This window comes from Strigops habroptila, chromosome 6, assembly GCF_004027225.2.
Source record: "Strigops habroptila isolate Jane chromosome 6, bStrHab1.2.pri, whole genome shotgun sequence".
NCBI lineage: Eukaryota > Metazoa > Chordata > Aves > Psittaciformes > Psittacidae > Strigops > Strigops habroptila.
This window is the reverse complement of record NC_044282.2, coordinates 26,962,936-27,088,205: the sequence shown is the minus strand read 5'-3', so window position 1 is coordinate 27,088,205 and position 125,270 is coordinate 26,962,936. Positions and strand designations below refer to the sequence as shown.

At 39.7% G+C, this 125,270-nt stretch overlaps 2 protein-coding genes and 1 long non-coding RNA gene across 16 annotated transcripts; 1 reads left to right on the top strand and 2 right to left on the bottom strand.

Annotated features, from left to right (window-relative positions):
- Positions 1-22,001: 22,001 nt before the first annotated feature.
- LOC115609469 lies at positions 22,002-41,552 on the bottom strand. Its single transcript, XR_003991865.1, has 3 exons — positions 41,542-41,552; positions 38,095-38,100; positions 22,002-22,083 (listed from the first exon to the last, which is right to left on the bottom strand). It is a non-coding gene; the product is annotated as an uncharacterized LOC115609469 (long non-coding RNA).
- Positions 30,759-56,403, top strand: MRAP2 (melanocortin 2 receptor accessory protein 2). Of its 9 annotated transcripts, none has more exons than XM_030489765.1 (6): positions 30,759-30,907; positions 35,996-39,581; positions 40,784-40,933; positions 47,034-47,133; positions 52,160-52,571; positions 53,687-56,403. In XM_030489765.1, exons 3-5 carry the CDS (start codon positions 40,807-40,809, stop codon positions 52,551-52,553), a joined length of 621 nt encoding a protein of 206 aa, XP_030345625.1. In that variant the 5' UTR covers positions 30,759-30,907; positions 35,996-39,581; positions 40,784-40,806; the 3' UTR covers positions 52,554-52,571; positions 53,687-56,403. The 9 variants fall into 9 exon arrangements, with proteins under 9 accessions (XP_030345625.1, XP_030345623.1, XP_030345627.1 ...); XM_030489763.1 differs by having other exon boundaries at positions 53,663-56,403; XM_030489767.1 differs by having other exon boundaries at positions 30,760-30,907; positions 35,996-36,079; positions 39,477-39,581; positions 52,160-56,403.
- An 829-nt stretch (positions 56,404-57,232) lies between these two features.
- CEP162 (centrosomal protein 162) lies at positions 57,233-106,531 on the bottom strand. 6 transcript variants are annotated; one of them, XM_030489752.1, is made up of 29 exons: positions 106,402-106,531; positions 105,323-105,408; positions 104,409-104,512; positions 99,281-99,419; positions 95,635-95,745; positions 90,471-90,623; positions 90,014-90,200; positions 88,988-89,037; positions 86,678-86,793; positions 85,699-85,729; positions 85,202-85,324; positions 84,275-84,466; positions 84,027-84,108; positions 82,898-83,162; positions 81,460-81,727; positions 79,655-79,803; positions 78,580-78,807; positions 77,785-77,922; positions 76,754-76,866; positions 75,849-75,954; positions 74,279-74,405; positions 73,257-73,420; positions 71,615-71,719; positions 70,464-70,688; positions 68,675-69,345; positions 67,724-67,865; positions 65,565-65,663; positions 61,845-61,979; positions 57,233-59,617 (listed from the first exon to the last, which is right to left on the bottom strand). In XM_030489752.1, exons 3-29 carry the CDS (start codon positions 104,466-104,468, stop codon positions 59,399-59,401), a joined length of 4,398 nt encoding a protein of 1,465 aa, XP_030345612.1. In that variant the 5' UTR covers positions 104,469-104,512; positions 105,323-105,408; positions 106,402-106,531; the 3' UTR covers positions 57,233-59,398. The 6 variants fall into 6 exon arrangements, with proteins under 6 accessions (XP_030345612.1, XP_030345614.1, XP_030345613.1 ...); XM_030489754.1 differs by lacking the exon at positions 95,635-95,745 and having other exon boundaries at positions 79,655-79,797; XM_030489753.1 differs by lacking the exon at positions 105,323-105,408.
- Between the last annotated feature and the right edge of the window lie 18,739 nt (positions 106,532-125,270).

Here is a 125,270-nt window from a genome sequence, read left to right as displayed (position 1 = left end):
CAGGTTACTTTGCGTATATCCTACCCCTTGTACTTTGATTGTCCTTATCTGCCTTTATCCATAAGAACAAAGTAATCTGTGTAAGCAGCTATTGTGACACAGTGTATCAATGACTTTATCCTTTGCTTTAGGACATAGGCCATATTTGTCAATAGGTGATGACTTCTCAAAGGCTTCCTGCAGTCCATGTAGTGATAATGAATGTGGGACTACTTCAGAGCAGGCATAAAAGCTTGTGAAGTCTTCAGTTAATGTGCATCCCCTAAAGTTTGTTTTCAATCTGGTGTACTATTGGTAGTTGCTGTTTACAGTTGCAGCTTGAAGGAATTTGTGCCCTTGGAGACTTCAGGACCATCATCCTGAAGCAAGGGAGACCCTGGCATGATCAGTTGTGTTCAGTGTTGTAAGTCATGTGGATCTTAAAATACCTTGTATGTGAAGCAAGGAAAGCAATCGAATTGGTAGCTGCCCTTGCAAGTCCAACAAGACGTTGAGTGCAGATGTATTTTGCTGTGGTGGTTCTTCCAGGTCAGATCTTTATGGAGTTGGAGTAAGCTTCCTCGATCTTGGGCTGCTGCTGTCCACAGGGAAGAGAGGAACCCATTTCCATAGCCTGTTGAAACTGTATTTTTAATGGAAATATTAATAATCAAAAACTGAGTAATACTGAGAGCTGATGTTGTTGATGTGGAGCAAAAGACTGTAACATGTAAAAGAGAAATCCTTGGAGGTCTCAAAATGCAAATGTTTTACCTTTGAAATCTCTTGGATGGTTGCTTTTGGTAGTTAGTTTCTGATTCATTCATTCAGTCACTGTCAAGCACTGAATTCAGAAGTCTTTCTGTTCATAGTAAAAATTGAGTATGTAAATGTGGCCTAGTAAAGGGGAGAACCTGGCAATTCCTGCATGAGATTGTCCATGAATCAGATAATGAAGTTATCATTTGGACCAGTGTGCTGTGGAGATCCCATTGCACTGGAGGAGAAAAAAAAAAAGGCTGATGAACCGGAGGTGCATCATGTTGAGCGTTAAATAGTGAGTGTTTCTGCTTTCTTTTGAGATGTTGATAACTTGCCTTCACAAGAGAGGTGCTCCTCTGGACTTGCTCCGGCAGGTCCACATCCCTCTTGTGTTGTGGTCCCCAGAGCTGGACACAGTACTGCAGGTGGGGTCTCACAACAGCAGAGTAGAGGGGAGAATCACCTCCCTTGACCTGCTGGTCACAGTCCTTTGGAAGCAGCCCAGGATACAGTTGGCTTCCTGGGCTGCGAGCACACGCTGCTGGTTCATTCAAGTTGAGCTTCTCATCAATCAACACCCCAAGTCCTTCTCCTCAGGGCTGCCCTCAATCCCTTATCTGTCCAGCCTGTTGTTGTGCTTGGGATTGCCCTCACCCAGGTGCAGGACCTTGCACTTGGCCTTGTTGAACTTCATAAGGTCAGACAGGCTTGTGAAATAGCCTGTGTTAAGTAATACAGAACTAGTATTCTTTGGTATTTTGACTGTTACAAATTATAATCAATTAGGGTGGGTAACTTAGTTTCTTTTGTTGGTTTTTAACTTGTTTTTTTAATATGTTTGAACTACAGTTGTATTGTGGTGCCACCTAGTTCTCAACAAGTACCTAAGGTTATTTTGTAACTTCTGATGGTTATAATGTGTGGGGTTTTTTGTAACAGAGCAAGAGATCAGTACTTTTGGGAAATTGAAAAAAGGAAAAAAAAGCATATATCCAATACTTGATGTTTCCCTGGCAGACTGTCAGCCTATGGTGTAAGATTTTAAGAATTTTCACTAAGAACTTTCACTAAGAATTTTCTGGGGATGCAACATATTAATTTCCTGGAAAATTGTGGAGTGTTTTGTCCTGTACTAGTACAATTTTTAGTTCTTTAGCATTGGCTCAATTGCCTTGTTGAAATTGAGTGGCTCTTCCCATAAGCTTTCAGTTGGTTAAAATGACTTCTACAGTAAGTTTGTGCTCAGCAAAATGATACATTACTCAGCTTCTTTTGAAGCTGAGCTACAGATTCAGAGGTATTGGATGGGAAGAGGAGAGAGAGAATAGGCTTTCATGTGCTGTGCAGAGATTGACCACGAAAGAGCTATGCTTTCCTGGGAAATAAAAGTAGAAGATGACATCAGAATATTCTCCTATTTCCTGGTTAATATCAGATAAACACTCTCTTGAATTGATGCTCTCTGCACCTCTGCGTGGTAGTTCACCAAGAAACAAACTTTTTTTTTTTAGTTTTCAAAAAGGAAATTGGAAACATTTTTCAAAAGGCACTGGCTTAATTACTGTGTTGTCAGGGTCAAATGGGGAACTTGTATGGAAAATCGTTCATGGGGAAAAAGGGATATCTGCAGTCTCACAGCTCTTTGTTTGGAACATATTTTGGATAAACTCATGTAATTTGATACATATACAGCTATAGATACATATATTTTGTGTAATTAAAATGGTAGCTTGAAGTATACTTGAGTACAGTATATTAGTAAGTCTGCAGAGAGACTATTCATAAAATATTTAAGTTTCTCCACATATGAGAAACATGAAAAATACAATAGTTATTTCAGTGTTTATATTGCATTTTGTTGTTGAAGACATACAGATTGAAATCCCAATTATACACAGTGATCCATGAGTAAGACTGCTTTATAGCTAGCTGCTGCATGCTGCTGATAGTAAAAAAGGATGATAAATTTTAACAGTTATTTGCCAGTTGTATTTTAAAAAACTCAACTGCTTGGGTTTTTTTGCCTTTGGTAAATGTGAGGAAGACTTTTGTTTATAGGAAAATCCAATTGCAAATATATTTGGTTGAGTTCTGGAATTCTTACATGCTTAAACACTGATTAAAACAAGGTCAGAGGAGACAACGTGATGTGGTGTAGTTGATAATTTCTCTGCTGCTGCTCAAGGAGATGTTTGTGTGTTCATTAAGAGATAATTGTTTATAGAAAAGCGCCCTTAATAAAACCACACAGTTAAATATAAGGAATTTGAAGCATGTAATCATTTAGTAGGTCCTCATTAACCAAAAAAACACATTCTAATGTTTTGTTTACGCAGTGTTTATTATTTCACTGCATCAGTTGTTCCGATTCTTCTGTTGGAGATTCATTACATAGTAAGGTGGAAAAATTTGTTCTATGTCTCCTCCCATGCATGTTTTTTCTGAGCGAAATTGATCTGGGAGGGGTGGAAGCCACAGAAACCTCCATGTAGGTGTATCTTTAGTCGTACTAACTCTTGGCTGCTTTTCGAGAAAAAATCTTGCATTATAAAACTGTGCAACACCCACCTTATTTTTAAAAGAGAGTCATAAACTCTATGTGCCACTGGCTGTTTAACATCCGTGGCTCCGTATTGCATGCAAATGAAATAAACAGTTTCTTCTCCTCCCTCATAAGAAGGTATATTATCAGTGTCTTGGAAATAAATCTTTTGCCTTTTACATCAGACTGCTGCATCCTGATTTTGGAGTTTGAAAACCCAACCAGCCAAAAACAAACTAAAACATAAACCCACCACACAGACCTATGGAAGTGACACCCACAAAATCGGCACATTAAATAACAATTTGGATGGGAATTTTCAGAAACAAACTATTTATATGAACTCTCTATCTCATAAAATGCTGTTGTAGAAGACTGGTGCATTTCCCCTCTCTCACTCTTCTCTTGCAGATGGACCTGTAATGTGGCTCTTTGAGCTGCATTTGCAAAAACGAGAGTAGTCCCCAAATGTTTTGGTTCCACCTACAGTTTTCATTGCTTTGACCTTGTCAAGGCTGATATCTCTATAGTGATTCCTTCTAGACCACTTCAGGAGGGTGCCTTTAAGAATGGTATTCTACATTTCCAATTGAGAAAATGCCTATTTAAGCATCATTTTGCAACAATTGAAATCCACATTACGCCCAAGTATGTAGTTGAGAGCAGTCATAATTTGACATCTACAGTAGAGTTAAGTGGAGGGACTCTCATTTCCAAGTTCCAAAGTGGACTTTCTGGTGAGACAAGCAGAGTTGCTCGTTTCCCCCAAGATAGGCTTTCAAAACTTCAGGCACTTTGAGGATTTAAAAGATGTAATTTAGGATGAATTGTAACACTTTTAAAAGCCTCTGATTTCCTTTGAAGTTTTTAATAGATCTGTTTTTACTCACAACTTGATTTGCACGAGTAGCTTAGCAACAAACGTCCATTTGACATTGTTTCAACTTTCTAATCTACGTGTACTGTTTGTTAAAAGTGGCTGAAGTGCAACTTCAAGTTTTACTTACTCTAATACTTGAAAGACTTGTTGCAGATTCTAAATTTTGTGTTAAATCCCTGAACTGATAGACATCAGGCTGAACATCTAAAATCAAGTTAATTTCTATTAACAAGTGAAAATGGTGTTTTTTAAGGCAGTGATGTTTGTGCCTGCCTGTTTGCATTAGGCAGCATCATAGCCTTATGTAGCTGTTAAAGTGAGCTGCTGACAGTCTGGTTTTCTCTTGTAATTAACCTTTATTGCTGATGATGTGATCAAACAGGCACATTCCTGCAACTGTTCTGTGTTCCTGTGTGAGCTGGTGTTTACAAAGGCATATTGCAGAGCAGCTTCTGTGACTTATAAAACATGCCAGAGAAATAAAGTACTTTAGATCTTCAGAAGAATGCTTCCAGCACACTGCTTGAATAGGATTCTGTGGAAACTTTGGCTGGAAGAGCCTGCTGAAGAGGTGGTGCAGTCTCTGCTCTCGGGGGCTTTCCAAACCTGACTGGATACACCCCTGAGCAGCCTGGTCTGAAGTCCAGACTTCCCGAGGTTGCTTCACACCCAAATATCCTTTGAGTCTATGAATGTGTGTGCAAACTTTCTTTTTCATGGTTACAATTCCTGTTAACCCATAGTTCAGTTTTGTGCGGATTCTGTTGCTGAGGAGCATAACCCACCCAGCACATCAAGACCATGCACCTCCTCTGTTTATCGTATTTTTTTACATTTGTATTCACTCAACCTTTAATATTGCATTAAAGATGACAGCAGCAGCAGCTGATTTTTCTCTTGAAGCATACAGCCATTTTAGTGTTGTGGCCATATGTGTGTTTTTGTAAATAAATACCAAGCAACTTTGCCTGCAGTATTGGATTACTGCACAAAGTTTGTAAATTTGGATACTTGACTATACAGCAGTTTTTCCATACCATCACTTTATTTATGGTATGTTAGCTAATCTACATAGGAAAAATTATATTCATTAAAATGGAGTAGTTCTTATCATTTCAAGTTGCAGAGATACTCAGTGCTGTGCCTGGTTTGTTTACTCTTTTTCATATACCTGCAAATCAGATTAAATCTGTGTACCATATTTGATGGTTTTAGAGGTAGAAGGAGTTAAAAGAAGGTAGAGAAGTATTCTTTAGGGAAATGAAAAAAAAAAACCCGCCAAAACCCAAAACATTCAAATTCAAGTAATTTTCTCTTTGCTGAAAGTAATAAAATGTAGGTACTGTTTATGTCTGTGGACAGGGGCTTATAAAAGGAAATCTTAATAGACCAGGATTGGGTGATATTACAAGTGAAAGCTCGCAGAGATGGTAATAGTCAAATAACATATCTGGAAAGCAATGTGTTAGTTCATATGAAACTATATTTATCTATTACAAATGGTGGGGGGGCGGGGAGGAGGGTGAAAGCCTTGTCAGTGAAGTGACTGGATTCAGCTGAACCATTTTCCCTTGATAAAACAGTGCAGGATAAATCATGTGCACCTTTAATGAGGTGAAAGCAAAGCTGAACATTAGTGGGAACCCCTAGCAGTTAGCTGCAGCAGGGGAGTGCCTGCCTGTGTTCACTTGTGTGGCTGTGCTGAGCCCATAGTTGGGTGCTGAGGAAAAGAGTGCTGGTGTACCCTACAGCCTCTTCTGCGAACTGTGGACAACTTCTCAGTGAAGCACCTCAAGCTCCTTAAACTCTGCGTTTTTTCATCTGTTTCTTCTTCTGGATAAATTGTTTACCACCTTGAGTTGATTCAGGTCACCAAGAGGAGTGAGATGAATATCAAGGCTGACGCAAAGAGAAGAGCAAAGTATCTATCTGGGTTTGTTCAGATACTCATAGTTTTTGTTAAAGAAGGAAATGTAATTTAGTGGGAATTTGGCTCACATTAGTGAATCAGATCTCCCAACCAGGAGAGTCAGATGCTGACTTCATGGTGACAGGAACCTCTGTTGAAATGGGCTTTGCAGCACCATTGTCAGCTGCACCAGGTGAGGCTCTCAAAACTGGTTCTGCTTAGTTCTTGAAACCCAGTCTTTTGTGAACACTCCAGAATATGCATGATGCATTGCTACTGATTGTCTTCAGTACAGACAAAGCATCTCTTAAATGTCTTAACTATGCAGGAAAGTCTCTTCTTGTTCTTACATTACTCTTTCTGTGGGAGTAATATCTATTAACTATTTACAAACATCTATGTTGATAAGTTGATCAGTTGTGTAGCAGGGGCCACCCTGCATGTTAACCAACATGTTTAAGCACACAAACTGGATGGAATAGAGTGGGGGGGATTTCAAGGACTGTCCCAGATTCCCATCCACTGAGCTCCTGTAACAATGGGTAAATTAATCATGACAGTTCAAATACAGAGTTCAAATACACTGGGTGTGCACACAAGTACTGATGCCCTGCTACATCACAACTGTAATTAAAAAGTGAATTTATTTTTCATGCTTGTAACTCAGAACTGATGTGCTGTAGCTCTTCCCAGTCCCTACTCAGGCAGAACTTGCCCTCTTGGCAGCAGCCAATTTTAAGGCAAGATGGTTCCATCACCAAGATTGTCTGAGGCTTTCCAAGCCCTAGGATCCGTAGTCAAAGACTGGTTGGTTCATCATCAGCCTAGGAAGAATTTAGAATCATAGAATAGAATTTAATTCTAAACAGTTGAAGGCAGGAAAGCTAGCATCAGGCAAGCAAATGCAACACCTGTTAATTGTGCTCTGATCAATGGCACTTTCTTTTGTGTGTGCGAGTGAGACATGGTCTGCTGTTAGCTGAATATCAGCAGGTGTTTTACACACAAAACAATTATCTTTGCTCCTATAAGCACTAACTTGTAGCAATTTTTTTTTTTTTTTCATTTGTAGGATGATGTTGAAAGTACCATGAATGTTTTTGTCAAGTTATTTTCCCATTCTTTCATCCATACACATTATTACATATGTAAAAGTTCATGGGGTAGGGGAGAGAATGACAGAAAAAAGTCATTAAAAAGAATTAAACACCTTACAGTTAAGAGCTTTGACTGTCTATTTCAGGAATCCCTCCAGAGCAGGACTCAGCTTGAAACTGAGATGCCTAAAATAAGGTGCCTGCAGCTGAGCTAAGTTTCTGAGCAACCTTTGTAATAGCTAGAGCTCAAAGCAGCACAGCCTGTGCAGCTCTGAGAGTTGGTTCAGCTGAGCTGGGCGTGGGATTCAGGGTGCCCAGTGCCATTTGAGACGTTCGGTGCGAAACCAGACCTACACACAGGGTCTTTTTATTTTCCCCTTCCACATCACGCCTGCCAGACAAAGTTTTCCACATGTCTGAAGCCCAGTTGGCTGCCTAAATCCCCTGTCTCATTATTTAGGTCTTCTATCACTAGTGATGTAAAGTAATAACATCTGATTAGAACTGAAGCAGAGATTTTTCCAAGTGTAGCTATAGCCTAGATGTATCCTTTAGAGTCTCTCTGTGACAATATTACAAAGTGCTGAAAAATCAGGCCTAGGTTTTCTTCTTATTTTTTTGTAACCATCTTCAATGCAGATTTTTCCTGCATTTTATTTTTTTTTAATAATACACTACTAAAAGATTAAGTTTTATAATTTTCCTGATCTTACTTTAAATGGTCTTATTAACATAACTGTTTTCATAACTAGCATAAATATGGAGAAATTTGGATTGAAAAAAACCCAAACTCCCTGTACCCCAGTCCCACATTTCAACTCCTTGAGCAGATATTCTGAGTATTAAAGTTGCCAATCACTGGAGGTAAAAGCTCAATTCATGTTTTTATAGAGCTTAGTGTGTGTGATCAGTGAGTTAAATTTACTTAGTCCTGGGCCAGAGTAGATATTCTCTGGCTGTCTCTCCATATGAGTATGCAATACAGATTCTCCTCTTGGTTAACTAGCCGTCTGTCATTATTTGATTTTCCTTTTATTGGCCAAATTTCATGTTTTCCCAAGCTGAAGTTTCAGCGCAGGCCTGGATGCTTGGTTCCTATGGAAACAACTTACTGTCTTCACACAGCCTGGGCATGCTGAGTTGCTGTGGCAACACAGGTAAGAAATGCTAGTAGGTGAAGAAAAGTGTCAAGCCTGTGCTGGCTGCTAAGTCCCAGCGCCAAACATCTGCCAGGAACTGGTGCTGGATGCCCAAGGAAGGAGGGAAGCATTCCCTAGGGTGCAGGTGATGATACTAAACCTTAAAACAGCAGTATATTCCTCCCAGCTTGCCTATCCTTCCGCATTTACCCATGACGAATGCACTCACCTGGTGTGTTTTGTAGCTTCCCCAGGGATTTATTGATTCTGTCACTGATGATTGGGCTTGTAGAGATCAAATAGGAATGTCTGGGTTTTGTCATCAAGTCACAAATGTTTCTAACTGAAATGTATGTGCTAGCAATCTTGTCTGTGTCTGTAGGTAGAAAACAAGGTCCTGCTAGAAGTACTTTCTATTTGAAATGAAGAATCCATTTCAAATGCACTGAGATAAGCTGAGGAAGATCTAGTCATCGCAAATTTAAAAGCAAGTAAAACAAGAAGTTTGAATCACTTGCAAAAGATACACAGATATGTATATATCCACCTGACAGATAATGGGGGCAGGGGAGAAGAAGACTCAAAATTATGTGGCAGAGGAATAACTTCATGCTGCTCAAATTGACTCGACTGTTAGTCATGCAAGAGAAATTTCTGCCAATGTAGGTTTAAACCTAGGTATGTTAATTAAAGCACAGTGTGATATGAATTTTCTCCTCCTGAGTCAGAATAAATGCCTGGCTCATTCCCAGTGAAGATGCTAAACCGATTGACGAGCTCAGGATGAAGAGGCTTGTCTTGCTTCCCCTTTTGGCCTTAGTGATCTCTGCTTTGAACTTTGTTCCTCTTGACCAGACGTAGGTCAGTGCAGGACACAAAGCAAAACTTCGAACATGAGCTCCAAAGAAGGTGAAGGGGAGACAAACCATTTTAGAGAGGAGTCACCTGTTTCAGTTAAAGTTGTAACTTCAGTTAAGGTGTAGCTGTGAAAACTACACCCTGCATGGTGACCATTGCAAGAAAAAGTGTGCAGAAGCCAGGGTGGTACTGCTTCAATGGATGCTCCAAGATGGCAATAAGGGAGATAGGAGTGACAGCTCTAATTGTCAGCTGTTTGGGAGATGAAAGCAAAGAAATTACAGCCAGGAAGATTATAATCTAGAGTCTTCTATGCACTATAAAATGAGAAAAAGCCTTTACTGGGTTGACTGGTCCATACAGTTGTTGACACTCTAAATGATGAAAGGCCTCCACAGATGCTCTTAGACCACTGGGAGGAGAGAGAGAAAGGAGGGTACATAAAATGTAACTGCATTAAATTTTTGGGGCAAGATTTCTAAAAATTAGGAACTTGAAGGTAGGTACCTAAGTGCAGGGGCAGGAAAGCTAGCTCTAAGAGGCACAAAGTGCCCACCATCTTTACCAGTTGCCATGAGTGCCTCAAGGAAGAGCTACCTCCTACCTCTGCAGCAGGCTGAACCACTGTTCAAAAGCACATCTCACACCTCTGATAGCTCAGACCATTTGAAGCAGCAGTGTTTGCTCCTAAATGCCACAATCACTGTGAGTTTTAAGCAAGGTGGTCTTCACCTCCCCTCTGCCCTTAGCCAGTGAACAAGAGGAATGAATGAAATGGCAGTAGATTCTATATAGCAGCATGTTTAAGTCCAAGAAAGTGTTTAAATAACCATCTTAAATCCATCTACTGTCCCTTCAAGATTCTATACCATTCCTCCTAGGACAAGTAAGTCTATTAACAGGACTTCAGTACATTTGCTAAATGAACAATGGTGGTTTTTTGGTGTAGAAAATCCTGTGGGATTTTCATGTGAAGAATACTGAACATTAAGATCTTGAATAACATATTTCCTGTGTAGTAGGGCGTATATGCCCTGCATAGTCCTCTGCATATTTTGAAACTAGTGAAACAAGCTTAATGATTCAGTATCTTCCCTGCTGTTTTTTTCTCACAAAGCATAGAAAATTTGCCAGCAAAGCCACAGCATTTACATGCTGAATTACTGCTGTGTCATCTTCTTGAGAAACAGCTGGGTCAGGACACCTGACCCAAACTAGCCAACGGGGTATTCCATACCGCAGCACATCATGCCCAGTGTAGAAACTGGGGGGAGTTACTTGGAAGGCCCAGATCACTGCTTGAGTTGGGCTGGGTATCAGTCGGTGGGTGGTAAGCAATTGCATCCTCTCCCCTTGTTATTTCCCTTATCATTATTATTATTGGTGGTAGCAGTAGCGGTTTTGTGTTATTGACCAGCCCTCTCAAGCTTTCATCCTGGAAACCACGCAGGTCTGTGGAGGCTGCTTTGACTCTGTTCAGATTCTTGCTGTGACGGGTACTGGTGCTGTAGGGCTGGTACTCCACTAACTTGGGACTTTGTGAATACAGTAAAGATGGACCCTGCTAAAATGCTTTACAAACCTTGCACCTCCTCTTGCATCTACTGATGTCAGTTGTGCTAGGAGAAGCGTGGGGCTCGTCTCGCAGATCTCAGAGGCTATGGACTGATGCATACTGGAGAACACTGTGAATGTGCCAGCTCCTGCAGAGGGCCAGTTTGCAGAGCAGCTGTTTGGCCCACCATATGCTCTGGTTTAGGCAAACCACTTATTCCTCCAAAAGAGCAGACTAATTGGATTTTCAGTCATGTAATTTTGATCTTCCCCTTTGATCTTCCACTTTGACAAGTGAAGTGAGCTTGTTCTCACATCTCCCTTGGTTGATGATGCAAGCAGCCTCCAAGACCTTATTAGGTGTGAAGAAAAATTGGTTGTTTTAAATGTGGAGCAATGAGTTTTGGTTGCCTTTTGAATTCATCTCCTAGACTCTCACAAGGACAATTTGAGACATGTTTTACAAATTACACTGTTTACCTATTATAAAGTGACAAAATCTGGGGAATTTCAGTAGGTTTTCTTGTCTCCTTGCATATACAGGACTGAATCCTCTTAACTGGCTAAACCCAATTGGAGTAGGCAAAAGCTGCTGAAAGGGCTTTATGCACTGTGTGTGCGAGGAGGCAGGCTGGGCAGTCCACCATGGTTTTGGAGTTGTAACTATTCCCTTTCAGAACGAAATTGTTTACCTTGCTTCTCTTCTTTTTGCAGGACAGTAGCACTACACTGATAGCAGCTAGGATCTTCTCTGAGCTTTAGCTTGCACGGAAAGAGTTTATTTATATTTGAGATGTAGCCTCTCAAAAACTCCATTCAAGAGGGCCTTTGATCAGGCCTTTGCAATGGCATTCTGCAGAACCATAAAAGATCAGTGAGTAAGGGCAAGGAAGGAATTCTGTACTGGTAATATGCCAGTTTCTGCTTATACAGGATGTTTGGTGAATGGTTTTTCAGACTTGTTGCTTAAGCATCACTTTGTCCAGTGAGACTAATCTCTATCTTAGCTTAACTCTTCAGTATTGTTGTCTCAAAATGCCTCTCTGCACCCACTCCCTCTAATTTAATGGCTCCAACCACCTCATACACATGAACACAGCTCATATGCTCCATGGCACTAATGACTTGTGTGTGTCTCTCTCCCCTGTGACTAACGCTGTGCTCACCGCTTCCCTTGGCAGCACTCTCCTCTGCTCCACGCTGCTCTATTTCCTTCCCCCTTAAGCTGAGTAACTTCTGAACAGAATCAGTTAATCTCAGATCAACCATCTCAAATTTCAGCTTGAAGTCGTCTTTTCCTGTTTCAAACATAAAGCTGGTGTGCCCTCCTGGCTTTTTCCCTATCTTGGTTTGTCCAAGAGAAGAAATAGCATCTCCCAGCAAACCTCACCTTGTTAAGATTAAATAAATAAAACCCACAACTGTTTAGCATATGTTGAGGATGTAAGAATATGGTGTCTTACCTATGTAAGGGAGAGATTTACCAATCTCTCTTGATAAGGCCTTGTAATGAAGATGTAATAATCTTGGTAAACACTTAAATCTGTGTAGTGTTCCCTGGCATTCTCTTGGTAAATAAGAATAATTTTGTAATAAAATGTGTCCATGTGACTATAACTACTAAAGAGCTTTTCCCAGCTCAGACAAGAATTGCTTTGGAAATAATTTCTTAAACATTCATAACTAATAAAGACCTGGCAACAAAGCTTGTAAGTAGAGACTGATCTTTTGTGTAGTGTCTTCCTGATTATTACTATGACCACTTCAAAGTGACTGCAAAGAAAAATTGAGTACGGCTCATTTCTCTTTTCATCCTTTGTCAGAAGTGAAAAAAGCCCATGAATCTTGTGCACTATTTCTTATTTTTCCATTAGAAATTCTAATTTTGTCTAGTTATCAAGGTAACAGAAAAAATAATGGTTTTTTTATACTGCAAGCTAAGGATGATTAAAAATAACAGAACTGCTTGAAATACATTTTCATTAATTATTAACCTTTAATCACTACTAGTACTACAAAGACAACTGTTTCATCTTCATCAGCCCATCAGTTGCCATTGAGAGAACTGACAGTGAACTCTGCTTTGATACCCCAACATATCCTCCAGCAAAATTGGGCAGCAGATTTAATGCTCCTGGTTTTGTCTGTGCTGAGTCATAGTGATTGGTTTCATGGTGTCATCGAACTGTAGTTGTTACACCAGAAGCCATAAACTGAGACTGATGGATATCTTGGATTGTGCTAGAACAGTTAATCTATTAAAAAGCCAAATGGTATATCAGAGCAAGACAGTGAGGTGTCCTGATCTGACGGGCAAGCTGTATGCACCAGAGGGGTTTTTTTAAGGTGTCTGGCTTTGATTCTCAGTTTCTGTACTCCAAACCTGAAACCGAGCTTATGCCACTAGCCTGGAAAACACACGTAGACTTGCCTCTGCGTATGGCAGAGGTCCCCTTGGCAGCATGGGATGTGGGTTTCTTGCCAGTTGCAAAGTTGTTTTTCCCTTTTGCTGGCATGGCTGTATAGAGTTCAGTAACTAGTGAACGTCTATGCTCCCAGAACACTGGTGGATATAGCAGTATAAGCAAGATTTTCCTTGGATTTGAGGAAATTAAGAAGTAATTACCAAAAGTGATTTGCTACCCTAATCCTGTAACAACTGGATAGTTACCATAGTAATGAAAGTGCTGTTCAGCATAAGAAAGAAAATAGCTGGACCATGCCATGGGTGGTTTGGAACACTTAGTTCAGATTCCCCTCACCGGGAATAAAGCCAGCAGAAGAATGTCATGTTTAATAAAACAGGACACTGACAGGACCAGAATATGTCTCAGGTGGGCAATATCCTACAGAAATAGGCACAGAATACAATTTTGTCTGTATTTCACACACAGATGTATTGCTAATGGCATACAGCAGTTTAGCAGTCTAGCTGGCTTCCTTAGTGGAAGTGTGTTTGCTTTTATTTCCTTTTTAAAATAGACTGGTATTGTGCTAGTGTTTGCAAATAAATTTTATATACTCAGGAGAGTATGAGGCAAGTTCAGAATTTCTATCCTTTAAAGCTGTGTACAGTGAAATCCAAAGACAGTGATTTTTTTGCTCAATAAACAATGATAAAATAAATTTTTTTTATGCAGTGGAATCTCCTCTTGGTAAAGCTATAAAGAGTTAATTACTTCTAAGCACAGTAACAATGCTTCTGAATTGTGTATTAGAATGCTCATGTAACCTGGACAGTAGAAAATGGAGCTGACAGACCAAGACCCAGAAAAGAGGGGTTTTCTGGGAGTATCTCTTAATGCATCCTGCCTGACAGATGAGCATGTGCCTCGTGCAAGATAAATCCATCCCTGAGGCACAGGGGTTTCTCCTTTCCCATTGTGCATTGGAGGTGTCTGATCCTGCAACTGCAGAAAGTCCCTTAGCTGTTTAGGCTGAGGCTCTACACATTCAGCTCAGCGCACACTGAGTCTAGGATGCAAGGGTTGTCCCTCCTCTGATGGGGTTTTCTGACCTTGCTGTTTTGTGAGGCCACAACATCAGCAGTATATGCCTCTTTCATCTTCAGTCCTGGCCTTCTGCTCATGTCTCAGATTTAAAGCTAGGTTGAGAATTTGGCTTAATTAAGATGCTTAATTAACTCTTCCCATACTTCCCTCATCAAATTGTCTACTTGTTCCTCACGAACGGAAAACTGCTGGCCATCCCTTGCCGAGGAGGTACTGGGGAGCTCTGTCAGGATGCCAAGAATGTAAAAGCCCTCTGACAGTGTGCAGGGTCCAGTTGGCTTAGCCTGCTTCTGCATCCACTAGGCATGCTGGGTGGACCTGTGTTCTGCCAGTGAACATAAGCAAACATCTGAGGAACCATGCCCCTGGCAAAGATTTAAGTAGAAAGGTATGTAGTCTCTTGGGAAGAGGGTCCTCAAAGACAGCCCTGTAGTAGAGAAGACCTTCCCCCTAGTTTGTTAAAGGCTGCTTCTGTTAGCCCAAAGAGCAGTTAACACTATTGTTCAGCAAAGCTGCCTGTCCTGTTTCTGCTTGAAATAAGCATTACTCAAGACTTGTAGAGCAGCTGTTGTACTTACTGCTCTGTATGATGGAAGATAAAAGGCTAGCCCACACTTCTTCTTTGGCACTGTTTTCCAAAAGGGATGATCCTGACAAATAGGGATGCAGCCTATGTGTTGTGTACCTCAGCAGATGCTTTGGTTTCAGACTCTTGGAAGAGCAAACTGAGCTTAGCCTCCTTCTTTGTCCACTAGTCATCCATTTTTTGGAACTAAAATATGCTCTTGATCATAAAGTTTAGTGAGTGAACTTTTCTTTCCCACTCAGGTTTGTGTGTTACAAAATGATGAAAATAGTTTTAGGAGCGGTGGCAGCAGCAACTAGAATGTGAACTCCTAGGCACTGGAAAAAAACCCTACCTCTAGGTAATGTCTCGCAGTGTCTACCCTAGTACTTGTGGAACTGCTTAGTTTGAGAAACACTCATTCTTTGGGGTAAGAAACCTATTAGACACTAGGGAGCAGGTCCACATCCTTAAATGCAGGAGACCTCCAGTCCCTTCTGCTTGTGAAGGGACAGGATCGGCATGTCCTGCTTCTCAAAGCAGTCCTGGCCACTGCACTGTTGGGCAGCAGTGACTAACCTGTGACCTTGAAATAGTCCAAGCGTGGCTTCTGTCCTGGGACTGTGCTGGCTTAGATGTGGAGAGCTATGTTCAACTGCGGCATCATGGTTGTCACTCCTTAGTGGACACAATGTTCCCTCATTTAGTGCCTGTTTGAGAGGGACTGTGCATCTATGTGTATCTATGGGATCATCACCTGGCTCATTTCCTGCTAGGCACACTAACTTGGTGAATGTTTTTTGGAGGAATGCAATTGACTTCATAGATGTCTGTGCTGGGACTGAATGTACTACCCAGCCTGGATGGTAGTTAAAACTAGAATGAAACAACAATGAGAGCTTATTTGAAGTTGATCTGAGCTCTTCAGTATCTGTCACTTACAAAAATGTGGACTTGAAAATGGTGCCTACTGTCTTATTACTAGCCCAGGATGATTTCATGTCTTGGTGGAGGTGAAGGGCAGCAAACACTGTTCCTTCTCTCCTCCTCCCCCACCTCAAACTTCAGTGGAGAGAAGTAGCATAATAGAGAAATAAGGTGATGAGGACGACATGAACTTGACACAATCCTCTATTACAGAGTGCCTCAGAGCATTGCTTGAAAAAATGCCAAGCTAAAAACCCAGAGAAAAGAGCTGAGCTAAATATAAATGTTTCGACCAGGGGGTGTTATTTTACTGACATGTTCACAAGGGTGTTCAGAGATGGGAATGTGATGCTCTAAGAAGTGTTTGAAAAAAGAAAATGAAAACAGCATGAAATTCTGTAATGTTCCTGCAGAAATCCAGGGGTGATGCCAAGGTGCAAAACATTACCTTCTTTTTCACTTTGGTTTGCATGCACCCGAGGTCAGGCCCCGAGTGTATATTCTCCATCATCTGGGCCTGCAGGGGATCCTTGATGATCATGAGCAGTAAACGTATGTCTTCTCCTTCCCCTCTTCACATTGGGCAAAAGTACATTCGGCATGATAGAATTTAATTGAATTGATGATGTGTTTCAGATTTCCCCTGCTTCTCTTGTAATCATGGCGGTTTTTTTCAAGTCTAGGTTTCTGTTGAAAACAAATCCCAAAACTGCTTTTTAATAAAAACTACCTTGTCTGTGAAAATAATCTGTTCTGTACTGCAGAGGTATAATTACCACAGACACTGTCAGGATTGTGTAATTCAAGTCCTTTATCTCATGGAAGAAAAGGAGCTAACTATTACGAGCAGTCCCATTATTTAGGAAGTGCAGACTTCTTAAGACAAATTCATTTCTTTGGTGGCAAGTGATTTATTTCATCCCAAGGAGCACTGCAAAAGCATACACATACTCGTTTATGTGAACACTGCGAAGACGTGGGTGCGGGGCCTTCATTTCAGCTTTTCTTGCAGGTAAGTGCAGGGATCTGAATGTACATACAGTATTTGCAGAAAACAGGCTCTGTGTACATCATCTTCTAAAGTGGAGTCTCTGAGATTGTATTAAACTATGTTTTTCTGGAGCAGTGGCAGCAGGCAGTCTAGGGCCATAGCCACTGGTAGGGCATGTTTGGGCTGAGAGATGGAGGATTTCTTTATGTAATATGTTCCATCTTCCCTTCAGATCTATTCTTGGATATTTTATTTTATTGCCGCTGCCAAGAAACTGATTTGTTCAAAGGGCCTGGAAGTCTGAGATGAGCATCTTGTGTATCCTGCCTGCCTGCCTACAATTGATCATTGGCCTCTGTGTCTCTGCAAGGCACTAGACCCAAAGCATCTTTATTCTGCCCTGTGGTTAAACCTCCTTGAAAACTGACTTATTTTTATTCCAGTTACTCTGTGTCTCTCTTACACTCTTGGTAAGGTACTTAACAAAATAGGACAAATGTCTCAAGTCTGTGTTTATGCTGCTTTTTGCTCCTACAACCTGCCACTGAAGCGTTATCTCTGACACTATGCACATATCCTCACTGTCTATGCAAGTCACTCTCTGAAACATCTGGTAAACAAAATTACTTGGCTGGTATTGCCATTAGTTCTATTCGAGAAATACCACCTCGATATTTATTTTTAAATTGTTATTTTATCTGCTATGCAGCATGAGGCTTTTGTAATCCACAGTGTGGTAGGTTGCTGCTGAAGAGTGACATTGTCAAGAAGTTTCCTTCTAGCTTTTTTTTAGTGTCCTCTTTCAAGACAAGATGTTTTTTCCAAAGTGATCATTGCCCTATAGCATCGACTATTGAAAGTGTTTTTACTGAGTCTAGCTGACCTGGATCTAACTGTTCTGTGAGCCTTTAGTGGCAAGGTGAACCTTAATTTTGGGGTAGATCTTCAATCATCAGGGTTTTTCTGAATCTTACTGCTATTGTTTCTGATTTCCATGTTCCCTTCCCAGCTATACTATTAACAATCTTCTCCAAGTGAAAAGGGTAAGTGCAGAACAGACCAGTCTGGACAAGTAGATGGGATGTGGGCGAGAAAAGGCTGAAGCAGAGAAAATGTGCCAGGATACACACAACCAGCTGGCTTTAACATCTTCAAGACTTATTTACTGTCATTTGTATTCTGTAGTTATTTCTGACAGCTAACACTTGTAAATCTTCCATTGCTAAACATTAGGCAGTTCCTAGACACTGCCCATTAGCTTGGTTGGTAAATGATCATATTCAGCAAGTAGATGAGTGGACAGTTGCTGTTTGATCTTAAATCGGATAGAAAAATCTTTGTGTACGAATCTACTAGCAGAAAAGCCCAAACTGTAAGATTTAAATATCTGTGAGTTAAATTTGGCATTGATGGATAGGTAAAAAGGATGCTTTTGTTCTAATAAAGCAATGATTTAACAGAATCACTGCTTTTTACTCTTTACATCACACCTGAAGAAAAATTCTCCCTCTCTTTGGGATGGGAAAATTGTAAGCTGTACAACATACTCTGTTGCTTTTTAAGTGTATGGCAGAAGGTAAAAAAAAAAAGGCTTATCCAAAACTAAATTTAGTATTAGTCTTCCCTTCTGGAAGGGTGAGATTTGAATTTAAACACTTCTTCATCAGGTGCATAGCAATGTAATCTGCTTGCTATCACACAGTGTGTGAGCCTGAGGTTTTCTTTCAGCTTCTGATTACGAGTGCCCCAAAAATGGGGCAATCCTCATCGTTTGTATGTTGTAGGAAATGCGATTTCTCCCATCCATGCATCTGGTTTTTTTCCCAGTAATTGCCACTGTCGATCTGCCTTCAAGCAAAAACATCAAAGAAGGGAAAGGTATTCTATTTTATATGTAGCTGGAGGTGACAGAAAGGTGAGAGGCATCATTCATCTTCCTTAGTTGTCCAGAAGCCAAGCCTAGAGTGTTCAGCTCACCACTGCCTGTAGTCATGGGAGAAGGATGGGAAAGGATGCCTACAGAGTATGTTTCACCTAACTGCAGACAGACATGTTTCCACTAGGCAATAAGTCTGATCTTTCCTTCCCCTTTCTCTGTAGGGTAAGCCTAGATCAACCGGTCAACTAGTTGCCTAAACATAGGATTTACATTAACCCCTTCCAGAATACAGAAGTATTAGCGCTTGCTGAGATCATACCAATGTTTCAGAAACTTAGATAGCTCTATGCTTCAAAAAATAAGTTTCACATTTACTTCAGAATTTTGTTGTCTTCTTCTGTTCTTGTTAAGATGTAATGGGGAAACAGATGTGAGAGACAGAGTGTGGATTGTGGTGAGCTGAACAGGCCTGGCATGGATGCTCTTCTGGAAGCCTAATGTTAAACAGCATGTTTCCAACATGGACACCTCAAAGTAACATTCATCTTGGATGGTGTGCTGAGTCTGGATGGAATGGACTTCTTCATAGCAACTCGTACAATGCTTTGGTTTGGATTTGTGACCAAAACAGTGTTAATAACACACTAATGTTTTAGCTATTGCTGAACAGTGTTTGCACAGCCTCAAGGCCTTGGTTTCTCACTCTGCATATCCCCCTCATCCGTGAATAGATTGGAGGTGGGGAGGGGACACAACCAGGCAGATGACCTGGACTAACCAAAGAGATATTCCATGCCATATAATGCCATGCTCAGCAACAAAACAAAATACACATTGTACTTCCTGTCTTTAGCAATCTATCCTCCATCCTTTTTGGCTGTTGTCTATTATTTTGCTTATGAATAGTTTTAATGATATAAATTCTTCCCAGTGTCATTCATTAGTGTTGGACACCTTCAGTTCAGCTTCTTAGCCACAAAAATACTTTGTGCCACCACTCCTGTAATTTTCAGTACTAGCTAGTACTGTTGTGGCTTGTTCAGCCACCATGTTTGTTTCTTTACTGATACTAAATGCAAGGTTTGAAAAGAGTATTCCCAAAGTTATATATGTATGTCAAAAGACTCGAGTGAAGAGCGTAAGTTCAAATCAAGTCTTAGTTCATGAGCATTTTGGTGGATAACTGGCTGAACCCTTGTCAAATACAGATAATGCCTGGAGATGTCTTCAGAACTGCGAAAAGTCTCTGCTCTTGCAATCTAAGACATGGATCTTCATCTATATCTTCTTACTGATAGAGACATTATCTACAGACTGCATGTGAACTGCTCTGTTAAGCTGTATCTATGTAGTTCTTAAGAGATACTAGCTCATGGTCACTGATAATACTATCATGGTCAAATAACTTCTAGTTGGCTTAGTGAGCAGGCAGAATACAGTCTTTTTGCATGCAAAAAATGCGCGGACATGTATTTAACTGGCCTAATCTTCTCTCATGCATACTGATATTGACTGGGATAGAGTTAATTTTTTTCATAGAAGCTCCTATTCTATATTTTTGATTTGTGCTGGAAACAGTGTTGATAACACAGGGATGTTTTAGCTGTTGCTTAGCAGTGCTCACACAGCGTTAGGGCCTTTGCTGCTTCTCACGCTGCCCTGGCAGCCAGTAGGCTGGTGATGCACAAGAAGTTGGGAGGGGAAAGAGCTGGGGCACACTGATCCCAATGACCCAAGGGATATTCCATAGCACATGACGTCATGCTCATCATATAATGCTGGGGGAAGAAGAAGGAAGGGGGCAACGTTGAGAGTTACGATGTTTGTCTTCCCAAGTAACCATTACACGTGATGAAGCTCTGCTCTCTTGGAAATGGCTGAACATCTGCCTCCTGATGGGAAGTAGTGAATGAATTCCTCGTTTTGCCTCACTCAGGTTTGCAGCTTTTGCTTTCCCTGTTAAACAGTCTTTATCTCAACTCATGTTTTTTCTCACTTTTACTCTTTCCATTTTCTCTCCTATCCCACTGGGAGGGAGGGAGGGAGTAGCTGTGTGGGACTCAGCTGCCTGAGTTACCAGGGCTAACCCACAACATGTTGGCAGTAAAATTTCGAGGGAGCATTTGAGAGGCTAGACAAAGCTTTCATGGTCCAGGGAGACTCTGAAGTGAGCGTGAGGCTACACTTCAGGCTTGGAGCATAAAGGTTGGTGGTGTCAGGTTTGACACAGTCAGCCTTCCTGAAGCATTGGGCTTGGCTTGCAGCAGACAGCTTTGTGTGTCGTCGTTTAGAAGAGTGAAAGAAAAGATGGCCTGTCTGCACCCAAAATTTGAGAGAAGTGCTCTTAACCATGTGGTTGTGCTGGTATCTCTGGCCTTATGTTCTCCCAACACACCTTGCTTTTGTGCCCTTGTTGCTTCTGTAAAGACAGAAGAAAATGAAGTTTAAATGTACTGTATTCCTATATTTGACTTGTTTTTTTCTCCTGGAAAGTCACAGAAATATTTGATACCAGCTGAAACCAATCAATGTAGCACAGTGACAGGATACATTCATCAGCAATTCACCAGGGTTTACTTTCTCACTGCAAATGATGGAAGGTTAAATCAAGCTCACAAGCTAAGATTTGGGAACAAACTTACTAGTGCATTTTTATACTTCCCCCTTGGGATTCACATGTGGGGTGCCTCCTGGACACAAAGTGTAATTATATTTTTCTACTTTGGGCTTCACAATTCTCTGGGCATCTTGCTATAACACCCCCCCTCTCCCATTTAACCTCTGTATGCTTCAGGACGGGGCCTCCCCCACTGTATGGACTTGTACTAAGCTTCCTACAATGAAACTTCAATATCTGGAGCTACTGCCAAGGCCTATGTTAAAAAAAAAACAAAAAACAACCCCAAACGCAAAACCCACAGGAAATTTAGAACTGGTGTTCTTGAACTATATCTGATGTTTCTTAACTCTCTTTTCTTGTATGCCAAGCTTTTCTTTCTGGCTGTTGTACTCTACAAGCTCAGAGGGATAGCAGAGGACTTGTTTTACTGCTTGTTAGCTGAAGCAAACCACCAAGTTGAACTTTAACTAAACAAAACCATATATATGTCAAGAAGGAACAAGACAAAGGGTGAAGAACATTCTTTGCCTATCCAGCTCACTGAACTGGGAACCATTCCTCACAAAGTCAGAAGAGAAGCCAACCTAAGACCATAAAAGGAAGACAATGAGGGAAGTTCAGCCGAAGGTCAACAAAGGTATGACCACCTTGGGACCCTCACCCAAAATGCTCTAGTGGGTAGGAACCCATGTTAATTAGTTCTGGGAAGAAATTACAATATGTATGAGATGAATGCTTATAAGCAAGAAACCTGTAAGAATAGGTATGCGTGTTAGGCAGAGCAATCCCCTGCGCATCTGGTGCCATAATAAATAATGCCTGCTCCTTAATCTTACATCGGTATTAAGGAGTTTTATTCTCCCGACTTCCTGTGGCAAGAGGACATCAATCACTTTTTGTTATCATAATGGGCTTATTAAAAGATGATAACTTGCTTATCAGGAACTTGGAGTTATAAGAAAGATGTAAGGATATTATCTGGTTTGTTTTCATTTGCTCCATGAAATCCAAAATCTACTCTGCTTGAAGATATGAAAAAGTGGCAAGAAGTTAATAATCAGCTCTTTTTGGAGAGAAGCACCTCAGCATTAATTACATCTCTCATGAGGAGACTTCAGGCATATCACTTCCACCCACACTAATCATAAAACCAGTACTAAGAATTGTTTCACAGTTATATCCATGTCAAGCTGATGCAAATTTACGACTGTTATGTTCTTTTTAGAAGCTAAAATCTTACTTTCTTTAGATGAATACAGATAAGTTCTGTTAGTTTTGTTATGAGGTGTATAGTATGATTCCATAAAGCTGCCTATTATTTATATTATTGAGCTGTTTGAACTTCACTCCCTCTTTAAAGGCCACTCTAGCACAAAAACTGGCGTAACAGGCCCACTGTCTCTGAAGGGTTTTTTCATATTTGACGGTTTAAATGTACCTGGTATTCAACTTTTAGCTTAGCTTTCTAAACCATATACTTGAATACAGTGTGTTCTTGTGGCAGTTTTTGTTTTACTCTTTCTTGGGAATGGTTATGCATGTGTTTATGCTGAGTACACAGGGGGCTGAATGGTGCTCAAACCTGGTGGCACCCACCTCTGTCCTCCACTCTCCTGTCCCATCAAGTTCCATTTGAGAACAAGTTGCCAGTGAGAATCTCATGATCCTGTGACTGGGAAACACGGTATTGCTTGTATTTGGTCCAGCAGTCACTGGACTGAGATTTTGACCTAAGTGAGCTGAAGAGAGGTGTTTTTTTCCTTAGCAAAGCAAGATCTTGGATGGATACAAAAGCTCCTATGGAGTACAGACTTAAAAATTTTGTGCTTGTATAGCCTCTAATGCAAGAAAATTTCACTGAAGCAAGGCTGTGCTTCAGAGCACAGTGCTGCAGGGCAAAACCCTTCCATACAGTGAAGCAATCTTTGAACTGTTGGATAGTCCAAGTGCCAAACCCTCAGTGAAGAAAGGCCTGCAGGTTAGCAAATTCAGCCTTTTCAATTTGCTAGCAAGCCCTCTATGATGGGAGCAGCCTCATTCAAAGGAGCAGGAATTAACACTCCTCACTTAGTTGCTTGTAACAAGTTCTGACCTCCTGTCCTTGTGCTGGCCAGCAGGATTTCTGTATTGATCATCCTTGTTCTCCATACTCTCCATCTGCTGAGATTGTTTAACCACTGGAGCACTTTAGTTCTCACCAAGCAGAACATAAAACAGCATGTGGCATTTTCTCTGACACAGTAGGCAGCCTAAACACACTCTGTTGAACTCAAGAGTTAGATTTGAAGCTGGCCAAAAGTCTGAGGCCTCCAGATGAAAAGTACTTTGCTATTCAAACAGCACTTACTGAAATACTAATAGCTATTTCTAAGCTCTATCCTAGTCCAAGCAGAAAGATTATTTCTTTGAAGAAAAATGACTTAGAAAGATTAGACACTAAAAAAAAAAAATTATCATAGTGGAGGTGTATCTAGTTTTATCAAAGGAAACTTTTCAAAGCTGAAGGTGGCTAAAAGCCAGCATGTTACATGCAGACTTCAGTGAGATGTGGGTTTATACCAACTGAGGATTACAAATGAATTTTTTAAAACAGCAAACCCATTAAAGAGCAAAATTTTTGTTGGAGATTAAATGAGATATGAGTTCTAAAGCTGTGTTTGGAATTTTAAGTGCCTAACAGAAATGGCAATTTAAAATTTTAGGAGTCTCTATTGATCACTTTGAGGGAAGGAGGTAATTCGTTCCCACCAAGGATCTTTTCTTTCACTGTAGATGGTGATTCATTCTTGATTGCACATTTCTTCCCTACACCCACAGTATTGGTGCTTTGTGACAACTGTGCATGTACCATAAACAGGATTTGTTTTTATAATATATAGTAAGCTCTATTTAAGGGGTTCCCCCAAAATGTCACACGTTACCCTAGAGGAACATCTTTCTTGAATCTTGTTGTTAGGGTGAATGTCCAGTATCTGTGCTGATTACATTGGACAGTTCTGGTTTTGTTGAAGTGGGTGTGTTGGTTTATGAATTTTGAAGGAACCAAACTGCTACTGTGCAACAATCATCTGCTTACTGTCATACTGTCAGCATTTTTTCAGAGAAGTGCTGTTTTCACCTCTCTCATGACCCTCAAGGTATTTACCTTAACCAGAAGAACCAAGTGTAGTTCGTAACTGTAGAGACTGAAAAGTAAGCTGGTTCTGTGGTATGTACTGCCTCCACCTACCCCATGCAGATCCACTCTGTAAGAGGTAAACTGCTCCTCTTTCTTTGGAGCTGTCAACCTTACAGCCTTCTGTCTTTCTAGTATCATCTCTGCACTACAAGTATCAGCCACCTTTTCTTTCAAACCATTTGATAGACTAACATAAATTAAATTAAAATCTCATTCAAATTGTACTTAGCTTTGAGGATGTAGCTTCTCCTTCAGAACAGAAGGGCTGTGTGCATGTTAGTTTGCCTGTCTGATTATACTGGTTTATAGAGTCATAGAATAGTTTGGGTTGGAAGGGACCTTCAAAAGTCATCTAGTCCAACCCTCCTGCAATGAGCAGGGACATCTTCCACTAGATCAGGTTGCCCAGAACCACATCCAGCCTGGAATAGAATGTCTCCAGGGATGGCGCATCCACCACCTCTCTGGGCAACCTGTTTCAGTATTTCGCCACCCTCATTATAAGGAATTTCTTCTTCACATCGAGCCTCAATCTCCCCTCTCTTAGTTTAAAACCGTTACCCTTTGTCCTATTACAATGGGCACTGCTAAGAAAATCTTATCTAATAAGAGAAATTGTCTCTTGCCTCACAGAAAGTATTGCAGTAATTTTTTACGCTGAGTTGCGTGATGGTTCAATGACACCGTTTCTCAAGAGGTGCAGCCCTGGTTGATCAAGATCATCTCTACAGCAGTGAACGAGTGATTGTGAATCTTCTAAAGGCAAACACATTTCTGGCAGAGAATGATACCTGCTATAGGTTATGTGCTCTCTCCTCTAGTAAGGAGGAGCCAGCAGGAGGGAAAATACTACAAATTCAAGGCTTAACTGAACCTTCACAACCTGCTCTAATGGTTGAGCATAAGATGACAGCCTTTGTATTGGATCAGAGAATGAATATCTGAACGTCATCTCTCTCATGTCTAAGGGAATGAGGAATTATTTTCATGTCCTGCCTTTGCAGTCTCCACCTGTCTGAGCACATGCCCGTTTATCGCCTGCAGGAGAGAATGCACCACCTTCAGGAGCATTCTGAGCTATGACCTGACATGCTATGACAATCTCAGACCCACCTGAGATATGACCTGAGCTACAAGAGGGAGAACATGGACTGAGCAGGGCAGTGAGTGAAGTAAAGCCTGTGGCAATCTAAACTTCAGTGTCAATATCTGCAAATTGTATTAATATGCTAGGCAGGTCACTCCTGCCTAGGGAAGGATAAGAGTAAAGAGAACTGAAGAGCTGCAGAGAAAACTGGCCTTACTAGGAAGTCTGAGATACTTTCAGCGGAAAGATTTCCTTTCCGCCAGCCTCAGAGCAGCCAGTTCCTTCCAGACAACTTCGGGGACACTTGAATTGCAGCTCAATGAGCACTTGTGAGCCTCATGTCTGAAGGCAGAACTGAACTTAGGGTCCCCCTTCCCTTTCACACAATTGCCTTGGCTTCCACTGCAGAACTGCTCCTCTGTGCAGCAGAGCCGAATCCATGCAGTAAAAGCAAATTAGGTTTTACCTGCTTCTTAGTCTGTAAAATAAAGTATATGTAGCCTGGAAGAGCTATTGATTCGGGCAGTTAGGCATACTCATGATTTTCACCAGTTGCCACGGCTCATCAAATATAGGAGGTGAATACAGCTTTCTGATAAGGCTTTGAACTACATGCTGTAGCTTATCAAATTTCAGTGACATAGAGCACATTTCTGTGGTTTTACTTATTAATGCTGGGCTTGGCAGGCACTGCAGATTATTTTGCTAATGTACAACAGACTTGTAATCTGTAAAATAAACTAGGGTGTAATGCCTGTGACTCGTGAGTAGTTTTTTTGGACTGAAGATGCTCATATCCAACATAATATTTAGAAAAGAATAGCTGGAATTTATTGGAATGAAGTCTGCCTGTCCCTCTCTCCTTGCTTTTCATAGAAGAAGGAACTGGAAACCTAGGATTTTGTCCCCGCTACTCCTCGCATTAAAAAGGAGCTGTTCCAGGAACAAGAAAAGATACTCTGTAAATCAGGGCGAAACAGGATAGCTGAAAAGATTTTATTCTGTGATCCAAATACCAAGAAAAAGGGGTGCTGTACTAATGCATTAACAAAAGGACTAGATGAGAGGATCTGTATAGGCACAGCCTAGATACCTTGCCACAGGTGGGCAAAAGAGCATAAAGCACAGGATTAATCTAATAAATTGAAGCATAGTCTACAAATACTGTGAGCAATTTATTCTTTCTTTTTAGAAGTTAAAATTGACTGAGAGGTAACTGCAAGTGTTGGGGGGTGGGACAATTGACCAAAAATTTTATTACTGATATCTGCTCGCTGTCAGAGTGAGCTGTTTGTTTTATCCACTGACAGTAAAAAGAGGAATGGGCTTATTCAAAGCCAAACTATCACTTAGTGGTTTTGAGGGAATTACGGTATATCTAATAATTATAAATCTGTTTTTAAATTAGATTACAAGTTTGGCTCAGAAGAATAACTCTGCAAGTTACATGTAATATCTGCACTGTGTTCAGATAAGAAAATCCATCACATTAAAATGCCAATAAGCGCATATCAGATGGGATCTGTGCTGCTTCATATTTTAAACAGCTATCAGTAGCAAGTCTCCATAGGCATAAGCTTACTTGGATATTTTTGTTTGTTTTTTAATATTAAAAGCTACTTCAGAACATTCAGTCTGTAGAGAGAGGAACACAGACCAAAGGTCATACATAAAGAAAAAAGGAGTGTATGCTAGAAATTTATGATTCTGATGAAGTTTTTGAGGACAAAACTGTCAGTATATGACATAACTGCTGTTAAGGAGTTCAGTATATGACATAACTGCTGTTAAGGAGTTATATCAGCTCTACACTTTAGTTTAAAGGGGAATACTCAGGATCAGTAGAGAGGTGATATTTACCTCTCACGTGGCTGATGCTGGAATAATGCCTGATCTACCTTCAATGAAAAACTGAAATGGGTTACCAAAAGGAAAAAAAGGGATGCAGTGTTCAGGACTATGAGCCTTATTCAAAGACAGTTAATTATAATTACACAATTACTATAAGAATATACCAGGGGACAACTTGCTTTTTAACACAGAAATGGTACTAAGAGCTTCATGCTCCAATTGGAAATGAAACAGTATTATCAGTAGTTGAGCTTCAGAGCACTCAAAGATGCTCCAATAGAGGAAGGAGGATTCTCCTTCAATGTGGAGGATTCTCCACATTGCTACTGTGGGCAAGGAGGGTATCTCAGAAGCTATTCCATTTGCGCAACATGGAGTTTCCCCATAGTTCTCTTCTCCTGCAATTTCAACGTAGTATTAATTCCATCTTAAAAATTATCACTTGTGAAAGTGATATGGCTACGAGATATGAACCCAGTTCATTACTCACCCACTTTTTATTTCTGTTATCTGTAGATTTGTGTCTAACCTGCATGGATGGCTTCTGTTAAAACTTCACCTTCTGTTCATGGATATTTTAGTTTCAGGTTTTAATCTAATTTCATGTTGTAAGGTACATAAAATATGCTTTCCCTATAATACTATTTCTTTCAAAACATGACAAACAGAGGAACTCAACAATGTGTAGGAAAATCAAAATAAATCTTTTGGCAACTTTAAACCCCGAATTTGTAAGTACATTTGTCTATCAGCAGCACTGGGAAGCCAACTAGGGCAGCCTGTTTGCAGATCTGCAACCCTGAGAAGAAGTTTTTTTGACAGCATAGTACAGAAAAATAGTAAATATGTGGCAGTTTGTTTGTTTGTTTATACCATTTTTATTAACACACAAATGTAACCAAACAACTTTACTCTTGTAGCATAGTCCTACTTGTCGTAAGTCGTGCAGAGAAGTCCCTCTGTTGCCTTCCGTTTAACCCAACACAGATACGAAAGAACTGCAAAGCTCTTAACTGTAATGAAGTTCCATTTTGAGGATGTTTTTTTGTCGATTCTAACTAAGCTACAGTGAAGATGATGTTTGGTTTTTTCTTTGCTGTTGCTTTCAGGATGGATGCTAACCCCCAGGCAGCTGCTAACTACACATGAATCTAAAGATTTGGCAAGTGAGAAGGACTGGTAGAAGGAATTTCTGCAGGATTTGTGCTTTAATTGTAAATACGGTCTCTAGCTGTCTGTCACTAAACCCTGGGCTGATGCCTGACGCAGCTGCTGAGCTGTTAAGAGGGCAGCTGCTGCAGATGAAGCTCCATCCTCATTCTGGTCAGCCACAATGTGAATGCCCACGCTGCCTTTCCTCTTCCCTCAGCTAAATTCTTTTGCCTTTTAAAAATTCCCACTGCTGTCTCTATTAGGAGGAAGAGACACTAATGATGTGCATGAAGAGATGGAAAATGAAATGACAGGAGGAATGGAAAAAAGATTGTGCATCACCCTTATCTACATTTGGAGTTTGTGCACCTGCAGTTCCACATCTCATCAGGAAAGAAAACATTTCTTTCACTGCAATCTCAGCCATGTTGCTATTACTGAATAGTCATTAGTTCTGCATTTTCACTAATAGTAAGTGTTAGAAACAAAATTAAAAATCTCGAGAAAATGCTGCAATGCTGTTTCATTAGTCTAGCTGTGGTTTGGTACAAAAGCTCTAAAATCTTTCCTTAAAGGACAAATCACAGATGTGGTAGAGGTGGGGTATTGACTAAATGAGGCTTCTTCTTTTTTGAGGGAATTTGCTATTTTTTTTTTTTTAAGTTTAAGAAAAAAGAACAAAAGCCTGAGTCATTTTACCTCTTTGACAGCAGTGAAATTAACAGATGGGAGGTTCCCAACTTGCCATTGTGCTTATTCACTTTTGTGTTCATAATCCTGACAATGCATAAGCACCAGTTTTATATTTTTGACATGCACATGATGGCATTGATAGCTTTTATGACTGTTGCTGGAGAGAAACAGCACTGCCCAAGACTACAGTCCTGCCTGGAAAGATATAGGCATAAAACCAGTGGTTTCGCAGATGCCCTCACTTGTGCATGACCTGAATTTGAGAGCAAGAAGGCAAACAGGTATGAACTTAGATTAGATATTAGGAAGAAGTTCTTCCCTGTGAGGATGGTGAGACACTGGCACAGGTTGCCCAGAGAAGCTGTGGCTGCCCCATCCCTGACAGTGTTCAAGGCCAGGCTGGACAAGGCTTTGAGCAACCTGATCTAGTGGAAGGTGTCCCTGTTCATGGCAAGGGGTTGGAACCTTGGTTGGTCCTTGCTAACCTAAACTATTCTAGGATTCTAGGCTGATGGTAACAAGTGTCAGAGCACTAGCAAGGATCCACTATAACATTTGTGGGTGGTTATTGCAGTGGAAATGAGCAGACTCATTTCCTATTACTGGATTGTAAAATTAAGTAACACAATTCATTACAATACTTAACTGCCATGAAAATGATTAAAAGCCAAGAAGATGGCAAAGGGACTAGAACCCATGATGCATGAGAAGAGACTAAGGGACCTGTGATTTCTTAGGCTAGAGAAGACTCAGGGTGCTCTTAGCAATGTGTGTAAACAACTTGATGGCGGGAGCAAAGAAGGTGGAATGAGATTCTTCTCTGTGGTGTCCAGTGACAGGACAGGAGACAATGAGCACAGATTGAAGTAACAGGAGCTTCCATTTAACTATGAGAAAAATTTTTTGCAATGGAAGTGATCAAACGCCAGGGCAGGTTGCCCAGAGAGGTTGTGGAGTCTCCATCCTTGGAGATAATTGAAGGCCCAACTCATGTCCTGAGCAACATGCTGAGCTGGCTGAAATGATCTCCAGGAATCCCACCAACCGTCAACAATTTTGTAATTTCCCATGCTTCAATAACTGCAAGCAGAAGAGTGAGGTACGTATTTCACCTATGTGTGAAGGTCTTTCTAAGAAGCTGCAGCTCATAGGGATGGAAATGGTGCAAGAGGCCATACAATCCCCGTGGGTTTAAGGCACTTCTCCCCACCTCTGGGCAGCTGAGACAGCACCTCTCACAACCCTCACTGCCCCCCACTCCCAGTGGCTTCCCATGGGGGCCCTTGCCCGTGTGCAAGTGCGCTGTCCCTCCGCTTCCAGCGGGACATGACACACTGCTCGGCTCTCCTCCCTCTCCACAACCAGTGGTCCCCTCGAGACCCATGCGCTCCGACAAGTGGCACACGGCGGTGACTCCAGCTGGCGCTCTGCCCCATCAGAAGCCCCGCACTTCCTGCTCCCCTCCCCTCCCCTCCCCTCGACGCCCGAGGACTCTCCTCACGGCTCCGAGCCCTGCCCGCACCTGCGGCCGCCCGCGGGGCCGCTCCTGCCCGCATTGCCTATTGGCCCGGGAGCATCACGTTGCCCGCGCCGGGCCGTGCCGTGCCGTGCTGAGCTGAGCTGAGCCGAGCCGAGCCAGCCCGGGTGGGCTGGGGCTCCAGGGCTGCTGCTGATTCACTGGCTGTGGCAGGGCGCGGTCGGCGCGGCGGGGCTGTTGCCGCCGCCCGGTCAGGTAGGAGCGCGGGTATTACCGCTGTCGGCTCCATCCGCATGGTTCCCCCTCAGCGCTGACTCGTCCCGGCGGGGGGGAGCGGTCCTGGGAGGCTGCGCCTTTCTCCCGGGACGAAGCGGCGCTTCGAGGGTGGCACCTGGACGCGCCCGGTGCGGGTGAGCTGCGGAGGGGAGGATGAGCGAGGGGAGGGCGGGAGGGAAGGAGGAACAGACTGCGCTGACTTTCCAGCTCCGCGCTGCCCCGCGGTAGAGCCCGCGGGCGGACGTGCGCTCCCGGCTGGGCGGCGTGGGGAGCCCGGAGCGCGGTGTGGGGTGCCGCTGCCCCGAGTGCCTGCCGTTCAGCCCGGCTGGCAGGCGGCCGGGCGGCTTTGAGACCGACACCTGTAGACTTTCGCAAGCCTTGAGGTCTGAAGTACCCCTCTAATTTTTATTTGATTTATAATAATTAAAAAGAAAAAGGCTTGTGGTGGCACTGTGCGTTTGGGTGATGTGGAAAATGCCGCCTGCTTGTGTCATGTTTCTAATTTGTAACAGTGATATCTTCTCATGCTGCGCAAGTGTGTATTCTAAAGCAGAAGGGCTGGAAAGCACATAGCTTGCTTGGAAATTATTTTCAGTCCTCCATCCCCCACCCCAACCCTCCAAAATAGTGTGTTGTGTTCTGCTCTGACTGCTGAGCATTTGAGTGAGCTTAAAAATGTAACCTAAAATGTTTGAGAACAAACAAGAAAAATCCAGGATAAGTTTGTGGTGTGTGTGTGTTGTGATGTTGGTTGTTTATTTGTTGGGGGTTGGTTGGTTTTCTAGATGATGTCTCCCTTTGTGCTTTGAAACTGAAGGAATGAAAGTTCCTTCATGCAGCCTTAAATTACTTCTCCTGTTCTCAGTTTTGCCCTCTTTCCTTTCACCCATGTGCTCTTCCCTAGACTTCTACTGATTCTTATACTTTTCTCCCACAGTCCCCTTCCTTTTGCCTTAGCAGTCGTCATCTTAGCAGTCTCTTTCTCTGGTGAGCAGGCTCTGTTGATGGTGACTGGTATGGTAAGGCAGTTCAGGTCTCCCCCCTGAGCTGTCTGCCCTTGTTTTTATTGGAGATGATCACCTTGATGACAAGCCAGCAAAACTTCCCTCCAAAAAGTCTCTGTTCCCTGATATTTGCTTTGCTCATCCTGGTGTATCAATCAGCCCTGTCCAGCACCTGGTGCTGGACAGTTACTGCAAGCATAGGCACAACACTAGTTTGCCACTTCTGCAACAGGCATAGCTGGTAGAGGGATGGGACAGCAATGACAATGCTGTCTTAAACTGCTTTTGCAAGGCTGGTTGGGGTTTTTTTGCATGAATGTTGAGGCACTTCTATTTCCAGGTGTGTTTCCCAGCCTACTGTTCTGTTTTGGAGCTGCTCCCTCTGCTCCTGTTACTCTCATTTGGGCTTCCCAGAGGCTGTATATACAGGGATGCAGATTTGCATAACTGCTGTAGAGTAAGTAGATGTTTTGGTTTCAGCTTGGAGGTAATCAGGTAACAGTCTCAAATACTGCTTGTTTTTTCTTGTCTATTTGTGGTTTCCTATTCAGGCTCCTAATCAGAGTTGAGAGAGTTTTTTTACCACAGGTGTAAATACCTGGAAAGATGCCAGGGAAATGGTAACTCTACATTGACTGAGGACAGTCTGGCTTCATTCTTGCTTAAAATAATGAGACAATCTGGGTGTATTAATAGCAAGCAAAAATGTATAAAATAAATCAAGCTCTTGCAAGGTAATCATTTGGTTTTGTTGTTGAAGCTAAAAAAAAAAAAGCCAAAATAGTAAGAGCTGGACAAAATTATTTATTGCCTATTTTTTTGCTGGTCATCCGTATAGACTTAGTGGTGGAAGACGTTTTAAGGTGAAGCACAGATGATTCTCTTGTAGCTTGTTCAACAGATTAAATCAAATTTCTAGTCTTTGAACCAATAATACAAGCTATTTCTGGCAAAATTTTAGTACAAATCTTAGGACAAATAAATGAAGGCTTTATTTTGCATACTTACTGCAATGGGCCTTGGTTGAACTGTTCTAATGATGGTTCCTTGGTCTCTAGTTACTTGTTTATAGCCTGGTGTAGGGCAGAGACATGTCAGGATTAAGAATTGGGGAATTTAGGTGTGTACTTGTGAGTCATGTACTGCTGTCTGATTTACCTGACAAGAAATTTGTATTTGAGGCACTATAAGAAATTGTTTGCTTCTTCAGCAGCACTGGAGGGAAGAACTAGATACAAAGACAGGAAGAAAACAGTTGTGGTTTGGAAAGATCCCAAACCAGTTTGATTTATAACAAACAGCTCAATTTCAGTGACTGTTTGAAATTCTCACTGAACTGATTAAGGCAAAATTTCTGCATGGTATTGTAGGCTAACTGTGAGTGTTCAGAAAACATTTGTCATTCAAGTGTGGAAGTTTTCAAGAAAAACTGTATTTTTTGTATTTTATTTTATTCGTTCTTGAGGAAACGTAATCCATAACTGACTTTTCAAATTGAAAAGCTCTAGCGTTACTTTGTGTCTGAGAGATTATAGCAGAGTGAAACCATGGCTGTGAGATACCCAAGTATGGGAGCAGCTCTGAACAAATGGTCTGTCATACCTTTATTTTAAATGTCATCTCTGCCAGCCTATCTTCCACTGGCTTTAGTGTAGACTAGGAACAAAACTCTTTCTGTGGGGAGAACCACTGAGAAGTGAAGAGGTGCTGTGAGAGGTGTGCTGTGGCCTGTACTTCAGACCAGATTGATGTTACGTGGAGATTAGAGTCTTATTTTGTAATGGGAGAGGGGAAATGTACTCAGCTTTTGCTCTGCTTGTTTGCCTCAGTGCTTTGGTGTTTTTTTCACTGAGCCAAAGCCAAAACAGTTATAAAAGGAGGCCTGAATGCGCTTGTCCATTTTCTGAGCTGTGCAAACCCATGAAGAACTGCTCTGCGTTTAAGCACAGGGGCTTTCTTTTCTACCTTTCTCTCTACTCAGAATAAGGCATCAGATTGACATACTTCAGGGTTAGCAAGGAATCCAAAAGACGAGAGACATTTAAGAAAAAAAAAAAAACCCAAAACCCAACAAAGCCAAAACCCCCCCCCCCCAAAACAAACAAACAAAACCCACCCCAAAACCTACTTTGCCAAGCCAGGAAAATTCAGGAAAATTGTGCCATGGGGCAGGCCAGTTCCAGACTTGCTTTATGGTTTGCTCGACCTCAGTAGTTCATATGCTATAGCTCTTTAGCTTCAGGGTTTTCTGTAACAAAACAGCTTAGGACCTCTATCTGTGATATTACTGCAAGGTTAAAAAGTTGTAGTGTGAAAGGTTAGAATTGTCAGTATTATAAATAGCTGAGAGAAAGGCAAGCTTTTGCTTTGGAAAGTGTTGAATATACCTGCGTATGCCATTGATGCCAGCATTACAGAACTGAAGATGTCTCAGTACTTCAATGTTTACTGATAGGACTTCTAGTCTGGTTGGTCTTGAGGGGACTTGGGTTTTGAAGAAGGTACATGTGCACATCTAAAGGAGGTTGACTTTTAGTGGGTAGAAGAAAATGGGCTCAGCAACACCCAGAGCTGTCTTCTGACCACAGCCTTGCTGCAGCAGCAGCCGTGTCCATGAGTTGTGTCTGGAACTAGGCTCAGTGGAGGTTCAGCTGGGACATGTCCAGGGCAAGCTGTTGAAAGGATAATCTTCCCTGTTTAAAAAATGCTCAGAAACTTAACCATGTTATTTTCTCTTTAGAAAAACACATTTTTCTCTGCTTAAAAGGTAGGTTTATTCTTGTTTTCTACTGTGACTATAACAACTGTCAAGTTGTGGGGGTTTTTATTTCTTTTGTTTAGGTTTTTTCTTTGTGCAGAGATGTATTATTTGGGTAGAAAGGTGAATTCTTGTAATAGATTAGTTTTTGCCATCCTGAATGTCAAAATGAAATGTTTTCTGAGCTTAACATCATACGCTAAAGCTGGATGATGGATTGATTGTGTAATTCTACCCTAGCTGCAGGAAATAAAGATATGTTGGCCATAATTCCACTTATTATTTGTAGATAATACTGTCTCTCAAGACTGTATATTCTGACTGTAATTCTTAAGGCTTCTGGTACAGGAGTTAAGGTAAGCTGTTTGCTTCAGTCTGCTTTGGGAGCAAGTCCCAGTAGATCTATACTAACTGTTCCATGTCCATTCACTGCCACTGCAGGACAAACCTCTTAAGAGCAAAAGGATACATAGCTTCTGTGATGCTACATTAGGTATAATTCAGCTGTCTTCTCCGGCAAGGTTTACGAGTGACATAATGTAGTGTTTGCTCTATCTGTTTTCGGATCCAGGTAGTTGTCTGTGAACTCATAATACGGTATGATTTCATATTAGTTTCTGCCTAACTTCCAGGTGGCCCATACTGAGTTGAACTACAAAGTGGGAATTTGTGTTTGCATATATCATTATCATCTTTAGGAAAACACTCAGCAAACTGTTTTGGTCTTTTATTTGTTAAATTTTACTTTAAAGTCATAATGCCATCACTTTTTAAAGAGGTACAAACAGTAGCTATACTATTAGCATGCAAATCATATAGAATAATGTGGAGACCTTTTACACTGCAGCACGCACAGTGCAAGATATTAAGTGTTAGTACATGGAAAAGAAGACATTTTAATAATAATGAATATGTAATACAGTAGTATGAGGCACGGATGTCTGTAATGTTGTCCTTTCTCATCCTTACTTCCCAGGATAAGCAATGACTAAACCAGCATTTTTCCTTACCATTGTTATGAAGTCCTTTTGTGATGAATCCAATATAATTCTTGTTATTTTAGTGCAACAGCTCATGCAGATGATGTGAGCATCAGTCACAATCATAACCACTGTTAACACTGGTACTTTCTTTTCTCTCCAAGAAAAACCCCAGGTATCATGCACTCAAAGTTCCTATGTGTGATTGATTTTTTTCATTTATTTAGTTATTTTTAATTGTACAGTCAGTTTTCGGGTACATTTCTGCTTTTCTTGCTAAATTTCACTTGATTTATATAGCTTGCTTTCCTCTCTTTTGTTGCAGGTGGGAAGACTGGATATTCCCCTGAAAAGACTACAAGTTTGATCTCGAATCCTGCCCATCTAAGATCTTGGGAATTAGCAAGCAGTGAGGATCATTTGGTTAAGTATTTCCTGCAGACTTCTCTCATCAGTGCTTGGGAGTAGCACAGATTATACAAAGTAACAGCCATGTGGCAGGGTTGTAGAAAGATGGCTTCTGTGTTACCTTTCAGCTGACGCAGTGCGGAGTAAATAAGTTTGTGTTTGGTTTTTTCATCGACTTATTTTCCTCTGATTTCAACTTTTAGTTCTTGAGGTGGAGTAAAAAGGAATGTGGTGTTAGCTGCTTCCCTTTCCCTCTATGCAGAATGTTGTTTTAATGGGGACTTAGGGTATATGGGAATAGCCTGAGTTGTTAACTTCTCATAGCTAACAACTTCTGAGTTAATTGTACTGCCTGGCTGATGGAGCTGATGCATCAAGGTGTAGTGCTAAGCCTTATCAGGCTAGAACTTCTCACAGTTTGGAATGCTACTCCTTTTTTCCTGCCTGCCTTTTGGGATCTTCACAGTTTGCAAGGGGCCAGCAGTTTGTTTATTTATTCAGTGAAGAGTGCTTAGACTCTCTGTCAGTAAGCAGAATGGAAGTATGTGGAAAATAAATGTAGTTTTGAATGAAAATTTACCAAGCTTCAGAAATGAACAGTACATTGACCGGTCTGCTTGGATTTATTCTTGTGCGTGCAGGTCTAGTTCGGAGGTAGCTGTTCCTGTTACATACAACACCAGTTTCAGATGTACACAAAGCCAGATTTGCCTTTGTGGCCCCAGTGGGGGGTAAACCATGAAGTTGTACTTCAGATACTGTGTGTGTTCAGTTATACCTTTACGTTCACTTATTTTGAAAGGTAAGTCGCTCTGAGCTTTGCGCAGTGTGCCAGTGATGTCCAGATTGAAGCAAAAAGTCTGACTGCAGCAGCATTTGACTGCTGCAGTTCAAAGATGTGGAGTTCATGCAAATATAGCCCAACTGTCAAACTAGCTTGCTCAAGTACCACTGGCTGGCAAGCTGTGGTCTTACAAACTTCCACACAGTTACAAATGAGTTCTCATGAAGGTGTAATTCAACTCCAGGAGTTGCAGTTGGGTCTCTATGGGGAGTGTCTGGGGACCTGTTGACATCCTTTATCTGTGAAGAGTCACCCAGTGTTCCAGGAGGCAGCCATGAGCACTTGCCCTTTTTTCCGGGAGACTGACCTGCCTGAATCTCCTGGTTGGCAGTACTGAACACAAACCTGCTTTGGCGTTTCTTGAGAGATCAAAGTGAAGCTTTTTGTTGCTGATTTACTTGCTCCTAAAATAAATGAGCCAGTGAGCAAAAACTCTCTGAATCCATATATGTTAAAGTCAACAGAGGGGCTTTCATGTTTGCCTTACCTCCCGTGTCCCCTCGCAAAAGCCCTCAGCAAGGTCAATTGGGGGAGCTCTCTATTATGCCTCAGAGCTGTGGGATGAATCACTGCTGTCCATTTCTGGCAGAAAGAGTGCTTGAGTGCATCTTGTGGGCGAATTCCTTCCCTGAAGCCCTTAACTGGCACCTGCAGTCCCTCCATGACCTGGTGCAGTCTGGCAAATGTACCAGACAGGTTGTTATAGTCTCGGCTCACCCTGCTTTGCACTTCCTCAGGGGATGCAAGGTCTTAATGTTCGCTACTTTTGCTGTGCTGGTCCTTGTTGCACCATGCTAAGCTTATAAAGTAGAATAAAAAGCTTGTTTTAACGTATTTCAGGCTGAGGTTTTGGAGGCATTTGGACACACAGAGCTTACAAGTCAGTTGTAAGCTACTTTGGGACAATGCTTACCCATAGCTGTACTGGATGATTTAGAGGCGTATTTTATATGTCCCACAAAGCCTGAGGCACAGGTTAGTCTGGGAGCTGGTGTCCTAGGTTTCAGTTAGCACCTTTCCCTCTGATAGTAGCTGTCTACAGTAAAAGAAAGTCTAGAAATGCTTATACTGCCCATGGTGAAACACTGGAGCTTCTAGTCCTAAGACGAAGTGAGGACAAATTCTTCGTGTCCTAGAAGTGGCTATTGTCCCCATAAATCATAAATGGACACTAGTGGCTGAATTGGGAGAGAGACCTACATGTGGCCCAATTAGTCCCTTCTGCCTGCACTTGAGGTGGAAGAAGAAACATTTTTCAGACTGTTCATACACCCTGTTCTGAAGTTTTCTGCCTGCAAATTCCTGTTCAGCTCTTTTTATAACACTAAGAGTGAGGAGGTGACGGTGAACATCAGTTATATAATACAAGAAATATTTGAATAAAAGACTTCTCTGGAAGGCTATAAAAGAGAAAAACAGCCCTTAAACAGGAATATGCTAATACAGTTTGTCAAGAAGCACGTCATCAACAAAACATTGAGGAGAAGAGCAAAAAGATGGTGGAAACCCCATGCAGCAGAGTGTAGTCTCAGGGCACAGTCACAAAATGAAACCAAAAATCTTGTAAGAGATAATTGACAGAGCTGAAATGGGAGTCAACTACGACAGGAATCTTAGGTTTTAAACTGTGCCATTTGCTTCTCCTGGAGGCAGCAGTTACTTCAGTTGATTAAAACTAAGACAAACTGAAGCCTAATTATATATTGTCTTTGATTCCAGGAAATAAGAAGGTTTTCTAGGCACTGGGAAGGCAAAGGAAGAACTTTACTGTTAACACAGGCACTTAAAGTTAGACATACCTCTTTCTGTTGTGGTCTTAAAAGGTTGGAAGCAACGGATGGGAAACAGCCATGAACTGGTTTGTCCATTACAGCCATGCTTTTTCTTCCTCCTCTCTGCTTCAGGCTATTTATTCTTGCCGGGAGCTTTCTGAGTTGCAGAAAGAACTTTTTTACAAATCTGAAATGCTGTTCATACTCCCTGGGTGAATTTGTGATCCTCATTTGTGCCTGATTCTCGTTCTTTATGTGTGGCCCTCTTAGTGCTTTAGTTGCACAGCTTTAGTTAATCTGATTATCCTTAGGAAGGACTGAAGTTTCCCTTATTTTCAGAGACATGGCAATTTAGGGCTCTTCTTTTCAAGAAATTTTATCTGTATTTGACTTGTTCTGTGAAGTTTCATTGTTCACAGAACAACTAATTGCAGTATTTCTATGAACTGCATGAAGTCTTCACCCTGCTGGGTTTTAATTAAATGCAAAATTACCCAAAGCTCAATTTGCTTTTATAAGAAGTATTTTGTTATATGTTTCAAGTTGGGTGTCCTGACTCCAGCTGCTGCCACCGACGCTTTGTGCAGAGATGTGCATTCTTTTGGTGTGCATAAAACTGTCTAATGCTTTGAAAAAATTACTTTGCAAAATGCAAATCCCTAGTGCAGGGTTGTGTTAATGACAGAAGTATCTATCAAGGCAGTTTAATGATGCTTGATGTTGCATTGCAGTTTTTGTTAATCTGTGGGGAAAATCACTCCTGTTTTGTTTTCCTTGCGTAGTGGCGTATTGAAGCTGATAATTTGCAGAGAGAAATTTAGGTTGGAAGGGACCTCTGGTGGTCATCTGGTCCAAACTCCTGCTCAAAGCATGTTCAACTAGATCAGGTAAATTTTTCCCTGTATCTAATTTAAATTTCTGGTTTCCAAATTGGTGTCCATTGCCTCTCGTCCTTTTATTCTGCACCTCTGAGTCTGGCTCTGTCATCTCTGCACCCTTTGACTGTAACTAGACATCACTAAGGTCTCCCCAGAGCCTTCTCTTCTGAGGCTGAACAAACCTAGTTCCCTTAGGCTCCCATGCATACTGTGATTCAGCTCTCTGACCATCTTGGTGGCCTTCCACTGTGCTTGCCCTAGTGTGTTCATGCTTTTCTACTACTGGGGGAACTGAAACTGGGTACAGTACCCAGATGCAGCCTTACCAGTGGTGAGTAGAAAAGAATAAACACTTCTTTTGACCTACTGGCTACACTCTTGTTAATTCAGCCTCGTACACACTTGGCCTGCTTTGTCAGACATGTTGCTGGCTCATATTCAGCTTGTTGTCCATCTCAGGTCCTTCTCTGCAGAGTTGCTCCTCAGCAGTCAATATCCAGCATGTACTAGAGCATGGTGTTCTTCCCTCGCAGATGCATTTGCACCAGTTATCCTCATGAGGTTCCTGTCACTTCCTTTCTCCAGCTTCTCCTGGTCCCTCTGGGTCGCAGCCTGTGTGCCAGCCTCTCGACTGTTCCCCACATAATCCATGCATTTGCTACAAGCACACTTCATTTCTTTGTAGTATCAGTCCCTCAGTCTCTGAGGTGTACCACTGATAACTGCTTGCCAGCTGGAGTTTGTGTGGATAATCAACTCTTTAAGCCTGGTAGCCTGGCCAGTTCTCCACCCAGATTTTCATGGCAGCATTCATTCCAAGCTGCTGAGGCTGCTGTTCTTTCTATTTACTATTTTTGAGCTATAAAAGCTATATTCAGTCTGAGGACCCTGGTTTTGATACTTTATATGCTTACAGGTGTCTTTTTGGAGGTAGATATAGGCTCTCTTCTTTCCACTGAAGAGCAGCTCTGTGTTGACTGGTGGTTGATTGGCCAGCCAAAACCAGGGAGGGAATGGAAAAGTATGTGATAGCCTTGTCTGATGAGCCAGTGATACTGGGTTTTAGAGGTGAGAAAGCACCCTTGTAAACTTGAATGGCTGCTCTTGGGAACAGTGATAAGTAAGAGATCCCGTAAGTAAGAAAAGATTCTCTGATAAATCAAAAGATATGCTAAAGTATGTAGTATGTATTAATGCATTTGTACCCACAGGTATATGCTTATTGAGGTGCAAGATGTCTGCCCTGAGGTTGATTTCTAACAGAACCTCCCAGCAGGCCTTGTCTAACTCTGATTACACCTGGGACTATGAGTACTACGAGTACGGACCAGTGTCGTTTGAAGGCCTGAAAGCTCATAAATGTAAGTTCAGTAAAGACATACGTCATTGCAGCTGAGCTTCCCCTTCTTAATGTTCCTGCTCTTCATTTGTAACTGATTGTTGCACAAAAATATCTCCTATTTTTTTGAATTCTCAACAATTGGAGGTATTACTCTATTAAATTATTTGTTATTCTGTATGTTTTTGTTGGCAGCTTTTCTTGTGCATGAGGGAAGCATGGATTTCTTTGCTGTGGCAGAAATTTGTCAATACTGAGATTATCAGACCATTTGGAACAGTTTATAACAGCAAATGCAGCCACTGCTGCTTCTGGTGACTACTTCGTATAATCCATATTGCTTTGTTCTTATTCCTGTTAATGCTAGAAAGGGAGTGGTGGGCACCCTTACTGCTTTTGGGTTTTAAAGCTTTAAAAAAAAAAAAAAAAAAAAGAAGAAATTTCTCCTTCTGAAGAAGCTTTTATCATTGGGACTTTCTTCATAGGAAGAGTATTCTAAGTTTAGCATTCTGGTAATACTGGAGCTGATTTACAGTAGAAGGAACAAATAGAGGATGGGGGCCAGAGAGATGGAACAATCTGGGTAGGAACTGAGAGGAAATTGAGCTAGACAAGCTACTACAGCTGGACCAACATTTATAAAAATCTAGACAATGGCTTTGGCTTTTATAATTTTTTTCATTATTATTATTTTCTTTTAGGGGGAGATGGTTGGTGGGGGAAAAACAAAAAAGGAGGGTTAAAAAAAAAAAAAAGGGGCAATTAATTCAGAATTACTGGACCTGTGTAGGAAAATGGGGGAAATTAGAGACTACCTTAGTCAAGTCCCCCAAAGTTATAACACTAAGGAAATTTTAGGGTAAAATACAGCTGCTACTTGCAGCATGGAATGCTGTTGGCATGCACGGAATCTCCCCTAAGATTGTTCCCCAGGCAACTCTGCAACCTTGGCATATGCTAAGAGGAACCGAACGGAGGGTGAAGCGGAGTGAAGGCCCCGTGGCCAGGCTCTGTTGTACTCCCTGCAGGAGCGGGAACTTGAAAGCACCGTGTACTGATAAACTGCAGAGCAGCTGCCAAACAAGCAAACTAGATTTGTCTGCTTAAAAGCAAAGCGAGAGGATTTTATACCCATCAATAACAAAGTGTGTGTGACTGGAGTCGCTCAAGCTCCATAGGCATAGAGGGGAAAGAAATTGTAACTTGTGTTACTGCGAAAAGGCCTGAACAGATACAAGGGCCTCCTACAAGGTCAGGATGAACAACACTGGCGAGCAAAAAACTGAAATCAGAAAAATGCAGTGTTAAAGTCATCATTAGCCTTTGAGAAGGAGGCAGGAGAGAAACTTTTGACTGAGAAGAATAAATTTAAAACTGAAAATAATTATCTTAGAGAATAACTACCTTGAAACTGAACCCCCTTAAAATTAAGTGGACTGTCTCAGAACTCTGCTTGATCTAGCAGAATGAAGAGAGAGGCATTGTTGGAAAAGCAGTCCTCCGTTGCAATCAGGTAGATTTGCTAGTCAGTGCACCACTCGGACCCCGAGACTCAGGATGGAGAGGAGACATTTGGTGGGAGAGTGATGATGAAATCGTGGGTAACCCCAATTCTACCTCTGGTCCGGTTCCCTTGCAAGTGTTGGTTAAGACTGAGATGGTTGTTGATAGTGATGGGGAAATTCGAACTATCCCAGTGCGGTCCCCTGGTCTGCATATTTTTATGAATTTTTTAGAATTGATAAAACTACAGGAAAAGCATTCAAAAAGACCAGGGAAATCAGCAGTGGAGTCTATGTGGCAAGTTTCCCTCCCAGGGGGGGCTGAATTCTGTTCAGTGAGGAGGAAGGACAAGGCTGTTGAGGACCAGGAGCGTTTCTAACAACCATGACAAGAGATCATAATTATTCTCTAACTGCACAGGCTGCATACTGGGCAGGCAGTATAGACCCTCAGGAGAGAGGAGACTCACTGGTAATTAAAACTGTAGGCTTATTGAACTTGTCTGAAGTCAGTGCAGAAGCACTGGTCCAGGGTGGGATACATACTTTCTGCCTCATTTGTCGTGATAAGGATTCGGACTGGGAAACTGCAGCCGAGAAAGGTAGATCTCCCTTGGCTTTGCACAGTCAGGAGGTTTTGGGGAGGCTTTGTAAGGCACAGAAAAACTTGTTGAAGTTATTAATACTTCTTTAAAAACTGGAGCAGTTTTTCATTTTTAGCTTGAATTGTACTTTATCCCCCTCCAAAAAAATTCTGCTGATGACTGACTGTATTTTTACAAATGTTTGGTACTTGAAAAATGTAGGTTAGCTTTTATCATGTTTCTAACTTATATTCCATCCTTCCACTTAATCAGAGGCCAAACCTGATGACAAAGATTACTGATTACAAAGATTAGCTGCAGTGCTTTGTGCATTCCTTCCTTTTTAGCTAGGTGTGTCAAAGGTTGTGATGGGACTAAAAAACACAAGTGATAGTTCCTGCTGGATTGCGGAAGGATAGCAGCAAAACAGGTCTTGGATTGCCACTGAAGTGATTGCCCTGCTAAGTGTGGCAGCTCAGCTTTGCTGTCTTCCCTCATTCTTGACGACTCTTACTAGAGAATGGGACAGATGAAATAACCTCTTTTCGGGTGGAGATGTACTTATGAAAGAGGTTAATAGCAGTATTGAATCAGTGATCTAGAAACCTAGGAAGTCCAAGTCCCTTTTCCTTTTTTAATTTTTTTCTTCTTTTTAATTCAATATTTTTTTTTTTTTTTTTTTTTTTAAGCTGATAGATCGGAGTTGGCTTTGTTCACCTTGGTGTTACTTCATGCAGTCTCAGAGGGCTGATTTTTATCTAGTAAAGCACTAATTTACGTTGAAGAGCTTAAAGCAGAGTGGATTCTAGTTTAGGGGATGCAGGCTGGCGGTGACACTTGGCCAGCTGTAAATCGTCACTGTCCCTTCTTAAAATGAGAGGCATGTAACCCTCTTAAAGAGAGGTTGGTTTTTTAATGATTATTTATTTATGATACAGAAGGTATTTCACACAAAAGAGAGATTACTATTTTGAACCATAATGTAAGATGAATTACACAAGAGAAAGTTGGAGGCCACTTTTGGCTTAATGTTGACTTAATTAATTGTAGGCAAGGGCAGGTTCCTCATAATTCAATATATGTACAAAGGAATACAGAAACCTGGTTTTTGAGAAAAAATTATGCAGAGATCTGTGAAGACAAATATTGACAAAACAATCTAATACACAAAAATATATTTCTTAAGAGAAGTGGAGGTGGGAGACAATGAGGTGCTCAGGTGCCACAGTGACTTGTCAAATACATGACTGCAAAGAAGAAAAAAAAAGCTGATTTACCAGCAAAAAGTCTGTCCTTTGCCTGAAGAGGAGTGAAGGCGGGAACTAGGTTTTGTAAATTACAGCTTTAGAAAATAAATAGATAAAGATACCTGGAGACACCTGTGACTGGCAGAGATAAGAAGGAAATCCCTTTTTAATGCCTTTGGAACAGAAGAAACCTCAGTAACATTAAAGGGAGGTAAAACAGGTAGGAATGGTCAGGGGAGTCAGAACTGCTGCCAATCTATTTATAACTTGGGACAGTATTAGAAATGTAGTCCTACGTACCATATGTTTTGAATATAAATGTTGTGTTATGTACAGTTTTATTTTGAATAAATGTTTAGAAGTTAGAAGGTTTGAATAATTTGCACTTAAATGAAATACAGAAGAGAACTCGGGCCACCTGCTTTAATATTAAACAAATCCAAACCATGTAACTGATACTGCAGAGGGCTGGAAGTGCCTCAGAAGCCTCAACAGGGCAAGGAAGATGTAGCTTTAAGCTCAGTAAATTTAGCAATCCTGCTGGGGAGGAACACCAAACAAACCACAAGACAGGCTCTTGTTATTCACCACACACTGCTGACAGGTGTGAGTTTTGTGGGGAGTAGAAGCATATCAGAATCTTGATTTTATTTTTTTTCTTGTTATTTGCTTTGTTTTGGGATTTTTTTCCACCTTTTTTTTTTGTGTGTGTGTGTGTGTGTGTGTGTGTATGTGGGTTTTTTTCCCTTATTTGATGAGTTTTTGCAGCGTGATCTCTGTGCATATTTTTTGGACATCTTGATCAGACTTTACATTCAGGTTATCAATGCAGCTGCATATCACTGAACCATGTCTGACTAATTGGTAGGTACTAGTAGCTGTAAGTGGTAAATTTCTTTTTAATGTGACTATTTCTTTTTAGATGAAATTTTCAGGTACTACAAGAGCTGGTGGGGTGGTAGATAATCATGAGATATTGTGTGTTAGTAAGGCCAAACACAAGATGCATCTTGAGCTACTGAATTCAGACTATGCTTATAGAATGAGTCTGAGAACAATGTAGGGCTCATAATGCACAGAATCCCATAAATAAACTCGTAGCAGTATGCTTCAAGCAAAAAGGAGCATTACAAACTCCCTGCCCCTCCCCATCAGGAAGACCTATACTTGAACCACCCTTTAAGAGGGGGAGATGTGGCAAAAGAGAGATGGAATAAGCGTTGCAGTGAGAGACTTGAAACTTAATCCCTTTTCCTGGTAAAATAAGGAGATTAAAGAGTGATTCGTGATAAAGTATTTTCACAGAGAGAAAATCTCAAGTTGCAGCAGGCACTTGGGCTTTGCAGAGAAAGAGCAAATGGTTTGAAATAATTTCCAGTCTACAGAACTGCTTTTTAGCATGGAAGATATTTCATAGTGGGAGAGTGATTAACTATTGGGTTCAAGCGCCAGGCAGAATAGCTGATTCCTTGTTTTCTGGTGTGTTTAGCAAGTCCTGTAGGAGATTCAACAGGCTGCCTAGAGTTCTATGCTCTGCCTGCTGCACTGGATCATCTAGCTTTACAGCCAGCATGGATCTTTGAGGTGCAGTAGTAGCTGTGTAATGAGAGGTTAAGAGTAGATTGGATACCTGCCCTGACCAAGGCTGCCCTCTTGCATGTTTATGTCAGGGTTTTTTTAATTTCTACAGTGGAAGTTTTGAATATTTGCATAAACAAAAAATTACTAACTGAAACAATAGGTGAAAAAATACCCGTATAATGTGGGTCCTGGATCTGATTATATTTTGAGTTAGTGCTCCGTAACTTTGGGCCATGCTCATCAGTTGATTGCTATTTGTTGAAACAAATATGTTTGTCTCACTTGCACCTCTCAGTCAAGTTCATGGAAGCTTTGAGCTTCCTTCAGGAGCAACTGTGGATCAACTTTGAAGTCATAAATGGACATAGATTTATTGTAAGTAGGACTGGCGATTTGTCTATGGGTCCATTTGCTACAGATGAGAACAGCAGGAATATTTTATGCACACAGGCAAAAAGCCATGCTCTTTCTAATTGTTTCTATATTTGGCTATAGCTTGGTGCCTTCCTCTTAATTAATTGGTTGCTTGACTTTTTTATCCAAATCCATTTGGCTCTCCTGACATTGTAGTGCAGTTTTCTGTGTGCAAGTTGGGTCCCAAATTAAAAATTATTCAAAAATGTCTTGTATATGGTGGTTATTGGTATTTGTTGAGATAGCAAATAGTTCTATCTGTGGTTCTGTTTATTTCAGAACCCACTGTCTTACCACTGAAAGAAAGGTAGGTCTTCCTAAACCTATTGTGTCAAAGAAATCCATCAAACACCAGAGACCTAGTGGTCTGGGGTACAAATCATTTGTAATAGCAGGAGTTCAGTTCTACAGGGACAGAGGATTTTGCTGAAAATCAAATAATCTTCCCTTCGAAGTTCTAGCACTGGAGTTTTTTTCCAAAGCAATGCTTGGAAATGGGCAGGGCATCACAAAGGGAGCTGCTCTTATTTTACTAATAAACAGAATACAGTGTCTTTCCTCTTTCAGCTTGTTTCTGGTTTGTCCAGACATCAGTAACATTCAGGCTAGAAATGAAAGCTTCAATGGCAGCTTTCTTTAAAAATAGATAATAATGAATATGATCATCCTTCCTTTTTGCCACCCAAGAATAAGCTGCAAAGTCTTTTGGGATTTGCAGTCCTGCTGCATGTAGAAGGAAACTTTCTGCAAGTGGAGGTGAAATACTGATCACCTTGTTTTCTCTTTTCCACCAGATTCCATTGTGATTGGATTTTGGGTTGGTCTTGCGGTTTTTGTCATCTTCATGTTTTTTGTCCTGACCCTGCTGACGAAGACAGGAGCACCACATCAAGAGTGAGTCTGAAAACTGGAATAATGAATCCAGCCTGCTACCTGGTGTGTGTGTTCTTTTGCAGACCCCAAAAGCAGTGACACTGCTGATGTTGCACTGGCTCAGCACCATCCTGTTCTAGTCTGTTCTTACGAAAGGGTGCAGTCTGTCTTTGTTCCGAGCTCTTCTCAGGGACCAATTCTGTAGAATTGTTATTAATGTCTTCTCTATTTAGCAACTGGTCAGTAGGCATACAGCGAGGGAAGAGAACAGCTGCATGTCTGCATTTTTGTGGTAAAAGGAAGTTGATGGGTAGGCTGCCAAACAGATGGTTTTAAATTACTCTTCTGCAGATAAATGGGGTCATTTTAGGTAGGTTCATGTTATGATGGAGTGAAACAGAGAAATGTGAATACTGACGGAGTATATACAAATAATATACAAGGCAGATGCTAAGGAAGTTGCAGTCTGGCAGGCTTACGCATATTTGTGTGTTCAAGGCCAACAGGTAGGCATTGGTAGTGTTTACAAAATCTTCCCTTAACCCTGTGGCTCCCCTACTCTCAGAGTGTCTTAGTTTCTGCTGAGAAAGTCCAGTAGATGCTGAAGTACAGATCAGCTCCACATTTGGTGAACACCAGGATTCCCTGAAGGTCACAAACTGATCTTCTTTGGTTTTTTTCTTATTGTTCTTTCTGGCTGATAAGTATGCTCAGACTGTGCCGTGCCTTGACCATTTATCTGCATTTCCACAGCACGCAGACTGTCATTGGCCCTTCCTCTGAGAAAGTTTAAACCCACATCTCCTCTCAGACTAGCATGCCATAAAGTAGAAGTAAAAAGCCTCTCTGAAGAGTGAGAGTGCTTGCAGGCGGGTAGCAATGATGAGAAGCTGATTGCGAAAGACAATTGTTAGTGCTTATCACTTTCTAAAGCAGCCTGTCTATCTCTGCCTACTGAAGGCCCTTTGCTATTTAGTCATATGTAGACTGGCTCTGAAACTTCATATAATCTCACATCTCTGGAGACAGGGCCATATTAGAGAGGACATAAGTATATTGTGACCCTCTTCTGTGCTCCTGAGGTTTTGCTTCTATTAGAAGGAAATAGAGGCAGAAGAATTCAACTTCCCAGAACTGACTTTCTAGCATTTTTGCCTCTCTTATTATCGTAAAGTTGACAGACCTTGGTCCCAGATGTATTTAATGTCCTTCTAAGTGTTGCTGTGCTGCCCCTTTTCCCTGGAGATCTTGTTTCTTAGCAGAGCATCTGAGTCTCTATCGCACGTGAATTTGAAAGGGGAGGAAGCGATGAAGTCAATACACAACAAAGAATTTAACATGGATATTTGTCAAAAGTTTGTATGCTTGTAAAAATGTACTTTAAGGTAGCAGATGCCTGCTTGATATCTCCCACTGTTCTGCTTTCTTCATCAATTTTCTTGGAACAGGTTGCCTAGAGAGCTTGTGAAATCTCCATTTTTTGGTCCCCTTCTACATCCAGATAACCTGACGTGAATTCAGAGTTGGCCTTGCCTTCATCAGGGCATTAGGCTAGATACCTCTGCAAGTCCCTTCCAATCTAAATCTTCCTGTAATTAATTCTTCTTCTGTTGCTGGAGAGAGTCCAGTTATTCCTTTCTGTATTTGTTTTGAACTTCTTTGCAGCTTTGGGAGCTGTGTGCTTCAATGTTCGCCTACTTACTATGTGTGCTGAATTGGCACCTTTAACAAATCTGAGCACTATTTTTTTGAAATTTAATAACCAAATGTGTATGGTACTGGAAATAGATCATCCAGTTATATCCTAAGGACAGTGAACACTGTTGTTTCCTCTTATTTTTGATACATGTATATAAAAACTGGAACAAAAATACTTACCTGTAGAACCAGTACACACTGTGGTTTTAGTTTGCTTTCACCTTCTGTCTTTATACCTGACTGGATTCTTCGTGACTCATTGTTTCATTAGTGGGCTGTCTTGCAGCCTTCCTTTAGAAATAGATGTTAATGGGATTCCTAGGTCTTGGGAGAAAGCCAGCCTGATTGATGGATGTGTCTCTGACTTCAGTTAAGTCAATTTGGCTGTTCTTTAAAGTACCATTAACGTGAGAAGTAAGTGTAACTGGGTTCACATGGCTGGATCCAAAGTAGAATACTCTGATTTCTCTAATAGTATGCTTTTCTTGGCTCAGTATAAAGGGGCACAATAGCATGTACTTCTCAAAATTGTACAAGATGTTCAGCACTGGGTACAGCCTCAGACCAGAGGAAAAGGGTCAGGATATGCACAGGGAGAGGTAGAAATTTAATTAGTTGTGGAAATGACGTCTGTTGCACTTTTGTTTTGTTCGCTTGCACATTAGTATGTGTAGAACATTAGCTTATGCAACGAAAAAATTGTTGCCGATCTTTCTGAATTTCTGCCTGAAAAGTACTCTCATTCATCACTCAGGAGAAGATAGGACTCTGTGTTTGTTTCTGCCTTTAAAAACATCCTTACAAACACATTGTGCAACAAAGGCATGTGTTCATGTATTCTCTCTGTACAAAAAACAAATATTGGCTGCTGCAACCTCGAAGCTTCATGCAGCTGTTGAGGCAGGTTTTACAACTAGTTGCAGTAAAAGGTGAAATGACCGGTAATATTTTTTAAGAAATCAGTTGATTTTGGTTAAAGATCCTTTCGTTGCCTTTGAGATGCCAAACAGTGCTACTTTTGGGAATTGGCTACTTGCTCCTTTCCATGGTTTGCCAAGTACCCCAGGTCACTTCAGGAGGTGTTTAGGGAAGGGCTGTTTAAGCTATAGAGGAATCTCAAGCATCAGTCCTAAACCAGTATGCACCTGTTAGAGGGGTCTACTGGGCAAAATGGTCCGTACCCTGACAGTGCACTCAAGTCCAGTCGGCAGAATCCAGAGCCTAATACTGAATCCAGCAGACCAGAACCCAGCATCATAGGCTGGAAGTTTCCCAGGAAAGTGCTTGTGTTAGTTCATGGGCACTGCTTTTTTTGAGTGGTTTTGTGTATGTATGATGCTTGAGGTGTCTGGCATTCACCTTCCTGCTCCCTTGTGGGCAGCTTTTGGGACTCAGAAGGTCCCACTGGTCCAAGTATTGCAAAAGGGATTTGATTGTCCATGAGGCCGTGCTCCCTTCCACAGTAAAGCTGGGATTTCTGAGGCCACTTTTCTTATTTTGAGTGTTCTGAAAGGATATACACTGAGGTATACTTGCATGCTGTAATGAGCAAGACTACAATTCTTCCCAAATACAGGAAGACAGTGTTTGTGAATTTCAGAATCCAAAAATACCACTGTGTATTAGACCATGTGTTCCCCACTCATGAGCACAGGATTAGTCTCTATTTTATGTTCTTAACAGTATGGTCATTAAAATTTCTTTGCATCTTCCATTTAGATCGAGTTGCCGCTGCCAGTCCTGTGTGCCCTACATACAGTCAGCCTTTGCTCCTTCACAGCTCACTGGTTTATAACGTACTTTCCACACCTATGAACTAGTTTTACTTCTCTAATGGATGCATTTTAAGCTTACTTCCAAAGCCACTTCTTTCTAGGCTGTTATCCTGTTTCAGTGCTTATTTGCCTCCTCCACTGTCTGTGCCATAATACTACATAGAAACTCTTAGTGACAGATTTGCAAAACCATATATGCCACTTAAATTTGGAATGGTGCTTTCTTTGCATTATAAATACATAAATGATGATAGTCATCAGTTCTGAAGGCTGCCATAGTATTATTCCAGTCTGTTTGCCTCCTGGTGTGCATACAGCAGACTAGTACTTCGTTACTGGTCTGTTTTGCATCAATTTAAATATTATGCTTCTATATGCTTCCCTTTGAAATGCAGAATGAGCCATTACAGTTTTGACAAACTTAAAGACTGCTTTGATTTGAAGGCTAGTGTAACTGATTTTACTGGGACAGAATTCTTGTTTATGTCATGGGAGTAAATTAGCATGTTTAACTCTGACTGAAAGACTGAAAGGTTTTCAGAGTAGATTTCTGAAGGTGTCATCTGAGACTTTCAAAAGCATGTAGGCACTTACCTCCTACTGCAGGCTCGAGGGAATTACATGACAGTGTTCCTCTGAAAATGTGTGTAATTGCTGTGTGCGCTTAGGTGTCCAGCTACCTGGCTCCAGTGTCATTTGCTAGGAATTCACATGTAAACAGTGTGATTTATTAATTCTTAACAATTCTTACTTAGCTTTTATTCTGAGAATATGTTTATAGCGATTTCACTACTCATCCTCTGAATACCTCTACTGCCTTTCAGATGCAAATAACTTGCATTTTGTGATAACAGCATATAAATTCAGCCTGACAAAGAATGCATTACTATCTCTAAAACTAACATCCAGCATGAGCTTACCTCACACCCACCTGTTTATGGCTCCTGCACAAGTCCATGCAGATCGGAGCTGGTTTGAGCTACTGCTTCTAGAAAACTCCAAGAGAGGTGTTAAGATGCCCTTCCTGGGCTATGTGTCTGAATTGTTAAGACTGCCAGACTTTACAGCAGTCTTTAGTTCCAGCTCTCCTCATTTGGAAATCTGAATGACACTGACTGAAGTCAGTGAAAGGGAAAGTTTGATGTCCAGACAACCAAGCACTCAAATTATACCTTTAGTGACAGCACTGCTGCCTGTGTCTCAGATTTTTTTCCTCAAAGGTGTTCTATAAGCCATCCTAAACAATCTGTTACCACTTGATATCAAAAGGAAGTACTGGAGAGTATTTCTAAGCTCATTTAGTGAGCTCGTTATAACAGTATATTGATTATTAGAAGTGCCATTTCGGAGTCCTGGTATTAACTTATTCCCATGGAAAATTATCACGACAAATCAACACTTAAAATAACTTAAGCAGAAAATAACAAATAGTGCTGGCTTTTACATTCTGTGGTAGGCAAACTGCAGGGTTTTCTTCCTTCCTGATCATAATAGTTGCTGAAAGCAAATTTGCTGTTAAGAACTTGAATAGTTTTACTTTTTGTGCTTACTGTATTTCTCTCTTTGCTCCCTAGCAATGCAGAACCTTCTGGAAAAAGATTTCGCATGAACAGCTTTGTGGCAGATTTTGGAAGGCCTCTGGAGTCGGAGAGGGTCTTTTCTCGTCAAATAGCTGAAGAATCCCAGTCACTTTTCCATTTCTGTATTAATGAAGTGGAACATTTGGACAAAGCAAAACAAAATCAGAAAGGTCCAGGTTTGGAGAGTAATACCCACTTCCAGGAAGCTCCTAAGAGCAGTGGTATGTTTGAGGAAGACCTACATTGTCTTACAAAATTTAACATTCCTAACTTTGTGAATGCTGAGCAGAACTCTTCACTAGGTGAGGATGATCTCCTCATCTCAGAGCCACCAATCATTTCAGACAGCAGATCAGTCATGCAATCATCCCATCGGATCCTTGACTGAAAAGCCTTTTACTTTAAGGTAAACATTCCCGTTACTCTCCAGTTTGAAGCCTTTCATGGACTTTTGGTATTTTGATAGAAGGTATTTCAGATCTGTGCTTTTTATTGTATGGCTGTGCTGACAGAACTCAGTTTAGGTAAGAAGTAAAACACAGAAAACTTTATTCAGATGCCTTCTGTGGACTGAACCTTTTGGCAAGAATGGTTTGGGTTGAAAGAGACCCTTCAAGATCATCTGGTTCCAGTGGGTAGGGATACCTTCCACTAGACCAACTTATGTAAGGCTTCATCCAACCTGGCCTTGAGTACTTCCAGGGATGGGGCACCCACAGCTTCTCTGGGCAACCTGTTCCAGTGCCTCACCAACCTCACAGTAAAGAATTTCTTCCTAATATCTAATCGAAATCTATCTTCTTCTAGTTTAAAGCCAATCCCACTTGTCCTGTCACTACATGCCCCTATGTCCAAGGGTATTCTGAAGGATACCATCATGATTCGCAGGGAGTGTAAAGGCTGTAGCCTGGCACTGGGAGGTGTATGAAAACTGCTCATCCAAGAAAAGTGTAACCTCGAATTAAAACTGAAGCCAGGAATAAGTAGGTGGTCCCTGGGGAAGTTCTGCAGCTTCTGTCACTCCCCAAAAGGACACCTGAAACTGAGCAGCACAGCGGGTATCTGCTTGGAATTAACTTCAATTTCTGATTCCTAACTGCTTCTCGGTACAGGTTAAACCCAACAAAGCTTCCAGAGGGAATACCTGGCATATTAAATCGTTCACAGTGTTTACAAATTGTTCACAGTGTTAAATGCTATCACCACCCACTGCTGAGCAAAAGCAAATTGGTACTATAATTATAGTACTTCAGAGGGACATTCTGGCAGTTGCCCAGTGATAACCTGGAATCAGTATCCTACACACAAACTGTAATTTGAAATTTTATTTTTTTTTTTTTTTTAATTGCTGATGTGAACTTCCAGTTTGGTAAGTGCAGGATTCAGTAGCTAAATCACAGGAAATCAGATAATAACTATTCCTCTTCTGCAAATAGAGTTGCTGTATGCAAATAAATGGCAGTGGTGTATTAAGTTGGTGTTATGCTTTGCTTATAGGCTGAACCTTCCTGTGCTTTTCAGCTCCATCAATGGCCCTTTCTTGACTAGTGGACCAGTGAAGGGCTAGCAGGTGTGAAGTTGTGGAGAGGATCACCTCCAAAAGCATGGCTGAGCCGCACCTGCTGCATCTTTTTCTCGTACTCAGTTGGGATGGTGTTGCAATCACAGCTTTTCTCCCAGGGAAAGGTTTGTTAAGGAACTGAATAGGTGTAATTTCAACCTTTATTTTTTTAGAGAAGTAATAAGGTTCTGAACCTTAGCCAGAACTTACATTACATTTAGCTTTCTTTAAAAAATTGTAACTAATGGCCAAATGGTTTTAGAGCAAGCACATAGGATGCTGAGGAATCAGGTTTAAATGCTCTGCTGGATTTGGAGTAAGAGTGCTCTGCAGGAAGTTATTAACCAAAATGAAACTAGTGGATCCAAGATACTGTGCCTAACTGGGTTTTCTTGAAACTAACTTGCTTTGTGTACAACATGTTTGAGTGAAAATGCAGGAATGGCCTGCTGGTATGTTCTTCAGACACTTAAATGCTTTCATTCATTAAGCATTCATTTCATAAAATTATTTCATTCTTTCTTCACCTGACAAAGAGAATAAACAGGGAATGGCTTGTGCATTCAAGGAATACGAAGACTGGGGAAACCTCTTTGGTTTTTTATCATCTCCTGTGCCCTTATAAACCACTTACACCTAAATTTCCTATTTTCAAATGTCATTCTTGTACTACTTCTTAGTGTTTAAAGTAATGGGATTATACTCTAAGCAAAGCAGAGACTGTTTGTTTAAAACAAACAGATTACTGTTGAAAGTAGTTCCCAAGAGGAGACTGAAGTGAACCCTGTTACGAATGAGCATAGCTGCATGGGTTACAATCTTCAGCTGCAGAAAAGGCCTCCTTTTACAGTAAGTACTTTACCACAAGTATGAAGGCTGTAGCTGTGAAAGTTCCTTTTCTCTTCCCAAATTAAGAAATTGCTTGCTGTTCCCAGTCGGCTAACCTAAGATTTTCTTCTTAAAATCATTGTGGCTTTTGTTTGGGTGCATAACTGCTACTTTGGGAGAAAGAAGTTTTCATGTGAAGGGATGCTGGTGACAGTTAACACCCAGATAAAAGGTATTTATAAAAATGATCAAAGGATAAGGCCAACTTAACTTACCACACATTTGAATTGTATTCTCAGTGTTGTCACTGAAACCTGGGAAATAACCCCTCTAACCAGAATGACAGGTTAGAAAGCCGACATTGCTTTGTTGTGGTACTGGGTGCATGCGGGATCACTCTGCCTATCACGCACCCCAAGAAGAGACAGTTTACAGCTTATTTATCTTCATTATATATGTATTCATCATAATTCTGTGACATGCCCGCCCAATTCTTGTTACTCATGCACATGGTAATTTGGGCAGATCAGGCTGCAGCGCAGGAGCTGTGACTTCGAGGAGTGGTCTCTGGGGGTTGTGGTGGTCCTCTGGGGAGAAATACCTCTCCTCATTTATCCTTTTATGGAAATCTGTTAGTTAAGGACATCAGAATGCATGTTTAGTCTTGCTAATTAACTACATGTTCTTGTTTGGTCTAACTTGCAACCCTGAGAGGCTCCTCGAGTTGTTTTCTTTTGCTGCTGTTTACCTATGTCTCAGGCCTTATCATCAGAAGGAAGGCCTGCATTGGTTTGAGAGAAGACATCTGGTCCTCCTGTTGCATGCCTTCCTTTATCTTGAGAATCCTTGTAGCCTTGTTCATGTCTAAGTCTATATACAGTGGAATACTGATTTAAGAATCCTTGTACCCCTGTCTATTTCTAACTCTCTATATACAGTTAACTATATAATAGTTTAATTTGGTATCTGTGTCCTTCTAAAGCATGCATTAATCCTCTACAGGTATTTAAGTCTTTGGTTCCTGCTTCCGTTCTTCCACTTTTTCCATCTATCTCCCTTCTATCTCTAAAGTCCTTCACAGTGCTTTTTACAGAAAAATAACCTGGTAGTCCACTGCACAGCTCCCACATGACTTCAGAAGCACTGTGGCAGCAACACAGTCTGATTCACATTTTTTGCTCTGCCTCTGCATTAGAGCAGAGTCAAAGGTAAATGCAGAAACTTTCTGCAGTCTTCAAAAGCAGTTATTTTAAAGCTCATTCTTTCTTTTTCCTTTTAGAACTAACAGACATGATGTTTTGCCCCAGGGGCTAAGGGGAGTGTAATAACCAACTTTGTGTAACATGTTAAAGTTACCTTTTCCCACAAAACCACCATGAGTTGGTTCACCATGAAGTGAATAGAAAGTGTTTTGATCAGGGTAATCCTTCAAAAGGAGTGCTTGGAATTTAATGGTGTTTGCAAATGGAATTATTGCAAGTTCTCCTACTGCTTGGGCTGTCTGTTTCAGAGCCTCTTCTGAAAACCCACTGTAAATGCATCTCCTGTGGTAGATTTAACTTCACAGGGAGTTCTCCTAAGATAATTACATGTTTGTGTAAAAATGTATTGTATTCTGTAAGAACCTACTAGGTCAAGTTATGTATTCCAGTTTTCAAAGTTAAATATTTGTGAAATGTTCTTCTGTGTAAACAAGGTTTGGTTCTGTACCTTTAAAACAAACAACCAACCCAACCTACAATGTAAAATCAGAAGCTGCCAGCTCAATAGAGAAGGGAAAGGTAAAACCCTGCACTTTACTACAATCTAATGATATACAGTCTCTGAAACTAAAAGGTGAAGTAAATGATGTGTATTTGTCATGCGATTCAGTATTTACGACCTTCATATTGAGATTTTTTTGCTACTCTGTGATTAAAAGAATCCCCCAAGCCCCTTCACAAGCCACTGGCAAAGGAGGAAGTCAAGTGTGCCTACCCTCCTACTCTGCCCTTTCCTCCAGTGAAGGATGACAAAGCAAAATAAATCAACTGGAGATGCTGCAGAGCTGGACTGAACTTATTTGGCAGCCTCGGGTATTGCCAGGCAGCAAGGAGAGCACAGAGCCACCACCCAGCCTTATACCACATATTCTTCAACACAACCAAGAGTTGGATGCCTGTGCTTTCTCATTTTTGGACAAGAGGCGTATGAAAGGCTAAACATTACAATTCACAGTTATCAGAGGGCTTGCTGTTCCAAAGAGTCAGGGCAGCACCTGATGCGCAGTCCCCTTCCCCCCAGAACTGGATTTGCACAGCTTGTCCTAGTATACAGATCCTATTCTCCTTTTTTCCAGAATAGGTCTAACAGATAGACTTCAAAATGTATTATGTACTAGGAAAGAGCCTTCATCTATGATAACCTATTTGATTTGTTAAATGAACCATTTTGACATGTATTTCAGAGAACTTATATAGAACTGCTTATGTCTCTGCCACAAGTGCTGTGCTCCTCTGCATACCCTGTTCCCTCTCAAAGCAGATGTCTTTTCTGTAATGTAGGTCACTGAGTCACCCGGCCAGCTGCTCACTTGATTTCCTAAGGCTTCAAACATGACAATTCAAATTATCGTATGCCAGCTGCTTTGCTATAAACAAATGAATTCCAGCTAAATATAAGGCAACGATTCAAAGAAATTATCTTTAAGATTCTTTTAATCCATCCACTATAATGGCCCCTGGAAATGCATAATGAAATAGTATAGCATAAGAAGAGGAAAAACATACACAAAGCAGTACAGAATTATGTTACTCTGAGAGATCCCACTGAACTCCTCACTGGAATATGGTAAAAGCTAACGGCCTGTTCTGTCAGCCTTTGCTCTGTTTCAGGGTATGTTCCAGGCTGCTGGAGAGTCACAAATTCATAACTTTAGCAGAGAAGCTAAAATTTGGACCTTAGTTCTCCAAAAAGAAGCCATTACTACAGCTGCTCAAGACCAGAGGTAGTCTGTTACTGTGTAGAGCACCCACTTCATGGGAAATGCCTGAAAATAAAGACCATGTAGCATACAGCTACATAAATACATGCGAGAACACAGTATAAACCATATTATAGCTTACAGTAATGGTCAATAATACTGTCCCTTCTCAGTAAAATAGACTAGGAGAGATAATGTAATTTGAAGTTTAATTCATGTGAGAACAGGAAGGCAATGGATTACACGTTTGGAGAGAGAATTTCCAGCAACCGGAAATGCTCCCCCTGGGCCTTCCCATCCCAGGCAGTGCCCCAGCTGTAAGTAAAAATACCTCTCTTCAGGTCACACACTTTAATACAGTGTTACACCAATGGCAAATTGAACAGGAAAAAAAATGGTGAGTTGAAGTTATTCAATTTTATCCTTTTCATTTGCAAAACAATCCAAAATCAAGAATACACAGCATATTTACACATAGCTGATATATACAAAGCACTGTTACATTTACACATTCTGTGAATACAGACTAATACTTCATCACTGGGGGACAAAACATCCTCACTAAAAATACTGAAAATATCTGTATATGAAACAACCAAGATTATGATATTAATTGCCAACTGACTTTTTTTATATTTATATGTGTGTATTCACTCTCACTTATGTTTGTATATGTATATGCTTGAGAAGAAAGAAAAATCCTTGCACTATTACTGCCAGTGTCTCCATAGTATAATGATGTGTTACATTTTGTCCTTTATGCATGCTTGTATTAACCAAGCCATGTTTACTGCTGCTCCCTGAAGAAGCACAAATACATAAATATATAGTCACAGACCTGAACTATTTCCAATAGTAGAGGGTGCAATACATTGTAATACATTCTGAAGAGTACATTCTAGCTTTTATCTTGTCATTGTCCTAAATAAGGGTAGTTGACTGAGCTACAACCTCAATATTTGTGCTACGGAATTCTTAAGGACTTGCACTGCTGAGACTTCAAACTAATAATTTACTGATTTGTCTGCAAACCTGTCTTTCCAGCCACCAAATTTTCTTTAATTTGACTTAAAGCTTCTCCTTATTCTTTTTAGCAGCAGGCTGGCCTCTTTGTTCTGTCAAGATCATCTACAAAGTTACTACTATCTCAGACCCAGATCTTGTAAAAATTGTACTCAATACAGCTTTCCCTTCTAAAAGGGATACCAATAACTACTCTCACTTTATTTTATAGGTTTTTTTTTCATATCTATCCCATAACAACTCAGCTAGATCATTTTGCCATCATTCTTACCAGCACAGTTGGAAATACGTGAAAAATAGACAAAGAATAGCTTGAATCTGAGCACCACCAGCAAATGCCTGCTCTGCTCCAACCCGCCAACCACTCACAAAGTTGAAAGTGGTCTTAAAGATAAGGGAAGGAATGTTTCATGAATTGGAGGGAGAGAAACAAAGTGTTGGGAAAAGAGCATTTTCATGCCCTAGTGAATGAAAAATAGTAATTCTATACACTAAAAACACAAGCCAAACAGCATATTACATTGTTCACAAAGGAATCATTTAACAAAAGTTCAAAATATTCACGAATGTTCTACAGTATCTGAAAAAGCATCAACTGGAATTTTTCAATGGTCAAATTTATGGAATAACCTCAATATTCCTAATATTTTTTAAAAATGGCATGTAACTTTATTGCTAACACAATATGACATACGACTGGGACGCTGCTCAAGGCAAATCTACCTTTGGACAAGCAAGATTCCAGATAAGGTCAGAATGTAATTCAATTTACAAGTGTTACATTAATGATTGTCAGTAATATCTTCTATACATAACTTTGAATATTAAAATTCTACTTCTCTAATCAACTCCTACCTAATTACATATTCCAACAGCCGTCTGACATGCTGAATCCACTGGAATTAGGTGCAGGAATAACAACCCCTTGTTTCTGCAGTTCACGTAAAACATCTAATATTGAATCCAGTTCCACTCGAAATCTCTCCAGTTCCTGGTTCTTCCGCTGCGCCAGCCTTCGCCACTTCTCCACCTCATGGGTTTGCCTCACTTCAGCAACATGTTGCGATAGTTGGGTTGCCTGCACATGAGAAGCAAGTCGGCACTATGACTTCCTAGTCAACTACTATGCCCCATCCCTGGCAGTGTTCAAGGCCAGGCTGGACAGGGCCTTGAGCAACCTGGTCTAGTGGGAGGCGTCCCATGGCCATGGAACTAGATGATTTTAAGGTCCTTTCCAACCCAAACCATTCTGTGACTCTACTCAGCCAGCACTGCCTCTTTGCAAAAATACGCTACTTCATTACATTTGATGCTCAGTCTCAAAGCCCAGTGCTCACGTTAAGTGGAAATAATTTATTCTGTATATTAGAAAAATCATCCTGAATTTAAACAGCTGCATTAATGACAGAAGGGTAGAATCCATTAGTGGGTAATGAGCCCCGAGAAAATTTAACTTACCCTCTCCAAAGCAGCAGTTAAAAGCTTGACTAAGACAAAACTGAGCGTATAACCACCCCCCCATAATAAAAAAAAAATCTATTGAGTTGCCATAATTAAAAGAACACTCTGAATGACATATTCTAGGCTACTAGTGCACTTTTAAAAACCACAAGTTCTACGAATTATCAGAAAATATCCTGTAGTCACAAAAGTCTGAAACTGCTGCAGATAAAAGTTTGAATTCATTTTGACATGAACCCACAGCATAATCCTATTAAATTACCCAAAATAAAAAGTGTTACAAGGTGTCAAAATCTTCACACCACTATTAATTGTAACAGATTCTTTAAAGAAAGATCTATAAACTTAAAGGCTGTAATTAATGTATTTGTAGTTTGATGCTCAGGATAATTTATTTCCTTGTTCAGCAGTTACTTTTTCTACACTGTTCATTTCCTTATCCTTCATCTGGAGGACTGTTGGGTGCCCCACTGCAGATGCATAAAGATGCAAAACTAGGACAAACAAAACCCAAAGCTTAATACATATCAAGGCAGGTAGCAGGAAAGATGACATTAGGTAGCAGTAACTAACTGTTGTGTATACTACTATTTCTATTTTTATGAAATACATTACAACACATCTTAGTAAATACTATAGGTCAGGTAATTAATTTAATGGAGACAGATCATGGACAAGGCAGCAGCAGACACTACAGAAATGGTAATACAAAAGCAAATAAATAGTGTAAAATAGTAACTATATTACAGTTGCCTTTGGCAGGACAGAACGTGAAAAGAAATAATAAAATCATCAGTGGTGGTAGGGTTTGTTATTAATCCAACAATTTATGCACAGGTCTTTTTGGAAAGCAAATTAAGTACTTGATGTAGAAATGTATGAGAATAAAGCCTTCTACCACAAACAATTCTGTACATAGAAGTGTATTCCTTCAGATCTGGTTTCAAAACTGTAGAACAAACTCCGCAAACTAAGAACTACTACAGTTTTGATGATTTTCCAGTCCAACTGCCCTTCTTTAAGTTCATATTATTTCAGTAAACTCAAAGTTAAAACACCTACAAAAGACAATCATATATTTAACTGATGGAAGTGTTGAGAAAGAAAAATCTATATGAACCAGAAAACTGTTTCCAGATGATAGATAAAAAAATCAGGATGGAGGCCATAACAAAATAAGGTGGGGAAAAAAAAAAAAATCAATGCGAAAATGTTTTACCCACTCAAGGGATACAAATGTCAGATACAAGAAGCTGTATCACAAAGATCCAAGCTTCAAAATCCAAAACTTTTAGTTGGTGGAGGATAAAGGCTTTTTGTTGTTGTTTGGTATTAAAAACAGTAGTCTGCTAAGTCTGCTACAAAATGTTTCTATACTTTTAATGCAGCTTTTCTGAATGGGACTTCTAGCACTAGAAAATAAAATTACAGTTCTGCTGAGGAACATATCATAGCTTAACAAACTCTGCATTACAAACCCTCGTTACTTTTTCAATAGCCAGCTTTCATTGTGTAATTGAAGTATGAAATAGCTGAATGACACATGGGACTTCAAGAGGCCCTAGGGTCCAACCCTCTGCAAAAGCAAAACCTCCTTAGCTCAGCTTGCGAGGAAGTTATGCACCTGATTGATAGGTGAGTCATGCACAAGTAATTTTTATTACCACAGCAGCAGCATCTACATCCACTTCCATCAGCAGGCACCAAAGACAAAACCATGGCTGTATCAATAAGTACTTGCCCCCTGCAGTGTGAGCTAAATGAGCCTGTGCAAATACCACACAATTACAGTTAAACTGATAAATTGCTCTTCAGAAGTAAATGCAGAGATAACTCTGCTGTACCTTTTGAATTTCTTGCTGTCTCTCGGCATGCCTGGTCTCTATATGCTTGATTTTTTTTTCCAGGCACAAGAAATGCTTCATTTCAGGACTTTGGTTCTCCTTAGCCTCTCTCAGTTCTTCCAACAATTTTGTCACCTACAATTTGAGAGAATTGATGAAAATTATCATTGTGTTAAGCAGTGTATAAAATAGATTCCTTTCAAAGTGTACTTGTGTTGTTTAATCATTCCATTCAAAAGCTGCAGAACGAAAGACAAAAATCTGCTTTATTCAAAAGCTTAAACAGGGACTTGGGCACTTAGATTAGGATCTTTCATTTGTAAGAAGTGGCCTGAGGATATGAAAATCTAGTCCTTTTTGATGATTCCAATCCTTTTCATAATGTGTCATGAAGTGATTATTCACAGACACTTTCTACACTCCTAAACTTACTAAAAAATTAATAGAGAATACTATGATTAGCTGTTCTTACACAATCCCGTCTCACAGCCTGGATAAGAATCAAATATAAAATGTAGTAGTGCATTCCTAAGGAATAAATTAAGAAAAGACATGCCGCTAACAGACATGATTACAAACCCCCTTTGGTCTAATACCTGCCAGGTCAAGTCAGCTCTACCAATGACTTACAATTGATTTCCTAATCCTCCAGAAATTCACGTATGCTTTCTTATAAAGCATTACTGGTTTATTCTCATTCTTTGCCTATTTTAAGTAACTTCGTATTTCTCCATTTAACATCCTAAGTATTTTTTTGTCATTTTCTTAATGTGTATAAGTAAACTAAAGTGGAAGCTTTGAAGTCTTTATCCTTTATTACAACCCTTAGCTCCTCTTACCCAATATATTTGAGAACTGCTAACCCTCTTCAAGCACTCAGCTACACCTGGCTTTCTGCTGCTGAATTCAAGTAGCTGGAAGCATTGTGCCGCCTTAAGATGTTGTTACTCTTACTGAGAAATGACTCCAGGATGGCTTACTATTATTTCCACTTTTTAACACGGTTTTCTAAAATAACAAGGCCTATGTTATTTCATTTCTGCCCCTCTCCATAGCTTCGGCAGCTTTGAAGCTGTGGGACAATTTCAGCCACATCTGTCAGACAAGCTGTCTTAGTTTCATGAGGTCTGTGAAACTGAGTGTCTGCTGCTTGGCTGCTAAGTTGCTCCACAGAAGGTAAAGGGCTGATGCGTGATTTCAAGTACATAATTAAATACAAAATTCATGCAGGAAAGATGTTATGAAGGGAAAAAAAGCCTCATGGGAAAATGGGAAAATGAGCTCCATGTATTTTGCCAGCAACAGAACTATGTTATATACATAGTTGTGCCATGTGCAAGCTGTTATACAAGATAAGTATATAGCTTATGGAAAACAGCCATAAAGAGCTTTTCCGAAATTAGTATTCAAATAACAATCTTCCAGGGAACCTCAGACTTTATGCCTTTTTTATGGTATCTTTGCCTTTTTTGAGGTACCACGATTTCAGACTGAGGGCTCAACCCTACTGCAAATGGTAGTAGCGCTTTTCTCTATCATGACTAATTCTGTTTGTAGCGCTTTTCCCTATCATGACTAATTCTGTTTGCAGATTTGGTTGCCTTCTTTTCTCAGCTCAACATATTTAACTATTTAATGCTCAAAATGTATTTTATAAGCATCACAGCAATCATGCTAGAGGGCAAAAGGAAGGCTTTACTTTGACATTTCTCTCTTTATAGGGTGGCTATGACTTTTGTAACAAAGGCACTCCATTCCATTTTCTTATATGCCAGCACCTTGAACTCAGCCTGTAACAGGGGTCAGATAGGATGATCATTCTCTTAACCACCACTGTCATTAATAATCTGTAAAGCAGTCACAGAAGAAACAAATTAATAACATTTGTCTCATTGTACTCTCGACCTGTTTTCCCAGGAGGAAGTATTACACATACTGAGATCCCTAGAGTGAAACAAGCTCTGTATATAAAGGCAACACCTACCATTAGATTCATAATACGAACCCAAAGTCTCTGCCTTTATTCTCCAAATACAGAGCTTGTTTAATAGATCTTTATTCTTTGCCTACAAGCCCTCACTTTTCTATGAGTACTTCACAACAGAGGTGGAATTTTGCATGGGTAATACAAATACTGAATGACTTTAGTGAGATTAATTATATTAAGTATGTACTAAACACATACTGATACTTCTCTCATTTCCTCTAAATAAGGGCAGCAAACAAGACTAAATGTCTGGAGTTCTCAATCCCTTAGAAAATAGGAGAATTCTTTTTAATAATTATTGCAGGTTAATTAGTGTATTAGCAAAATGAAGTTAAGATTAACAATATTTGTACATCAAGGAGATGGAGAATTAAGCATAGGCACAATGATAAGCCAGGCTGTAGCCTCCTCCTGAAGAACTACAAAACCATAGCCAATAGTTTAAACAGCCTCAGCTAAAAGACAGACAGCAATGTTACAAAACATTAAGCCAAAAATGAAAACATGAAAAAGTAAAATTTTTAGATTATATGCTATTAATAGAAAATAAGGAAAACCTAGGTGAGTTTCTCATACCTCTCTCAGTTACTTCTCTCAATGAATTTCAGAAGAACTATTACAGATAAACTTCTCAAGAGACTCTAAAAGTTTCATAGACATCAAAGCAGAAAGCCGATCGTATCCTGGGCTGCATCAAAAGCATCGCCAGCAGGTCAAGGGAGGTGATTCTCCTCAAGGGAGGCGATTCTCACCCTCTACTCCACTTTTGTGAGTCCCCACCTGCATTCAGCTCAACACAAGATGGATGTGGACCTGCTCAGTCAAGTCCAGAAGAGGAATACGAAGATGATCTAAGGGCTGGAGCACCTCTCCTATGCAGACAGGCTGAGAGAGCTGAGCTTGTTCAGCCTGGAGAAGATAAGGCTCTGGGGAGACCTTATAGCAGCCTTCGAGTACCTAAAGGAGCCTACAACAAATCTGGAAAGGGACTTTTTACAAGGGTATGTGATGACAGGACAAGAGGGAATGGCTTTAAACTGAAAGAGGGTGGATTTAGATTAGATATTAGGAAGAAATTCTTTCCTGTGAGGGTGGTGAGACTGGCACAGGTTGCCCAGAGAAGCTGTGGCTGCCTCATACCTGGCAGTGTTCAAGGCCAGGTTGGTTGGGGCTTGGAGCAACCTGGTCTAGTGGAAGGTGTCCCTGCCCATGGCAGAGGGTTGGAACCAGATGATCGTTAAGGTTCCTTCCAGCTCAAACCATTCTATGATAAAACCAAGAATATAACTAAATCAGTTGTATGGCAATGGGGGATGAAAAAAGGAAGGCTTTATCTGAACAAAAAATGTGAAAACAATAATAAAATACCCTTTTAATATAGAAAAAGTCCTGTGGTCTATTTACTACCCAGCATGACTCTCAAAGCAAAGGCTATGAATGCTTGGATTAACCTGCCAATCAGTTTTCATACAGATGTCAGATATTTCTAACTAACCAAAAAAAAAAAAAAAAAAAAAAAAAAAAGAATTCCAAAGTTCCACCTTCTGTTCCTTGTTGTTCTCTTGCCCACATTAGAAAAATATATTGCATTCTCAGGTATAATTGATGTAGAGGCAACTGACAAAGATACTGTTTCTAAGACTTATTCTACTGTACATTATTTAAGGCTTTAAAAGGATGAAAATGAAACCTCTTATTAGAATAGGGTACCCCCAATCCAAATTTAAATATACCTCTTTTTGTAGGAGTTCCTCTCGCATCTGTGAAACTAAAAGGGCCTCCTGATGTCTCTGTTGTTCACCAATTTGTTCTTGCAGATGTTTTATTAATATCTACAAAAAGATTAAAAATAGTTTGTCATTAACATAAATACCTATAATGTGTGAAAACCTGTGCAGGAAAAATACACCAAAAATACAGCCAGTGTTATAGTACTGCAGGTACAAGTTACACATGTATCAACCATACTACCTCTAACACATGCGCATTAATACGTGCATTAATGTGTGGTTTAATAGTCACTGGTCACAATGTCGATCTATTTGCTCTTGGAGTTGTTGCGCTTGCTCTCACAGTTGCATTATGTCACACCTTTCTTGCAGTATGTGTTACCTGCAGTGATATTTATCATCTTTGGGGCCTGAGCTAAAATCATCTTCTTGTACTTCTTAGTACTGGCTTACAATATGACAGAATTGCTGGTCATGAAACTAATCTGGTGTGTGTACTCAGTATTGCCCTCACCTCTGTATGTCGGGAGCCATCTATTGGGAACTATTAATAATTACATCTTTTGTCCTTGTCCTTTTGACCAACCTGGTCCTTTTGCTAGGGATCAGCATGTTGCTGCACATGGTTCAGATCTTGTTTAAGTTTAAACAACTATTTAAAAATACCACCCAGAGATCTGCCCTGCGGCTGGACAGTCATAAGTGGCAGGGTGTGTGGGAGAGTACAGGCAAGCACCTAGGCCAGCGGGCAACAGTGCTTTGGAACTTCACCACTGAACATGTGCAGAATCTGGAAAAACTACTAAAACATTTAGAAAAGATATGCTGTCATCCTGTCAATACCAGAGAGGCACAAACCACTGTAACATGCTGGGGCCTATGCCTACAGAGCCTTGCTCAACACTATTCAGTACCCACAAGGGGAGAAGAAGGTCTCTGGATCTGATCGCAAAACAGCAGACACTGTGGCTACTCCAACCCTGGCAACAGGGACTGCTAGAGAACTAACCCATATCACTATCATGCACTGAAGCACAGCTTCTCCTGGCACCTCAGTTGCCCTTGCTGGGCTGGATGTTCAAAGGGAGGGTCTCATATACACACCATGCAACTGATTCTATGTGGAATAAGTGGGTCATACTGATCACACAAAGACCTTGAATAGGAAATCCCAGTTGTTTAGGAATCTTGGATGTCATCATGGACTGGTCAAAAGGTGAGTATTTCAGAATGCCACCAGAGGAGCAGGTAATGTGTGAACCTGCCAATCAAGCTGGCCCAGCCCAAGCAAAACTGTTACATGCTGTTGAAGAGGATAAAATTCCTGTAGTGCACAAAATAAATGCTAGTCTGGGTTATTCCTACCTCAGGCAAAGGCAAACCCATTCATAGGACCTTTTTTGCTCAAGGATCTGGGTGCACTTAGTGGTTAGTGTGGGAGGATAGGCATGACTGGTGTGTACCTCAAGGGGATTTGACTTTCGGTGAGAATAACCAATGAATTAAACTGTATGATGTTAACGGTTCTATTATACTGTATATTATCACTTCTGTATCAGCTATATGCCCACCACTGCACTGGTTGCAGCCACCAAGATGGTGAAGGGACTGGAGCATCTCTCATATGAGGAAAGACTGAGTGACTTGGGACTGCTTAGCCTAGAAGAGAGAAGGTTCAGGAGGGGCAGGGGTCTCAACAATGCTTACAAATACCCAAAGAGAAGATGTAAAGCCACACAGCCAGGCTCTTTCCAGTGGTATCCAGTGATCGGAGAAGCAGCAAAGGGCACTAACTGAAATGCAGCAGAATCTGTCTGACCATAAGAGAAATGCTTTACTGTGAGTGTGACCAAGCACTTGTCTGCGTCTCTAAGCTCGGAGAGGTTGTGGAATCTCCCTCCTTGGAGATACAAAAAAGCCATTTGGACATGTGCCTGAGCAACTGGATCTAGATGACTCTGCCTGAGCAGGACAGTTGGACAAGATGACTTCCAGAGGTCCCTGCTAACCTCAAGCACTCTGTGATTCTGTGAATACAGTGGAACAGGCCCATTTTTAAAACAACAGATCCTACTTCGAAGCAAGATAAAATTTACAGTAATACAGAAAGAAATAACTTTAACAGATATCTATACGTAATGAATACACATACTCTATCTCACCTCTTGTGTGGAAATTTTGCTGCTTAGTTCAGCTACTTTAGAAGTAGAATGCTCCTTTGCATGCTGGCAAAGAATCTTCTCCACTTCTCTCTGATGGGAAGCTTTCAGAGATGCAATGTATTCTGCTGTGTCTTCCCGTATCCTGAACAGAGTGAGAGAAAAATAGTATGTAGTAAAGCAGCTACAGACAGTTCTTCAAAAAAGTTTCTCACTTGAGCATATAAAATATCAAAAATGTTAAAGGCAGAATGTTTTTGAAATTTCATAACAAAACCTCACAAGATACCACTGAAGGGACAACATACAATGTTGGATATGTGCCTCATTTAACTAAAGGCAGCTAAAACACAGAGAACTCAGCCAATCATGATTTTTTTACTCCTCTTATTAAAAAAAGGAGAAAACAGGCGCTTTTAAATCATAATGCAGCTATCCTATTTCAGGTACCTATTTTAGAACAGAACATGTTGCAACCTAAATATACCAACTTTGACTATGAAGGGATCTAAGGGAGACATGGTAAAGTGTAAAGTTTCTACAGTTGGTCAGGTAAATCCCACTGAAAGCATACCCCAGTTTGAAGGCAAGTATGTGTGCCAAACATCAATGCTATACCACACAAATACAAAGCATCTAAGATGCAACGACTTACACTGAAATCTTTCTACTTCAAACCATGACAAACTGTAGTGTTAGTAAAAAGGATTAATAGAGGTTTGGCTGTAGAATCAATTGTGAGAATGCACTGCTTTAAGAAAAAACCCAAACAAAACCCAACAACCACCCCCCCTTCCCCAACCAAAACCAAACAGTAAAAATGAAGTTTACAGAGAACAGTGGCTATATAGCACAAGCTAGCTTCACACATGGCTGACATGTCAATGTGTCACTTCAATTCTATATCAGCCAACATTTTAACAAGGTTTTTAAAGGAACATGTCGAGCATTTACCTTCGTATGTTATTTTCAGAATAAGCCAGTGTTGCTTGAGACTTCACTCTCTGCTGGTTCATTTCTAGAGACAATCTTTCTAGCTCCTCTTTCAGCTGTGCATTTTCTTGCAGAACTTCTGAGAGATTAGAATCAGAAAAGGTATGTGGTTGATACATTTTGTCGTCGTTCAAAATACTTAGAAAGGGTTTACTGTTGCTAGCATTCTTTTTATCCGTTGCTGAGATATTCTTTTCCAAGATCTCTGTAGAGTTTTCCTTGTTATCAGCTTTATTTCTCAAATTATTATCAGACAACATCATCATCCTTTCTTTTTGAAGTTTCTCTACGGTTTTTGTAAGGTCTTGTATTTCTCTATTTTTAGTGACCAGTTCTTCATTTAGTTTTAACAGTTTGTCTTTTGTGTTACCTTGTTTCATTTGAGAGTCTGAGGACTCCAAGTCTTTATTATCCTTTTTACTTCTGAGTTTTAATTGGGAATTTTGACTTTTAAGGTTTTCAATTTCTGTCTGGAGGTTTTTAACGGTGATCTGATGGGCCTTCTTCAGATTCTGAAGCTCCCGTTCAAGTTCTGTAGAACTGGCTTTATCACTGTTCAGTTTTGGTGATTCACTCATAAATTTGTAGGCAAGTAGTTGCTCAAGCTCTACGAGTCTTTGCTCATACTGTATCTATGAGAGGGGAGTGGGAGGAGGGAAAGAAAAATCAGTTTCCTCAAGTGTACTTTTATTATTAGCTCTTCCTATTATTCTTTAAAATTACTGTACATCTGAAGCAAGATTTCACAAGACAGTATTACTAACAACACTGCTCAATCAGTTCAGCAATTAGCAAGTGAAAAAATTATGCAAACCAAACCAGTCTACTGTAAAACAGGACTACTCAAAACATTTACTACAAAGTAATCCTCTGCTCACAATGAATACAGTAACTATGGGAAAGAAAATTCAATTGACATGAAATTATTTCATTTTTATATAATTGAGTTCTCTTCAGATGTTACCAACTCGGAAAGGCAAAGTAACATCTTGTTTGAGCATCGCAAGAAGTCATTAAATATTTGCCATGTGTCAGTTTGCAAACACCAGTCACATGCTCAAAATCGTACTCCACATTTTAAAAAACATCTTAAACACGACAGATCTTTACTTTTATTTATTTGTAAGTATGAATACAAAAGTATGAATTCAAGAGGGACACAGAATCATTCTTCCTCATCAGCTGAGGAAAACCTAACTGTTCTTAATAGCCTGGATAGTCTCTAAGGAAAGTCTGATGTGTTATTCCCAGGAGGAACAACTGGACAATGCTATCCTTCTCTGCTCATTAAGCACCCGTGCAGTTCACCTTTTCCTTGAAGTAAAATGCTTCCTAACACAAGTCTTAAGATTCGCTATCATGTAATTTTTGGATAGAATGTTCACTATTCCCAGTCATTCCTTGCAGAAATGCTCAGCCAGCAGACCTTTAAAACCACAGCCTTTGGTACAGCAAGCAATTAGGTAAGCAGCTACTGTGGCCCACTTGACGAAACACTCTTATCCTAAGAATTAAAATTATTATGCCTCAAGAACTTGTCCTGTCAGTTTCAATAGTACTCTAACAATTTCAGTGCTCTTTTTAGATTAGGTGCTGAATCTACTGTAATTCTAATTATAAATTCTTTGAATACTTTCTCCCTTAAATGTGGTCTTTGCCTCCAGTTCTCTCCACTGCTCTGTGTTAGACCACAGTAACCTTGTGACTGTTACTTGCAGAGCAGACTACTAAACAACCCTCCAACTTTTACCTTTACTTTTTGAAATTGTTGTTCCATGGCACGGAGACTTTTTTTAGCTTCATCATCTTTACCTTCAAGTTCTGTTTCTAACTTTTTTATTCTTCTCTCCAAAAAATCAACTGTGTTTGGTTTAGCTGAAAGCTCATTAGTTTTCTCAGCAGCGGCAGCAGCATAAATCAAAGCAGGCAAAGAATTTGGATACCTTCTTCTTAGAATTCCTTCCATTTCACTGATCTATCAAAAAGAATATTAAGTCGGAAGTCAAAAAGAATAAAGTTCTAATGAAAAGTGAATGGGAATAACTGACCAAATGCTAATAAATGTCACCCACTTAAGATGGGTGAAAAAAGAAAGAAAGAAGAATGAAAACTAGAGATGAGTATGTTGAGAAATTTTTATGTTGTTTACATTTATGCTATTGTTTACAGAAAAGCAAAACTTATCATCTCTTACTGATTGACTTATGCATCATTTTAAACAAAATACTGCTCTGGTCTTCAGACTGTCTTATGTCAAATGGATCTTTACTTTCTTAGTAATCAAGTTGTATATGGCTCTTGATGCTGTTCAAGTATTTGCTTTTCTTCTGGACTTATATTCACATTCTAGATTCCCAACTGTTAGAGACATTTTTTAACAGTATCGAAATTATTCTCCCAATAACAGATTATATGCCTTTTATTTTGGAGTCTGCAATACAATAAAACTAACACCTTACATGCAAGACTATTAACAAGACCCTCTTATCTATGGATAAGATATTCTTTGCATTAGAATATTTGCAGAGGCTCTTTCCCACGTCCCTATCAAATGCAGCTGCCACCTGCTAAAATTTAGAAAGGCCCACTTCCACCTGACTTTTCCTCAGTAGAACAGTAGAAACATGTATTTTAAAGTATCTGCTCCCCTGGTTTTCATGAATCTTGTAGGAATCCAAACAACCATTGAAATAGTCTCCATGAGGAAGTGGTAGATTCCCCAGTGTTGGACACTTTCAAGATTCATCTGGACATGGTGCTGGCCCATCTTGTCTAGACTGTGCTTATGCCAAGAAAGTTTGGACCAGATGATCCTTGAGGTCCCTTCCAACCTGGTATTCTATGATTACATGATGTATCTGAAATAAAGCTTAAATGAAATATAGTTCTATTATTGCATACTTGTCGCTCAAGATCCTGAATTCTTTTAGCATCTGCTGCTCTGTCTCGCAAACGTTTCTTCTGCTGCACACACTGATCTCCAGCTTCAGCTCTGAGCTTCTCAACCTATCCAATGTATGAGAAAATAAATTGAAATGTATATTCCGAAACATGTCCTGTAGTACAAAAGTTAGGAATTTCAAACACACACAACATAATGGAAGTATCCTGCAGCTTAAAAACCGATAATAGTAATTTCTGTACTAATTGATTCTTCAAATTCTTCAACTAAGTTACAGCTTTTTCAACCCATTTAAGATCAAAGGAGCTGAAATAAGCTATGGAAATCTAGAAAAGACCTTCAGCTCTGAGGCATTCTTGTCTTCAGACCTGCAGATCTGCTTCTTTCTCTCATACTTCCAGTATGCAGGCTTGATTAGTAAGCTATAACATAAAAGTACTACAGTGCATTACATGAATTCAGGGTGAGTTAAGGAAATAGTTTGTGATTTGCAAGGCTATGCTCTGTGATGAGATTCAGAAACAGCCAAAAACCAATCTTGTGTTGCGCCTAAATAAATGCTGACTCCCAGGATCAAGGGATAGTCCTGGGAACTGGATAGCTAATGCTCCTGCACTCCCACAAAGTCTGGTCACGAAGTCTCAAAGCCTTAATCTAAAATTGAATTTCCTACCTTTATCAGTCACTATGATCACTGTACAGGATATTACACTTTGTATAGTTGGATTTTTGTATATTGTGTATATATATATTTTGGTTTCTTTCGCACATTGGCAACGTAAGCATAAGTAATGCTTTTATGCCAGTGTAGTTTGACTAATTTTATTGTTCCTATGAAGTCAAAGCTCTTCATTGTTTTTAAACACTAGTCCATCTTGGAGAAAACGTGAATAAAAATATTTCCTTTCACAGCAATGATATGTTGATCAAAGTTTGATATCGTGGTGTTTAAGGGTTCTCATTCCCTGGCTGCTCCTTCAGAAGCACCTCCTTTCTTCTGTGACCTCTCTAATAAAAACCTCATGAAAAAATTCCAAGATCAATTATATTTTATCACTGGTAAAATTTTTAATTTCTGTGACTCCTAAGTCAATTCTACTGACAAGCAAGAAATCCAAATCTCAGAACTATTCAAGATTAATGCATTAGGTTTGTTTGCTTTATATTTCTAGTGTTTTGGCTTTTCCTCCCTACTACAGCATCCAGAGAATTTCTGTAAGAAAATCTAGAACTGGTATTTAAGAGAAAAAGTAAATGTTGTCTATGCTACCATGGAGTAAAAAGGAGGAAAAGAGAATGACAAGAGGGATGTTCCAAATTGTTTATGTAACAATTACGCTCTTTTCTTAGTAATCTGTAGGTTTTAAGGAAACATATACTTGTTTCCAGAACGATCATCAAGATGTCCAAGAGAAGCAAAACCAGATTTTAAGCATTCTGCACTTGCAACTCTCCCTGCATATGCAGTGATATCAATTTTGCATATAAAGACTCCACATTTGATTTAAAGGTTAGAGTTTACATGTTTTTTTCTTGAAAAGAATTGGATTATAATGAAGGACAGAACTACATTATATTATACTTCTCACTAGAAAAGAAGTAATTTTAAGTTCCAATTTCAATAAAACTAGATATTATCACCTCTAGGTTTAGTTTCTCGATTTCTTTTCTTGCATCTTTAAGACGGCCTGCATCTTTATCCAGAAGATCTTGATTTTCTGCATACCACTGAAGTTTTCTTTTTAAGTGAGTAATTTCCTGTTTGTATGATTCTTCCTTAACTTTAAATTCATAAGACTTCTCACCTACAAGAATAAAACATCCTTGGTATTGTTTTCAACACTATCCTTCTCAGCACATTTCATAAATTAATTCTTTTGACAATCCAGTTACTGCAGTAACGGTTTATAACAGACCCTAGTTAGGATTTTAAATGCAACAGTATTTGAAAAAACTTTTTTCTCTCATACATAGTAGTACCTCAATGGTTCAGAGCTTACCATGTAAAGTATTTAAAACAGAATCCCTGGGGATCTATTCTTTATCACTTTATAGTAAACAAATTTTCTGTAACAACACGGATAATGATACACACTATAAGCTTAGATATGTATTGACCATACTCCTCCCATTTAGGGATTAAGCATTTTGAGAAAAGACATGGAGCTAAATATTACAGCTCTTAGCACTTGTGATGTCTGATATTGGAAGTGAAAGAGTCCAACTTCTTGCTCTCTCTCACTAAGAAAGCTGAAGACAAACGGGAAAGGGTTCTGATAGGAATTTTGAAAAAAGTCACAAGGTGTCAGACGTAGGTAAAAAATGAGAAAGATCAAAATAGGAACTAAGATGCAGCATAGTAAATCTTTTCTTATGAACAGAGTTGTCATGTAAGTGGAATTGCCTGTGGAAGATGGGCAAGAAATCTAACTTATTATACACCAACAGTTTGGGCGGGTACAAGAGAAGGCTTTCTAACAGAGTGCGAAAGGTACTGTAGCATGTCCTTCACTGAATGCTTTTACTAGAAGTTTAGATAGTATTTGGAAATAGTCTAGATGCACGTGACTAAGTAACATTTTAATAAGAAACAAGTTTTAGTTACCTATTTATTTAGTGATGCAGATTAAGCAAAATTATTCAACAAATTGAAAGTGCTTTACCTGATATGGATGCAATCTGGGCTTTTGCTAAATCCCTCTCCTTCTTTGCTTGTCCCAAGTCTACCTCAAGAGCTTGCTTATCTTGTTTGAGACGTCTTATCTCTCCTTGTAATTTAGTTTCTTCCTTCTGCGTTTTAGAGAAAACAGTAAGACAATAAAAAATAAGCAACCATTGTCATACAAAAAATATGAACATGCTTTTTCACTGTAAAATGTGTCCATCAGAACACAGCAGCAATGAGGTTTTCTAGTTTTGCTATTATTCTCAGGCCTTGCTACAGCAGAGCACGCATGCACTCTCTGTTCTGTTTGTTTATGTGTGATCACTAGCAAACTTCAAGACTAAGTAGCACGAAAGGTCTCAGTGCCATCTCTGGAGATGGAGGCCCTTGGTTCTAGGGATCCACAGGTATAGGAAGCAGCAACTGTGAGACTGAGATTTTGGGACCAGTCAGTAAATACCCCAAGTGTCTAGGGCCAGCAAGGGCCAGCATGTGCACCTATGTGTGTTACTGCTAGTGAACTCCTATCCTGATCTGCTGAACAGGATAAAGCCACATGTGATCCTTGTGTTTCCAGCAGTATTGTTTGTATTTCTTAGTGTGAACAAAGGCACTAGTTTGTGTTATCTGTGTGCCTGACCATGTTTGTGTTGTCTGTGTGTCTCTCTCCATCTTTGGATCTTCTGTTCAGTTTCATTACTGGCTGGACCTAAGGATAGGGAAGTGCAGCAGCAGCACCTACAAGGTTCAAACTAGGGGAGTCCCTGGAGTCTTAAGAGCTCAAAATCAACTCTATCAGACCAGAAATGCCTCCGCTGGTCCTGAAGCTCATTGGATCCAAATCCTGTTATCACCTGCCTAACCAGGCGTCCTTTGTTTTGTTTGTGTTTTCTTTAATTAAAAACAAACAAATGAACACCCACCACAAAACCAAAACAAAACCCCAAACCAACCAAAAGACCCTCACTCCCCTCCCCAAGCCCAATACCAAAAGAAGCAGCTTCTAATTTCTGGTCCAACTATTAGAGAAAGTATGTACCAGAACAGTCCTGCTGCATGTAGTAAGCAGAGCACCAGAAGCTCCTGAAAACCTTTCAATTTTAAAATGAAGCTCACTGAGCATCCTCCCTCAAAACCACAAGCATCTGAATCACTACAGAAAAAAAGTTAAGTGAGTCAATAACAAAAGATTCTTTTCACTCTGAAGTTTTTTTTCCTAGAACTTAGCACAGAGCAGTGATAAACATTCTTCTGGATTTGTCTTTTGAGGGAAAGCTATAGAGCTATCACTACTTTCTGCAAGCTCTCACAAGACACTTAAGAATAGCCAGAATTCCAGCGTTGCCAGAACGTGGCAACACCGCACTTCGTGTGGTGAATCTGTGTTTTACGGGATTACTTCTGAAAGTTCATTTGATGAGACGTTTGTGATAGACAAGTGTAGCAAACAATTAATGCTGTAGAAAAGTAGCATGCTCCATTACTTAATTCACATTAGTAGTCTACAACATGGATGGTTATGCTTTTTTTGTAAGAACACATGAAAACCAGGCTTGGTATATACCTACCTGTGCTGCTCGAAGCTCTGAAATCAATTCTGTGAAGCTCTGATTTCTGGCTGGTTCAGAATCCTGCACGATTTGTGACTGGATATTGGTCTTCTCTACTTTTTCTCTAAATGACAACAGCAAAACCAGTGATGCAATGTGGTGACTTTGCATAATTAACAATGGTGTACTAAAAAACCCCACCACCTCCAGCCCAACTCCCCCAGGACAGTACCACAAAGTCAATCTATGCTGGCTTAAAATGAAGGAAGAAGCAACTACAGTACATCTTCATACCAAAAAATTTCACCTATGAGGTGAAATCTTCTCACCTTACACAAACTTGTTTGTTAGGACTATACAAGGGTAGGAAAAAAAACCTGCTGCACATCAGTGGAAGTTATCTACAGGACTCTCCCAATCCAAGATTTGTAAATGAGAAGTAAATGCAATACTAGGTTTTTTCTTCAATACTAGCACAGCATACAAATCTTATAGGACCTACAGTGCTGTGAATACAATGGTTCCTCCACTACCAGTATCTCTTGTGGTCCCTGATCTACTGTGTATTCTACAACAGTATCAAAATACTTTTGACATGTGAGCAGAGCTGTGATACCAGAACAACGGTACTATATGTATTACACACTCTGGTTTGAGTAAGAGTATTTGAATTTTAGCATTGAAATATTACCCAATGGAAGACTCCAGTCTTCCCACAAGTCTGCAACATCAGCAAGAAGACTTACAAATTAAGTGCACATAATAAACATAAATGAATTCTCAAAAGGAAAAACAAAACCACAAACCCCAGAAACACCAGAAAAAATGCACCTGAAAGACTCTGCAGTGATTCTTCATAAATAAAATAATAAACACAGCTGAAAACTCCAGAGATTTTATGTCAGATGTTTAAATGAGCCTACCTTAAAGCTATTAATTCAGACATTACACACTGATTCTCCTTAAACATTTGTTCCTCATTTTTTTTGTTTTGGATTTGTAGCTCTTTCATTTGTTTGTATAACTTCTCATTTTCCTAAGTTGAGACAGACAAAGTTAAAGGATGTTCATAAATCAGTTTAAAAAAAAAATAAAATTGTCTATGACTTGCATAGTTTATCTACTGAAACGGTGGAAGCAAACACTAAATGTTTTATTACTAAGTTTCTACAATGGGTATTTACTTTCATTATCTTTATGCTGAAGTAATACACAGTGACCTCTACAGTCCTGTCCAAGTGTGTACTCACTGGAGAACTATGCCAGTTCCTCTGCAAAGCTATCCCAACTATATTCTAAAAGCACACACTTGCATGGGTGCTGATAGATCAGAGCTCAGCCTGCCCATGCTCCAATCCTGTGGACACAAACCATTACCAATTTGGGATGCTCACAGCCATACAGGCAAGACATTGTGCCAATATCAAGACATGCTACCAAGCACCAGCCGGAAGCTGTTTAAACTAACTTATTTGATTTTACAGCTGCAAGTATTCAAAGGGATTATTATCTATTTCTACACTTGACTAAGTAATAAGAATCAGGCACACTAATAAGGTTTCCTTGAATTCATCTGCTTAGATTCTGTGAAAAACACCTTAAAAACAGAACCCTCTAGATTTCCCTCTAGCTTAAAAATACTAGTTTTCTCTACATTTGGGGCAAAAAGTTTGTGGTTCTTTATTGGCCATAAAGTATTTTCCCAGTTCTCAACTGACAAGTCAGCATATTTTTACAAGTCAGAACAGTTACATGGAATTATGGGAAAACTTAGCCCAAATTAGACACGTGTGAAATACTTGTTAGATGTGCAATACGTATTTGCCCTTCACACCTAAATTTAAACCACTGTTTAGATGGCAAGATAAATGTTTTCATCAGTGAAGTAGTAACCATTAAACAATTTTGTTTCTGAAACTGGCTAGAACACAGCTCAATACACTGTATGCTATACCTGTTGATAACCTTGAATAATGACCTCTTGATCTGCAATTTCCTTTTGTATTTGTGCCAGTTTTTCTTCAGTGACAGGAACTGTTGCTGTATGATAGGTCCATCTCTTTTCTTGAGCCAGCTCTTCCATACTTCTTAACTTTCAGAAAGAAAAAGACACACAGTTAATAAGAAAGCTGTCAGCAATATGGAATTCTTTATAAGACTACACTTCTACAATACAAATAGGTTGATCTTTTCACTAAGATATGAAAGTAGACCAATGAGTCAATCTTACTATTGGAGATTTATATAAGCATTATGAAACACGAACAAAGTATAAAAGGTTTAGGAGAAGTTAACAACGTTTTACCCTCCCTCTTCTGTTCTTATGTATCTAGACAGGAGGGTGTAGTGGAATAAGCCTAGGAATATGCCATATAAGCAAAGCACAACATTGAAAAATGCATTAAAAAAATAATCAATATCATAATCAATATCAAATAATCAACATACGGTACTTCTTTGTAACAAGTAGTACCTGTTAAGAGTGAGTTAAATCTTTGCAAAAAAACTGCTGCGTTTTTTTCCAAATACTAAGCTAAAGGAAGTCATGATAACATAGTTTATCTCAGCAGAAAAAAAACCAACCCAACAGATCATGTCTTATGAGCAATAAATGTAACAGTGGGGACGCATTTACAAACTAGCCGTGTGTGTGTAAATCTGGATTTTCTGTTCACTAACAACTCATGTAAAATAGCTATAGCAGTGTTTCTCCTGTTATATGGTAATGGGATACAAGATTATAAAGTACCTTACTCTGAAGAACATAGTTTTCTTGACCCAGCTGAGAAAGCTCTTTTTCATGCTGTGTTTTCAACTCTACTATCTTTGTCTCTATTTCTTTCTCTTTCTGTGAAACCGTGCTGGTTAGCTGCTGAATCAAATCACGAGCTGTGTTCAGCTCGTCCTCTGCGACCTGTACTCGTTTTAGCAAATATAGTTCTCTATCACAACTCTTGATAGGAGAAAATGATAAATCCTAGTGAAGAGAAAATTCAGGGACCCATTACACTGAACTGATTGTTTATCAAAAATTCTGCTCAGCAATTTTATTTAACTGGCTTGTCTGGCTCTCAGCAACTGCATAAGGCACTTGGAAATGAAAAAAAAAAAAACCAAACCCAAAAAAAAGACCCAACAACACCCCCCCATTCCCTTCCCCCAGTGTTTCAATTGCAGAATATCCTGCATTTACTTTAAGGAGCTACTTTCTCATTTCTGAAATATGTATGAGAAAAATAAGCCGCAAAACCCAACAAGAAATAAATGCCTCTTATATGAGAGCCACTAGACAGCTACCAGAGTTATTCTATTATGCATCTTTTTGAGAAAGCAGTAACGATTTAGGTATTCAATGAATAATTTTTTATACATTTTATAAGGAAGAAGGATAATCCATCATGCTCCTGCAAATTCAGTCACCTTGGAGAAGTCAGAAGCTACTATTAAATATTCAATGCAATGCAAAGAGAAAAAAACCTGAACAGTAGTACTATTTAACATGCATAACAGAATACTTTTACTTAAAAGATTTATTTAAAATTTTCCTCTTTTCTACCACAAAGTAGTAATTTTTAGAAATTAATAAGCATTCCAACTAAGTATATAGAACCACTCAAGCAATAAAATTATGCAAGCAACAGAAGAGTGGTATAATTATAATTACGTATTTTAAAAGCAACAACTAGTCTTTGACTGAAGGAAAGTCTTCATTCAATATTTCAGCATTTGCCAATCTTGTGATAATTATTAAATGTCTTGATAAAATAGGCTTGTGAACCAAGTTGTACATACTATAATTAGGAGCACCACTGACTATTACTTACATGCTGATATTGCCTACAATAATCCACGGCCTGCTGTCCAAGATTATTAACAACTGATTGGCCTGACATAGCTCTGTTAACATTTCCCTTCAAACTTTGTTCATTTGTTGCAGATCTTATTATCCTAGTAGCGAATAAGGCTTCTTCATTTAGGCAGAAAGTAAAAGAGAAAAAAATTAAATTCAGAATTTAACGTCCTTTCAAAAGAATCTATTCACGTAATCCACTACTTAGGCATCTAGATTGTGTATTCTACAATCTGAATTTTTGAATTAAATATAAAAACTTGAGAGAAATGAGACATTATGGAAAATGTAGGGTTTTTTAAGTAAGCAACTGATGACAAGATAGAACAAAACCAAGGGAACAACTGAAACAAGCAGCTGCATAATAAATCCTTCACGAAACAAGGTTAACCTCAGTTCTCTGTTCAAGAAGTGGCCAGTTATCCAAGTTACAGAAACACAACATATTTCAAGCTATGGTGAAGCTAACACACAGCAATTTTCAAAATGGACATTGGAGTGCAGACAGCATACAAAGACATGTAACATTTATTTGTGGCATCAAATAGCAACTTGGTTGGAAATTAAAAATTGAGGAAGCTCCCCCTAGCGAGTAACTAACACACACGGAACTATTCACATCTTAGTCTTCCAAAATACAGACAGTAACTACAACTGCTGTTTCATTTCTGCCTATAGCAACTTCAGCTAAGAGCTCCTGCTTAGGAATGTTACACCTGAAAACAAACAGGCAATGATAATTTTCAAAATTTAATACTTTTTACATTTCTCACACTATCCCCTCACAAAGGTGCTCCCTTAGCACTGATGATTACTAGGGGATTTTTTGATTCAATACCATTCTCTTCCTAGCTATAGAGGTCCCTGCAGAATGCATCCCGGTGAAATTAACTTCTGAAGTCACCAGAAATTGCTATGGACAATGGTTATAGCTAGAGAGGGAAACACATGTTTGGATGACACTAGTGGCCTCATTTTCTTGAGGCTCATCAATCACTTTACCACCTCCATCTGGCTGTGCATCATCCTCTTCCCCAGGAGGAACTAAGGCTCCTTAGTTTGACAGCTGCCACATCTCTCTAAGAGGGGCAACATAACCCTAAACTGCTTTTCCCAACACTGCTTGCAGGGTTTTTAAGCACACATATTAGAAGCGTGCTAAAACCTTGGCATCTGTAGAGTTATTTTCCCATGCCTCAGAGATAGCAAACATCATCGCAAAGACGCTAAACTGAGTTATCTCATGAAACTCTTCAGGCTTCATCCCCCAAAAACCAGTTCAGTCCACTCCTTGCAACTCAGCTTTCACAGGACTATATTGGTATTCTCCTTTCCTTCGTGTTAGAAGAAACAGGAACAGAAAATACGACTTTCTTTGTACTCTAGGAAAGCAAAGATAAGAAGCAGCAGCTGAGAAGAGAAATTGAGGATCACACACAGAAGTTAGTGTGTCAGCAAACCTTTGCACTTACTGTAATGAAAAATGTAACTCATAGACATTTATTTTGAACACCAGCTTTTCTATTGTTTTGGTCCTACAGGTGAACAATAGTGAAAACTCAAACATAGTGGTGGTATATGTCAGTGGAAATAAAACAAGACCACAGTGCAAAGTTTTATTTAAAAGTCTCTCTTCTAGCAACTTCATGCTGCTACAGAAAGAATTCAGTACTTAATTGTGTCTGGGTTAAGATTTCTTCTACCTTTTTTTTTTGTTATATGAAACATGAACAGCAAAACTCTGGCTCTTAAAACTCAGTCTTCTTATGATAGAATTACCTTTAGATCTTGATTTATCTGCAGGGCTTTTGGCTTTCACATTGGTCTTTTTGAAAGTTTCTTTCGGTGTTTTCTTTTCATTTACTGGAAAAGATTGTTTTGAGAGTGAATTCTGTTTCCCATACCCAGAACTTCTAACCACCCCATGAGGACCATATGAGGATTTCTTTTTATGTATAGGTGCTGGACTTCTGATATTCTTATATAACATTGGTTTGGTTGTCATTGATTCTGATCTTTCATTCTTCAAGGAACAAGACCGAGGAGCCTGTGACAGAGCACATTTGTTTAAAATGGGTTTTAGGGTCTAATGTAATCTGAAGGTAGCTTTCACTCTTAAAAGAACGTAGAACCAGTTACCAGATTTAAACAGCTGTAAGACTCCGGGTGGCAGGAAGCATTATTTTTAACCAAAATAATAGTATGTAGTTTTACAGAATTTTACTGCTTTAGAAGTGTACATAGTACAAGTAAAGCTCTGTTTAATTGTTCTGGGAAGTTGTATTACATTACAGGTTCTTTAGCTTACCAAAGCAGGTAATTCATGACTAAAGACTAATCACAGTGAACACAGACACCCAGCGATGAAGAGAGGAACAGTGTCAGGCAGAGGAACCCTGCTAAACTTGATCATCAAAAACAGAGAACACAACTCAAGACCAGCAAGTAAGAAAGCTTAGCCTATGGGCCCTGGTAGGAAATCCACCACGATGAATCAGCCAAACAATCTCTCTTCCTGCAATGCCTTGCAGACAGAAAAAGTGATTGCCTAAAGGAGTGTGGGGCTAATTTAAGGGGTTCAAGGAGAAGAAAATTTGGGGATGCAGGGAAAACATTTGGGATTGTGTCAATCTTGGTAACGGAACATTTGAGGGGATTGTGAGAATGTGCAAAATTTACAGGATGTTTAGGGAAAGGACAAAAACTAGGTAAAGGGAGAGATTAAGGTGGATCAAGTAGGAACAGGTCTTGGAAATATAGAGAAAATAAGATTAAAGAAGCTGGTGACACCACCAGGTTGCTGGCCAGTACACCTGTCTGACTAAGCTGAGCACTCATCATTGCAGTCTCTCCTATATTCTTACTGAACAGTGTTTCTAACTCCTCTGTGTAGGTATGATCTCTTTTCTGAGCCTGTGTGTGTTTACACATGTACCCCCCATGGGTAGTGTTCAGGCTTGCTACTAGCTAGAGCTGGGGATGTGGAACCACGGCAGTCTTGCACATACTGGGCTAGGGCAGGAAGAATCCCACTGGTCCCACAGTCCACTGGGTTTGGCTACCTCTAACAATAACAATGGTACCATGAGTTTCAAGAAAAACAGCAACAGTCTCCCAATTTCTAAACATCAGAGCATAATCAAATGACAGGCAGTCAAAAACTATATAAATTTCAAACTTATTTCCATATAATAAAAACCTGGTTGATATTACTTACTTGTTTAGTCTTGCTGCCTTGTGAAAGAAGAGAGTCTTGTACTATTTCTTCTCTTAGTATATCAGGCTGTACTTCACTGGTCTGAATTTCTTTCTCAGTCACCCTCTGAAGGTTACTGTCATTCACACCTGTTTGCACAAAGTTGCTCTCTTCTCTGTTAAATTTCTCAAATAACTTTGTCTCGCAAATCATATTATTCTGGTGCTCTGTAATGGGTGAACAGCTGCTGAGGTCATTTGCTGTGCTGCCTACCAGTTTCACAGGACTACAAAAGAAAGGAATAAATTCATATATAACAAGAATTTTGCCTTTTGCTTTTCTATCACTCCAGAAAAAGTGGGCCATTTTTCCTTTAGGTATCAGCTGAAAAGACTGCTTGAATTTGAAAGAGTTAGTAGGCTTCTTTTAAGAACAACCTGGCAGATTTAGTTATGCAGATTCACTCCCACACAGTGGGACAAGAGCCATTTCCCAGCAGTGACTGTTCTTGTGGAAGTACCTAACTCGGCTACAAGATGAACACCTGCAAGCATGCAATTAATGCTAATAAAACAATGAATAGTAATTTCTGCTGGGTGCAGCTACATGATAAACTCCCAAATCTCATTTGCTAAGCATAACCTATTTCTGACAGTTCAAGGGCCTGTGTTTTCTGCTCTAGACACAGCAGCTGGAGCATGGAGCTGAGCTCCATACCTCCATACCAGAAGGAGGTATGGAGCACAGGTTAGTAAGATTTGCAAGAGTAAGCAGAGTAAGAGGATTTGATCTTAGATTATGGAGGTTGGAGAGCTAGGATAGGATGTGGTTTGAAATCCATGTATGGGGGAGGGGAAAGAGCAGAAGACTGGAAAAGCAGAGATGCTAGTTGTGGTAGCTGTGAGAGTGAGGAACGCTCCTCCAAATGATCTGGCAAACATTGCTGCTTATCACTCAGACAGTTTGGGAATCCCCAGTCTAAACCAATTTACATTTCACTGCAAATATCATAATGCCAGTGCAAGATATAATGAAATTTCAACATTTAATTGGGGAAAAAGACAGATGAGTTATTTAGTAAGCTGCTTTTCACAAACCGTTAATGGACTTAAGTTATTACAATTCTTAAAATGCATTCTGAAGTAAATACCTTTCATGCTCCAGATCAAAATTTCTGACATTACATGAATGTCCTTTAATTGGTTTCATCAATTCTTCCACAGTAGGTAAATCTAATTAGCACAAAATTAAAAAAAAAAAATTAGTAAAAAACTTAGGAAAAAATATTTGTAAAAAGGACAACATTTAAGAATGCTTTATAAAAGGGGTATTAAAGATATTACTACTGCACTCATTTTACATACTTGTACAATACATGCCTGCCTTTGAAGTATTTACCCGATTCAATGGTTGACATGCCTTTTGAATAGACATCATTATTTTGTGAAACACCTTGCACTATGCATTCCGAGACTGCCACTGCAGGATCGTGCAGTTTTTGCTCATCAGTGTCCCCCAAAGACTGATCAACATGACGGTACGCTTGGTGTAACGCTTCCATGTCACTGGTAGTTTGTCCATAGGAAGTGCCTGTGAAAAATGCAGGCTCATAAGAGACACTACAGGATTTTCTGTTTTGGGAAACATCTCACTGGAGCCTGTGCTTCAGTTACTAACTTGGTGTATTATGTGGTGAGAACAGCGATTTCAGTTATGAAAAAATGTCTTAAAATCTCATTTTTACTATAAACGGTGCCAACTTAATTAGTATATACTAAATAGTCCCATCTTCGGTTTACATGCCTCTCCACCTCCTTCAACTGCCTCAATATTTCATCAGTACTAAAACTAACAGCATATGTGATAAATTATTTTAACAGATGCCACCAGAGTCATACGCTGAATATAAGTGGCATACGCTATTGTAAGAAGTTTGGTAAGAGAATGTATTTTACAATTGTTTTCAATGCTGTCAAAGAATTTTAGCTATGATGAATAATCAAAGGAGATGGTATTTAAATTTAAACTGCAATGTCACAAGCAACTTTACAATATCAAGTGTAAAAAGGTATCTTTAGCAGAAACATGACTTTCTCCTGAAATACTTCCTCCTCCTTTCAAGATCTGTTACTGAAAGCCAAGGGCTTCATGTTCACTGATACCCTAAGAACAAACGAAGACATCAGAGCCACCTATTCTTCCAAAGTAAGATGCTAAGGGTTGTCTTTTGTTGTGTGTTTGGTTTTAATTTAAAAAAAAAAAAAAAAAAAAAAAAAAAAGAGGGGTGGTATGTGCAGTGGTTTGTTATTTTAAAGCAACCCTTACCTGCTTCATTCATTTCAATTCCACAGACTTCTTCAGGCAGATAATGTTCACCTAGAGCTACATCTGGTGTTTCAACAGCTTTCTGAAGTTCTGTAGTTGAATCTTGTGAATCAAGCAATACGACTAAATCCAAGAAGATAAATGTTCAAGAAAACACAATTTTCTTATTTATACTCTATCTTCACTAGAATTAGAAGAATACCAAAGCTCATCTTGATGTCCTAAACTACAATTAATGGCATTATTTGCATAACTGATAAATTCTGATCGTACGCATCAAACTCTGAGTACTGACTATATGTAGTAAAATTAAAAATTACATTGACGATCACTTTGAACTGCTAATATGCAGATTAATTTTTAACCATTTCAGTCCAACAGTCTTTCAAATAGAACACAAAATTAAGGTGAAAAAACCAAAAATAGTAAAAATTAGGCAAGCAAGTTTCAAAAAGTTACATTTAGTATTCTTCTACTTATCAAAGTTTATATTTTACCTTTAGCCAGCATGCCAGCATTTACTTCTTCCTAACAAAAATAAAGAAAAAACAAATATTGCTTTTTAAATTTCGGGGGGGGGGAAGAAATTCTGGACAAATTTTAAAAGTTGATCCAAAATCTAAGAACAGTTCTTAGAACTCAGAACTAAGCAGTTCTTCATGCTCCAAGAATAAGCACTTCTCTAAAACTCTCCTTAGGATAACAAAATGTCTCCACCATCCTGTACTCTATAAACCCTCTCAAAAGCGACCGGGAACTAAATGCTACTCTGCATAAATGGATAAATATTTCTGCACTGCCTTGATTCTCTTGTATTGTAATTGGAGAAAAGAAAATAACGTAGCAAGCAGTTGTTCTTTTCAAACATTTATCAGAAATACTATTCTAATAAACTTACTTAAAAAGAATTAAAACCCTGCATTTATCTATTATAGATGAACATGTAGTGCTCTATAGACTCTTTTCATAAAAAACCCCAACGAATCAGAACACGTGCTCCAGGAATGCACCTGATGTGTTCTAGCCACATGTGCTCCACATCAGAAGACCCAACTAAGCTAGTCAACAGTAATAATCCCAAAGCTCATACGGGGTAGATTTTGGATCCTGTGTCCAATCTGCTTCTCTGTACCAAACTATTTCTCTGTCTTTGCTGGTGTAGACACCACCTTAATAGCTCTAAAAGAGAGATTAATCACTACCCATTCTGAGAGTGAGGCTCCAACCTGGGCTCATAATTTATGCACTCCCATCCACAGTTCTTCATTCAAAAGAGGAATAAGCAGGAAACCCTGTTAAGAACTTAATCCTTTCAGTTATTTATCACAACCATTGCATACCCTTAATAGAATAATATATCTCAGGACCATTATATTATTTTCTTTCAGACAGAACCCATTATATAAAGGTTTACTATATTCGCAGTTATACATTGCAAAGCTTTTACAATTCATGCAAGTATATAAACAGTTCTACCTGTTCTTGAGGGCTTAAATCAAGTCTTGAAATGATGTTTTGATTCACCTGACTTCCTTCAGTTTTAAAGGCAGGATCAGAATCTGTTTCTTTTTCAAAATCGTCACTGTAGCTGCCTGAAGTGTACAATAAACATCAAAGAGAATGAATATTCAAGGAAGGTAAAACAGTAAGGGAAAGTTATTTCCTTTTCCCTAATCTAGGAAGAGCTACTGCCACTATTACTCTTTTCATAAAGTCAAAAGAAAGGTTTTGAGACTGGAAGTGGTACTAAAACTACTGTAAAAGTGACACAATGTCTCCATATTCAAAAGAAGTTTGTTTTATGATGAGATATTCTATATCTGTCTCCTCCAGGCACAACTGAATTGACCCTTTTTATTCAATGACCTTCACTAAGGGGTGAAATGATGTAATTCCCCACCTAGTAGGCAAGGTACTCTGTACATCCACCTTGACAACACCAGCAGTTTTTAGGCTCAGAATCTGTAATTCTGCTTCTTCTGACCTGCTCTGGTGGCCCAACAGCACTCTCTAGAGTAAGCATTATTTAAAACCACAAGCGTGCCAGAGAACGACTTTTACAAGCAAGCAAAATGCTTTTCTTCAGTTACCTAGATCCTTCCACAAGTTCTGATTCCCTCTTGCCATATCTCCCCCTACTCAGCTCCTGTTCAGTGTCTGCATTATCTGTAATGCTTAAATCTAGAAACATTACAAAACACTGGTTTATAATGTGTTCCTTCTGTGTTCTGTCACCATGCAACCGACATACAGTTGAACTCGTATGTAAAAACTACTCTCTGAAAAGTCACTATATTTCAGCATTCTCTTTGGTTTTGGACCATGATCTGATCAGCTGAAAATAGCTTTTTCCTGCTGACTTCAGACATACAGAGCACTTGTATCATTCCTGCACACATATTATCCATTTGTTTCATTCATGAAATAGCAATTTGACAAAGAATAAACCAAACCACACACAACACAGAGACCGGTCATTACAAGTATTTCATAGAAACTGTTTTCCTAAAAATCAGAAGTGTCAGTTTCATAAACTGACCGTAACAATCAAGTAATTTCAACTGTTTTGTTAGAAGAAAGGCTATAGAATCTGTTGTAGAATTTCTGCTATAACTATCATGATCTGTTGCAGTCTACAGAGTAATCAAGCTTTCAAGTAGAAAAGATTTCTTGTGATTATAGTTTACAAATACAGCCTCTTTATGCCTGGGAAATTCCAGCCTGACAATGGGACCTCTCAGAAGTTCAGCTAAATATATAAGTTTGAAGATATACTCTATTGAGTAAATTACAGGAATACACTCTATCATATGCTAGCAAGAGTGAAATAGAGATGACGAGTAAAAGACAAATAAGCAAGATGGAAGGGATGTAGCATGGAAATTTGTGTGAAAAACCCCAGGTAAGAGTATTCTGCAGATTATAGAGATTAAATGCAGGCATGATTAAGATGGTACAAAAATACGGATGACAGTCAAGACACTAGAGTAGCTCGAACTTTTAGACATATTTCAACATCAGAGTAATTTTTTCTTCATTTTTTTGATTGATAATTGGGATTGTTTTTCTTTTCTGTTTGTCTTTCAGGTCACAACAGATCAAAAATCCACTTTCAAAAAATAAACTAAAGTTTAAAAAAAGTACAAAACCGAAAGCAAACCCCTGAAACCCTCTGTGTGAATAATAGCCACACAGTCATAACGCAAAAGCAGCCTAAAAGGCTGACGTAAGAACTACAGATAAATGAAAAAAATAACTATGAAAATCACATTAGCTTTCAGATAAATAAAAGGTTTACCCACAACAGTCAGGGTGACACAGGACCAGAAGTCAACTGGTTTACATATTATTCAGAACAAAAAAGCTCAGTGAGAATGCTGGACTCTCTCACGAATCTGAAACCTAGAAAGAGTCAAGTTTTCTGACTAGCTCCAAAAGGAACACAGGCTATAGAACAAACCACAAGACTGTAGTACATTTCCTCTTTCCAGACCTTTAAAGTACATCCCTCTACAAACACAAAGATTATGTTATCCTCTGATACCCTGCTGTGACATTTTCTGAAGACTTTGCATTTGAGCTGGAGTTCTAATGCACGGCTTTCATTTCTGTAATTCTGTTTAATCAGGTTCTCACAACTCTTAGTGTACATGCAGCAATTTAAAAAAAAAAAAAAACAAAAAAAACCCCCACCAAACAAAACCCCAAACCAAACACAAAAAGAAACCCAAACAAAACCCCAAAGGTAAGAATTTTCAAATGAACGATTTAGTAAGATGGCAGTACCAGATTTCTCTTCATGTGCGGTGTCCTCTTCTTTTTCAGTTTTTTCATTTCTAAGGAAAAAAAAAATGAAAATTTTGCTCTTCTTGGACAGCAAATAAATACAGCTTTTTTCAAACTCCAAACTTTGATACTTCTTACAATTAGCAATAAAATTAAAAACTCGAATTTGTCCATCATATCAAGTCAGAGATAAGAAAGGCGGATGAATGTCTGCAATTATTAAAATAAATATGTAAGTTTTTACAACTGTCCATAGTTAAAATCTTCAATCTAACTCTTAAAATCATTCCCTTTCTGCATTCCCTCCAACATCTACACTAGGTTCTCAAAGAAATTTTTAACAGGTCTGCTTCCTGTTCTGACCTTCTCATTCTGCATTAACAAAAAAATATAAATCTTTGCTTTCTTCCCCCTTTTCCCACAAAGCTGAAGTTTTGTCCTTACTTAAAACTCTCCAGAATTCTAACCTTCCAACAGCTTTCACACTGGAAGTTAACTCTTCACTCCGCATTTTTAGCAACAGCAGCCTGAATTGCCCCTTAAGCTATCTCTCACTTCTGTTTGAACTTATTTTCACATAACTCATTACAAATGGATTGCCCTAGTCTATGAAGATTTTGTATCTTTCCTCTAGATTAATTTGTAACATCATGTCCAAGAGGACACAGAATCTTTGCTGATCTATTTCTTTGTTGCTATCAGTTGTTAACTCTTCATTTATTTCTACCTTACAATTAAGAAGGTTAAATTGACTTGTTTCTATTGAGTTATGCACAAGAATGCAGCTATGTCCACTCATCACCAAGTCATGCTCCCACCTTACTCCTTTCTTTTATTTACTAAGCTCATGCCTGTCCTTGTCTTAAAACAAACAAGAGAACAAAAAACTCACAAAAACCCCAGGCCATAACAAACAAAAACCTGACTGAAATCACACAAGATGTTTTTCCACAAAATCTCAGTAGCCATACCCAAGTCATATGTGCCAACTAATACAGTCCACAATTTTTCTTCCCTCTAAATTACCGTACAAATGGTGTTAGTATGACAGAATCATTGGAATCCAGCTCTTTATTTAATCTTGAATAATCAATAGTAGAGGAAGCTTCTCGTTCGAGTTTGGCAAAGAACATCTCTTTTTCTTCTTGTTCTTCCAAGGTATCCAATCCAGCTCCCACGATACTTTGATTAGGCTCAGAAGCTATAACTGAATCTAAATTTCAAAACAAAGAATAAAATAACTGCATCTGTGCTGTATGTCCACATAGAATAGTCGTAATAGTTAACAACAACTATAGGCAGACTCATAAAATATTAACAGTATCAGATTGTCAAAAACTAGTACTAGGAGCCCTTAGTTCATGATATGCAGCTGACAGAAGTGACAAATCCCAACTTGCAGTGAATTAAGGTAAACTGCTTGCAATAGTAATTTATTTAAATCTATCTAACTTCATGAAATGATTGTGCTTTCAGTTCTCACCATTTTCATCCAGGCTGACTCTGCTTAAGGAGATAGCAACCCCATCACTTTTCTGAAGCTGCATCTTTTCCACATGCATATTCTCGTAACTCTCTCCCCTTGTCTGTGAAGTGTTCTGTATCTTGACAAAGTTTCTACTGGCTCCAAGCATTCCTGGAAAAAAACATTGCAATATTCTTGATTAACATCTAAAATCTATTTTTACGACACTTTAGGCTTTCAGTTATCTTCCAGAACCACCAATTTTAATCTTATGTTGCAACTGCAAAGATACAATCTCATAAATCACATTGATCCAATTTCCATTTCTATTATGAGATATGTAAATCTTAATTACAGTTAATTAGGCTATTATATACATCATCTTCCTATCCTCTGTATTTGCACACAACCCTAAAGTTCATCACGGGACAAATACAGCAACTCTAAATATTGACTTACTGTAATGTTAGGAAGGCAAACACACACACAAACCCTATAGAGAAATTGCCATTTCTTTGTTAAAAGCCTGCTCATTTTCTTTGATCTACTATCCCAGAGAAAGCACCACAGATTTTCAAAAATTGTAGCTACTGGCATAGCAGTTACATTTCATTTGTTGCAAATTAAATGTTTTCAGGAAAAAATAGTAACCAAAGTTACTTAAAGGTCACTGATGAACACCCATTCTCTATATTTATGCAACCACAACATGCAGTTGCTCTCCTTAGTGTAATTTCGTTGTTGTTAAGGTTCAGAACCACCCTACCAGCTTCAAGCACGAATTCTGCTCTCAGAGAGAATGCTGCCTTATCTACTTCATTTCGGAAAACTAAAAGCCAAATATTGCAGTACATTACTAGTTAAAAAGCAGTACCAAGTCCCTTCTGCCTGCCCTAAACCACACACATTTATACTTTGATTCTTGAGAGGTTCTCTTAGAAAAGGACTAGAAGAAAAGCTGCTTATGCATTTTATCCAGTGACATATGAAATGATTTAACAGCTCTCACAGAAGGGAACAGAAACCATGTCTGTCTTTTCCAACATGAACCTCCAGTTGGTAAAATAAACTCAGAATTTCTTTTTGTTCTGTCTGGCCAAATGATGTTTAGACTGTAGCTATGTCCTTGTACTGAACATGCCCGGAGGGGTGAAGACACTGACAACAGCTCATTTCCTGCTGGCAGGAGACTGCAGGAGATGGGTACATCAATAACTCTTCAGATGAAGAACACTAAACCAGACTTCCACATGCTGATCGAGTGCTTCAACTCTGGGCTTTTACTGCTCTTACTTTTGTCCTTGCTACAGGTCCAAAGTTACTTTTAAGAAATGCCATAGTTACCTTTATCATGATAATGGAGAATTCTCTCCCTTCAGTACTGAAGATGTATGCAGGTTGAGGAAAGTAAGAGTCTGAACACCTTGTTCCTTCCCTACTGGGCAGCCTTTAACATGTGCATTCCGATTATAAGAGCCTCCTTGTTAAGAAGTAACTTTTTTTTCCTTGATTTCAATGACAAAATCCTCTTGCACATTTTATTGGGAGGCTAAGTGCACAAGATTCTACATCTTGGAAATTACTTCTACATTCCTGTACCTGACTTCAGCTCTGTCCTAGATACAGAGCTCTGACTGACTTGCCTTGCATACAACAAATAAATGTCAGAGACACTGACTAAAGGTCAAGCTCCACATGTACACTGCTAATATCTAAATAAATACATTTTGCTACTACACTGAAAAGTATAAAATGGAAAGCTTGAAGTGCCAAACAGAAGCAAAAAAGTGAGAAGTCCATTTCTCCGTTAACTAAAGACAGTAATCCAAATTTACCCAGATGGCACTCTAATCTAGTTGTCAAGACAGCAAACTGGAGTCTGTTTGCAGCTGGGTCACAAGTATTTTGCAGAGTTTTAAATCAGCCATAATCTCACAAGACTTCCAGCACCCTATTTTTTCAATGAGAATACGTTAGCAGAATCAAAGATAAACTGACACTGCCCTCCTATGTAAGATTTACCAGAAAGATGTGCATACACTTCAGTAAAAAGACAATTACAGCATTTAACAGAACAAAATTTTAGAGAAAAATATTTTCCTGAGTTGTTTTATTTAAACCATCTCAAACTCAATGAACTTTCTGAACAGAGTTACTCAGACCTTGAAGGCTTTATGGGATTTATGTAAGCCATCTAATATTTTTTAAGAATTTTGCCAGTTCAAACCATACCAGAGCTTTTTTTTTTTTTTAATAAAATAAAATAAAAATCACCTCCCATAATAATCTGAAAATCAAACAGTTTTGCAGCCTGAATTCTCCCACTCAGACATGCTCAATTCCCAGACACACCTCTGAATTACAGGGGATTGGATACTACCATTGCTAATGAAGGCAAGAATGTCTTTTTACTAACCTACACAATCTGAACTCTGAGAAACCTACCAAACCTGGAAAAAAATAGAAACTTGGATGAATTTCAAAGTCTCTGTTCACTGTGGTTTTTGGTTGTTTGAATAGTCCTACTGGTTTCTGTGGGGCTTGCAAGAGTGATTTATTGGGGGGGGGTACTTGCTACTTTTCATAAAAGCTTCCTGAAGCAACAGTTGTCGTCAACTCCGAAGATATTACTACCCATATCTTCACACGCAGTATTTTGTAAGGCTAATGATATATGGCATTGTTTTAAAAAGTCCTGCCACCTGAAATTTCTTAAAATAAGAACATGAGTTTCACTTAGAAATATTTTTCTAACCACCACACTTGCAGAGGAAAGTTTAAAAACATAAATACAAAGGACTCAAACCGAGAGACAATGACAAACATCTGTTTAAAAAGTAACTTCTTTCCTCCTTAATCTGACCAGGACTGTCAGAATTGAGCCATTTTACCTTTTCAGTATCATATAAAATACAGTAAATTTGTTACCCTCTGAATTGTCTGGACTGTCAGAAGTGAGGCTTCCTTCTTCTCTGTTTAAGTACGAATCTTTCTTGTCCTTATGAAATTTTTCCAGCATTTTGAATTTAGACAAAGCCTTGCTGCGAGATGCACTAGAAGAAGGTTTAGGGGCATCTACTTTTAAGCGTACACAAACATTTATAAGTTTTTATACGTAATGGAGAGGGAATAGAGAGAAAAATAAGATGTGAGAATTCAAATTGACACTTCTGAAAAAATTAAGGCAGTTCAGTTTCTTATAGATTTAATTATTTACGATTTTCTAGCTATAACTAATAATCAGAGTTTATACTTATAATTAAGTATAAATACAAAAAAATGAATAGAAGAATAAAACTTTCTTCCCTTTTTTTTTTTTTAATTTAAACAATGACAAATTCCTTCCTGCTCCACGTATACCTTGCATTCAAATACACTGTTCTAGGAGCTCAATATATTACCAGAAGAAAAAGAAAACTAGTAAAACTACTTCCAATAAAAAGTTTTGTACTACAAGTTTTGAAAGCAAGCATCTAAATAGGCTCAAATAAAAGTGAAAAACATGGGTAGATAAATGTGCATTACTACTGTCTTTATCACTGTCAGGTACAAGAACTGCATGTTGTTTGTTCAAACCCTCATAAGGACTTGCTTAGCAGCAAATACAACCAAGCTTCCATTCACATTAGTAAAATTAAGTTTTAGAAATGCTGAAAACTGTGCTCTCTCATGATACTTAGATGAGAGTCACACTACACACTTTATATGCCTTAAGCTAGCACTGTATTAGACTTTTCCTTTTCAAATTGTGAGGGTGGAAGGGGCTTTTAAATTGCCTAATTCAGAGAAAATTCTCAGTTACAGGTCTTTTGAATTTACCTTGACATAAGGGAGAGCAAGAGTAGTCTAGGACATGAGGCCAAATACTTCTGATATATAGAAACAGGACTACAGGGACATGTGACTAGAAGGTAACACAACTCAGAAACATCCAAGATGACTATAGAAAGCTGGTGAGCAAACGACAAGTGCAGTGCAAAGACAGAAACAGTATGAAATCCATTCTGACACAATGCATGGGTCCTTTATTCCCTCACCTGATGTCCAAGTGCACTAGTGAGGCACCACTTCTCTAGATTTATTCTCCCTGATTTACAGGGAAACTAAAAGCGTTGACAGCTTGCCTCCTGTTGTAAATAATGCAAACACCTGATGCCTTTTAAAACAGTAATTTAAAATAACCACCGAAGTCCTCCTATTGCTCATTATTTCAAATATTAAGCCTAATTCAAGAAACAGATTCAGTGCTAGTGTTTATCTCCCAGACCGAGATGCTTTAGAGTTATTCTATGCAAATGAGGCTTATGAAAACAGGACAGCATACATGCTCTAGAAAGCTAATATAGGGAAACATTCTATAGGCTGTGTAGGTGATCACCAACATGAGCTGAAGGCCAAGTGCCAAATATTTCTTTGTCATGGCTCTCCAAAATATTATTGATCTGCTTGAATTTAACACCAAACCCACGTTCAAACTAGTACACACACGTTAATTGCTATTGTCATTTACACCAGAAGTATTTAAAGTATCAACATTAGAAGTCTTAATTATTCTTTGAAGCTTCTCTTCAGATAGCACAAAAAATGACTTCACATAAAAGGTTGAAACTGAAGTTATGTTGACTAAAGTAATCCTGCGGACAAAACAACTTAGTTTGTCATTATTACACCAACTGTACTGTTTCCATTCCAGGGGCAGCATGCATAGAGCAGCCTTCCGGTCAGCAGACAGAAAAAAAATAAATACATGAATAAGTAGAATACTTATTTGACTGCAGTCTTTGAAATTAAACAAGTAGAACAGTGAATATTAATGTTTCTTGAGTATGAAATACAGAACGTGTAAGAGATTTTCTTTTTACTAAACATACTGATTTTTGTTTAGATTTTCAAAGTTATCCCCCCCCCCCCCCCCCCCCCCCCCCCGGCTTACATTCAGTACTGTCTGTCCTACTACATCACTGTAGGTAGTGATGTACAATGTAACAACAACTGAGCAAAGGTTCACAGAGTTGTTAGTTTCTTCTGGAAATGACAAAAGAAGTAAGTGGCAGCTTGCTTTTAGTGAGAACACTATGGTCAAATGGACGATTTGCAAAGGATTTTCTACAGGAAATGCACTAGATGCACTAATATAAGGCTGATATTGAATAAATATAAAAAAATATATTTAATCAAATACCAGACTGGGAATCTGAATGGGGACTCTTTTGCTCACTGCTTTCCATTATTTCAGCATGGCTTTCCACCAGTTTCTTCTCTTTTCTTGGTTTAACAAATCTTGTTTGAAAATCTTGAAAAATGAAACAAACGGCAAGAACAGACAGGCAAGCAAGACAGGACAGGAATTCTTATTATCCAATTTCTTTTTTATCATTTAAATGACAAAATCAAGCAGAAAGGACATTAGTTAAAGGTAGGTCTTTAACCTGCCAAATACGGAAGACAGCATCTTGAATCATAATTTGCACATTTCAGTTTAAAGCTGAAGAACAAAGAGTTCAAACGTGCCTGGAATAACAAGTTGAGGTATGTTAAAATGTACTTCATATTTCTCAGCCAAATGAACAGAAATAGTCTACATTGTTTACCATTAACCTACAAAAAGTGAAAAGAGGCTATTAGTTCAAATCCCTAACTATTTCCTGGCACTTCTTTAACAAGATGCCTTGGAAAATATTAGACAACACATAAATGTAGAGCATATATTTAGTCTTCTAGTCATCTCTCTTTGTGTCTTTCAAGAAGGTATGATATGATATAGATACCAAAATAACTCAAAATGAAAACCTCAAACTGGAAACAACTTATCAGCCTGGTGCATTACTCAAGATGATTAGCCACACTTTCTTAATATAATGGTATCTCTATACAGTGCCACCCAAACACATCAACTCATACATATGGAGCAAGTATTTGCAATGCAGTGCTGCACTGTGGGTGGACGTAAGATTTATACAATTACATAAGTTTGATTCAAGATGACAAAACATTTTAAACATAATTATTCTATTAGATGACAGCAATAAAGTCCTATATGCAACCAATGCGGATGTTCAAGCCTAGAAGAATATACAAGGATCTCCACAAAACTTCAAAGCATGCCAACATTACACTTTACAGAAATTAAATTCAGCTTATTGCCATATTTGCTATCATCACAGTAATATTATTGGTTTTTTCCACAGGACAATTATTCTTCTATTTAGGGCATAATTAATAACCTTACAAAACTCTACAAATCTAAATCATCATCTTCTCTGTCATCCCATGCAGTAACTTATATTGCAATGCTGCTGTGCCTTCATCCATTATTAATACATCTGAGCGACATACTACACAACATACACCTGCCGAAGAACATTAAAACTGGCAAAACTGTATTTGATGAAGTACTTAGAAGCATGCCAGACAAAAAGACACATAGAGGAAATAAAGAGCACTTCTAGAAGCCTACCCACACTGAATTCCTTTCAGTCACCTGACCTGTCATTTTAAACAACTTCAAGTTTGTCCACACGAATTGAAATTGTAGCATAGTTTGTAGTGTGTACACACGTATAAATTCCTCTTTATATGTGGGATCCATCATTCTCAGTTATAGACACATAAAAGTTATCTACATTCACAGCTGCAGAGGAACACTCAGTTTATACTGAAAGTAGCCAAGCTGGCATCAGCAAAATGCTCTCTTCTGACTCTAAGTTAATTGCCCTACAACTAGACTTTAGTTAGCAGAATGGCATTCATCATATTACAGATTGTTTCTGTGCTACGCACTTTCTAATCTATCACAGTGTACGTTAATGCAACTGCTACCATTAGCAAGTGTCCAGTCTGGCAAATATACTCCTTTCTTCATGGGATGATACAACCAGGAGTTCTGCTTCATGCCACAGAGCTATTCTCTTATCACCAAGATAGAGCCTGGAAAACCCTCTAGTAAAACTTAAAAGCCTCTCTGTTTGGTGATGTTAAAGTACTAGGTGGAATATGGCTTACTGCATGTGTCCTGCAAGCACAGAATTCTATGCAGAGTGATGACAGAGGTGTAGATGAAATAAAACTAATAATCTGGCTGGCAAAAACGGTGCTCAGGGAAGAATTCAGTGCACAGATCTAGCATTTTTGCCCCATATTCTTGTTTTCTTGGTTTTATTATGTCCAACTGCCAAGATATGTTAGACCTCTGATTCACAGATTACTTTCAACTCCTTCCAAAACATCCAGTTCCTCATCAAGAATATGAACAGCTTCTTTTGCAAGTAAATGGATTCCATACTGGCAAAACTGGGTAGTCCCACCTTCTAAATGCTTTCCTGTTAAAGAAGCATTTTTTAGAGACCTCCTAAAAAGTTTACCAGAACTCTATTTTATATGCCAATAAACTGCACATCAAGCATGTTTCAGTTCTTTACCTCTGGTTAAACTACACAGCTGATAAGATATCCTTAATTTAAAAAATAAAAGTGGAGGACTTGGTTTGCATGGGAACAACTTGATACAATCATATTATTTCTTCTGATTCTGCTTTGCATTGTGCTTAACCCATACAAGCACTGTTCTCTAAAACTTTTAATCACTCTGCCTTTTAAGTACCTATCCCAGTGTGTTTTGGTTTAAGTAGCATGAGAAGCATCAAAGTGCTTTATGGGTTGCCTCAGGCATCTCAGAAAAAACCATGGAAGAATGATGAACTTCTAAAGACACCTGAAAATTTTCTTTGATAGTATGTAGAAAAATGAGGTCATGCTAACCACTTAATTCTTACACTTTGCTCAGCAAGAACACTCTGTCCTTTCATTTCTGGAAAAGCTGTAAGGAAACCATAGTATCTCACAACTACCTGACAGAAACTCCCTCATATCCACCTGAGTTTTCCAGTAACATCTTAAAAGGCCAGAGCCAGATAAGCAGTCCAGACAATGGCACAACTGCTAAGACTTCACTCCTAATATGACAACACTGACGGGACACAGCTATGTTTAAAATCTGAGACTACCAGCAGCATCTTAACTCTTATCATATGAAAAACTGATCTCTGGAACTTTCTGTTAAGCTCCAGTTGTAATTTATACAAATCATGAAAATAAGAAGCCACCAATTAATACAAGAACAAGAAGCAGGCACCCTGTGGAAACTAACTACTTATAGGCTTTATTACCCAGTAAGAAAACAATGAAGAAATGGAAAACTAGAGGTGGAAAGCTTGCAAACAATAATATATTTTCTTCCAGAACTATGTGACCAAGTCAATACTGAACTAGCAATCATGTCATCACTGCCCTTTTCCCCTTGAGCCATGGTTCTTGGCAATGGAAATGTTGAGAATACTGACAGACATACATCTCTGAATCAGTTGCTGTTGAAAAGTTTTTTCTTTGCTTCCCCAGCTTATTATAAATGTTGCAAATAATATAAGTTTATACAAATTGGTCTTTTTCTTCTCCTCTCTTGAAAACAGAAATCTGTAAAAGTCAGTGTAAGGAACAGGTTGGTTACAAAACACACCTACAAACTTTTCAGCAGAATTCATGTTATACTTTTTAATTATCTTACTATTTATAACGTGTTTACTGTTTACAAGTTTTAATAACTTGGAAGCTACAGAAAAAGCCAGCAGAAAACTTGCTTACAAATTGAATACAATCCCTTTAAATAAAATACAATTTGAGTTTTATACTTTACAAACTTGCATTTAGAACACTGTATAACGTTCTATAGCACTTGAGTGGCATCAACACAGTCTGCAGCCAGGCCTATATGAAGTATAAGAAAGAACTAGCCTGACCCCCTGTGGCCAAAATATTGCAAAATACATTATTTACCACCATTGTCTGAATCTTCTTCGGATAGCCACCACAGCACAGAATCCTTTTTCTTTGTTTCTTTTTTCCTGGGCTGTCCCAATGTCTCAAGAATGCTGGATTTTTTCTTTGAATTTCCAAGTGAATCATCTGAAAGAGACTGAGTCAAATGCATACCAGATTAAAGACAGCTTTCACATTTTCACATTGTTCGACTGTCTTTCAGCCACTCAGTTCTGGACTTTGAATTCAGATGCCTCTCTTTACTCACCACTGTCTGCCTTTTTTGTATATGCATGACAAAGTTGAGTAAGAAAACTATATTCACGTGGCATAATACTGCATATTATAATAACCCCATTGCCGGTATTTGAGTATGTTAAAAGTTAACTGCTTAGTAGAGCATATGTTCAAATGAACAGCATAATCAACTCTTTTTCATTTAATTACAACATATAAGAATCAAGATCCTGACCATATCCCTGAAGACAACGAAGTAGGGCAGAAACAGTTTTGCGTTGGCCTTGCTTTGTATATGAAAGTTATTAATATTCTAAAAATAAGCCTTCACAAGCAACATTCTAGCTCCCAGCAAATCATATTGCAGATATTACTTTTATACTTTGTGTTCATGAAAATTAATAGAAATGCCAGAACTGTTCCTACCCAACTCTGTAACAAACTTTCATATGTGTTAGTCATCCACGCCGATTTTGACTGATGGCTTAAATCAACAAAGAAAAAAAAAGTCTACAAGCACGAACATTCTATGAATTTAAGTTACTGAAGAGTTAGCAGGAAGGAAATGACCCCCACGCACTTCATAAGAAAACAGCACTTTTCTGAAATTATGCACTTTTTTTTTTTTTAACTAATCTCTGCTCTTTTCCTCACAGCAGGCTCAGAGCCACAATTAGCTATCCAGACACTGAACAAAGAAATATATTCATTAAGCTATTGCACTGTAACCTTACATGCTTCATTCTTTTTTTGTGCTTAAACTCAGTAAGCATGGGGTTAAGGGAAGGGGCATACTTTTTATTTTTATCTAAACTTTAGCCATAATTGTTGAACCCAATTGTCTGAAAGTGTCTTAAAGAACACAATGAATAGTTAGCAAACAGCCATAAAACATAAGAAACAAAGAATTCACATATGAAATGCATCATATGTGAAAAGTTCAAAAACTCCACTTTTGCAATAGTCCCAAACAAGAAAATTTGATAGTATAAACAGAATACTAACGGCAAGAGGATTGCTGGTACTTAATATGTAAAACATGAGGATGTTTTATTAAAGCAAGCCTCTGCAGTCCACTGCCTGATTCCTATTACATCAAAAGCACTACCACTAAAACCTACCTTTACTATTTATCTAATGCTTCAATTTATACAGGCCTCATAAGAACATCCATAAATCAAATGTCAATTATCCAGAACCACCATTTAAGGTGGGGGGGGAAAAAAAAAGAAAATAATATTATTGTGAATATCTCTGACCAATAACATCTTTAGAGCTTATCATTTCACTTGCGAAAACTAAATGCCTGTCACACAGTCTCAGAAAGAAAATTTAAGTTCTCTGAGCCTTGCATTTTAATAAAACACAATTTTAATAAATTCTAAAACTGTTAGACAGCAGGATATACTGCAATTTCTTTCAGTTGGCTCAGTGACATAGACCAAAACAGCTTTACATTCATAATAAATGTCCTATAAATAACAACTTATACTAGTCACAACACGAGTGTCACTGTCCCTGAAGGCTGGAGTGCCTCCTGCTAGCTAGAAGTACTGACAGGTGCTTGATGCAAGCTCTGTTATCACTTGCTATTTCTTTTATGACTAACAGTATCCTCTACTCTGCAAGCAGGACTTCAATGATCCTCACACTCCTTAGAGTTTTGTAACTGAAGAAACTGTAACTCCCACAGGCTGTTCGCAAGTTCTGGAAACTTTCTAGGTCCAGCCATCTTGTCAACTGCAGACAGTAAAGTTGCAGCAGCTGGGAAAGAAATTCGGACACAAAAATATTGGTGCGTTTTCCCAACACGTCAGCTGTCTCAACAGTGAAACTTACAGACTTTTTTCTTCCTTTGAAAAAAGTAAATAAAAAAAGTTGATTGATTTATTTGGACCAGTAATGGCTTTTCAGCGCCAGTAAGTGGCACTGATTTCTTCCTTCCCCTCCTCTATAAAACAGTCTGTCAGCCTTTCAGGAACACAGACATAGAAAAAGAAAAGTGTGAGTTGCTTAATCTCAACTGAAAATAAAGAAGAAGAGAGTCAATTTTAAGAACTGTGACAACTACATGGCACATAATCAGCTTACCACCTCCTATACACATGAAGAAATGTAAGAAAGTGGATAGGTAATACAGGATTGGATCTAAACCACTCAAACTTTCATGATCAGTTGTTTCATGAAATAATTAGGACAAGTCTTTCTCAAACGTTTTTCAAACATGGTTTAACGTGTAGTTTTACTTTTCCAGGTACTCTACACAGATTTTCTAATAAAGATGGTATAGCCTTTCCTTTCCTGCTGAAAGTCTTCCTCCTCAACTGCCCATGAATATCAAGCAGAACAAGTCAACCTAGAAGACTAGAAGCAGACAATGGCTTTTTCATAACTTAGCTTTGCTTGAAGTGTCATCAAAAAGGCAATTAATTGAAGCACTGTGTATTAGAAAGAGCTTCTCACGCTGCACGTCCCAGGGGAACTTCACACCCAACAGAGCAAACACTCTGAAACCTAGGAGCTATACCAATGACAGATGATGCTTAAGGGAAATTAAAGTGACAACAGAGGAAGCATGCTAAAGCAAGATACTAGTGGTGGGGAGTGGAAGGACCACAGGCACACAGACAATGGAGGAGGAAGAGAGAATCATGGATGACCATAGGCTGTTCTGGCAAAGGGTTAGGAATAATCCTGACCAGGCAGAAGGAATCGTTAGAAGACCTATCCTACATGCAGTAAACGTTATCTCTCATTTGTGTTTCCTTCTGTATGTTTATAAAAGCCTAGAAAATCCTCTTCACCGATAGCTTCAGTGCAAATGCCAAAAGACTTTAGTTTAATCCCCATATTAGACCTGCATCATCCAACTGTATACACAGTCTTTCTTATAACTTTATACATTTTAATCACAAGCATACATACAACCCCCTCCTCCCCCAAAAAAACCCCCAATAAAAAAACAAAGGCAGTTTCACTATGAGTTATTTAAAACAGAAAAAGAAAAAAACCCCACACTGCTTCATTTCTTCTTTGAAAGATTTACTTAAACAATATTAAATCTTCCTCAAACTACTAAGAAACAGTTTTCGTATTCCCCCTTGCTGTTATACTCTCAATACAAACATCACCTACAGAGCAATTTCAAAAAATGGAGCATACCAGTTCCTCATCTTAACATTAAAGGGCTTCCCTTTTTTTTTATAAAAAACAAAAGCAAAGGGAGGGACATAACAGAAGATGCAGGCGTATAAAGTAACAGAGAGTAGATAATGTCATTGTTATTTGGGTCTGTATCTAGCTGGCAAAACACAAAACAATGCACATTTTTAATGACTGGATCGGTAGTATACGTATTGGTAGCATCATCTGTCACTGGTATACTACACTAAAACAAACAGGTTTAGTTTGAAATGATAAAAAACAATTAAGACATGAGTTGTTAAAAGTTATATTCTGTGGAACATGCCAAATACCACTTAGAATAATTCAATGTAGCTATTTTAACTTTTTTCTAACTCAAGCATACTCTATGTCAGCAGTAGCTGAGGAGCATGAAGAACAAGTCAAATGAGGAATAAAATAGTAGAAGCAATCATATACAGTTTGACAGATGCAGAAAATAAAGGAATAAGCCTCCTTTCTCTTCCCCAGAGCAACTCCCTTTATAACAATAGTAAGTAAAAAGCTTTTGACAGAAATGCATAGCCTAATTTTCTATTTTTACTAACGATAATTTCAATGAATTCAAGAATGTCATCTCAATTACATCATCAAATTAAAGGCTAAAAGCCACCTCTAAGTTATTTGTGAATCTTCATTTTCAGATGGCGTTTTGGTTTCCTATTCTCTCAATTTAGGATTGCTCAGTGGTGTTACATTTATCCTGTATCTGTAAAAACACCTCATAAGCTGCATGGTCAAGGCAAAGTTACAGACCTACCTGAAAAAGCTAAAATCTTCTTGAAAAAGAAGCCTCTCATTACTACAGATCTTTACTACACAGTACAAAGTGCAATTTTTATAGAATCCAGCACCTACATTTTCATACTTAATTTAATAAGTAATTAAACTGTAGCACAGCCTCTGCATTAAAAACACTTTAAGCATACATTACATATAACAGAGACCCCAGGAATATTCTCTGCCATCATTAGCTACACTTATATACAGTAATAGAATCTAGTAAAGTATGTGGTATTTATATCTCAGGGTTACCACACTGTGTGTCTGATAGACCACAGAAAAAATTCTGAAATTAAAGGTCTATATGCAGTGAAAAAAACCCACATCTAGTTAGTGCATTTGACCAAATCTGGTAATTGTTAGTTTAAGTCATAACCCACTGATTTGCAAGATTTTGCCTGTATTCAAAATTGTCAAGCACCATGGGGAATAAGAGGAATCAAATTAAAATTTTCTAATCACTGTGACATACTTCATTTTGTTAGGATTAATATGAATTTTTAAATAGAATTCAGTGGAATTAGATATTGCACAAAAAAATAAGGAAATTCTTACAACATAGCTTGTGCTTACATACAGGAAAAGTTTTTAATCTCATTTTCAATTATGTATTAATTTGAAGCATCTGCTACTAAATAACACACAATTAAATTGAAACAAAAATCAAGAAGCAAGGGCTCTTTCTGAAGATACAACCTAGCAGTGATAATAAATAAATAAAAATATTTATTTAATCACAAAACTGTTCAATTTAAATACCACAGCATAGGATGAATTAAGTGTAGCAATGAAGCCAAGATCTTGCAAAGACCCAAACCTACGACAGCTGTGTGAATTATGTGATAAAAACACAGCTGCATCTTCAATTTCATATTCTTCCATACTCAATTTCCCCCCTGTATTTTAACAGAGAAAAGGGATGTGACCTTCCTCTAAAACATACCTCTTTCAGAAACTCTTCAAACTGCTCATCTAATTCTTCTTTTGAAAGTCGATGAGCCATAATCTGCACCTGAGTGTTACTTTCCGAACAACAGAGTTTAAAACCTAAGATTTAAAATAAAGCTAATTATAAGCATTCTGAAATCAGAGGTAACCCAGTGATTTGTTGCTTTCATAGAGAGCTTTAAGCAAAAAATATCGTGAGAGATGCCAGATTTCATTCCTCCCACCCCTAATCTAAATTATTTACTGATCAAAACAATCAATGCAAACATACCTGGATTACCTAAAATTCCCCCATTTCCAAAACAACAGCTTCAGCAATTAAAATTTGGGGGATTGATAAAATATGATTCCCTTCAGCATCTTAACATTTCAAAAGACAGCTCTCCCAGCTACCCACAATTAAGCATTTTGGTAATGAACAAGAATCCACTGCAGTACTACTTCCCATCTATTTTAAGGGCTTTGAATTCTTTTTTATGTTTCCTCTCTAAAACTGGAGACATCTGGCATTTTAAATTTTGTTTCATTGTCTCTGCTGTGCTTAGAACTCGGTAAACAATAAATACACGAAGGTGTTTTAAGATTAGAGGATGACATGTGGTTTGATTTGCCCTGACACGGAAAGCCAATGGCACTTGTTCCCCTCCCATTCCTCGAAATCTCTACTGACTTCTCAGGTATAACATACACCCCACACTCAAAACGCTACAGTTTTGGTATATCAAGCTGCTCAACACATATGGCTACCTTCAAAACTGCATATGTATAACATTAAACTATCGTAGCCTCTTCCAGGCTGAGAAGCGCTATGTAAACACAAAAGGGCTAAACATTTGCAGAAATGCTTTTACCATTAAACAAAACTTCTCCCAGTATGGAGTCCTCTCAGTACACAGGACTGTTACCTACCTAGTAAATTGATTTTGACAGGTGAGTTGTGACAACTGCTTCCTGCTTTCACTCCTTATTCATCCATAGACCACCCGACGCTTTGCCTTTGGCAGATAAAAAAAAGAAGTTATAGCAGACTGCCCAGACTCTGAATTGAGTAAAATATCCTTATAAGATACACTTATTGAGTAAGATACCCTTATATCCACTTGGCAATATCTCTGAAAACATGGTAAGATTACTGCCTCACGACAAACATAATTCAGTATCCTTTTATACTTTTACAAAGAATACTAGATGCTAAACACGAGATGCTTTAACAGTTTACTAGCTGTGCCAACTACTTGAGCAAATGGAGAATACTTAAATCCAGCCTTGCCAGAAAAACAGACATTCTTCTGACATTATCTATACTTCTGTCTACCCTATAATTACATCTTTTAGAAAAAGTAACAAAACGAAACTTTGTTTTTCCGAAGGACAACAAATATGTCAGCCAATCTCCGTAACGGAAGATTACAGACAAACATCACCATTAGCAAATACACATTACAGCCATACCTTGAGAACTGGAGGCTCACAAATGACTTTGTACATAAAACAAAGAAGTCACTTACTGGGGTATATGCTATAACACAGTGCAGAAAGCAGGTGGTTTTGTAAGATATGACTAAATCGCAGGGATGAAGGAAAGCTTATACAACCTAACACATTTCACATAATCTTTTAATCATCCCAGCGCTAGGACCAGCCGTGACCTGACCTCCCTCCTCCGGCTTCCCATACAGAGAGAGCACGCAGAGCTGGCACACAGCGGGGGCCAGGTAGCACCCCTGACACCGGCGGGCCGTGCTCGTCCCAACCCCAGCCCCGTCCTCTGGGCCCAGCGAGTGCTGCCGAGTGAGTGCGACAGCCCCCGGCACCGCGGGGGCCCGCAGACGTGCGGCCGCGAGGGAAGAGGAAGGGAGAAGCGCAGCCACCGCCGGGGCAGCGCCAGGCCGGGCCGGAGGGCATAGCTCGGCTCCGCGGACCGCGGGGACGCGCCACGGAGCGGCTCAGAACCAAGCGCTGCCCTGCCCCGGCCGCCAGTAGCATACCTGGGCCGCACCGAGCCTGCCTCGGCCATGACCGCCCCCTTCGCTGGCGGCACGGCGCGGTTGCCTAGGAAACCCTCCCGGCCACCGTACCGCCCGCCAACACGGACCGCGGGGGGCGGCGGGGGGGGGACGGAATATGATTGTCACGTGATCCCGACCAATCCGCCGGCTTCCCTCTCCCGCCGCCCCTCCCGCCGCGAGGCGCGTGGCGCGACACGTGACAGCAGCGCACAGTCCCCGGCGGCCATTACTACCGTGGCAAAGGTCGCCTCGGCACGGCCCGGCCCGGCCCGCGCGGCTGAGGCGGAAGTCGCGGCGCGGTGGTGTGCGGCGCCGGCGCCACCTGCTGGGCGGTAGCGGGGCGGTGCCAGCGGAGGCCGGCGGCGGGGGGCGGGGGGCGGGGCAGGGCAGCGCCGCCGGCGCTCACCGCTTCCACCGTGAGAGGTCACGCCAGGATAACGCAGCAACCGTCTGCCGCCGACGCCTGCCCTTCACCTGCCTCCGCCGGGACGGGCTCGGGGCTGTCTGCCCCGCGCTGCTGGCGGCGGGAGCAGAGAGAGGCGCGGGAGGCGGCCGTGGTCCCCCCCTCGCTGTCGGTTCTGAGCTTGCCGCTCGGGTTGTTTGTGTTTCCTGCCTTGTGGGAGCCTGCGGGTAGAGCGGCGGAGTTACAACTGAATAGGGGAAGACCTTATAGCAGCCTTCCAGTACCTGAAGGGAGCTGCAAGAAAGCTGGAGAGGGACTTGTTACAAGGGCTTGTAGTCATAGGGCTAGGGGTAATGGCTTTAAACTGAAAGAGGGTAGACTTAGATTAGATATTAGGAAGAAATTCACTATGAGAGTGGTGAGGTGCTGGCACAGGTTGCCCAGAGAAGCTGTGGCTGCCCCATCCCTGGCAGTGTTCAAGGCCAGGTTGGACACAGGGGTTTGGAGCAACCTGCTCTAGTGGAAGGTGTCCCTGCCTGTGGCAGGGGGTTGGAGCCAGACGATCTTTAAGGTCGCTTCCAACCCAAACCATCCTATGATTCTATGATAAGTGTATTTCCCTGTCTGGTGGCAATGCCAGGCCAGCACAGGGGACCAGCCTTGTTCCTTTCCTGAAGCCTGTGGGGGCAAACACTGTTGCCACCTGCAGCCAAAATCCCTGCCTCAAGTTTCTGAGGGACACGCTTCTCCAGGAGTTGGTCAGCTATCTTTTGGAAAAGCAAAATGTGAAGAGTTAAAAGTGCCTTGCTTTCCCTACTGCAAAGGTCAAAACCCAAACCATTCCTGCTCGCTGGTACACAGAAATCCCCTTCTAAAGCTTTTTCTAATGTTTCAGCTTTAGATGTTGGCTGCTGTGCTTTTAATACATTTTAGCACATCTCTGGAAATGTTTAAAATACACAGAGAAATTAATGACCCCTGTTTCCCTGACCACTGTCTCTCAAATAACCACAGAACAATTGCAGTCTGTGCTTGCATGTGCTCTCCAGCTAGGGTCTGTCAGTTGTGTTTGTTGTGAGAGTCACATTGCTTTAGGAATTTTTTACTCCAGCATTTAGTAAATGGCAAAATAAAACAAGCTCACTTAAGAATACAAATGAACATTGTTCGCACGCACACACACTCATATTTTGGTTCTCTGTTGAGCAGACTTGGAATGAAAAGATTTTAAAAGGAAGTTTTCTTCGGCGAGTGTTGGATACTCGGCGCAAGTGAGAGACTAGTTAAAATCTTATTACTGTCTCTCATTTCCTGTTAGCTGGAGAAATAAAGATCGTGCTTCCAATATGGCCTTTATGTATCCCAGATTTTTTTTTATGCCAGTATAAATTATACTTTAATTCAGAGAAGCAGAGAAATACAGGCTCTCTATTTTCCACCCAAGTCTGTAGAAATTACTAAAGGTGCTGCAGCACTTCTTTCAATCAGGCCTTTTGTCTGCAGATGGAGTATTGTATTTCCCTTTGCAAAGTATGGGTCGTTTATTTCGTCCTTGTGTGCAACTTCTGCTGCTGTCTGCGGGAAACATGGGAGCTGATCAAGGACAGGATGCCCACATAAACTCATATTCTAGAACAATCTGTTACGCGTGACAGCCTATTGCTGCTGAAAACATCAGTTTCCAGCATTTGCTCTCTTCTCTGGTCTCATGAAAAGCATGGAGTGAGGCGTGAGCATTTAAAAAGAAATATGGAAATTAATTAAGGGATGTCAGTCTGATGCTATATGCCTTGATCCTGCTCAGACTTAAGGCAATGCAAATTTTGCCGTTAACTTCAAAGTGATAGCTGTGACATCACTCATTGATCATGAGAGTTACTTCATATATAATCAAATAGTCACATCAAGGGCTCAGTCCTGTAAGCTGCTAAAAAACCGTTGCACATTGAAGCCTTTCTGTTTGCAGAAATAGGTTCAAAGAGGCTTGTACAAAGTATAGAAAAATGTGCAGAGGGATCAATGCTGTTGGGAACCTCAGTGCCCATATGGGAAGGAAAGAAACCACCAAACCACTCCTGATGGCTGTGGTGGAGAGGAGGCATTGCCTGGTGTTGAAATGTCATCCAGTGCATTCAAATAACATGCACGATAGCCACTTAAAAGATTTTCATTTCCTTCTAATGCCAACCAGCTCTTAGCAATGGAGCTTAAAAAACAGAGCACAGGGCTAGCCATGGATTTCAGGCAGGAATGTGGCAATTTGGGCGGCAATGCTATTAAAGCAGAAGGATGGTCACAAATTCTGAAATAGGTCCTGCTGGACAGAGCCGCAGATTCTAAGGTAAAATTCTGGCTCTGCTGACATGGGTGGGAAGCTTTTGTTGACTCCTGTGAAAACAGACTTTTTCCTGCTATAGTCATTGGCTTCTCGTTTAAATGTGTGGCATGTGTACACTTAATGCATTTTTTGTTCTTGCTAAAATTGCTGAAATATAAGGCTTCACATATTAGTGGAATAATTTCAAGCAGTTAATGGTAAAATTGAAAGGGATAAAATATCCATACTTTTGTTTTGTTGTCTAGCAGATTCGTATCATCCATAAATGTCAGTGGGGAAAAAGACATCAAGTAAAAAAGAAGCAAAACGTCTGCCACATCCACTTTGGCTGGGGCATCGCATTAGATAGTATTTCAGTACTGAACTTGAAAATATGTGAAATATGAGATTACGATAATAAATATTTAGCCATATTCTTGGTTATGTTTTTTTAAAGGTTAACAGTTTCATACTAAATGAAAAGCAAACAAACAGTGGTGAATTAAGAAGTTAAAACTGCATTCTCTGTGCATGCCCACTGTGATATACTTCCTTACATGACTATGCAATAAGAACCCTTTCCAATATACGCATCAAAAAAAGAAAAGCCTGCTGTAAAAGTACAAGTTGTACAGAAAATGGAAAAATGATGTGGAACTGTATTTTGTGCAAGAGATAATGATAGTCTGGTATTATTAAGTTATGATTAGTTCACCTAACTATAATTTCAGTTTAAAGGAACATTTTAAATACTTTCACTTTTGTTTCACTGCAGGTCTTATTTTGTTCCACTGTTGATTAGCCATAGTCCTCAAGTCCCGAGGCCAGATTTCTGGTGGACTGCATTACGGTAGCTAGCCTGAACTCAGTTTAGCATCTCACCTGCCGGGTTTTTCCATCATGCAGTTTCTCCACAGGCTGAGAACTGAATTCTGTGTTGTGTTTCAAATTATTCCAGAGGCTTAGACCAGTCCCTAATCTTATTTCTGCTTCAGGCTTGGATCCCTTGGAAGCTGGGCTGTCACATTGGTGGCCACTTCCCAGTTTCTGGAAGTTAGCAGACGTGCATTGTTTCTCAGACTTTTTAAAAACAAATCCTCCCTTTGGCTAATTTATATGAATGCTTAATTGGCTTTACACCGTGCACTGTGCTGCCAGCTTTTCAGTTCCTCTAGCAGAAGGGGAACACAAAATAGCTGTAATTACTGGCTGCAGGAATAAACCCTTCCCCATCATAGGGAAAACTGCTATTGCCAGCAAATGTAAGCAGTTAAAAGTTTCTTCAAGAGCGTGAATGTTTGCAGTCAATAATTATAACTGCTTCTTACTCTCTTCACTTAAAAGAAGTGTGTTTGCCGACATTTTACACTGCTTTTTCTTCCGTTTCCCGATTCTCTATAAACATTGCTTTACAGGAGGGAGCAAGATCCCTCCTGTTACGAGCTTTCACTTTCGACAAATCCTGAGAAAATTATTGTGCAAAGATAGATACAAATGTGGCTGGTTTGACCAACTGTAGCACATTTAAACTCGCCAAATGTTCCTGCCCTATGCCGATTGCAGGTCGTTTGCCAGTATAAATTCTCAGTGCTTGGCATCAGGCAACACACCTATGGCTCCTACTCTGCCATGGTGACTGGGGGAAGAACTTGGGTTGCTTGAGTGGCTTGAACTGCAAACCCTCATCTGAATGAATGAGGAGAATGAATATTCTCCTTTGTATATAGAAAGCTTTATAATAAATTTTTCTCTTTGCGTGAAGACACACTGCATATCTTTGCTTCAGAAAAAATTAAGGTAAATATTGTTATAAAAAATTCTTAGCAGATTAGGAAAGATTAAACTCAGAAAACTCAGGAAAGAAAAATTAAGTGTTCTGATTTATTCAGATTTTTCAGATCTGTAAAATCTCTCATTAATCCTGACAACATATCTGCTTAACACTGGCAAGAATATTAGCTTTGCATTTCAGGTTTTCACTTGGTTATTTTTAGTTCTTCTGAAGCCTGGGAAATAAGAAATATAAGCGCTTTGAACAGTCTGAAAGAGCCAACTCTAGCAGGGCCTCTGAATCTGATTAGATAAAACAACAAAGAGGTTCTGTTAGGGCAGAGGCAGGAAGAACTAAGGTGGGTGGCAATATCTGTCATAACTCAGGGGAAATGTAGCCTCAAAGCACTCAAAAGTGGGTGAAAAAATAACATAAGCAATAGACAACTTTCCCACATCTCAGGTCACTCTCCAAATGCAGTCTGAAGAATTTTCAACTGGTTGGGTTATTTTGAGGGGGTATTTTTAAAGTACAATAAACAGCACATGCATGTGTGTTTATCTTGAAAAGCTAATTTAAAGGAGCATCATTTCTCTGCAGATAAGTATCCAAAAAATTGCAGTATGGCAAGTGCGATTATATTTGTCGGTACAGAAACAGCATAAGATCTAAAGTGATAGATGTGCAATTTTTAACATTTTCCTCTGAAAATAAGGTAGCTTTAGGATTGCCACAGGAGATTTCTTCCCAAAATACAGTTAGTCATAACATCACATTTTATCCTGCTGGCCAAAAAAGGATCAAACTGTTGCGCTTAGTGCAACTGGGAGGTCTTCAAGGTTTTTTTGGGGGTTGATTTAAAAATGATCTGTTATTGGAGTGGTGGGAACCTGGAACACCCACTTGGCCAGGGATTGTGCTTCACTCCTTTCAGTGCAGGATGCTTATTCTGGGTTGGAGTCTCTGCTGAAGTGCAGAGGTAGAAAATTTTCTCGAGAAAATCAGTCAGAATGTTTTCAAAGGTGCTGTGTATCCACAACATTGAGATTTGCCTCTCTTAGAGGCCGGGAGTGTTCCCTGCTTGAAGCCTGCCACCAAGTATGCCCCACAGCAGCGATGGCTGCAGCTGAGGAGCGTGGTGCTTGTTCCTTGAATAGAGGCATATGAGAACAGTCCCTCCAATCTGTTCTTTACCTGCTTGTGGCTGCTGGCATTTCTCTGCTACCTCTAGGTTTCTCTTCCCTGGGACCGACATGGGGCATAGCAGAAGGTGCATACACGTACAATAACTAATACTAATCCAACACCAGTTTGCTCCAGTGGTTCAGCCTCTCATGATGGGCTGAGGGTGTTCAGCATGCTTGCATGGCTCTTCTCGTTGAATGCAGCATTGGAACTGTAAGCACCAGACTTCAAGCTTGATGGGCAATGGTCCACTTGAGTCTTGGCAGCTTCTGGAAAAAGGCTTGTTGTAATTTTGCTGCTGAGGTAATAATTTCATTAAGCAGTTAGTTACTGGACAGGATTGTCTTCTGGCTTGAAAGGTCATGACTTTGTTAATGGATTGCTTGCCTTGCAATATATTAGCCTACATTTTTAGAAAGAAAATTTGGAATTACTGTTAATTTATTTGCCAGGAGTTTGATTTAATTTCTAAACCAATAATGTATTCCACAGTTTTCCTGTCTTCATGTCTGTTATAAACAGTATTCCTGTGATCCAAGTGGCTGTTAGTAGTGTTTCTAGGGCATTTTCATCAGGCTAAAGGTAGTTACAGTGTACATTTGGACAAGAGAGCTGGAGTCTGAAATTTGTCACAATTACCTTTTTCCTCAAGCTTTTTTCTCATTATAATTTCATCCTAAGCTAATCTGCTCCACATTTTTATTTTCTTTGAAATCATGCTGTGAGGTTCAGTCTTACATTTCTGCACAGGGAATTGAGCATCACGTCTTAAAAGCTGAGGGGACAAAATCAGATCCTTGCCAAGAACTGTTGCCTATACGAGTTCTGCTCCACCAGCTGGTCCATGGACTGCCCAGGTGAACATGTAGGAAACCCTTTTCCCCAGTGAATGGAAAAAAGGCCAGTGAAGGAATAAACCCCCCTCAGACTTGGGTTCGTACGTAATAACAAAAACCCTGCAATGTGTTAACCGGTATTGATGGGGGAAACAGGGTGACTGTTACGAGTTGGTTCTCTGTGCAAAGCAGGTTCACGTGTTTGTCAGTTTAATGTAGCTGTCTCACTCGTCATCCTCTCTCTTGTGGAGACGCAGGGCCCAGTTCCATGCTGTTTGTACAGATGCTGTTACTACTGAGCCGAGGGAGGGAGAAGTCAGAGAAATACGAGGTCTCCTTCCCTACCACCACATCCCCAGCACTGCTTGGGGCCATTTCAGCTAGGTGCAGATCCCTTGCCTACAACACATTTATATCCCACCATCTTTCTTGCCCTGTGCTGGTGGCGCTTGACAAGGAGGTCTCATGCTCCACCAAGTGAAGCAGCCTTTCTGGAGTCAGCAAGTGTCCTTTCTGGTTTATTTTTTCATACCTGGAACTAAAGATAATTTAAACTGATCTTCTATGTACAGAAAACAAAAGCCAGCCAGGTACTGTGGAAAGGAAAATCTCACCACTCTGAAACTCTCAAATGTGGATAGGCAGAAGATTTCTTTTTTCTGTAAACAGTGCTTTCGGGTAGGGATCCAACCTGTCATTACTTAGAGATTTCCAGCAGCTGAACATTCAATGTCTGTCTGCCACCCACCTAGTACCAAAAATGCCACCAAGAGATTGGCTTGTTGAAGGACTAAAATAGTCCTTAAAGCTTATCCTTAACGGACTATGACACCTGCTTTCCTGTGTCTTTTCTTTCTTTCCATATCTACCCCACTAATCACCTATTAGCTCCTAAGGTACCAGAAATAAACACCAGCAGTCCCGAGGTTCCGATGGTGTATATTAAGCCCTGTGAAAACTGCCTTTTGCAAGCATGTGTCTGGAAAATAATACCTAGCTTAAGGATTTAAAACCTGGTGAGGTTCTTTGTTGTTTCAGGCTTCTGGGAAGTGGTCATTTTCTTAATGTGATAAGAAACTGAAACGTTTTCAAAGCAAAGACACTTAGATGTGTGGCCTGTGTGGATTAGTAAGACTGGAAGCTGTTGTTCCATGAATCCCTTAATTACAACAAACCTTCCCCAGCGAGCTGCTATATTTACTTAATAGAATATTAAGCTATGATTTTTATGTGTACTAAAGGTATTTGGGTGTCACTGTGTTCATGCAGTGTAATAATATTTTATTTGATTTAATTTAAAGTTGGATAAGCTTGGGCTTTTTGTTAATTTCCTCCACTCTGAGGGATCAAATAGCCTGGTGTGAAAGCCTTTAAAGATTCAACAATATTGTTTGAACATGGCATCTGCAACTAATAATAAAGACTGAAACTTTGAATGAAAAAGAAATGTCTAATTATTATGGTAAAGGGAAGATGGTTGACTCATCTTCAGCAGTTTGGATTACATGTGTGAGATTGTGTTTTGGATGGAGCACTCCAGAATAGCAACACTCCATCAAAAACACAGTCATGCACCTGTACTCCAAATGGCTGAATAAGGCAAAACACATGTCACCCGAACACTGTGAATCAAATTAAAAAAAAAGAAAAGAAAAGAAAGGAAAGCTGGAAGAGAAATAAAGACAAGTACCATAACATTGGTGTGCGTGAAGACTTGTTTCTCTAAAGCTCTCTGAGTGATTTATTTATCACTAAACCTCTGTTCGCAAGCCATGTTTGATTTTGCTCAATGCTGATATAGACACTGCAACCGGATCTTATGGAAAGGGCTGCCAGCAACTGTTTGATCCTGATAAATTACAATAACAGGCACAATTCATAATGAGAAGCTATTGCTGCTTCTGGCCCTGATGTGTGATGAGGTTTAAAACAAGGTGGGCCAAAATTCTCCTTACTTGGTGGCCCCCTCAGACCACTTACAGCAGAGTGTGAGAGAGCCATTGAACAGAAGAAAATTACATTCACAGCAAGAGCCAGGACCCATTTTATATCAAAGGTGAGCATGTGTGTGTATGTGTATCTGCCTGCATTTGGAGTGAAAGAGATGTTGTGGGGGAAAGAGGTACAAGAAGATTGTATAATCCACATGTTTGGAAACTTGTGTGTTAACTGAGTAGCCCATTCTCCTGGTTCCTTCTACATATGTGCGCGCACACCCCCCAACACACCCCTCACCCCCCCAACATTTATGCCTGCAACGCATATGTGTTGTGAATATTGAAGTATTTGCTTTGGAAAGTTAATTGGTGACTGGCTGCTTATTTGATCTTCACAGTGTCGAGTTCAAAACGCAATAAGCAATAAAAAACACCCAATAGCTGGACATGGAAAGAGGTGCAAATTCAGAAAGGAATGTAAGCGATATGAACTAGACCCCTCTGCATATTTTCTTTGGAGTAGCTTCCCAGACACCTGCCCCTGTTTTCAGAAATGTATACAAGCCACAGTCCACACCCAGGAGAGTAAATACAGATTTCTTGAGATATTTCATTGCTTAGAAACTTTTGATAATCCCATCAGATGCTTTTTTATCTTTTTAGAGGACTTTGAGTCTAATCAGATTAACATATACAGTCTTACTAGTGTGCCAAGAGTTAGCTTTCCTGAAGGCTAATGTTAATAACCAAAAAAGGACACATATTAAAGAATGGAGTGGAAGGGATGTTGTAGGAAAAAGAGGAACAAGAAAAAGGTATGAACTACATGTTTAGAAACCTGTGCTGGTGAGTCCTGTAGGGAAGTGTACAAGGGCAGAAGAGACAATTTCACACACTTCTGTTGCTGAAATATTGAGAGAGGCTTCAGAAAGTCTCTAGGAGTAGTGGTGACGTTCAGTGGCTCTGAAGGACTGTTTACTAGTCCTCTGAAGGACTGTAATGCACCTCTCCTAACACTGGATTCCTGCCTTTGGAAAACATTCAATGAATCAAGATTGTACCGTAGCTCTTGCCTGACCTCATCTTCTGTTGTCTCATAAGGCTGCCATCGCGCTCACATGGGATGTGTCCAGAGAGGATCAGGAGAAGTTTTCTTCTGTTCACAGCATGGTTCTCCGTCACCCCAATGTGTATACACGCTTGCAAATGAACAGCAGAAGCTGTCCTCAGTTCTTCTATAGCCACAAACCCAATTCATCTGTCTTCTGTAGCCTTTGGCAAATAAGTGCTGCCATCCTTTGCTTCTCCCTCCTTGTTTCCCATTTAAACATGTGTTGGTCTCTTTTCCCAAGTAACAAGCAATTGGATAAGAAGAAACAGCCTCAAGTTGTGCCAGGGAAAGTTTAGATTGGATATTAGGAAAAACTTCTTCACCAAAAGGGTTGTCAAGCATTGGAACAGGCTGCCCAGAGAAGCGGTTAAGTCACCATCCCTGGAGGTATTTAAAAGACATGTAGATTTGGTGCTTAGGGACATGGTTTAGTGGTGGATTTGTCAGTGCTAGGTTAACAGTTGGACTTGATCATCTTAAAGGTCTTTCCTAACCCAAATGATTCTCTGAGTCTGTATATCCTGCTAAGCATTCCTCTCCTCCTTTGAAGAAATGTATGTATACATGTACCTACCACCACCTCTTCCTGCGTCTGCTCCCCCAGCCTTTATTAATATCAGCATTTCCCATGTCATCTGTTGGAGAGAGGCAGGCAGAGCTGCTGCACATATGTAAAAAGTGATAGCATGTGTGTGAACACGCGTATGTGCACACACATGTTCTTGTATATAGGTACACCCCTGTCTCAAGGAGTGAATGGTTGCCTGGTTCTTGGAGAATGAACCAGAAGAGGGGAGCACAGACTTCTATCTCTATAGCATGGAGCACAGGCTGGGTGCAAAGCCTTGCAGAAGGACCAAGTATGAAATATAGGTCTTGAATGCAAAAGGGACAGGGTTTGAGGACAAAAGAGATACATGTTTCTGTAATCCTAAATATAGAGAAATATTTAATTTCATTGTTTCTAGTCTCTGTGTGAAGGGGCAAACTACCCTTAGAAAAAGAAGCTAAGACTCATTGCTGAAGAGGTGCTCATTTGCATTAACTACTTTTCAGGAAACTTGAGTGCCAAAAATTAGGTTGGATAATTCCAGGCCAGGTTCCAAGACTATACGCCTCCCAAGGAGGCATTTATTAGAAATTGGAATTAGCTATGACAAGTCGATCATAGGAGAAAATAAGAGTTGAAGTAAAAATATTCTGGAAAAGAGATCCACCTGAGATTAGGTTAATGGTTGAAAAAAGTGGCCTGAATATTGAAAATGGGGGCACTTTAAGGAAAATGCCTTAAGTGAGTCTGTTGTTTCTGAGCATGGCTGCTCAAATTGCAAAAAATTGACAGAATTTAAGGGATTTTTTTTGGTGAAAGAAGCAGCATGACTGTCATTTCTCTATGCTTCTAGGAGTGGAAGTGACACATCTACAGCTTAGTGAGTTCCTGGAGTATACAGGGTGAAGATGACTACACGTAATGTAGTCTGATCTCCTGTCCATTGGAAGTAATGTGGTACTAGGACTGGTAACTTGTTTGACTGTGACCTGCAGGAAAGCAGCCATAAAGACGTTGCTTTCCCTATTAACTGGTTCCAGCCAGTAATAATGATTATTCCTTTTGTTAAAGTCCCATCGAATTCATCACTTAAATGGCTTGAGTGTTCCATTTGTGAGAGCATCCTCTGGTAGATCAAAAAGCCCTGAAGTGCACTCTGTTTCATCTCTGTGAAAGTACTACTTCATTGAAGCCAAACCACTTCTTAATCTTCTTCTTGACCAGCTGTGACTTGAGGTGAGCAGACTTGCTTCATACAATCACTGAAAGCTTCTCATTTCATTTTAAACCAGCCTCTGTAGTAATATAACAGCAGGTTGTGCAAGTCTCTGGAGTTTACCCTTCCACCTGCTTGCACAGACTTCAACCAGCAAACGCAAATGATGAGAAAGCTAACAACCAGAGACAGGAGAACTGTCTACATGCAGCTCCCCCGTATGTTGCTTTGCTTCAGCTGAGCTGACATTTCTGCAGGGGGTGTCGTAGGTTTTAAGGGAGAGGTTTCCATGTGTCCTTGCTGCCTTCTCTAGGCAGCAAACTACCTCATGTAGTTCAAATTTCATCGTGAGGCATGTTTACCAAGTTGTCAGAGATAAGCCTGGCTCTGGAGGCAGATGTTAGCATGGGGAACAGAAATGCCAGCAGTGAGCACATATGGCACTGTTTGTACTCTTAAGTTTGAAAGAACTAAACAAGTTAACAAATACAGATGTTTAAAATCAGTAAGAGTGTTTAATGAAAACAAACAAAATACTGTAGTCTATAAAGCAAACCTGTTTTTCTTTTGCTTCTTTTGACCAGCTGGGGTGAGCATTTTTCTGAGTCTTTAACCTCCTTTGACATATGGGACTTTTTTGAGGGACATTAGTCCCAGCAGATGCTGGGTGGCGCTTGGGTGGATGGCTCTGATTTTTAGTTAGTTAATAAATCAGCTTTTACAACCATGTGTATCCTATGATTTAGCACATGCATAAACAATAATACTGGATTAGGAAGAACAAACTGTTTCACTGCAAAGGATATTTTATTTCTTAGTAATGTTGCATACAATATGAGCTTTTCTGTAACATAAACAAAGGATTCATGCTATTTTTTTCATTTAGCTGGTGTCTTTCATCCCCATGGGTCAAATTGTACTTGGAATTGCGTTAGTACAAATGCAGATTACCTCTGCTGAGCTCAGTAAAACTCTATTCACTTCAGAGTGCTGCTTCAAACCTCATGCAGCCTGCTTTCCACAGGCATCAGCAGCCACTTCCTGCCTAGTAAACTGCTAACGCAACGTTCCCTCAATTAAAGAGACTCATGTAATGCTTTACCTAATCAGAAGGTTAAATAGTGTCATGTTGCTTTCCTATGAAAATCTTTTTCCTGTGTGTCCGGCTCTTGTTTTTGCAAGGAAAACTTTCTTTGTAATCTTCAAGCTCCCACTGCAGATATGTGCTAAGCTACTGCACACATGACATCATCTTTGGCTTCAGCCTTTGAAAGTGAATTGGTATTTAAAAATGTGAAATTCGGGTAGCCATGTCACACCCAAAGTTGAAGTTTAAAACAAAACTGACAATAAAATCAACTGCCAGGAAACGGGCTATTTTTTAAATTGGACATCTATCATGTCAGCTTTGGGTTAATCTCTGGAGCCAGCTCAAGGATGGATGAGGTAATATTTGCACATGTTGTGGATAAGATAGAATGAAAATGGATTTTCTCTTTTTTCTTTTTTGGCCAATGTGCTACAAAGGTTATGAGCCTGATGGTTGGAATCAGTACGAGCTGTGATTGAGAGGTTATGTGTGAAGCATCAGATTAGAATGGTTTTAATATGTTGCATGATGGTCTCTGAAAGTCTCAGGCTGTGTACAAAGTGTGGTGAATAGGGGCACTTGCAGGAGGTACGAAGATAAGTGATAAGTGGAGGGTTGACATAATTCTGGAAAAAGCTCTCAGAGGCAACACATTCAGTGGATAAGTTTAAGGACTTGGTCTTGTTGCTTTAGTTATGACTGCCACAGATTGAGGCTTAACAGGGAGTTGGGACTTGGTGACAGAGACAGCTAAAAGATGGTTGGATGTTATAATGCATGAAAGAAAATGAAACATTGAATCATAACCTGTTATAATAGCAACCGCTTTTACTATTACAGAAACTATCTGAGAATTTGGTTTTTGTCTGTGTTAATAGTGTTTAAAATACGCACAAATTACACCTGGGGAAAGGATTCCATTGATTCCTGTTTCTCGTGCTTTTTGTGAAAGCTTTTCTTAGCTTTTGTCCACACTGTTCTCTAAAGCATATTCTTGGCAAAAGCCAGCATTTGCTCAGCGTTTGCACCAAACTGCCTGTGAAAGGATGATGTGCAGAAACTCTCAGAGGTATAGCTTAGAAAGTGTGGGTCTCAGGTGGCTTTAGTCTATCTTGTTCTCCTTTTTCAGTGGCCTCAGTGGTCTTCTGCACAATCTTGACTGTTCTAGAAACCAGGTTAAGTTGGTCCTTTCCAAGAAGCTGTCCTGGGATCCATGCTGCAGCCTTGTTCCTCGTGAACAGCTATGGATTGCTGGTCCTTTGAGCTGTTTCTCCACACCACTGGAACTGCTTTGCACCTTGTAGAAGCGTGTGGTAGAGGAGACAGGAGAGTACTACAGGGTAAGGTTGCACTCCCCACAGGCAGTGAAATGAATCTTGTTGCACCTTTTGTACCTATTTCCCTCATGTCCTCCACTAGAAGAGGCCTGAAGGACATACAAGGGGCAGAGAGAAAAAAATGTGCGTTTCGTCAGGAACATGAGGGATAGGAAAATAAGTGAGATGTTGCATTGGTCTTTGAATCAGAGAAGAGAAGATCTGTCCTACAGCCACCTCCATTCCTCTTGAGAGATATGCAGACAAGGCAAGTTTCATTCAGTAATACCAGGTTTACGAGTGTAAAAAAAATGAACTTTCTCTCAGGTAGTTTTTGCCACGGGCAGCTGTGAGTTTGTTACAATCTTCTGGAATCCCCACAGCCAGGGAAGCTGCAGTCTTTATACACAAGTGGCTGTTACATTGCCAGTATTCATATGGGTAGCAGTGTGTGCTTATCTATGAAAGACATACCTGATGCTGCAATGTACTGCTCAAAACATGTCAAAACAATAGAAATATTGAATTTCTTGTACATCTCACCCTACTGGCTTTGTTTCCACCTGAAAACTGTGAAGAAATTAGAAGTCTCTTTTTAGAGCTATACTTGTAAGATTATATTGTCATCATGATAAGAGCTTGGCAAGAATCACCAAACAAACCATCAAGGAAAAGCAAGAGTTAGCCCAGACAACAGCATGACCAAGGCCCACATTTTAATGTCAATAATATTCACAGCCAGCTCTTCTCTGCAAATAGTTAGAGAAGTAAAATCATGAATAAAAAGAATCAGTGATTGTGAAGGTTTGGGATTTTTCAATACAAATATAACATGAGTATACAATATTCACTACTTCCAAAAGAGAGTCAGTGGAGAGAATGTGAAGTAACCATGACTGGGATTGGGAAGGGCTGGAAGGGAAAAGATTTTTAAAAAGTGGCACTTGTTTCTATTTCCCTAAGAGTCTTGGGTGTTTTCTGCATTCATTTTGACTTGCGGAAAGCTATTTACATTATATTTACCTTGTATACCTCTGTGTGAAGAAAGTTATGCAACATATATGTTAGTCTATGCAGGTGTTTATAACTGTAAATGTTACTTTTGTAGTTTGCCAAATGGAAAATATACCCAATGGCATCTTCTTGAACTTGTAAATAAACTGTTTTCCAGAGCAGCCATCAAGCACCCCATGAAAGGAAATGGCAGAGCAATTCCACTGACAATAGCATGAGAATTATTGTGAACCAGATGTGAAACAATACAAATATTAGTGAAAAGAATACTTTCTATCTACCCGAGCATGACAAAGCTTCAGAAAACACGTTGATACTGATTGGATGTGCAATAAAAATAAGTGTGTAATTCTCTGACTGGAACTGCAGGCTGAAATTGTTCTTGATGAGCTCACAAGTGACATGTTATTGATATAAACACCAGCCAAATGCCATTCATCCCTTCAGCTGGAGCTGAACTCTTACAACTCCAGCATGCTCCCTGTGGGAAAGGAGCCACGGCATCCCACCTAGGCATCAAACCCACATCTCCTCTCTGCTCCTTAGCCACAGCTCTGTTATGAGGCCCTATAGAGCCTGATCCCAAGGTGTCTTAGCAGGTTTGCACCACAGACGTAGGGGACTTGATTGCGTGCTTCAACCTTCAGTGTCTGGCACTGTTTTCAATGCTTCAGGGTGTCTCCCCGAGGCAGCCAGCTGCCACTCTGGAAGGGGATGCAGGGACGTGGGGTGCGGTGGGTTGTACACCACACCTGCCAGACCATCGGGTATGTCTCAGACACGTCAGAGCATTCTTAAGGGCTCCAAGACCTGCTTTTGGGCAGCTGAATCACGCCTTAGGTGTTTCACATAGCAATAAGATGCAGCCAGCTTGGACGTGAATAGCAAGACTGCGCTGTGTTATGGCTGAAGGCTGAAAATAGCATAACCCTAGCATTTCAGAAACAGAAGATAAGGTTTCACTCTGGAATTTACCAGAATACCAGTGCTAACATGTAAATTATGCAGAATAATCACATTTTATCTATGTAACTAATGTTACAGCTCTTCCTTATCAGCAAATGAAGTATTTACCAGTTGACCAGGTATCTGTTGAGACTGGGCAAGGGCAAACTGATATGATTATAATCTGACACTATTTTCTTCTACCTCTGATGCTTCATGTGAGAACTTCAACAGCCCATCTGGTCTATGTTGGTGGTTTTCTAACTTGCCAGCTTTACTTCAATGTATTGTGATAATATTATTTCAAAATAGCCACATCATTGAGTGTATTTCAAAATGTGAAATGTTTGTAAAAATCATATATCCCTGTTTCAGTTTATACAATCCCTGCCATCCTTTACCTACCAAACTTGTGTCACGTGAGCTTTTATTGCATTATTAAAGGAGAGATGTAAAGTCATGTGGCCACCCTATCACAAGCTTCTGCCAGCTGTAAACCTCATCACAGTTCCTGTAAAGTACATTTCCACAGATCAAGTTGCTGCCAGGGAAGACTTTAACAATCTTCTACCCTACTTTCAACCAGCAACAATTAGTATTAGCAAATGGTCCAGGCCACTGCCTGGAATCACATATGATTTCTATTCAAGAAAGACAAACTTTTATTCAAACCAGACCCATAAGCTAAACACATGAGTTTCCCTGCTTAAAATAATGAATCTGAAGTAGTTTCTATAATTCATTTTAAAAATCACTCTCACATTTGAAATCAAGTTGGCTATTTTCCCTTGTCTGTATTAACCATATGGTGAGGGTGACTTTTCTAACACTAGTGTCTAGAGCTAGGATTTATTCTTTTTTAAAAAAAAATGCCTTCCCCTTCCCACCTTATTTTTTTAACTTTTGGAGCTTGTCCTTGTAATATGGACAAAACTCATCCTATCTTTGAAAACAGAGAAAACCCCACACATGGCAGAACTTCCTCTATAAGATTCTTAATATATTTTACAGTCAAAATGTAGTTTTGTATGTGATGATTTAAGAAGGCGCACACATGCTTTCAGGTCATTAAAGTGTATTGTAAAAATAATAGAGACACAAAGGGCTTATTCTCAAGAAATGATGCACACTCTCTTCTCCATGGAATATTGAAGATCTGTTTCATTTTTCGGTATAAGGCAAGTTCAAGATGCTATTTCCTTACCACATACCTCAGCGGTGCATGACCCCTGATATAAAAAGTGAGGGGATTTATATGCAAAAGAAAAATCTTGGCACTCCTTAACATTTTTCTCCTCTTCCTAAATAAAAGACCTTCAGAACAAATCCTCTTACTGCTGTTGCAAGGGGGTTGCTCTGTCAGACAGCACGTGCCTTATTCTCTGTGGCTGAGACAGGCAGTTTGTTAGATGCTGCTTTGTGACAAGCACTAGCGAAATAAACCATGTAGTTAAAACTGTGCTTTATTTGTACCTGATGACTGACTGTACTCAATGAGGATGAATATCAAGCTCACACGTTACAGCAAACTGTTGCTGATCCAAAACCTGGTAAAAATACAGAGGACGATCCTCTTGGGTAGGAGGCACCTAGAAGACAAAACTGAACCCTATATGTGATGGAAAAACATGGAACCTGGTTTCCAGTGGAAAGAACTCCCACTTAATTTTATTTGGGGATTGTCTTGGCCAAAGGCTGTGTTAGAAGCAGCCAAGTAAAAGAACAATTTGGAAATCTCTGTGTGCAGACATCTGTGACTGGGTGACATTCAAGATGCCCAACATGATTGCTACTGACAATCTTTTCTCTGTTGTTGTCAAATGGAAGTGAGAGTCTGACAAAAAACGCAAAGGTTCAGCTTTTTCATAGGAATGCGGTCCATCCTGTGACATTACAGCTGCCAGCTTAAAGCTAGTACTTTGAAAAGCCAAGTCATGAATGACTATCTTCCTCCCTCTTGAACAGAAGAGAAAAATACAGGTATGAAAAGGAAAAGAGACAAAAGAAGGACACTCAAAAGAAACTGAGATAATTACATGTCTTTGGAAGAGAGATGGTATTAGTGTCTTTGATGCACTAACTCTACCAGAATTAGAAGTAGAATCCAAAAGACAGTTCAGTCAGAACTTTTTTCCAATTAAATAGAGCCCAAGGTCCATTACTAGGTATGTTTTGGCAGAAGGAGGCTGTCTGTACTTTTTCCACCTCCTTTAAAAATATAAAATACACAGAAACAGGTCTCAGTAAATTGCCTCTCCATGACAGTATACCATGCACAGTATTTCTGGTAGCAGTCGGTCCTGGTTTACTCTCTGTCCTCGCAATGGTTCAGATATGCCCTCTGTGAAGGTGTTGGTTCCTTCTGGGTGAGTAAATGGGAAAGAATTCCTCTTTTACTACAGAATCACCTCTGCCTGTACCCCTGCCCTGTTAACAGCAAACCATCAATACAAACTCTATGTTGTACGATAATCTGAGAAAGCAGAGTGTAATGAAATGTGGTAACATCAGTCCCTGCAGGCATTCCCGGAGGTGCAGCAGCCTGTGAAGACAGGTAGCACTTAGCTCAGGTGAGGACCCATGCTGTGCATGTGAAGAAGTCTATGGCAGTCCTCTGCTTGAGTATCAACGCAGCAGCTTCCATGAGTCTCAATGCTTGTTCAGGCTGCTCGGTGATGCCTTCATCTGTAAATCAACAAGTAGCATCCCCAGCACAGCAAGAAAGGGCAGTCTGGGGCTCACAAGCACCAGTGTGGAGGGAGGAATAGCCCAGCTGGTGCATGGTGAGCGGACACTGAAGCCTCAGCCTCCATCCTGCCATGAAGGGTGTCCAGTCGCAGACCCTTCAGTGGCCATTCATGTTCCTTGCTGGTGCAAAAATGGGGTCCTGTGCCACAGCCTGGAGATAAGCAGCAAAAATTTCAGGCAAGAGGATGTCAGTTTGATTTTTAGCTAAATGAAGACATGCCTCTACAGCAGGTTTTTAAACCTGCCCTTCTAATCTGAATAATAAAGCACTGCTGGAAATAACATTTGCAACATTTTGATCAGTCAGCGAGGCAAGGTTTATAAGGGAAGGCAATATCTTTTATTACACTAGTCTGAAAAAGCAGACAAGCTTTCAGCAAACTCTTCCTCAGGTCGGTAAAGGTATGCC

Coding starts and splice junctions, on each gene's coding strand:
- MRAP2 (XM_030489765.1), top strand. CDS start 40,807: ATGTCTGCCCTGAGGTTGATTTCTAACAGAACCTCCCAGCAGGCCTTG. Junction 40,934..47,033: donor AGGCCTGAAAGCTCATAAAT/GTAAGTTCAGTA, acceptor CTTTTCCACCAG/ATTCCATTGTGATTGGATTT. Junction 47,134..52,159: donor ACAGGAGCACCACATCAAGA/GTGAGTCTGAAA, acceptor TTTGCTCCCTAG/CAATGCAGAACCTTCTGGAA.
- CEP162 (XM_030489752.1), bottom strand. CDS start 104,468: ATGGCTCATCGACTTTCAAAAGAAGAATTAGATGAGCAGTTTGAAGAG. Junction 79,804..81,459: donor AGATAAATCAAGATCTAAAG/GTAATTCTATCA, acceptor CTTTCTGCCTAA/ATGAAGAAGCCTTATTCGCT. Junction 74,406..75,848: donor CAGAGCTTCGAGCAGCACAG/GTAGGTATATAC, acceptor TCTAAAACGCAG/AAGGAAGAAACTAAATTACA.